Raw genomic sequence first — 125,958 nt, forward strand, 5'->3', positions numbered from 1 at the left:
CTTACCACCCTGCTATTTACTAGATCATTCTTGAAACCGTAGGTTTAAATAATAGTGGCACCTAAATTCTGAACACCTTTACTTGCAAATTTAAGTGGAATTTACTTTTAAGAAATGCTTTATAGTGTACTGTAACTACATGAGAAGTAGATCTTATTTAAACCAACTGGATGCTCTTCTAGATAATATATTAAGAATGTCAATATTATGTTAAAAATTGTGAAGATTTATCCATTGTTAATGTGACATACAATGAAATTGGAAAAACACAAGGATTTCAGCTAAAACAATGTTAATTAGGAACATACAACAAGGAGAAAATCTCATATTTCTCATATTATTGTACATTCATCAAGGCCCAAGGTCATTTAATAAGGACGAGCAACTAAAAAGATTATTGAAAATTATGTATTCTATAATTGGAATAGCAATTAATCTGATTTTTCATTTTTCAATTTATTTCAACTTGTGTCTTTGTCAAACTGATTTCTAAAAAAGCCTTTCCAAAACCCATATATACAAGCACGCACATGTGTATATCTACTAATGTATCCCAATAGTATACAACCAGGGATGGGCTGCTGCCCGGATGGGAGGAGGGAACACAATGGAGTAGCGAAAATGGAGTTCCACCCCAGAGCACCCAATTTGTACTGAAAAATATTGAAGGAAAATGCAGGGTGTCCTGCATAAGCCATGACCACAGTGCGGTAGTAAACTTTTGGTAGCTCTTCACTGTATACAACTAATGCCTACATTATGTAGGAATTGTTTGTTTAGTGTATGTATTTTGACTAATCTCAATTATTCTAATCAGCTTTGAAATACTGTATAACATAAACAATAATATAAACATTTTATCAATTGAAATTTCACAATTTTAAATGGCCTTGATAAAAGGATACTTTGTATTCTGTCCTAGACTACCCCGTTTCCCTCAAAATAAGACAATAAGAAATAAAGGACTTGAAAGCAAATGTTCAACATGGCAAAAGCAAGTGAGGCATGGAATACCAGACACAGGATACATAGTATTTTATCATAAAATTATTTATAGGATGGCTGGCAGTTCCGGGGACTGTCGATTTGGAGCCAGATAAAAATTATTACACAATCTTAGTGGACCAAAAAGTCTGGTACTTTAGAGTCAGAATTCAGGATTGCATCTCTCAAAACAAAAAGAAGTGACTGATGGATGGATTGGGATAGCTAATTGACTGACTTAATTTTGGATCTGGTTAGGTTTTCTAATCCTAGAACTATTGATGGCCCATGAAAAGTACAAAAACTACAGGGCTAGCCTAAGACCTGTCCAGAGGCAGAGAACTTGAATGGTTAAGGTACTGAATTTGGATTGGAAAGACCTACAGTAAATTCACTCTTAGCCACAAAAGTTCATAGTGTGATTTTGGAGATTCCTCTCTCTGTGAGGCACCCTACCTTAGAGGACTGATGTTATGGAGAAACATACCCCACGCACAGTAAGTCTACTGTGGATATATAAGTTGGATACAACAAATAAAATAATAATATAATGCCAAGGATTGAATAAATTATCTTGCTAACTAAAGGGGAAAAGAAAAGAAAAATCCAACATCATGTTTCCTCTCCGACAAGAAAGACACAATAATAAATGATATAAGATAATATCAAATTACTATCCTGCCTAAGGAAAATACCTTATTCCTTCTCATGCTTCAATTGATCTAATCCCAAGTACAATGCCACTGTCAAGCAACAGCTTTATATTTTGTTTTCAGGTAACACAGAAGAAATGTAGACAGTACTGATGCAGTTGCCTAGCAACAAACTTCAGTCTTCATTTCTATGTTTTCCACTCAAATAAATAATTATTTGATGAAATTCCAGTGAGAAGCATCTGCTTGGAGTATACAATAGCTTTTCACAAACACAATTTCAAAGCATTTGCTTGATTTGTGTTGCTATTATAAATATCATGCATAAATATATTTTAGTTTAAATTGGTTTTCTATTGATATATATGTACATCATATATATGTTATTTTATATTGATACATATATAGATGAGTGACTAGATACTGTGTATCTATAGCTACCAGTATATATAAAAATCAAATGTTTCAGTAACATAAATTCACATACATGAAACTGAAATATTATTTTTGAAAATTTTAAATTAAACCCAAGGACAAAATACTATGTATTGCCTAATAATTAATACATGGATTATAAATCTTAATGAAATTGTTGGATCCTTTAAAAATAGTTCACAGCAAGAATTAGTTATCCAGTTTCCATGCCTTTAATTTCTGTGTCTGGTCTAATATTTATATTTATTTATTATTTGTTTCTTTTGTCCAATACGCAATAATACACAATGAGGGTTATAGAGGATATAATTAGATAGAATGTATTAAAGGGGGAATGGAGGAGAAAATAAAGGAGGAAAATATAACTATGAGAGAAGAGCAGGAAAAGATATAGGTATAGAAGAGAAGATATAGGAGATATAGGAGAGACAATAGGACAGGGGACGGTAGGCACTCTGGTGCACTTAAGTACTTACTGACCTCTTAGGAACTTGGTGAGGTCATCCGTAGATAGTCTAATGGTAAAGTGTTGGGGGTTAGGGGATGATACTACAGAGTCCGGTAGTGAATTCCATGCTTCGACAACTCGATTACTAAAGTCTTATTTTTTACAGTCAGGTTTAGAGTAGTTAATATTAAGCTTGTATGTGTTGTGGGCACTTGTGTTGTTGTGGTTGAAGCTGAAGTAGTCTTTGACAGGCAGGACGTTGCAGCATATGATTTTGTGGGCAATACTTAGATCATGTTTGAGGCATCTTAGTTCTAAGCTTTCTAGACCCAGGATTGTAAATCCAGTTTCGTAGGGTGTTCTGTTATGGGTAGAGGAGTGAAGAGCTCTTCTGGTGAAGAATCTCTGGACATTTTTGAAGGTATTAATGTCAGAAATGCGGTATGGGTTCCAAACAGATGAGCTATATTCTGGGATGGGTCTGGAAAAAGTTTATAAGCTCTGGTAAGTAGTGTGAGATTGCCAGAGTGGAAGCTACGTAGGATTAGATTAACAACTCGTAAAGCCTTCTTGGCGATGTTGTTGCAATGGACTTTGGCCCTTAAGTCTTTAGTCATTAGTACTCCGAGGTCCTTGACCGAGTGGGGATTATCTGTGATAATTTGTTTATTCAGTTTGTATTTGGAGTTTTGATTCTTTTTGCTGATGTGAAGGACAGAGCATTTGCTGGTTGAGATTTGGAGTTGCCATGTGTTAGACCAATCAGAAACAGAGTCTAGGTCTTTTTGGAGAGCAGTTGTGTTATCGGTGGTGTTGAAGAGTTTACATCGTCTGCAAAGAGAACACAGTTGCTTGTGATGACATCACAAAGATCATTGATGTAGAGAATGAAGAGTGTTGGTCCTAGAACACTCCCTTGGGGGACACCACTTTTAACAGGGACAGGGGTAGATGTGGTGCTTCCTATTTTAACCACTTGTTGTCTGTTTGACAGGAATGCTGTAATTCATCTGTGGAGGGATCCTGAGATACCATAGGATTTGAGTTTTAGAAGTAGTTTGTCGTGGACCACTGAATCAAAGGTTTTGCAGAAGTCAATATAAATTGCATCTATAGATTTTCCTTGATCAAGATGAGTTGTCCATATGTTTTTGCAGTGGAGGAGCTGTAGATTGCAGGATAGTTTTTTTCTGAATCCAAATTGTTTGTTAGAGAGCAGATTATTAGTTTCTAGGTGGAGAGTAATTGATTGGTTTATAATTGATTCCATGACTTTACATGGGACGCAGCATAGTGATATGGTCTATAGTTATCGACAAGAGAGGGGTCTCCTTTTTTGAAGATGGGGATGACCATAGCTTTTGACCATAGCTTAGGAAGTGTGCTGGTTCTGAAGAATTTTTTGAAGATTATACTCAGTGGTTCAGCTGTAGCAGCAGAGAGTTATTTTAGGAAGTATGCACATAGGCCATCTGGTCCAACTGATAGAGAGGATTTAAGGTCACGTAATGCTTTTTCAACTCGGTCTTCACTGAAGTTTATTTGGGTTAGGTCATTGAGAGAGTTTGTGGTGCAAGAGATGAATTTGGGGGATGAGCCATTGCTGTTAACAAAGACAGAGCCAAAGAATAAGTTCAGGAGGTTAGCTTTGGATGAATCATCGTGGTATTCTTTGTTGTTGGGTCCTTTGAGAGGTGAGATAGGTCTAGAGTCCTTGAGTTTGTTGTTGACAAAGTTGTAGAAGGCTCGATTGGATTTGGAGCGCAGAAGGTTTTCCTCTTGTATGCTGTGGTAATTGAGACATTCTGCTTTTATTTGGTTGCATATGCTTTTATAACGGCTTTTGAAGTTTGCTACTTGTCCTTTTTTGTTTTTACGCCAGAGAGATTTTTGTTTAGTTTGTAATTTTCTTATTGAGATGGGGAGGTTATTTTTCTTGATTGAGGTAGATGTTAATGGCAGTGTTTCCCAACCGGTGTGCCACGGCACACTAGTGTGCCACGAGACATGGTCAGGTGTGCCGTGAAGCTCCTAGGGAAGCTCCAGCTGGGTGGGGCACTGCCGGTGCCGGTGCCTCCGACCTGGAGCTCCCACTCGCAGCTGTCCCCTGGCTACTGCCCGATGCTACTGTTTCCGGCACTCTCCTGCTGGGCCCCAAAGAAGGAAGGCGGGAAAAAGGAGAGCTTCATTGTGTGTTTGTGTGAAAATGGAATGGAAAAGTGAATGTGAGAATTAAACTTGGACAACCAACTGGGAAGTCACTGAGCAAAGGCTATGAGAGGAAGGGGCCCTTACTTCTGGAAGCAAACAGAGGTCCTTCAGGATTCTCCTGAGTCCTAAAATTTTGAGCAAGGAAAGGCAGTAACAAGAAGTGTCTGTACTTACTGCAGGGAGCAGTAATGTCCTTCCAGACCCCTTTTTGATCTGAAAACTGCTAGGCAAGAGAATCCCTACAGGAGGTGTCTGTACTCTGATAGGGAACCAAAGTCCTCCTGAATTTCTTTTTTCCCCTGTTGATGGGGCAGTTGTCTCACTAGGAGACTCAGTTACTGGGATCTAGCAAAGCTGAATTGAATCCCTACATTGGAGGGGGAACAAGGGAGGCTCTAGCTCGAGGGTCAGGGTAGGCTTCCCAGGAGAAGACTTCCTTGACAGCTGGGACTAAAGAGAGGCAGTTGCCAGTCCAGGTGGGCATGAAAAAAGGAGATGGGAAAAGTTGTGTAAAGAAGTGGACTTTGCTCAAAGATGAAGCTGGAAAACCAATTTGACTAAATAAATGTACTTAAAAGAAAAGGAAAAAGGTTGGGGGGTTTGCTTGTTTGCCTCTCTCTCTTCTTCTCCCTCTTCTATGTAACTACGTGGTTTGTCTTTTAAGATTGTGCCTTCCCTAATTTAACTGAGATTTTTTTATTGACTTGTATGTGATTTTTTATTGACTTGTATGTGTAAATCTCAGAGTTCTGTTATCCCTTCTTTATCCCTGTGTTTGTGTATGCATACATCTAAGTTCTTGTATGCCCTCGAGGTAATTGCAACTGTTAAATGTCTCTGATCCCTACAGATATGAATTTTAAATTGTTAGAAAAGAGTTAAAGGCACTGAAAAGAAAGATGTCTTTATCCAGTTTGGTCTGGCCAACTAAACTGGGTGAGGAACAGTTCAATTTTCCTTCCTCTCTGTACTTTTAAGAAAAGCCCAAGTTTAAAAGGAGTTTTTAAAGTTAATTTACAGGAAATTTTTACTGTATGTAAATGCAAACAGTTTTTTTTAATATTGATCTTTTGTTACGTTTAATGGATGCCAATTTTCTGCTAACATGGAAATATCTGTCCATGCTGAAGCATATGAATCCAGTTTTTCTTCCTTCCTCATCTGAGATGTCTCCATTTTTTAATAATTGCTTTAACTGCAATATTGATGTGTTGTTTCCCTCCCCCCCTCCGCAAAAAAACCCTAGCTACAAGCCATCTACCCACTCCCCTCCCAAACATATCTCGAATCCTTTTACAATGTCTTTCCTGATAGAATTACCAGCAAAATGAGAAGGGGACCCTGTTATCATGTCTTTCAGCTCTGCACACATGAACAAAGCACGTGGATTCAGATGCCTCCAGAGGAGACCTTCCATCCATTTGAGCCAGGAATTGCGTTGGAATCCAGTCCTCCACTAAAAGTCAGCACAGCAACCAGAGTGAAGCAGACTTTCCCAAGCCTGACTAACCAGCCTTACCACCAAGCTAAGCCTAATGACACCTGTAGACATGAAAGAAAGGACCCTGAGATTGACAAGTAATGACCAAAAGACTCTTTTCAATCCCCAGAAGACAACTGAAAAGACCATAGAGGAAGAGTTCATTCATTTCTTTCTTTGCAAAAACCCAAGCCTTGACTGTGACTCACAAAAGATGCTGCCCAGTTGCCCAGTAAAGCAGGATACGTTGCACTAGTGGTCTCATGAGCAGGAGTCCAAGTATTCATTGTGTGTAATTTTGGGGGAAGAGGAGGAAGAGAAGAAGGCTGGATTGCACAAAGGCTAACCTCAATTTGGACTCACAAATCCTGGATGCACTAAAGTAAGAGCTAGGGCAGGTTCAAGAACCATCCCTTGGAAATGGGCAACTTGTAATTTAAAGGAAAATCATGGCTGTGAAAAATATTTTGGAACCTGTGCTTGCTTGAAACCTGTCTGGAAGCTCATAGAAAGTGATATCAAACATCTGAAAATAATTGGCATGGAAAATTGGATAACCTTCATGGTTGAAAGCTCTCCTTTTGGGAGCCACTGAAGCAATCCATATTAGAAACATAGAAACATAGAAGTCTGACGGCAGAAAAAGACCTCATGGTCCATCTAGTCTGCCCTTATACTATTTTCTGTATTTTATCTTAGGATGGATGTATGTTTATCCCAGGCATGTTTAAATTCAGTTACTGTGTATTTATCTACCACGTCTGCTGGAAGTTTGTTCCAAAGATCTACTACTCTTTTAGTAAAATAATATTTTCTCATGTTGCTTTTGATCTTTCCCCCAACTAACTTCAGATTGTGTCCCCTTGTTCTTGTGTTCACTTTCCTATTAAAAACACTTCCCTCCTGGACCTTATTTAACCCTTTAATATATTTAAATGTTTCGATCATGTCCCCCTTTTTCCCTCTGTCCTCCAGACTATACAGATTGAGTTCATGAAGTCTTTCCTGATACGTTTTATGCTTAACACCTTCCACCATTCTTGTAGCCCGTCTTTGGACCCGTTCAATTTTGTCAATATCTTTTTGTAGGTGAGGTCTCCAGAACTGAACACAGTATTCCAAATGTGGTCTCACCAGCATTCTATATAGCGGGATCATAATCTCCCTCTTCCTGCTTGTTATACCTCTAGCTATGCAGCCAAGCATCCTACTTGCTTTCCCTACTGCCTGACTGCACTGTTCACCCATTTTGAGACTGTGAGAAATCACTACCCCTAAATCCTTTTCTTCTGAAGTATTTGCTAACACAGAACTGCCAATACAATACTCAGATTGAGGATTCCTTTTCCCCAAGTGCATTATTTTACATTTGGAAACATTAAACTGCAGTTTCCATTGCTTTGACCATTTATCTAGTAAAGATAAATCATTTACCATATTACAGACGCCTCCAGGAATATCAACCCTATTGCACACTTTAGAATCATCAGCAAATAGGCAAACCTTCCCTACCAAACCTTCCCCTATGTCAGCGTTTCCCAACCAGTGTGCTGCGGCACAGTAGTGTGCCGCGAGACATGGCCAGGTGTGCCACGAGAAGTTCCAGCTGGGCGGGGCGCTGCTGGCGCCCCTGCCTGAGTGTCGTCCTGTGGATGGTCTTGGGCTTCACAGTCGCTTCCTGGTTCCCTCTCCTCCCACCGCCTGTGTCTCCTGCCGTCGCCTCCCACCAAGCCATCTCCCGTTGCCGTGGGTTCCTCGAGTGGGAGCTGCCGCTTCCCTCCGTCCAGCTCAGCCACGCTGCCGTAGAAAGCACAGAGGTTATTGCCACCGCTTCTGCCTCCACTCAGGGAGCCACCGTGGTCACCGCGCCTTTTCCTCTCGCTCAGCTCAACCACAGTGGCTCCCTGAGTGGAGGCAGAGGTGGCGGCAATAACCTCTGCACTTTCTACGGCAGCGTGGCTGGGCTGCCTGGAAGGAAGCGGCAGCTCCGAGGAATGAGGCGCTGGCGGTAGACACAGGCGGAGGGAGGAGAGGGAACCAGAAAGCAACCGTAAAGCCAACGACCAGCCACAGGACGACCTTCAGCCAGGGGCACCGGAACCGCACGCAGCCATGGTGGGAGCAGCATGAGGTAGCAACGAGGCGCGAGGACAAGCAGGCAGCTTGGCGGAGGGGAAGCGCTGAGGGGCTCTCCTCCTTCCCCACCCCCGCGCTTCTCTCCCGCCCTGGCTTTCGCTTCGCCCCATGATTTCCCCGCAATTTCATCCAGGCCACCTCTTGCCTCCTTTTGAACTGCGGGGAAATCTGCGGGCGAAGCAAAAGCCTGGGCGGGGGAGAAGCGCGGGGGTGGGGAAGGAGGAGAGCCCGTCAGCGCTTCCCCTCCGCCAAGCTGCCTGCTTGTCCTCGCGCCTCGTTGCTACCTCCTGCCTTTTTCCAGGGGCCTTTGGAAGGCACCCAGGGAAGGGGGGGATTGGGGGTGGCTTCTCGTCCTCCTCATCCGGCTGCTAACGCCCGCCCGGTTCCTCTTGCAGTCCCTTCACCGAGCGCTTTTGTCCCAGGCTGTCAGCGAAAGGGCTGCAGGACAGGCGGGGCAGGCGTTCTTCTCACAGCTGAGGCAGGATTTGGAATGTCGGGTGTGTGTGCGTGCCCCTGCCACCCGGAACATTTAAAATAAGAAAAACCTTTGCCGGCCTCCGCAGAGAAGAAAGGAAGAGAGAGAAAGAGAGAGAGAGCAAGAGAGACATAGCAAGAGAGGCAGAGAGAGAGAGAGAGCAAGAGAGACATAGCAAGAGAGGCAGAGAGAGAGAGACAGAGAAAGAGAAAGAGAAAGAAAGAAAGAGAGCTAGCAAGAGAGAGAGAAAGAGAGACAGAGAAAGAGAGACAGAGAAAGAGAGACAGAGAGAGAGAGAAAGAGATAGCAAGAGAGAGAGAAAGAGAGAGAAAGAAAGAGAGAGAGAGAATGAAAGAGATAGCAAGAGAGGCAGAGAGCAAGGGAGAGAGAAAGACATATAGGGAGGGAAGGAGGGAGAGAGAAAGAGAGCAAAAAAGAGAGGAAGAAAGAAAGAGGGATGGAGAGAGAGAAAGAATGGAAGGAAGGAAGAGAGAGAAAGAGTGAGGGAGAAATAGAGCGAAATGGAGGAAGATTTTTTTTTGTCAAAACTTTTCTTTAGCCGCCACCCCACACACACCCCGTTCAGTGTTCCCCAGGATTTTGAAAACATGAATAATGTGCCGCGGCTCAAAAAAGGTTGGGAAACACTGCCCTATGTCACTCACAAACATATTAAAAAGAATAGGACCCAGAACAGACCCTTGTGGCACACCGCTTGTAACCTGACTCTGCTCAGAATACTCGCCGTTAACAATAACTCTCTGATGTCTACGCTTCAGCCAGCTGCAAATCCATTGAACTTTCCAGGGATTAAGTCCAATCTTCACTAATTTATCTATCAGCTCTTTATGTGGAACCGTATCAAAGGCTTTGCTGAAGTCCAGTTAGGCAATATCCACGGCACCACCTTCATCCAACACCTTTGTGACATAGTCAAAGAAATCAATGAGATTAGTCTGACATGATTTGCCTTCAGTAAAGCCATGCTGATTTGGGTCCAATAAGTTATTGTTTTTTAGGTGCTGATTTATCCTCTTTTTGAGTAGAGTCTCCACCATTTTAACTACTACTGATGTCAAGCTAACTGGCCTGTAGTTACCAGCTTCTTCTCTACTGCCCTTCTTGTGGATAGGCACAACACTGGCCATTCTCCAATCCTCAGGAACTTCTCCTGTTAACAAGGATTGGTTAAACAAATCAGTCAGGGGGGTAGCAATGACAGATCTGAGTTCTTTAAGAACTCTGGGGTGGATGCCATCTGGACCCATTGCCTTATTTATCTTTAATTGTTCAAGTTCTTCTAAGACATTGGCTTCTAAGATCACTGGAGCTGAATCCGTACAGCTGGAAGCAATGCTATATCCCTCTATAGTATTATTTTGTAAGGTGTCTTTTGAGAAAACTGAACAAAAGTAGCTATTGAAATGGTCAGCGATCTCCTTATTCCCATTAATGCATGTATTATTCCCTGTACTAAGCTTCGTGATGCCACAGTTTTTCTTCTTCTTATCACTAATATATCTGAAGAAGGTTTTATCCCCCTTCTTTACAGATTTGGCAATTTCTTCCTCTTTTGAGTCTTTAGCAGCATATATTATCTGTTCCGCCTCCTTCTGTCTCATTTTATACACCTCCCTATCAGCTATACTTCCAGACTCTTTATACCTCCTATAGGCAGCCTTTTTTTCAATGACTATAGCCCTTACATCATTACTAAACCATAGTGGTTTCTTCTTCCTTTTACCTTTAGTTATTTGTCTTACATACAGTCCAGTGGCTTTTAAGATGGCCTTTTTTTAATACAGTCCACTGGGTGCTCGCTCCTGCCATTTTATCCCTCCCCTTTAATTCATTATCTAAATATTCCCCCATTGCATTAAAATTTGTTTTTCTGAAATCCAATACTTTGGTTGCATTATAGGATTGCTCACAATGAGTTTTTACATCAAACCACAAACATAGATGGTCACTGCAACCTAAATTTTCTCCCACCTTGACCTCTGAAACCCAATTCCCATTCGTAAAAACTAAATCTAGAATATTCTCCCCTCTAGTTGGTGTCTTAACCAGCTGTGCCAGAGCTGCTCCTGTAAAGGCCTCTACTATATTCTTACTTTTGCATGTAAGGGCACTGGGGATATTCCAGTCAACATCAGGCATGTTGAAATCACCCATAACCACAATATCTCCCTTTACTGCCATTTGGGTAATTTCATCCACCATCTTGTTGTCATATTCCTCAGATTGCCCTGGAGGCCTATAGATCACCCCAATTCTAATGACAGAACCTTCTTTATTTTGCATGCAAATCCAGAGAGTCTCCAGATCTTGACATGTATTTTGAATTAGTGTTGTTTTAGACTTTCTTTAACATAAATGGCTACTCCACCTTCCCTTCTCTCTATTCTATCCTTCCTATACAGTGTATATCCTGGTATGGATATTTCCCATTCATTAGAATCCTTAAACCATGTTTCAGTTATGGCAACCAGATCCAAATTATCTCTAGATATTATGGCCATTAACTCACAGAGCTTGTTGCTCAAGCTTCAAGCATTCGTGCACATTACCCGAAGAACATTATTTTCATTATTAGTTTGCCCCTTATCATCAACAACTACATCTATTTTATTTACAGCTCCCTTTTCATAAGCTTCCAGAAACTGATTTATCCTCATTGGTCGGGGACAGAAATCACCCACATCAGTTACATCTCTGTCCCCTTTACCTAGTTTAAATGCCTGTCCAAAAAAGCAAATATTCTGCTGTCTTTATCAACGCCTTCCCTTTGCATCAAAAAAATTAAGAGCACTCATAAAATATCCCTGATCAGATCAATTCCTAATCTTGAGCCATAAAAAGTGTTCAACCACACTTTTATGGCCCAAAGGGGGAATTGAAGAGAGTTAGCACCCACCCCTCTCCTAGAAAAATGAACTATCCTACAAAATTGCTGTTGTTTTGATAGTTTTCCTTCAATTCCTTCATCTAAATCATTTTATGAAGATGCTAAAGAGTATTGGACCTAAGACAGCACCTGGGGCAGGGGTGGGCTGCTGCCCGGACGGTGTGGAACCAAAAATGGAGCTCCATCCCAGAGCACCCAATTTGCACTGAAAGATGGTGAAAGAAAATATAGGGCATCCTGCATAGCCACGCTCACAGTGCGGTAGTAAAAACTTTGGTAGCCCTTCACTGACCTGGGGGTACCCAATTGCTTACTTCCCTCCATGTAGAGGTATTTCCATTAAGTACTACATATTGAATGCAACTCCCCCAGGCTTATAAAGTTTATGAGACATCTTCCCCAGGCTTATAGAATTTATGTATGGTATGTTTGTGTTGTATGCTTTTTTAAATGATGGGTTTTTAGATACTTTCTTTTAATATTAGATTTGTTACATTGTATATTGTTATTATTATTATTGTGTACCGCCCTGAGTCTGCGGAGAGGGGCGGCATACAAATCTAATAAATAAAATAAAATAAAATAAACTTGTCACCCAGTTACCTATCCATCTGGTGGTGATGCTGACTATCCCACATTTTTTAGGTTACCAAGAAGTAGGTTGTGGTCTATTTTGTCAAATGCCTTACTAAAATACAAGTATATTGTCAACAGCATTCACTGTTCCTCTAATTTAGTCTCTTGCTTAGATGTTCATAGATTTGATTACCTTTATCAGGATCTTTCCAGATATTAATGTCAGACTCATTGGTCTGTGGCTTCCTGGATTTGTCCCCTCCCCATCTTTTTAAAGATGGGAACAACACTAGCTCTTTTTCAGTTCTATGACAGTTTCCAGTGCTCCAGGTAAGATATGGTTCAGTGGTTTTGACATCATGTCTGCCAGCTCCTTCAGAACTCTGATATGTAATCCATCAGGTTCTGATTATTTGAACTTGTCAAGTTGCAAGATGGCATTAAAAACACAGGAATTTGAAGACCTCTTAAATTTTTTATTGTTTGAGCTTTAATGCATAATTGGAAAAGGGGTGCAACTGAGTACCACAGACAAATTACATTATTGGCTTGACTTTAAATATTTTCTGGTAATTTATATCCGCTAAATCTTTGAGAAACACTTGGATGAACACAATTTTACCATATTTATCCAAACCAAAGATAATTCTGAATTTAATATGATTAGAAGAAAGAACAGACAGAAAATAATAATGGAAAAACAGAGAGCAATTAAGTGCATTTCCCAACTTCTCCATCTAATCCATCTAAAAATGCTAATTTCAAGAGTCTCCAATTCCAGATTTACTCCTCATCTAAATATTTTTCAAGAAACCATATTTCCAAAAAAGTCTCTGATAGGTCAAAGAAAAATAAATGTATAATGATGGAATTAAGAACTATTGGTTAAAATCTTATTCTATCCCGTTCTCCCTTTCCTAATTTCTCTATATTTATTACAGACACCTACTCATACACAAAAATACATGTGCTCTTTCCAGAAAAAAACAATATAAAGAAGAAAAATGAATATGGAGACTGAGCAAGAAGGAAGTGTAATTACACATGAAAGAGAAAAATGAGGGGAAATACAGTAAACTGAATGGAGAAAAGAAAAAATGAAAGGGTAATTCACAGTTACCAGATTTGGGCGGATCTGACCAGAAAATGGCAGCAATAACAGTTTTCCACATCTCTACTAATACAAGCATACACTAAATGTGATTCTGCTAATTCTCCCTCTCATATTTCCCCCAGGAAAGCATGCATAGTATTGCAGCCAAAATAATCATATATTGACTCTTTATTTCTTTTTCCCCCAACCATATGTAGTCTCATGTGATCAAGAAGCTTGCCCTTCTTATTCCATAAAATATTTTATGGAGCTGATTAAGTGGTTCCGCCCCAGATGCCTAATGGACCAACTTGGGTTCCAGAGGGAGTTTGGGGAGATATCTGATTCCCTTGGCTGCAGCCTGACGAAGTCCCTGGTGTCTGCCTGGAACAGGGCGGCATCTGGGGCTCTAGATCGGATTGCAATTGTGTGACCTCTCTGTGGCAGTGGATCCTGGAGAGCTCCTTGGTTCACTGAGGAATTCTGGGAGATGAAACACTAGAAGAAACATCTGGAGCGATGCTGGAGGTCCAGTAAATCTGAGTCCAACTGAACACTATTAAGAACCTATATTAGGGCTTATCTAGTGGCAATAAGGGTGGCAAAATGTGTGCATTTTCCCACTCTTATTGCATCTGTAGATTCTTGCCCAGCTGCCCTCTTTAGGTGACCTGCTTTCTTCTTAATGTGGAGAGAGTGGAAGTTCCCTTGCAGGGTAGAGCTGAGGAATTTGTTCAGTTTTGTCAGACAAAATTGTTCAGATTCGGTTTGACGTGGACTCCAATTGGGCAATGTAAAGCGAGGTGACTGGGGCATGGGATGGGTTTGACCCTGTGACCCCTGATGAAGTAGACAAGGCCATAGGAGCGATGAGGGCCTCCACTTGTTTGTTGGACCCATGCCCCTTCTGGCTGGTTTTGGCCAGTAGGGAGTGCCACGAGGCTGGTTCCAGGTGTTAGTCAACGCCTCTTTAAGTGAGAGGTCCTTTCTGCAACCTTTGAAGGAAGCGGTTATGAGGCCCCTCCTGAAGTAGCCTTCTCTGGACCCAGCCTCATTGAATAACTGTCAAAAGCTTTGTATGGAAGGCTGTTGAGAAAGTGATGGCGCTCCAACTCCTGCAGACCTTGGAAGAAGGAACTACCTAGACTCATTTCAATCTGGTTTCAGACCCGGCTACAGCATGGAAACCACTTTGGTCACACTGATGGATGATCTCTGGCAGGCCTGGGATAGGGGTCACTCCTCTATCCTGGTGCTTCTTGACCTCTTAGCGGCATTCGATACTGTTAAGCATGGTATCCTTCTGCGATGGCTGAAGGGGTTGGGAGTGGGAGGCACCATTTTATGGTGGTTCTCCTCCTACCTCTTACCTCTTTGAGTTGATTGTAGTTGGTGTTAGTAGGAGGACAGAGGCCTCTTCTTTGTGGGGTGCATCAGGGGTCGGTTCGCTCCTCTCCTATTTAATATTTACATGAAACTGCTGGGTGTGATCATTTGGTGACATGGGGTGAGTTACCAACAGTACACTGAGGATACTCAGCTCCACCCCATGTCAATTAAGTGAGCAGTGGAAGTAATGTGCCAATGTCTTGAAGCCATGAGGGTCTACATGGGAGTCAGCAGCTTAAAACTGAACCCTGACAAGACTAAGTGGCTGTGGGTCCTTCCTCCTAAAGACAATTCCATCTGTCTGGTGCTTGGGGGGGGGAGAAATTTCCCCCTCAGATTGGGTTTGCAATTTGGGCATCCTCCTAGATCCACAGCTGAGGCTAGAGCAACATCTCTCAGCTGTGGCTAGGGGGGCTTTTGCACAAGTTCGTCTTGTCTACCAATTGCAGCCCTACCTTGACCAGGAGCCACTCCACACAGTCACTCATGCCCTCATTACATCTTTTCTTGATTATTACAATGCACTCTACATGGGGCTATCCTTGAAGAGCATTCGGAAACTTCAGCTGGTGGAAAATGTAGCGGTGCATGCAATAACAGGTGTACCAAGGTAAGGCCGCATTATTCCAACTTTGCATGAGCTACATTGGTTACATTGGTTACACCTTGAACACAATTCAAGGTGTTGGTTATCATCTTTAAAGCCCTAAATGACTCAGGGCCAGATTGTTTACAGGACTGCCTCCTGCCTCATAGCTTGCTGTGGCCAGTAAGGAACTACATAAATTACATCCATAAATTTGCCCATGAACAGGCAAATGAAATGGCGGGATTCCAAAGAGACGCAGGCACAAAAAGACAAAGAGAAATAGCCGGCTGAGAAGGTGGCTGCAGCCAGAGCAACTCTGGGGTCCGGACTGGCAGGGAAAAGTGAGCCTGAGCAGTAATGCGGAATCCTTGGATTTGGAGCTCCGAAGTGGCATGGAACAGATTGAGCCGGGAGCTACCCTGACCAGGCCATGCAGCGGCACATCTCAGAGCTCCACCCAGCTGCCAGTTTGGAGGCTGCAGCTCACCCCAAGCTGCCACCTCTTCTCCCTCAATCTTTGGAATCGGGGCCATGTCCCTGTATGGCATGTGCCCAAAAGACACGGGGTGGCTCTGAGGTGATCCTGCAGGCCTTCAGACGGCACGCCCTGAAATTGGTCCACTCAGGTATGTTTATGTTTATGTTTATTTAGATTTGTATGCCGCCCCTCTCCGCAGACTCGGGGCGGCTCACAACAAAGTGCAAGAAATACAATTTATAACAAATCTAAATTTCTACTAAAAACATTTTAAAACCCCATTTCTAAACACGTGTGCAGGGAGGAAAGTTGGGCGCCTTCACAGCAAAGAGTCCCCCGGCCATGAAGGCTTCTGGTTAGAGGAAACTTAGCATTGGCCAATGGGGGGAGGGGGAATTGGCTTTTGCCAAAGCTGCCTTCAAGTAAATGGTTGCATGAAAAAAATGAAACTGGGAGAGCCAACAGACTTGGAGGGAGATGGAAAATACTGGATTGTAAATAAAGAGTTTCTTAACATTTTAATGGGTATTTTTGTTTGTGGCAAAAGTAGCGCTAGTTAGACAAGTATTTATTTCCTAGACCAAATTTTTAATCAAGAAACACCCCCCCCCCCAATCAGTGGTGTCCTGCTTTACCCATGTTAAAATCTGATCACCTTAATTTATAGATTATAGTTGTCAGTTATAAAAAGCTTATCTGCCTTGAAATATGGTCACTAGAGGGGCCAAGAGGCAAAAAAGAAGCTGTATGCTCCTTCCATATACCAGGGTGACTCGACAAAAAAATCACACAAAACCCATCCCTGGTACAAGCTGATACAGGAGGCGAGCCTTTAGCCTAGAGGTCGCTACCTGAGGAGGGCAAATAATACCAAAATAGATCTATAGTAGTCTCCCTTCCTTTTCATTATCAGCAAAATATGTTACATATGCACACAAATACACACACACACACACACACACACACACACACACATTTAAGGGTTTTTTTAAAAAAAATTCTGATAATTGACAATGTGGGTTTTTTTTAATATCCTATATTTGAATTACCATCTCTCATTCAAAACTAGAATTTGCAGTACATTTTACATCATCCGAGCTTTACATTTGCTATAGTCCTGCCTTTGTTTCAACAGAATGGATCCTGGTGAATGTAAGATCACCATATCTGAATGGGAAAGATCAGATGGCCAAACTGATGAAAAGTTTTCTTGTTCTTTTTATTGCATTGACAGTTTCTGGAGAACTGGCAGCGGAAATTTTGAGTAGTTTGGAGAACTGGCATATACCACTTCTGAGTGGCCCCAGAATGGGGTGGGAATGGAGATTTTTCAATATCCTATCAGGAGTGAAGAGGGAATGGGAATTTTGCAGGATCCTTCCTCTGCCATGCCCAACAAGCCAAGCCCACAGAACCAGTAGTAAAAAAAATTGGATTTCATCGCTGGTGATAATCCAAATTAATCCAGCCCAGAAATGATAATTCCAGTGAGTGTCTAAAGTGACATTAAAAAACCAGCTAATTATGCAGTTAAAGTTTTCAAGCCTTGAAACTTGAGGCTTGAAGTTTTAAGCCTTGAAAATTATGAGAATTATGAGAATTATGGCTTAATCTGCCATGCAAACCAACTCACTCTTGACATATTAATTAAGCATACTTTTTTTAGCCAATAAAGACTATTGTCAGGCCGAAGTGGGTGATAAACTTGTGGGTGTGGGAACAAAGGAATGTACTTTAAACTGAGCGGAGGAACCCACAGGACTTCAGATTCAGGTTTCTCCCAAATATGCTAACATGGCTTTGCTAATAAATTGGACTTTGGAGGAAGGGCATGATTCAGACTCTGATTTAATTTTGGTTGCTATTTGGAACACTGACAACTATATTTGATGATTCAGCTAGAGGACCACGGAAGGCAAAAGGTCCCTCATCTAAGCAGTTCAGCACTATTCTAGAGCTCCACAAAGAAAGAGAAACTTCTGCTTAGTCCATCAAAGAAGCAACTATGGAGTTTACTTTGTGTCTTATGCTGGGTTCCTCAAATCTTCCAACTTATTTGGAGCCATACACAGATTCAATTATATTGGAAAATATTTCTAAAAAATTATCTATGTTTAAGTTTCTATAATAATTGAATTATTCATACATTATTATGCTTTATAGCAGTGGTTCTCAACCTATGAGAATAAATAATAATAATAATAATAATAATAATAATAATAATAATAATAAATTATTATTATTTTTTGGCTGGGGCTCACCATAACATAAGGAACTTTATTAAAGGGTTGTGGCATTAGGAGGGTTGAGAACCATTGCTTTATAGCAGTGGTTCTCAACCTTTCCAAAGTTGCGACCCCTTAATACAATTCCTCATATTGTGGTGACCCCCAACCATAAGCCTAGTGCCATTTTGCCCAACAGATCTTTAAGCTGATTGGCAAGGTCAGAGGGACAATCCCATTGAAAACGCCTGATTGGTCGGATTATAAAAATATGTTCCAAGGCACCAGAATATAAGCCTTCATTCCTAACCCTATGGGAAATCTGTCTTTTCCCATGGTCTTAGGTGACCCCTGTGAAATGGTCATTCAACCCCCAAAGGGGTCCCGACCCCTAGGTTGAGAACCACTGCTTTATAGGATAATGGATGCTACTGGACCTGGACTTTGCACCAAAACCTTATTCATGCGTACCGTAAAATCAGGGATGGGTTCTAACTTACATCACCGCTGGTTTGCTTCTTCCTGCACTGTGTGCTGCATATTGTGCTTCTTCCTGCATATTGTATGCCACATGGCTCTGCTGCATGAGCATCGTGCACATACATGTGCATGCACAATGCCAAAAACTAAGCTTATGTGTGTTCTGCCGGACTCTCTGGTAGGAGCCTCCCAAAAATTCAAAGGTACAAATTTCAGACACACACACGTTTGAAAATTCAAAACAATGTTCTTTATCACAAAATTCAAAATAAACTAAGCACTCTTTTTGTATTGCAAAGAGCACTCATCCCAAAACAACCTGGTAGTTTGTACAAGTCCCTTATCAGTTCGTAAGTACTTAGCTTGCAGCTGTGAAGAAAGTCACAGCCCTTCCTCTTCCACGAAGTGAAACACACTTTGCTCTGCTTTGGTTTCAAAGTGGTGAAAAGTCAACAAACAAAGGCCAGAGTCAGCAAGACATTTATGAAACACAACAATCAGATAATTCTCCACAACAGCCAAACCCACACGCTAATTACAGCAGCCCCACCCAACCAACCCCAGGTGGCCTCATTTTCTCTTGTAATAATCCTGGGCCAGAGCTAACCACAACAATGTGCATGCACAGAGCCAAAAACAAGATGGCGGCATCTATGGTGCCACCGTTCGAGATGGTTTGGGCGCACGGCCAACCAGCAATAGCTCCCAGTTCACTGATCAGGAGGAAAATCCTGCTACTGGTTCTATAGAACCAGTCTGAACCAGGAGCAACCCACCTCTGCACAAAATGCTATAACCTGCTGTAGAAAATTTGAAGGAAGAAAAAGAAAAGTGTGTATTTATACTGGATATAACTACTGAGCTTGTCTACTCAAAAGTAGAAAAGTGCCTAGCATAGACTAGGTCTACAAATTGGAGATGATCAGTGAAAGCTTGCCAAGACAGAGGATAGATGTTTATTTATTTAAGAACTCTCCTGATTGTGGTATACTTCATTACTAACTCTCTGTGACAACCCAACCATACATACTCCATATCTTGCTTCAAGCAAAGAGAGAGAGAGAGAGAGAGAGAGAGAGAGAGAGAGAGAGAGAGAATATGACTCTGTTTGACATGTTTATTTTTTAATACTCCCCCGCCCCCTGTAAACTGCTCAGAGTCCTTTATTCCTAGATGGGTAGCCCTATGAATTTGACAAACAAACAAGTATCTTTGGAAATCTTAACTTCCCCTGGATTTAGCAACGTAAATTATCTTGCCCTTGAATCTAGTTGCCAGTAAGTTTTGTAGAAATGCAAATCTGTACTCCTAAAAAGTCTATGGTTTTGTATGATGAGTTCACTACTATTTCTAATTGTCAACCTTGAATTCTTTCCATTTGATTTGACTACCATTAGCAAAGGTATGCAAGCTTGAACATCATCATCGAACACGAACAATTCAAGATAACTAAATAAGATTTCATCTTTACAGTTCTAGCCTATATTTCAATTCTTCACTTTGGGAAAATAAAGAACACTTAAATAATGCTATATAAACAAAATGCTCTTGCCCATCCTACAAAAAAGCTCATTATCAGGTCACAGAAATTGGCCAGTCACTTGCGACTTTCATTGTATAATATTGTTTCCTCTATTTTCTGTGCATTGCTTGGTTTCATTTTAATCATTTTATCTTGTCCAGTCTTTTATTTTTTTTGAGTATGCACTTTAGCATACCACACAATTGCACATTCTCAGTGTATGGGATAACTAGAAACTTTTAAACAGACTATTCTAGTTAACATTCACAATGTCCCATTGGAATGTGGAATTCAGGATTAAAGACTGGAAGTCTGCAAATATTTTTCTTTTATCTCAGATATTCCAAAGGAGCTGTAAAAAAGAACAAAGCAATCCAGGTTTCTTGATGAATTTCATATATAATAACAAGCAATGAGTGGATAAAAGAGGCAAAGCAATATAAAAGATAACTAATATACAAAAAGTTGATACAGGAATAGATTTATGGCTTATTCTGGGTGGGCTATATTCTTTCTGCACTTCTATTATGTGCATCTATTTCAGCCAAAATGACAGTTCTCCCTCCTGGAGAATTCAGTTGTGCTTATTATTATTCATGTCTTTAGTAATGAATCAGGGGTGGGCTGCTGGGGGTTCACAGGAGTTTGGAAGAACCTCAACCTAAGATTTGGTGCAGTTTGGAGAACCCCCAAATCCTAGTCCTGGCTGGCCCCGCCCACCCCACCTCTCCCAGGATTCCCCATGGGGCCTGTTTTGGATGCAGGTAAGTGCAGGGTGCACACAGAGGCCCAAGGAGGGCAAAAAATGGGCCTACTATAAAACCGGCCTGCTTCTGGCCTCCAGGGAGCCTCAAGAGCATTTTCGCCCACCACCTATGTTTGTGGTTTGATGTAAAAACTGATTGTGAGGAATCCTATATTGCAACCAAAGTATTGGATTTCAGAAAAACAAACTTTAATGCAATGGGGGAATATTTAAATCATGAATTAAAGGGGAGGGATAAAATGGCAGGAGCGAGCACCCAGTGGACTGTATTAAAAAAGGCCATCTTAAAAGCCACAGGACTGTATGTAAGGCAAATAACTAAAGGTAAAAGGAAGAAGAAACTGCTATGGTTTAGCAATGATGTAAGGGCTATAGTCAATGAAAAAAAGGTTGCCTATAGCAGGTATAAGCAGTGTTCCCTCTAATTTTTTTGGGGGGTGGGCGGAAAAGTATAGTGTCTGAGCGGCAGTCCCTTCGGGACTGGGCGGCACAGAAATAATAAACAAAAAAAACCCCCACCCTGTTTTGCCTCAGAGAATTTCAAAATAAAATACTGTACTGTGTGTCTATAACAGTGAGCTCATAATAGGGCAACTCTATCAATATCAAAATGCCGCTTAAATAGTTGAGCTAGTTTCAAACTAGATTTTTATTTTCTTTCTCTCTTCCTTACTCCCATTCTTTTTCTTTCTCTTTTCCTTCCTCTCTTTTTTCTATCTGTTTCTCTCTCTTCCTCTCTCTCTCCTTCCCACTCACTCTTTTCCTCTCGGCTTCTGGGCAGGTTTGAAAAACTCTGAGTTGATGATGATTTTTAAGTGAGCGATTGCTCACTGCTCAGCTTAGAGGGAACTATGGGTATAAGGAGTCTGGAAGTATAGCTGATAGAGAGGTGTATAAAATGAGACAGAAGGAGGCGGAACAGATAATATATGCTGCTAAAGACTCAAAAGAGGAAGAAATTGCCAAATCAGTAAAGAAGGGAGATAAAACCTTCTTCAGATATATTAGTGATAGGAAGAAGAAAAACTGCAGCATCACGAAGCTTAGTACCAGGAATTACACATGCATTAATGGGAATAAGGAGATTGCTGACCATTTCAATAGCTACTTCTGTTCAGTTTTCTCAAAAGACACATTACAAAATAATACTATAGAGAGATATAGCATTGCTTCCAGCTGTACGGATTCATCTCCATTGATCTTAGAAGCCGATGTCTTAGAAGAACTTGAACGATTAAAAATAAATAAGGCAATGGGTCCAGATGGCATCCACCCCAGAGTTCTTAAAGAACTCAGATCTGTCATTGCTACCCCCCTGACTGATTTGTTTAACCAATCCCTGTTAACAGGAGATGTTCCTGAGGATTGGAGAATGGCCAGTGTTGTGCCTATCCACAAGAAGGGCACTAGAGAAGAAGCTGGTAACTACAGGCCAGTTAGCTTGACATCAGTTATAGTTAAAATGATGGAGACTCTATTCAAAAAGAGATAAATCAGCACCTAAAAAACAATAACTTATTGGACCCAAATCAGCATGGCTTTACTGAAGGCAAATCATGTCAGACTAATCTCATTGATTTCTTTGACTATGACACAAAGGTGTTGGATCAAGGTGGTGCCGTGGATATTGCCTATCTGGACTTCAGCAAAGCCTTTGATACGGTTCCACATAAAGAGCTGATAGATAAATTAGTGAAGATTGGACTTAATCCCTGGATAGTTCAGGGGATTTCAAGCTGGCTGAAGCGTAGACATCAGAGAGTTATTGTTAATGGCGAGTATTCTAAGCAGAGACAGGTTACAAGCGGTGTGCCACAAGGGTCTGTTCTGGGTCCTATTCTTTTTAATATGTTTGTGAGTGACATAGGGGAAGGTTTGGTAGGGAAGGTTTGCCTATTTGCCGATGACTCTAAAGTGTGCAATAGGGTTGATATTCCTGGAGGCGTCTGTAATATGGTAAATTATTTAGCTTTACTAGATAAATGGTCAAAGCAATGGAAACTGCAGTTTAATGTTTCCAAATGGGGAAAAGGAATCCTCAATCTGAGTATTGTATTGGCAGTTTTGTGTTAGCAAAAACTTCAGAAGAAAAGGATTTAGGTTTAGTGATTTCTGACAGTCTCAAAATGGGTGAACAGTGCAGTCAGGCAGTAGGGAAGGCAAGTAGGATGCTTGGCTGCATATAGCTAGAGGTATAACAAGCAGGAAGAGGGAGATTATGATCCCGCTATATAGAGTGCTGGTGAGACCACATTTGGAATACTGTGTTCAGTTCTGCAGACCTCACCTACAAAAAGATATTGACAAAATTGAATGCGTCCAAAGACGGGCTACAAGAATGGTGGAAGGTCTTAAGCATAAAACGTATCAGGAAAGACTTAATGAACTCAATCTGTATAGTCTGGAGGACAGAAGGAAAAGGGGGGACATGATCGAAACATTTAAATATGTTAAAGGGTTAAATAAGTTCCAGGAGGGAAGTGTTTTTAATAGGAAAGTGAACACAAGAACAAGGGGACACAATCTGAAGTTAGTTGGGGGAAAGATCAAAAGCAACATGAGAAAATATTATTTTACTGAAAGAGCAGTAGATCCTTGGAACAAACTTCTAGCAGACGTGGTAGATAAATCCACAGTAACTGAATTTAAACATGCCTGGGAAAAACACAGATCCATCCTAAGATAAAATACAGAAAATAGTATAAGGGCAGATTAGATGGATCATGAGGTCTTTTTCTGCTATCAGTCTTCTATGTTTCTATGTTTCTATTTTTCTTTAACAGTATTTCTAAGGTTCTGCTGTGTTGTTTCCTTTGCAGCCATGAAGGAAACAGTGAAACACATTCAGGGCCATGATAGTTTGGATTTATTCCATGTATATATGTGTGTTGATTAAATGAAATGGAATAAATTGAATATGCGATCAATGGCAAAACAAAGCAGAATGCACAGAAATGTGCTTTTAAAGTATCTAGAACTGATGGAATACTTGAAAAGATCGATTAAGAGCAAAATAATAATAATAATAATAACAACAACAACAACAACAATAATAATAATAATATATTATAATTATAATTATTATTATTATTATTATTATTTATTAGATTTGTATGCAAAGATTTGTATGAAATACAAAGGTTCACCTAGGAATATACTTTTATTGATATTATAAGGTTTACTGATTTCTTAATTGTTATGCCGGGCCCTTGACAGTTAGCCCCCAGTGAGTTTGGAATGAATTTCAAACACGCACACAGTCACAAAGAAATTAAAGCAAGTTTATCAAGCAATCTTGAAAACACAAGCTCTGAGAGGAGTCAAATTACTCTCACCCGAAAATGTCCTTGAATGCGGCAGCCAAAACAAAAGAGCAGATAAGACAGTTGTAAATCTCCACTGCCACCCACGCCAAAAAGTCCTCAAGAGTTCTTTAACTATTAAGTTTCCAAAGTTCAGCAGAAGTCTTTGAATAATACAACTGTAGCAATGTTCTTTCAGAAGTCTCTTTCTCAAATGGATAAATGCCCACAGCTCACACTTCCCAATGCCAGTAATTTATCACAAAACACATTAACATAATTACCCCTTGAACAGGTGTGCTCACTTATCTTCTAAGATGCCTGTGCAACTGATCCCTTCTTGCCATAAGCTTGTGCACATGGACATCCACAAGTGGGTCCTCCTCTGACTCTGATGACTCATTAATTGGAGCACTGACTGGTGGGCTGGCTGAACCCATCTCCTCTACTGATTCCTCTCCCCCACTGTCTGTCCCTGGCTGTGAGTCAACTTCACTGTCTGATTCTACTGGCAATAAAACAGGTCTCTGATAACCTGAGGATTCCCCTAAATCAACATCCAAATTCCCCGCTTCAGGAGCTATCCCAGAGCCAACCACAACACTTAATAAAATATTATTACTTGCTAAAAAGCTCAGAAAATGGTTTTACTGATCTGGCAACATGGCACATTTAAAAATAATTTTGTTAGCACTTCTTGACAAAGCATTCCTAGCTTACAGCATCAAGGGAAATGCAAGGTCTTCTTCAACCAAGCATGCAAGTGAAATTTGATCAGCTATTAAAATGAAACATAAGTGACCATCACTTAAAAATATAATTTAATTATATTTTAATTACATGTATATGTATTGAATCCAAAGATATATAGCAGCCTAACTAATGAGAATTAATTCAGTGAATATAGCAAAGATTCATTTGGAACTTCATCCTATTACACATTTTGATTAGATTGTCACCAATATAGCTAAATTTATTTGCTACGGAATTTCAAGTAGTTTCTAAGTGAAGAAGTCTAACAGTTTCTTTTTATAATAAATATTTGATATATTATAATGTCACACTGAAAATCAAAGAAATATGAGAAATGAAACACTGGAGAATGTATAGTATTTTGTTATTTGCAGAAAACCATTGAAAAAGTTGTGTTTATCAACTAAGAATATTGACTACGTCATATTTTGATTATGGAAGATAATAATGAAATAAAGTGGGCTTCTTATATGCATCAAACTCACTGTCTCATAAATGATCAAAGCACTTTTTATCTAATACTCATCATGAATCACATACTCTGTTAAGTCCAGAAAATTCTATCATCCTGTTAGGATTTTTGTTACTGTATGGTAGTTCTGCCACATCTAGATTTCACAATCCAATGCTAGTTTTTTATGCAGACCCCTCATAACAGGACTTATGGGTAGATTTGTCCCCTTCTCGCCTTACAGTCCATCAATACTGACTGGAATTAGTTTAAAAAAAGAAAGCAAAGCTTTATAGCAGTGGTCCCCAATGTTTTTGTCCTGACGGATTGGTGTAGGGGGAAGAGAGTATGGTTCTGTGTGAGTGGCAGGCACAACTTGGTTCTGAATGGTTCCACAGCCCAGGGGTTGGGGACTTCTGATCTATAGGATAGGCCTCTCATTCTCAACTACTAAGCCTGCCATGAAAGATAACACTTTTGATGATCTAGGAGGGACAAGATGCATGCATCATCACTGCTCTCTGGTACACTCCTCCCAAAAATTCACAGGTACAAATTTCAGACACACACACGTTTGAAAATTCAAAACAATGTTCTTTATAATGAAAATTCACTTAAACTAAGCCCTCTTTTGGTATAGCAAAGAGCACTGGTCTCCAAACAAACTGGTAATTTGTACAAGTCCCTTATCAGTTCTGTGATATTTAGCTTGCAGCTGTGAGGCAATTCACAGTCCTTCTTCTTTCACAAAGTGAAACACACTTTGCTCTGGTTTAGTTTCAAAGCGGGGAAAAATCAGCACACAAAAGGTCAAAGTCAGTAAAGCAGTCATGAAACACAACGATCAGATAATCCTCCACAATGGCCAAACCCACAGGCTGCTATTTATAGCAGCCTCACTAATTACCACAGCCCCACCCAACCACAGGTGGCCTCATTTTCTCTGATAATAATCTCTCAGTTGTTATTGCCTATGCATCGCTCTCCGCATGCGTGGCTGTATCATTAACTCTTGTTCTGAATCCAAGGAGGAGCTAGATAATTGATCTCCTTCTGAGCTGTCTGCCACACTCCTCCTCCTCCCTGTCACTCATGTCTTCTTGGTCAGAGGAGCCTTCATCAGCAGATTCCACCGGGGGCAAAACAGGCCTGCAGCATGTGGATGTCTCCCCCACATCCACAGTCCTTGGGGCAGGAGCTGGGCCAGAGCTAGCCACAACAATCACCATTTTAAAACCTCCAAAGACCATGCATAAATAGGACCAATTCCATATCAGTACTATAGCCCAGAAGTAGGCAAAGTTGGCTCTTCTATAACTTGTGGACTTCAACTCCCAGAATTGAACATACTAGCTCCGGAATTCTGGGAGTTTAAGTCCACATGTCATAGAAGAGCCAAATTTGCCTATCCCTGGCCTAGTCTGAAAGTAGTCCAGATAATTTGCTTCTTCCTTTTGAAGCTGAGTTCTTAATTTCTTCTTAACAACTTTCCTTTAAAAGGTACAACATAAAATGTACAACATTGTCAGAAACATGTAATTATACTATCAAAAACATTTGATGCACGTCTGAGCAATACTTTAAGTCATTTCATATTTTTTAAAAGGGGGGGGGTTAAAATGTGAAGACACACTGGTCTTAAAACAAAGTCATAAATTAAACTTTATTGGAATAGGTTCCTGGTGATTTTCTAATCTAAAGCAATGATTTTGTTGCCATTTTCTTAAACTGTCTTTTAAACTCTGTCATCTTATCATTCCCTAAATGCAAAGTGAAACACAAAGGCATAAATTTTGACAGTACAATTAATCAGCTTAATCCTCATGACTTCAGTAGATTTTACTGAAGAAAAAAAATCTACATAGGATTGCAACCTATAGGCAGGTTATTCCAAGGAATGAAGGACCTTTAGAACAAATTTTATTCCAAACAATAATTTAAGAAATTAACTGATAGATAGGTGAGTCCTTGCACTGACAGAACTTAGCTGAAGCTTGGCTTTTTAAACAGGGAACTTTTATCTTGGCTTTTCCAGAACCACTCCAGCTCTGCTTAAATAGAACAGTGACCAGACTTTTGAAAGCTCCTTTTATAGTGTGGCTGTCAGACAGCCAACCAATCACAATGCTTTAACTTCCCACTCGAAAGGCCTCTTGTGTTTAGTCAATCAGGCTTTAGCCTCAGCTTTCCTGGCTAGTTGTAAATTGAGGGCTTTTCATTTCTGGTGGGGTTGTAAGTCGGGGGCGTAATCCATTCATGCCAAAAGCATCTGGCTATATCATCACTTCGTTTTTCTTTTTATTAATTATCATATGCATATTGCTTTTTCAAGTGAAAACAATGAACAATGATAAATTATGGAATGGTTTTTGGAAACAGCTTTAGATAGAAACCAGATTAAATGCCAGTTTGAATAAAAATTAGAAAATTATAATCTGCATTGAAATGTATACAGCATGGAAGAAGAAAGTGAACCAAAAAGACTAGACTGAATGTGTGGTTATGTATATAATGAACTTTGCATAGCATTATGGGAGTAGAACTTTAGAACTTGATACCAGTATTTTCCTATACAATTCCCATGCTTAATTTTTTGCAATAGCAGGAAAATAGCATTCAAAATGGCTTCTTTTTTATTTCACAAGCTATTATAGCCAATAAATTAAGAGTCTGATAGAATTGTATCTGGGTAAAAAATCTTATAAAGCTTTCACAAGCTGCAGTCCACTTAGTTAGCTCCATGGAGCAGCTAAGCTAAAGAAGGATTTAAATTTGGATTGTGGGAGTGGAGAAAGGGAAGACAGAATGGCTATGAAGATATAGAGGTTCAAAATTTTTACTACCAGTTCTGTGGGTGTGACTTTATGGGCAATGTGCTGGTAAAGATTCTTTTTTTCCAGAATAATTCCTCTATGAGATTGGTAATTGGTAGAAATATTTTAATCTATGAAGCGGAAATTATTTTATCCTTTCTTTGATTCCTGATCATAATCTTGAGACCCTTATAATGTGATGACACTACATTGTACTGTAAAGTACACAGTCACCTTATGGTAGGATGGATGGCATATAAATCTAATTAATAAAATTATTTTTTCCTGGGTAGAAAGATATTGCTGGCAGGTGATAGCATATATCACAATAGAAGAAGTGTGTGATATGATTAAATTTCTCACTGAACTGGAAATAGAGTTATAGTCTTATCACATTTCTATGGAAGCACTAGATGAGCAATGCTAGATGCTTTAGATCGGGGGTCTCCAATCTTGGTAATTTTAAGGCTTATGGACTTCAACTCCCAGAATTCCTCAGCTGCCAAGGTTGGAGTTGCCAAGTTTGAGACCCCTGCTTTAGATAGTGATGATTGTAGTAAGAGTAGTGATGATTTATATACTGTCTGTTTATATAAATACTCATGGTAGTTGCAATATGTCACATAAAATACATAATTTACCAGTCTCTTCCAGAATATAACTATATTGTTTTCAATATACTGTAGTACTTAAAATATTTTTTAAAAATATTTTGGCTTTGGCTTATAATAAAGATATTTTCAGATAATCACCATCTTTCAAACAGCCTAATGGCAAGATTTCTGAGTTGCAATTCTTATACATACAGTGTATCTAACTCATAGAATGGTTTTCATGTTTATATAGTGAATTTCTTTAAAGAATCATTCTTAGTTGCAATACGCCTGAAGTTAATTTAAAAGTTATTGTAAATGTCTCCTTATAAAACAGAATAATTTGTGAAACAAAAAGCAAATATAGTACATTTAATATTTGAATAGTTTTGTTTTCTCAAGATCCAAACTGTAATAGTATTCCTCCAAGAACTTTTGCTTTAATAAAAATAATATATAGCCAAGTGATGAAAAGGGAGGAAAATTTGTCCAATATCTCTACTATGGTCCTTTCTGCTGGGGAAAAAGCTTTCATCAAAGAAAAATATTCTCCTGATGCAATTGTATAAAATAATATTAGATTGCAATTCTATAGTACAGTGCTTCCTGAACCTTATAATTACACTGTATAATTTCCAGTTTCTTTTTGTCTGATACTTTGAACTCTGAATTGAAAATGTAATATCAGATCATCTATATCACTTTCTTGACAATTTACAGAGTTGATATTTTCAAGGATAATAAGTTCCATCCTTGGAAAGCCTCAGAGAAGATAGGGTAGATGCCAAGTAGTATAGGGGAGGCTGAGTATCTAAACCAGTGGTTCTCAACCTTTTTAATGCTGTGGCCCCTTAATACAGTTCCTCAGAACTGTACAGAATTGGTGCTATAAGTTTAGCACCAATTCTTCCAACAGATCTTTAAGCTGATTGGCAAGAGGTCAGAGGGACACCCCCCTGTAAACGCCTGATTGGTTAGATTGTAAAAATATGTTCCGAGATGCCAGAATAGACGCTTTAGTTGCTAACACCATTGGAAATTTGTCTTTTCCCACCGTCTTAGGTGACCCCTGTGAAATGGTCATTTGACCCCCCCCAAAGAGGTCCTGACCCCAAGGTTGAGAACCACTGATCTAAACTCTCTTAATCTCTGTGCTTATTTCTTACCCTGATGTGTCCTAGGAGAAAAGTTATAGTGTCCTTGGAATCATTTTCTTTAAAACAGTATTTAAACATTTAGAATAGTCGAATAAGAGAAATACAAACATTTTTCTCCCTTTATATCTGCCCTAACGGACACCAGATCTCATTGCAGGACATACTGACATCTTTACTTGCCTAAAAGTAGCAAAGGAATCAAACATGGAAGAATGCAAATAACTGCTCTCGCCAGCCCAGTGCTCTCTGGAGGCCTCGTGTTAATGAAGCTGATAATACAGCTTCCATTTGAAATAGGTTGCATCAGAAATGATTGTATGTGAATTTTGGGAACAATAATCCCACACATTTAAAATGCATCGGATGGGAAAAGTTTGCTACATATACTTGCTTGCTTGGGAATGGTTTCCACTTAATTCACAATGGAGATGTATGTATGCAGTTACACCATAATAGTCTGAAAGAACATATTCCGTAATGTCTTAGGAGAAGAAAATGAAGGCAGTAATATCCTTGTTTGCCTGTGGTAATTTCTGAAAAGTGTTCTCTGTGCTCTCTACTCTCCCAATTTTTGCTAATGTAGTAATCTAAATTGTTCTGTCTGGGTGCCCCCAGACTTCAACACCAACTGGAAAAAGCAGCCAGACACGCTGGTAAAAGCAAAAGCACTTTATAGTTTGAAAAATAAACACAGAGAAAAACCTGTTCTTCCCAACAGGCAGGCTATGAGACTTCGCAGCAGAGTCCTGATGGCCAGACAACACAGCAGACTTCTTGCTGGCACACCCACCACTGTAGAGAATAAGACCCACACCTTTTCCCCCCAAGGTTTCAGTATTCCAAGTCACAAACCAGAATTCCAAGACGCCAAAGATCACAGCCAGGTCCCAGGACTCCCAAAGATAATACTCCACAAGCCAGGAAGGGTGGGTCTGCCTTTTCAGCCTTTCCAGAGAGCACCACACCCAAACCCAGCTGTTGCCTCTTTAGTGCTGAAAGTACCTGGCTAATTGTCCCCTTCGTTGTGTTGCTCTTCTCTGACGGAGATCGATTATTGCTTGTGCATTTTCATCTAAGGAATCCAGGCTGCTTGCTGGGGAGAGCTCCCTCTCGGGGGACTCTGGCTGTCCTCCCTCTCCCTCAGCCTGAGATTCCTCCTCCCCGTCTGCCTGAACCTCCTGTTCCTCATCCTCCCCCTCTGAGCAGGAAGCCGGCAGAGGATCAGCCGTTCCCTGAGGGGCCTCAGACGGAATCACAACATAAATAAGGTACACAGAGTCATAATTTAGATTTAGCTACGTACATAGCAAAGTGGCCCCTTATTAATATTTTGATTCCAATGTATTTAGGACTTTAACTGTATAAGCAAGTTCATCAAGTCTGCAGAATTCTCAGGTGTTTGCAAGGAGTGGGCTGAGCCAGGGAAAGCCAAAAGCAATTTAGGAAGTTCCAGTAAAAGACAATCTGTTTTTATTTTATTTTTTTCTCAGAATATCACATGGAATAATAGTTCCTGAGGAACTCTGGAGACAGAAATCTGAATTATGAAAGACCACATTGCACAGACAAGGCACATATAATTCATAAATAATGTCAAGCAAAAATGAATATATTTCAAAAATTTCCTTAAAATTTTATCTGCCTCTCTGGTCACAGAAAGCATGGGAAACATTCACGAGAAGACAAGTCTTGTGACTGATTTCTTGACATCATTTGAATATTGTGATTTACATTTTAATACACTTTTAGGACAAATCTTAAAATATATCATCAACCGTATTTCAAGTATATTCCCTTTGTCTTTCTCTCTCTCTTTTCTAGACATGCACATATAAGATTTGTTGGGCGGTGGGGAGATTTGCACCTCTACATCTGTTTCCCTTGCTGAGCACAAAACCGGGTGAAAATTTAGTGCAGCCTTTCTGTTGCTATGTCCATACTGCCATCTAGTGGACATGTTCCTGTAGCACTCTTACAAAATATCTTTTTAAGTAAAGCTCAGTAATTGGTGGATTTGAAAGATATTGATATCTTTTGTAAAAGGTAGACTTAAATATGATATATATTTGTCAACTGCAGTATATCATATCAAATACATGTTTATTACAATAAAAAAACCAAAATAAATTGTACTATTTTAATTAAATCTTTAACAATGCATACTTTTACATAATCATAATAAATTATTTACTTTTTTCTTTTATCATTTGCTTCTTAGCATGTAATATTTATATTTGTAAGCCAAAGACAAAAATGTAAGCTTGTCAATTATCAGATCACTATTGTGTCACATTCGCTATTTTTTATTTTATTTTGTGTCCTTTTAATTCTTTTGGCAATTTTAACTGTATTAGCAGGCATAACATACATTAAAGCAAGCTTTCACGTACATTGAAATAACTGACTACCAGAGTTTATACTAAAATAATTATGCACTAATACTTCCTATTTCTCTTTTGTAGAACATTTATTAACATCTATTACCATTTCTCACCTAACTGATATTTGTTAGATTAGGTCCGCTACTGAAAAAAAAACATGTAAAAGAACAATAGCAATTGGTGAACCAGGTGAGGATAGCACCAGGTGAGGATAACTGATATATTTATTCCACATAACTTTGTCTTTTTCCCCCCTTTAATCTTTGATCACAGCTACATTCAGAAGTAATGTATTTACCAGAAAGGAAGACAATAGTAAATTATTACCACCACTATTTCTGTCAATAAAGGTTAGATTGAAAAAAATGTTCTCCCTTTGTTTATTCTTTTGCAAATAAAGGACCACATGCATATTAAGATTATCAGTGGGAAACTGTAGCCTTCCTTTAAGGTTTATGTTGCCCTAGCTTAGCTTCAGTGCGTAGACTCTTGGAGGGTGTTTTCAGCTTCCAGAAGGTTTCCAGGTGGGTGTGGGAGGGCATTTTCACCCTCCCCAGGCTCTAGGGAAGCCTCTGGAACCTGGGGTGATGAAAAATGGGTCTACTGGGCCCACCAGAAGTCAGGAAATGGACCATTTCCAGCCTCCAGAGGGCCTTAAGGAGGGAGGGGAAAGCCATTTTCACCCTCCCCAACATTGAATTATGGGTGTGGACACTTTCATGTGTGATAAAAAGGAATATATTTTTCCACAGAAAAAATGTGCTATTTTGACTTCTATATATGCTGTTTTTATTTAATGGTTTTACTTATTCACTTGTCTTCTGTTGCATTAATTAGGCCTACCAGTAGCATAAGTTACTCAGTTATGAAATTGACTTTCTTAGTAACTTTAGAAAACAGTTGTGATTTACTTTGCATATGTATCATTTCATGCCTATTAATAACAAACTGGTAATGAGTGTCAACAAACTCAAACTCAACCCAGACAAGATGGAGTGGCTGTGGGTCTTGCCTCCCAAGGACAATTCCACCTCTCCGTCCATTACCCTGGGGGGGGGAACTACTGACCCCCTCAGAGAAGGTTCGCAACTTGGGTGTCCTCCTCGATCCACAGCTGACATTGGAACATCATCTTTCGGCTGTGGCGAGGAGGGCGTTTGCCCAGGTTCGCCTGGTGTACCAGTTGCAGCCCTATTTGGACAGGGAGTCACTGCTCACAGTCACTCATGCCCTCATCACCTCGAGGTTCGATTACTGCAATGCTCTCACATGGGGCTACCTTTGAAAAGTGTTCGGAAACTTCAGATCATGCAGAATGCAGCCGCAAGAACCATCGTGGGGCTTCCCAGATTTGCCCACGTTTCTACAACACTCCGTGGCTTGCATTGGCTGCCGATCAGTTTCCGGTCACAATTCAAAGTGTTGGTTATGACGTTTAAAGCCCTACATGGCATTGGACCAGAGTACCTCCGGAACCGCCTGCTACCTCACGAATCCCAGAGACCGATAAGGTCCCACAGAGTTGCCCTTTTGTGGGTCCCGTCGACTAAACAATATCGTTTGGCAGGACCCAGGGGAAGAGCATTCTCTGTGGCGGCCCCAGCCCTCTGGAATCAACTCCCCCCGGAGATTAGAACTGCCCCCACCCTCCCTGTCTTTCGTAAACTACTCAAGACTCACTTATACCGCCAGCCATGGGGGAGTTGAGACACCTTTCCCCCAGGCTCTTTTATATTTTGTTTTATGTTTGGTACGAATGTGTTGTTTGGTTTTTTAAATAATGATAGGGTTTTATATGTTTTTTAATATTAGATTTGTTCTACTATAATATTGTTTTTATTATTGTTGTGAGCCGCCCCGAGTCTTCGGAGAGGGACGGCATACAAATCTAATAAATTATTATTATTATTATTATTATTATTATTATTATTATTATTATTATTATTATTGGAAACTTTGCATATCTGAGCCAAAAATGAAATCTATATTTTATCTGATGCTTTTCAGTAATGGCACTGCCAGTTAACACTGTCATGTAAGCAAGTTTTGCGTGATCCAGGGATTTATCTTCATCAATAAAAAATTAACTGGACACAGTGGTTAAAATGCCACTTGTCAGATTTGACTTGGCCAATTTCTGAGAGTGATTTATCATTTGACATCCCTTCCTGTGTGGTACAGATATAGTTGGGTGGAAAGTTCCAGTGGGCACCGATTAGGTGCACTGCCATGCAAATATAAACCATCCACTCCCAAAGCTCTCAACAATTTCTTCTTTCAGCTTACTTTGTTCATAACCTTTAAGCTATACCAGAAGAAATATAAAAAAGATGTAATTGTAATTATCTATTTATTTTCTTTTAAAGAAATAAGCAGACAATGGAAAAATGTTGGATACAAGCATTTATCTCCTACATCATCTTGTTCAATTGATTAATATCTGCATTTTTAGATATTATTTTTATCTACTCCTATTTTAGTCAATATGCTACAGTGAACACCTAAAATATTTTTTCATTCCTCTGCTGTCACACTAAGATATAAAAATTATAGTGAAGAGGCTAAGAATAAATAAATTAATACATAAATTATAAATAAATTAATAGTCAAGAATCTTACTTTCTCTGAAGTTTACCTCAGCATTCAGGGACAAAGATTATATATCTTAGCCAAATGTTTTTACAAAGACTGAAGGAAACCATTAATTCATATACATTAATTTATATACAATTCTTTTTTTTAAAAAAAATCAACATTACTATGCCAATATTATAACACATTTATAACATATTCTGTCATATACATATTAGTAGCTTAGGAAGGAATTATACAATAAAAAGCTGGTTTTATAAAGAGACATTTTACCATAGTCTTTGGCAAAATATTAAAAGATAAACAAGCCATTCAAGCCTGTGATGTTAATATCAAAATATTATATACTTCAATTTGTATTTCATAACCCAGTCCAACTGTCATGACCACTGACTAATATTATTTATATTATGAAGATTCCAGACAGTTATAAGGTAACTACATTGCAAATGTTAAAGGAATATGACGTACAGCCAACAAATGAAAAACCTGTTAAGAATAAAGGAACAAATCCATAATCTCAGGCCAAGGTGAAGATGGCAGTCCATGCAATATGGTTTAGTTTAAACAAGCAGATTTGAACAGTTTTTCCTACTGCATTTGAAAGACAGTGATGGCAGAGGATGAAGTCATATATTGGGGATGGAATGATTTTTCTTACAATGCTTCAACCGAATCATTCAGTTGTAATGCTGGTTCATTGTGATCTTAATTTCAAAGTATTAAATTAAATTAATTTAATTTGGATTGTTTTCTCATTCTCCAATTAGTTGTATTTTGCTTCTTTAAAAGTCTTTTGTTTATTTTTATTTTAAAACTCTTATATTTCTCCATTTCCTGATTTTTCAAAGTATGTATATTTATTTATTTATTTATTTATTTATTTATTTATTTATTTATTTATTTCTATGCTGCCCTTCTCCTTAATACTTAAAGTTATATACTTAATAATCATTGATGAGCCCAGTGGATTTAAAGATTCCTTTGATCTTCACTATATCACATTTCTAAAACAAGGTGATAATGATAATTCCTTCCTAGAAATCTTTTTTTCTGCTCTAAAAGGAGAGGAAAACAAATGAAGAAAATATATTCTGTATATACCAGAAGCCTTTGGGTTAAGTTTTATGCTTTTGAGGGCTATTTATTTATTTATTTATTTGTTTGTTTTTTGTTTGTTTGTTTGTTTGTTTATCTATTTATTAGATTTGTATGCCGCCCCTCTCTGAAGACTAGGGCGGCTCACAGGATTTGCTTTTGAAATGAAGAGAGATTTGAGACTTGAATCCCACCTGTAACAATGGGGTATTGCAATTCATCACAATACAGGGCTGACTGAATGAGTTTTCTTTAATAAGTCTACCAAAAAATTAAAATAGCCCTGGATACATGACCAATGATGAGAATAGTCATAAGTTTTCCTTTCGTCCAAAGGTTTTTCTAGAAGACTAATGTTCTTTCCCTCTCCCCCTTTCCCCACTCTCCTCTCTCATAAAGGATTCAGCAAAACCTTTAACATTATCAATTTTGAAATGTTGTGAAATTTCAGTGTTATTGTACTATTTAATAATTAATACAAGGGATCAAAATTAGTATTGCTTACATAAGCCTTCACCACAATAAAATATGTTTAAGATGAACTTCGGGATGTTTCTGCTATGACAGCTATTAAATTCAATATGTTAATTTCCACTGCAGACAGCTGCATTTAAGTATAATCTCTAACTCATGAATGTGTAGAATATGTTTTTCTATCCACAGGGCAGATCATGGTTTTTTTTAGTATTTCAGAGTTAATTCATGTGAAGGTGACAAAATGATAAACTACATTTCTAATAATTCTACCAAGGACTTATTTTTCTACATAAGCCATCATGTGGATAGTCAGTCCAGCCACCATTCTCTAACTATATGACTTTTAAGGTGTTGTATTGATATTATAAAAATCTGTAATGTAGACTTTGCATTCATTCAATTCCAGCCCCAAATTAGTTTGTAAGATCAGGAATCAACACTTTCTTGGCCATTGTATTACACTGTTTATTGTAATATGTTTAACAATGTCCAATTGATGATGAACATCTTAAGAGATATTGTTAAGTGTAATAAAGGACACATTTCTGTAGGTAATTAAGGAGAAGGAAAATGAAATAATGACAATGGTTGTTAGTTTGGTAGTAGCAGCCACAGTAATTTGTGGTTCTGTTATCTATCCCCTAAATAAATGTGGGTGTTTTTTTCAATTAAAGGAATGGATAAAAAAACTGAAGGCTAACAACAACAACAACAACATAAATCCAAGCAATTTCAGGTTCACTTTGGCTCAGTATTATTTTTATTATATGATCTTTCAATATCTACGCCATTTCCTTTGCAGAAATCTCCTGGAAATATATTAATTAATTAATTACATAAATAAATAAATAAATAAATATACCACCTTTCCTTCTTTAACTCGTGGTAGCATATACATCAATATTCCCCACCATTTTTTACTCACAGCAAGTCTGAAAGATACACTGGAATAAAAGTGAATGCCTAGCTTAATTATCCAGTGACCTTCTGTGAAAGCTAATGGATTTGAACCAACCTTGTACAAGAAGAATATCAAATGAAGGCCAAGCAGGAGGAAGAAGACTGTGTAATTCTGGATAGGTTAAAGATTCATTGAAGGTATGCCAAGCAAAACTACTATCCTCATTCTAGCAGCATTACTGTATAGAAAGAGACGGACCCTTAATTCTGAACCTTAGTGCCTTCTATTCATTGCTTTCCTCCCCAAATCAAGAGAGTTCCTTAAAGTGATGTGATTTATTGAGAAAGAGATAGGGGCAGTATAATTCTAAAATGGTAAAATTGCAAAAAGGAAAATGGCTGATCAGTATTCCTGCAGCTATTGCTTTTCAGAGCAATAATCCAGCTGCAGCTTTTGATTGCATTCTCTAGCACTCTCTTTCCATGTATCTTTTCCAAACCAAGCAAAATGTCAAGGGTTTAAAAGAGTCATAGGAATAATTGTGTCTTTTAGCATACATCCTACATGGAATATTGCTCCTGATTCAGCTATCTCAAGGGATATAAGTGATCCTCTGCCATGTGCAACCAGCCAGCCACCAATATAGGATCCAGAAGGAACAGCTCACAATCACTCTCATTTTACCTACTTCATCTCATGCCATATATGCCATATCCATTTTTGTAGAAGGATAAAATTAATTGTCATATATGAAAGCAAAAATATGTAAGGATCAGATTTAAAATTTCTACACATTCTGCAATAGAAAACATTAAAACAAATCAATAAAAATCCAATCCCAAATAGTCCGTTGTTGCAAGAGAAAAAGAGAATAATTAATTTCAAAAAGCAAATACACCAGCATAAGTGGCATGAATTTTAGAAACTAGTAGAGAAAATCACACACCCCTCTCAGACATGTGGGCCTCTGATATTGAGAAGGGTGGGGCCCTTCCTAAACTGAAGCCAATTTATATAAAACAGAATGAGAACCTGTACTGTGCTTGCAGATGAACTGCCAACATAAGCTGTACAATCCAGTTTAAAAGGTGAGGAGTGAGGGATGGAAGGATCATGGTGAAAGGTAATCATAGCTGGATGGATACTACATCTTTTAAGTTTCTCCCCCCTCCACCAAGTTTTCCAAAATTATTTTGAGAGAGATAAATGCCAAAATCATCATCCTCGTTCTTTGCATTATTCACAATGACAGTTGCTGCCCCAACGCTACCAATCTAGGGAACACAGTGAACCACAAGGAGAGATTGATTACTCACATGCATTGGTGACAGCAAAACTATTGGCCACCTCCAGATTGTCAATGTGTGGTGACAGTCGGAATTCTGAAGTGGAAAACTGAACCATTCCTACACGAAATGCACTGTATTCCTGATCTGCTCCTCTGGGGAAGAGCCCTCCTGTTGGACGACAGACAAACATAAAAACAGAACAAGAGACAGAAAGAGGGAGAGAGAGAGAGAGCAAGGACATCAGTGCTGCAGGCTGAGTGGTAGGAATATCAGCTCTGCTGGGGGAAATAGCTTTGGAAGTTGCCTCAGACTAGAATCTCACTGATGTTAAGGACAATATGTCCTAACCTACAGTAATGATCATATCTTGCTGCTTTTCAGCAATTACAAGCCCTGATTAAGTTTGGTGGACAGGCTGAAGGTGGAGGTGGGGGCGGTGGCCACTCTGAATATCCTTCACCATGTTAGGATATGCATCCTTCACTGATCCAGACCCCTTCTCTTTTTCCCATTCCAGACCCATTCCCCCATATTCAGATGATCTGATTTCATGATCTCAGGGGGAAATATCTGTACAACTGGGGAAGGGGATTCTCTTTTAATAAAAGCCCTTTATGGAAACGAACTGCTTTTTAATGGGGGGGGGGGGAGAAGTACAGCCGGGAAGCAGTCATTAGAATTGCAAAATAGGCTATTGGGAACTGGTCTCTAAAGAAGGCACTCTTAGCATCCATTTCCTTCAGCAGAGAAGCTCAATTTAAGTTTACGTGCTGTGAATTGAGGTTGACTCAAATTTTCTTTAGAGCAAGAACAACAACCCCTCCGTCCGCCCCCGCCCCCCGATTTTGGGAGATGAAGACAAAAGGTTTGCTCTGAAGAGGACACTCACCTATTTGTATGCCGTTTGAGTAGACCCCCCAGATGAATCCCCAAACCAACAGAGCCAGGAAGAGAGAAATCTGCCGATTTTTTTGCATTGCCATGAAAAGTAGAGCATCCACCAAGCCAGAAATATTCCTTTGCTGCTGCTTCTGCCTCCTCCTCCTCCTCCTCCTTGCCTTCCTCTTCCACTACTGCCGCCTCCTTCTTCCCTGACCGTTTCTCGCTCAGCAAATTAGATCCTCTGCATATTGAGCAAGCAGCCGAAGGACTCGAGCTGGAGAGGATCTCCTAGCAGAAGCAAAAGGATCTGGGTGCTGGGGTTGGGGGGAGCTTTGGCCCGCTGCTGCAGTGCTCTTGGGGCTAACCCAAGGAAGAAAGAGGCAGCTTGAATGCAGCTTTTCAATGCTGCTGTTGTGGTCCCGACGCTTCGGTACATCCAGCTCCTTCGTAGGCTATCATACACATTCACCCCTCTCTGTCACACATACATACACACAAACACACTCACTCACGCGCGCACACAGCACACATGAACACACACGGGTAAGGCAAAGGGAAGAGGGGGGAAGCAGACGTGCGCGTGCCCGCCGCGAACGCGCCTCCGCCCCCTCTTTGCTCGCCCCGCGCAGGCCTGGAAGCGGGGAGGGTCTCTTCTGCCGCACGACTCTCCTCTCCTGGTTGAGGGGTTTGCAGTTTTCAGCACCGGGGACAGCGCCAATGAAGCCTCTCTTCGCAACGAACCCACTTCTCAGCCCGTCCCCTTATGCTGCAGTAAAGCATCCCCTCTCGTGGCAATTGTGGTTAGTTTGGATCCCTCCTCTCCATCTTATTAGAATAAGTATAGCCTTTTGATCTGAGAAAACATGATGTGGGCTGCACAAGATGCGAGCTAAAAATTCCTTGGCTTCCAAAGCTCCTTCTTCCCCTCCCCTTCCCCCTACTCCAATGATTCAAGAAGTATCTTGGAGGAGGAGGAGGAGTTTGCTGTTTGCTTTGTACGTGCTAATCCCTTTTTAAAAATCATATGTGTTGGTGGTGGAGGAAGCGGTTTGGAGGAGAAATGGAAAAGAGAAGCTCCCACCTACTGGATTCTGCTTTCCTGAAATTTTGACTAAGCCATCTTTCTGAAGTAGCACACACCCACATACACAAATAGGAGATGCAGTAAAATATGGTTCTGAATGAGCTGACTGCCAGCTTTTTGAGGTCTGCATTAATGAAAATGCTGATAGTGGTAGGTTCACAAAGCATATCATCATGTTGGAATACATACAGTATATAAGAAATTAATTCTGTATATTGAAAGTAATAGAGGATGTTACCAGTTGCTATTTATTTGTCAAAAAGTTCATCAAAAGCCACAATTGAAAGAAAGGTTATATTCCAATCCAGAATTAGTTATCCAAATAATAATTTAGAACATTCATTCCTAAAGAAGAGTTAATTATGCCTAAAGGCATACTTTGATCATATCCTGGAGGTATTGGAACAGTCTAAGGCAGTGAGGCACTCCTTTTTTTTCCTTGGGTGCCGAAAGAGTGTGTGCGGACACTATCAATGCCTCTGGAGGGAGCTTTTCCCCCCCCTGGAGGCCAGAAATGGCCTGTTTCCCAATTTCTGGTGGGCCCAGTAGGCTCGTGTTTCTCCCTCCTCAGGCTCCAAAGGCTTCCCTGGAGCTAGGGGAGGGTAAAAACACCCTCTGCCATCCTCCTGATGGTTCTCTAGAAGCCAAAAATGCCCTCGCAGAGCCTCTGTGCAAGACAAAAATCAGCTGGCTGGCACACACATGCATACTGGAGCTGAGCTAGGGCAACAGCTCACGTACCAGCAGATATGGCTCCACATGCTACCTGTGACACCCGTGCCATAGGTTCACCAGCACTGGTCTAAGCAGAAGGGTGGCATTAAAAAAAAATCAAATAAATAAATTTGTAATTGATTGTTTATGAATTGAGAATCCACTTTGGAACTGTTTTGCTTGTGTGAAACAACAAAACCTGGGTTATGACATTATTTGAGTCCCAAAAAAAAGATAATTGGATCAAACAATGTAAGCAGCTCTGTTTTAGAGTAACAAGGAGAACAACTTTAACAGTAGCAATGTAATTTTATTGTATTTGAATTTTAGGGCAAATCCACAAACTGTATATTATTCCAGATTAAAAGGCTGGGGGATAGTTTCATATTCTTAAATACCAAATAAGATATCTCTGGGTACCAATTTATTATGGTCCTTTGTACCCTATGGACTCTGAACAATAATGATGGAGCTTATGCTTTGTTTTCCTTGGATTACAACATTTAGCTTCACTTTCCATTTTTAAAATTAAAAATATAAGAGGTCCAACTTTTTCTTAATGTATTTGAATTTGCTTCACCTCCTACTGTGACTTTTTGTTTCAGATTTAAATTCAGATTGTCAAGAGGAAGAGGAAGAGGAAGAGGAGGAAGAAGAAGAAGAAGAAGAAGAAGAAGAAGAAGAAGAAGAAGAAGAAGAAGAAGAAGAAGAAGAAGTGATTGAAGAGCACAACAGGTAGAGTGCAGTCCTGCAGGCCACTAAAGCTGACTTTAAATCTGCAGGTCAGCAGTTCAGATCTCATCATCGGCTCAAGATTGACTCAGACTTCCATCCTTCTGAGGTGGGTAAAGTGAGGACCCAGAGTGTGGGGGCACTAGGCTATATTGCTAACATGTTGTAAGCTGCCCTGAGTCTAAGGAGAAGGCGGCATTAAAAAAAATTGAATACAGTAAATAAATAAATAAAAATAAAATAAATTGAAAGAGTTACAGCACAGTCATATAACCCAGCAATATTCCCACCTTCCCTTAAGGCTGCTCTTATGCTCAGTGCAGCCATCACAGTTATGAGTAAACTGTCCAGAGTGCACTTACGTTATCAATGTGCAAGCAAGCTTCAATTTCAAAAAGCAAAAAATGTAAGCTTAAACTATCTCCAGTTTGCAAGAAGCTTGAACAAGGTTTTTTTTGTCTTTCCCAGACCACCAAAGGGAAAGACCCCCCTCTCAAACATTGGATGATGGGCGGGCTATGACAACTTGATAGTTTGGTATTTTTTTTTTGTTGTATTTGTGCATTTTCAAAGTCAATTTGTTCAATGCTTTTAGCTGAATAAACTTGTGTCTCTTATTTTGAAAATACTTTTCCAAGATTTTATCTCTCTAAATGTGTTTCAGATTCTGGTAATGAAAAAGAAAACTCTCCTTTTCCTTGGAGGTTATATATCTGAACCATGAAATTGAAAACAGATTTTAGTTCTAAGTGCTAATGAGTCTTCATCAGAATTAAAACTTCTTTTTCAATTAGCTAAAATAAAAAAAAATTAAAACTAGTGGAAGATCAATCCTGAAAGTTGATATTCATGATTCTTTATTTCCAAGTTGGATTTCTCAGAACAGACTAATGCAAGATATAGCTCCATTGAAATTAATAAAATTTTCCTTAGAACAGTTTAGGGTCAGATTCAAAATTCCTTTTGCATTCATAAGCTGAATCATTAGTACCAGTGAATACTACATTATTTAGTCATTCTGTTGTCATTTTATTTATAGAACTTACATGAGTTTGGGAGAACTACCAATCAAATATCTACTTATTTAAATGTTTATTTGTTTATTTAAGATATAAACAAGCTCTTTATATTGTGAATCAGCCATTTTTCCCCACCTACTATAATGTTAAAAGAATGACAGATCAAAGACAAAATACAATAGTTTCTTTATGTTTGGTAATTTCCATTTTTATAATTATATCCAGAAATATAAAACAATTCCACGGTAATGAAATCTCTCACAGAATAGTAAATCACAGACACATAGTATATATAAACCTGATATACTGAACAATTCTGTTGCACATTGGGTTAATTTATTCTGTCTAATAATGTAGATTAGATTATTGATTGGAGTAACTAGGTTTAATTTCACATATCATTTTACAGCTCCATGGATACAATGGGCAAATTGACTTCCTTTTTCATCATAGTACACCATCCAGATAACAAGGGTATATCTTTAATCATAAAAAATACTGTAGGAGACATTTTTTCAGTTATCTGTGTTTTTACTGTCTCCTTCTCACAATTATAACACTCTTCATATATGCTTGAAGTCTCATGCATAGCCTTTTTACCTATTTGACAAACATATAATCAAGACAAAATTAAATAAGAACATCCATATTTATTCACAAACAAAAGTAGATACAAAATGATCAGTTTTAACAACAAAAATATTATAGGTAAGGAGAACTTAATCTCTCAGCTACACACAATCTTCATTTACCTCAGTTTGGATAAAAATGAAAGAATATGTACCGTATTTTGAATATAGAGTAGACATACTATAGATTTGCCTGTTCAAACCACTATGGGTATTTAGGGAAAATAAAACCTTTTGGGGAAGAATAGACTAAGTCACAACAACTTTTTAATATTCTCAAATGGTTTAATTTTGGTATCAGAATTAAAATGTTGTGAAGCCAGAATACGTTTTTCTGCATCTTCTGCTACATATCTTTTGTTCCAAACAATTTTTCTTTGGTATATATATAAATAAGGAAAACATATGAACAGTGACTGCCTTCATCATGTTTCTATTGACATATGTTAGATAAATAGATGTATAACTTCCCGACAGTACTGGATGAATGTAGATAATCACTGAAAAAAATAGGAATGGTACGCGGATACACTTTACAAGTATTCACAAGCTGACTCTTAAAAACATGTGCCTTATTAAATCCATATTTCAACCAGCATGGTTCCTCAGCTTTCGATTGTGGTGTAATAATATGGATGTATTATCTTTCAAATGTAACATCTTTGGTTTTTTATTAAGTTTAGTTTCAAATTCTTTGAAGAGTTTAGGAAAGATAGTCTAAGCAAATTATGAAATTTTATTTATTATTTTTAAAATACCTTTAATCTGAAAACTTTCAAGGCCTAAAGATCAAGGTAAACATTAGAAGCTTAAAATAGTATTGGTAGCCTTTGTTTATAGCAGTGCCATTTTCTGGAATCATTTTTGCCCATCAAACAAACTCATTATAACTCTGTTGAAATTTAGGCACATGATGGGTGTTAACATCTGAAAATTTATCCGTATTGCATTAATTAAAGACCAAAGGCCAGTGATTGTGTTGTAGATATTGGAGGAAGAGAGCTGTATTCAACTATGATGGCAAAAAAAAATATATCAAGAAACTGGCGGCATCTTCCCCAACTAAAGTTTTTGTTAAAAGGCACAAACTTTCATAAACTCCAGCAATTAATCTCCAGCAACTTTCATAATATCCAGCAACATATGAGATCCATTGTTTTGCAAGTACAGTGATCAACTAACAATTGTAATGTATAAGAAACCCTATTGTATGTGTTGATGCCTTCTGAAATATTTATTTATTTATTTATTCATTCGTTCGTTTGTTTATTTATTTATTTGATTTTTATGCCACCCTTCTCCTTAGACTCAGGGCAGTTTACAACATGTTAGCAACAGCACTTTTTAACAGAGCCAGCATATTGGCCCCACAATCCGGGTTCTCATTTTACCCATCTCGGAAGGATGGAAAGCTGAGTCAACCTTGAGCCGGAGATAAGATTGAACCACTGACCTACAGATCTGCACTCAGCTTCAGTAGCCTGCAGTACACCACTCTACCTGCTGCGCCATCCTGGCTCCATGGCTTAGCCTGTGTATGAGTTCAATAATTTCTTACTTAATGGTGCTGTTAAAGTTCTACTTTTCTATTATAGTTACCTTGAGGTCTGCTGGAGAATGTCCTGGGATACTGAATGTTCAGAATTCAGATGTTACTTAGTTCTTACTTTGAGTCCTGATGACAAAGTTATATACATTAATTCTTTTGCACAATATTTTCCTGTTGTGGTATATAGAAACTACTGAGATATTGCTGACAGATCATACCATGTGTAATATTAAAGGGAAGTCACATAAATAATGTGACTTCCCCGGCTCTCCTAATTTAAATCCTACATCAGTTTATATGCATTTGATTACATGAGCTATAGCTAACTGAAGCTTATGTCTTTTAATAATGTTTTAGATATTACCAGACTTCTGAATTAAGTCAGAGAGTTATGTTGTATATTGAATACAATGTCAATGATAAGGAATTTCTTAATGTATTTTAAGGCATTTGTAAAAATGTGTTGCTTCTTTACCTACCATACTTATATTACTGGATACATGGTACATGTTAGGTAGTGTATGCATAGCTTAATTAAATAAAACCATTAAAATATTTAAAATGCAATGAAATGTAGACAGAAGAAACAGTCTTGTCTACAGTTGCAAAACTGAATTTTAAATCTTCCAATATGTTCTTCTGCCAATTAAGGAGAGGAGAAACATTTATGTTTTCTATCAGTTTCAATTGAAAACAAGTTTTATACGGTAACTTTGATAATACTGATTGTGAGATTACAAATACAATTTTATGTGCTGGTGTTAGCTGAAAAAACCTTTCATGACTTGGTCAGTATAGAACTTCAAACAGGTTCACCCTGTCCTTGAGATTCTGTAGGCAAAGGCTTCTGTTTCTTCCAAATATGACATCTCTACTTCTTTGATTGTTCACTGCAATCAGATTAGTTTTCTTCCTGTTTTAGAAAATTATTAAAAATAGGACTTTTCTTTGCAGAGCCTATCAGTAGCAACACCACATCTCTTTTTGTTGTTCTGTCCTATTTGGTCTTTCTTTGGATTTGGATTTAATGATCTTCCAAAAAAAAAATCTGTTGTTTTTATTATCATACTGTGACCACCAAAAGACAGATTATGGCAGAATAAATAAATGAAAATATCATGCTGTGAAAGCTCTGTTTTTGGTAGTTTCTGAAGAACAAAAATAACCCAACAAATTAATACCTGAACTATATCTCCAAGTCTGTTAGGAGGCACTCGGGAAAAAATTGAGGAATGCAGTCAAAAAGTCCTTCAAAAAGTTTTAAATTGTTTCCTTTTAGAATAGAATTCTTTATTGGCCAAGTGTGATTGCACAAGTAATTTGTCTTTGGTGCATATGCTCTCAGTGTACATAAAAGAAAAAGAAGATACATTTGTCAACAATCATGAAGTACAACCAGGGGTGGGCTGCTGCCCAGAAGGGGGGGGGGGGGAGAGGGGTGCAGTGGGATGGTGAAAATGGAGCTCCACCCCAGAGCACCCAATTTGCACTGAAAGATGTTGAAAGAAAATGCATAAGTGACGCCCACAGTGTGGTAGTAAAAAATTTGGTAGCCCTTCACTGGGTACAACACTTAATGATTGTCATGGGGTCAAATAAGCAATGAGGAAACAATATTAATAAAAATCTACAAGCAACAAGTTAGTCATACAATCATAAGTTGGAGGAAATGGGTGATAGGAATGTTGAGAAAAAAACTAGTAGTAATAGTAATGCAGACTTAGTAAATTATTTTAATTTAACTATGGTCATAGACAAAGTCTTTTTTAAAAGTCCATATTTTCTTTTCTGAGCCAAAATAACTTTTAGCTCAATTGGCAGGTTTAATCATTTGTTCAGCAACTGAATTTCTTTTATAAATTGATTATTTTCTGGTTCAGTGTTGTGTATTGGTGAGTGTTGTATATTAGTGAATCTGATAATGATTTCTTCAATCTAATTTGAATTAATTTTTTGGCAACAATTGTTTGTCAACTCTGTAAACATTTTTATACTTCTGGTTTATCTTTATTTTTTTATTTCTTTCATATTTAGAATAGAATTCTTTATTGGCCAAGTGGGATTGGACACAGAAGGAATTTGTCTCTAGTACCTAAGCTCTCAATGTACATACAAGCCACAAGAGATAAATCATGATGGTAAACATAAAATTCAAGCATAATTAATCATAAGAAACAACACTCAGTGATGAAGCTTTCTGAATAGGTGCAGGAAGAACATTCTTTGTTGTGGCTTTTTGATGATGTTTTCATGTTCAGTATCCAGAGATATTATAGACCCAAAAACCTGAAGGTCTTTGCTATTGTTATCTAGTATTTTAAGAGGCAGTAAAATAGGAGGGTTTCTTCTAAAATCTACTATCTACAATTTTGAGTGTGTTCAGTTTTATTTATAAGTGGGGGAGGGGGGAGATAGAGAAAGAGATATATTTTACATAAATTTAATGTTGGAAGCTATATAATAAAGTATTTGGTGACTCAGTGAATAAAGCTATACTGTCAAGTCTGTCCTGATTTATACTCTTAGGAAAGAAGACCCTCGATTCCATATCTTTGAAGTGAAAGGTTCTGTTACAAAAGTTAAGTGGTTATATTGAAAGTAAAGCTGGATCTGGATATTCCCATGAAAAGGTTACAATTTTCTCTTTCCCCTAACCCTCTCCTCTTAACCATCAATGTCCAATCATATTCGTGTTTGATGTTTTGGGAACAGCTTTGAGCAGTGAAGGGTTGCAAAATTTTTTACTACTACACCACACTGTGGGTTTGGCGTATTGTGTAGATGTGGCTTGGTGGTCATGTGACAGGGTAGGAGTGACTTGCCGTCCATGTGACCAGGTGGGAGTGGCTTAAACATCATGTGACTGGGTGGGAGTGGCTTACTGACCAAGATAAGTTTTCAAATAGGTACTTGGACTCTTTTTCAGTTTATTAAGTCACATTATTTGAATAGTCACAAAAAGGACAAGTGTTAGCTGTTGTGTATACTCCTGTTCAGTTTGAGGATTTTGCAGATTCTGATTCAGATAGTGTTTATGAATTAGTGGCAGGTCCTGATTTACAGGCAGAGGAAGAAGGGGGAGACCAACCACAGGATGTTCCTATGAATTCCAATTCAAGTGAAGGAGAGATAGATATCAGATGGGTAAATCCTTCTTTCAGATGATTACACAGATGAAGTGAACAAGTGTAAGGGAAGAAATATTAGGAGAGGATTGGGTTAATTAATTAAATAATTAATTCATCACATCTAGGTGTCAGTGGAGAAGAAGGGTGGAGTTTTCAATCTGCTATGAATCAATATGGAGGTGCCTTTCTGCAGCTCTGAAAGTAAGCTTTGTTTTATGTGTTTTTAATTGCAGTTTTTATTATCCTGAGCAAATGCTGCCTAGCCATTAATTTTAAGATGAATGGAGGAATGCTTTTGAGGGTATTTTTTGCTGCCTTAATTACCAAAGACTGAGATAAAAGTGACTGCATACTGATGATGCAGTTTGTAACAGAAGGGAAAAAGAAATAAAGATGATGTTTGTTTTTATAAACCTCTGCATTCAGCAAGCCTTTACTCCAATTAAAAGCAGCCTTAGCCAGAGACCAGAACAATAGCATTATTTGTTGAGGAGCACAGTAACATTTTAAGATTTGGTACTGAACCCACAAGGTTCAGTATGATAACAGATTAGGCAAATAGCTCAATTTTTAAAATTGCTATAAAAGTTCAGTTCTAGATAATGATTAAAATGATTAAAGAAACAATGGATGCAAACTAATCAAGGAGAGAAGCAATCTGGAATTAAGGAAAAACTTCCTAACAGTGAGAACAACTAATCAGTGGAACAGCTTGCCTTCAGACATTTTAGGTGCTTCATCCCTGGAGGTTTTTATGAAGAGACTGGACAGCCACCTATCTGGAATGATAGGTCTGCTGCTTGAGCAGGGGGTTGGACTAGAAGGCCTCCAAGGTCCCTTCAGCTCTATTCTGATTGAAAACCCTTCCAAAGAAGGCAAATGCTGACAGAGGATTGGCAAATATCCAGGGTGGCGCATTTAGAGTACAGCACTGCACGCTACTTCAGCTAACTGCTAGCTGTAGTGCAGCAGTTCAAATCTCACTACTGGCTTAAGGTTGACTCAGCCTTCCATCTTTCCGAGGTGGGACAAATGATGACCCAGATTGTTGAGAATATGCTGATTCTGTAAACTGCTTAGAGAGGGCTGTACAAGCACTATGAAGTGGTAGATAAATCTAAATGCTAAATGCTATAAATAGGCTATCAAGCAGACAGAGAAAGAAAGGAGAAAGGGTGGAGAAGGAAAGAGAAAAAGGAAGAAAAAGAGAGAGAATTTATGGTTTTATGTTATTTAACACTCAGGTAGATCAAAGGAAGTTTCTGCCTGATTTGTTGTTTTCAAGCATATTTCTTCTTGCTGGATGAGACAATTTACAGATTTTTAATGCTTATGTTGCTTTAACTACAGTATATTGACCTGGTTTTTTTTTTTCTAAAAACAAGTTTATTTCTAAAAGCAAGTTTTTAAGTTACTATTTTAATTCTGCTTATTTAGATATTACATAAGAAGGTCTAATAATATATTTGCTGATGTTATTTATTTACTAAACTGTTACTGAGAACTATATTAAATAATCAATTAATACCATCTGTACCTTAACCTTCCAGTTTCTGGTGTACTGGAACTCCATTGGAGGTTTATAGGATCTTAAATTTAACCCTTCTAAATGATTCTGAAAAACTCTAGGAAAAGCTGCTTCTCATTTTCTTGGTGGCTAATAGTTGAAGCTAGGCTAAAGTAACAGGCAATCTTGTTATTTTATGATAAAACAATCATACTTCTAGTTTGAAATATTCCTTAGCATGTGTCTTCTTGCTCATTCCATTAATGTTAAATGCATATTTTTAAATATATGGAATTAAGATGAGTAATATCAACTTCATAAGGAATCATTAACCATACAATCTATGTGACAAGATTTGCAACACCTAAACAAAATAAAAGTTTCCATAATGCATGAATTAAATTGTATAAGTTAGTCAGACAACTTCAAATTCCATCATAAGATCAAATATTTGTTAATCAAATTGTTTGTTTCTTAAATTTTATGATGACTGACCTTCTGGACAACTTAGAAGTAAAATAATTTTAAAAACCCAATAAGAATAAAAAATAAAAAATCAACAGTGACAAAAATGACAAAAACAAGATGGATGGATGGATGGATGGATGGATGGAATGAAGGTATAAATTTACTCTAACAAAAATACCTGGCAACAGGATAAAGTCTTCAATAAAATTGACCTCCTAGCAAAATGAAATAAAAGTGCTTTTTAATATGGACTGCTGATATGACTACTAAAATTGTTTTTTTAAAAAAACATTTGTCAGAATATACTATTCTTTTCCTGTAAAATTTATTTTGGTATTTTCCCCCAGATCATTTTATTCTTGTGAAGAAATGGCTTAAACACCCCCCCCCCAATCTTTTATATATTCCTCTCTTATTCATGCTCATCTTCATTTGGTGATATTGTTCCCTCTCTGAAAAAGTCCATAGAAAGAGAATTCATGACACTTTTCCTACATATTTACCTGAAACATGAGAAGTCAGAAAGGCTACAGATCCTGGAAAGACTTTATGAGGAAAATAATTGTTCATGTTCTCAATCACTTAAGGACAAATTGCAAAAATAGCATCTACAGGATTTTGGAAAGAAAAATGGGCACGATGGGACACTTGCAACCTTTTTTATTTATATAGAGAGAATGCTTAGTTTTAAATTTCCTTCTGTTCTTTCTACTCAATCTGTCATAACACATTCATTGCTTAAGTAGCTGATGTCTTACAATACCAGTTATGGTAAATGGAAAGGTTCTGAATAATGATTTCCATTTGTTGTCAACAGAGAATGGGAGATTCTTTCCAGGCCCATCCTGAAGGGCGGACATGCTGAACCTACGGACGCTGCTAGTCAACATATTGGCCAGAATGAGACGACAAAAGTTTTTAGAAATTGGTTTCTAAAGAAGGAATCCATTTTCAAGTTGTCGCATAACTGGCAATTTCTTTGGTGGTAAATATCCATCTTGTTGCAGAAATTTCTTAATCCCCAAGCAATAACTGGCAAAGATAATAAGCTAGCACCTAAGAAGCATCCCACAAATATATATTCAAGGAGATAACTGGACTCATCTTACTGTCAAATGTCCAGACAACTGTATTTTATTTGTGGTACAGATGAAATTGCTGATCTTGAAAAATCTGCAGGGTTCAAAGCTTTCTTTCAAAAACTGGGGTTTTTTTAACTGTTCGATTTTGGTGTGGTGAACTAAACTAAACCCAATGTGGGTTGCTTGCTACAGTTATTTTAATCGTTAAGGTCTATTTTTATGGCTCTGGAAAAAATGGAGTACTTCTGTTTCAGATTATATGGTTGGTCATTAAATAGAGACATTAAAATTGCATAGTATACTTTGAGATTACAGATTGTACATTGCTAGAGATGACATTCCAAGGGCACAATCCTATATTGAAGATAGGCTGTCTGAAAAATTAAACCAACTTTCTTTACTTGGTATTCACTGTAATGCCTATCACTTACAGAGGAAATGAATGATGGAACTTGTTATACAACACATGTCTAAAGTGCTAAATCAAGAACTATCCTATAAAGTATATCTAATGTCTTTATTGGTATTTTTTTCAGTTGAATGTTAATGTTGAAATTATTAGCTAATACTTAGCTGTTGTGAATATTAATAATAAAATAAAAACAAAAACAAATAGTTTTGAGAGAGATGATGGGATATTAAAACTGCATGCGGCAGAGATAAACCAAAGTGGGATCCAGATTAGTATATAAGAAAGATAATATCCACCTTTGCTGATTATGAAAAGGGGTTGTAAGTATTGTTAATATAAGTACTGTTTGAAGTAGCTAAATTGGAGTACCGTATTTTCCGGCGTATAAGACGACTGGGTGTATAAGACGACCCCCTAACTTTTCCAGTTAAAATATAGAATTTGAGATATACTCGCCGTATAAGACTACCCCTCTTCTGACGCACATGCCTTCGCTCCCCTTCTGTGCTGCGGCGGCGGCGGCGAGGGAAAGGAAGGGGGGAGGAACGAACGAGCGAGCGAGCGAGAAACGGGGTGTTGGTGGAGACGGCGTGCTGAGGCAAAGGGCTGCGTTTCCCTTCCCTCCCTCCCTCCTGCCCCCGTCCTGAATGGAAGCCCCGCTCGGCCAAGCAGCCCTCTTCTGACGCACATGCCTTCGCTCCCCTTCTGTGCTGCGGCGGCGAGGGAAAGGAAGGGGGGGAGGAACAAACGAGCGAGCGAGCGAGAAACGGGGTGTTGGTGGAGGCAGCGGGCTGAGGCAAAGGGCTGCGTTTCCCTTCCCTCCCTCCCTCCTGCCCCCGTCCTGAATGGAAGCCCCGCTCGGCCAAGCAGCCCGGGATCTCTGCCGCTTGCAAACCGGGCGGGCGGAGCGGACCCGCGCTCACTTTCGGCTCCGGGGACTGCGGGTGGCTATGGCGCCGAAAGGAAAAAGAAGTTGCTGAGCATCCCTTCGTCGTAAACCCGATGGGAGGCGATGCCGCAAGACGCCGTCTCCTCGAGCGCTCCCTTGCCGGCCGAAAGCTCCCCGAACTCCCGCCTGTGAAGAGAAACCAAAGGGGGAAATAAAAAAACAAGGCGTCGGGCGAGCGCCAACCGATTCCGGAGCTCCCTCGCCGGCTTCGACGCGCTGCTGTTGTTGCTGTCGCTGCCGCCTGAGGCGGCGGCACTCGAATCTGGCGTGGTGGAAAATCTTTGCCTGCCTACCCCCCCTCCCCAATCCCGCTCCCCGCCTCCTCCCGCCCGCGGCTGTGGCACCCGTGTTAAGCAGCAGCTTTCGCTGGGTGGCTGCTGCGTATGAATGACTTCGGCACCGAATGGGCGCAGTATCCGGCGTATAAGACGACCCCCCACTTTGGAAAAGATTTTCAGGGGTTAAAAAGTCGTCTTATACGCCGGAAAATATGGTAAGTAAAGAAGAACTCCTGGACAGTAAGGACAAATAAGAATAGGTAATTACGGATAATCCTGGCTAATCAGGTAGCATCCTTACAGATCTATTAAGGCAACTAGAAGGATGATTAAGAAACAATGGACCAATAGATGGATTGACTAATACAGAAGTAAGTCAGTGAAGGGGCTGCAAAACTTTTTACTACCACACTATGGGTATGGCTTATTCTGTGGGTGTGGCTTGCCGGTCATGTGACCAGGTGGAAGTGATTTGACAATCATGCGACGGGGTGGTGGTGGTGGCTTAAAGGTCATCTGACTGGCTTAAAGGTGGCCAACTTGACACCACTCACATAAAGAATTTGGGTTAGGTACCTGGCCTCTCCTCGCCTCAGAGAGATACCATTTCCCTTACTATTACTGAACATCTAAAATATACTATTTGATTCTATGTATATATGCCATATGTGTACATACTTATTATTATTATTATTATTATTATTATTATTATTATTATTAATATTATTATTATTAATATTATTATTATTATTAATTAGATTTGTATGCTGCCCTTTTCCAAAGACTCAAAATTTGCTACCAGTTCTGCTTACCTGACCGTACCCTAGGAGCCCATCACTGATCAGTGGTCCCCTGATCGGTCATGGCATGAATTACTGGGTAGTGTGTCACTACACTCCTACACAGGGAGTCCAAACTGTAAAGTATACTTATCTCGAGCAGGTGCAGGTACAGTCCAGGAGAGCTGTGAAGAGCCTTTTAGATACATTCTTAACAATAATCTAGCTTTCCCCAAGTTCAGTGTATTGTTTTCATTGTTCATTGGTGTTCATTTTGTTGTGTGGATTTATAGGGTGTATATGGTGTGTGTATGTGTAAATTAAGATTAAAGATTAGGCCTGATGGCAAAATCTTTAGGAACTCCTGCTCTTAATATATAATTGCCTTGAAATCATCCTAGGGCAATTAAGAATTTATTTTATATCTAGGCTAGAATTATATTTCAAATTCGGTACTCTGATTTCTGTATGTAGGCATGAGCCGCCCCCAGTCCTCGGAGAGGGGGGGGCATACAAATCCAATCAATCAATCATTCAATCAATCAATCAATCAACAAACAAACAAACAAACAAACTAACTAACTAACAAAAAGAGTTAGATGCCCCAAGAGATGTCTACTATTTATTTGGCCCTGTACCTAAATTATTATGTTTCTACCTTTTATTTTATCAAGTCTTAGGAGTTCCCTCTTCTACCACAGCTTTTAACAGATGTGCAAACATATGACACTTAAAATCCTAATCTAGTTTCAGTCCATAGCCCGGTGCAATGATCCACTGAGTATTAGATTAACTGTGTGCATCTGCAGTTGTCTTGTTGTATCTCCTAGGTTCTTTACTTAACTGATTTTCCCTATGTACAGAGCTATAGTTCGCATCTTTAGAAGGTTTTGTATGTTCATAGAAGAAGCCTATCTATGTGGAATGCAGACTTATGCTTCTTCTCTTTCCATGTTTTTGAGGGTATCGTGTTGTAAAAGTGGCTGCGGCAAGAAAAAACAGGTCCCATTATGTCTATGAATAGACATATTTTTTTGAATTTGATTTCTCAAATTCTTGTTGGGTATAAGGATTGATACAGTATATGAAGCAGATCAGTAAAACTCTGTGATTATTGCACTATGATATCTCTATGTTATTTGTGAGAAATTATAGTAATGTATTGAGGATATGTATTTGCGGATAACTATCATTAAAGTAACAGTACTACTTTGAATATATTTTATGGAAGTATTAATAAAGTTTTAATATTTTTCAGATTGTTTTCCTTTCCCTTGCAGACTGGCCTATAGAGGCCTTTTTGCTGTCAAGTACTAGTGTATCTTCAGTTTTGGAGTATATTTGACTAGGTTGACTGGTTATATTAATAGAAAGAAAGTTTTCAGACCCAGACATCTTCAAACAACATGAAGATAAGCCAAAATTTCCCTTTGCTGTGTTCAGCAGCATTTTTTTTCAAATATTACGATGGAACAATGTAATTTTGATAAATAACATGATTTTGCAAAATGAGTAATTGTCTGATCTTTATTTTTCACATAGACAAGATCAGTGTAATATATACTTTGATCACTTACAAAGTCTACACATTTTGAATTACAACATCAGCTTGTTCTTTCACAGTGCCATTTAACTTTATACAAGAAGAATGGGTATTGTCCTTGAAAGTCATAGATTTTTTTTAAAAAATACTACATATATTAGAATATTGATCTTACTGATACTCAGCGTGCACTTCAATTTCATTGTCAGAAACACTTGGATTCTTGATTATGTCATAAGGGAATGTTGTCCAATATGTAGTATGCGTTGTCTTTCATATATTCTTAAAGCAAGATGTGTATGCTGTACATTTATATACAACAGTTGGTCAAGCACAGACATTGCAGTGTCATGCTTTCATTCAAAATCACGATACTACTCTGTTCCCTTACACATTAGTCACATTTGGCTTCTAATACTCAGTATATTGTTTTGCAAATGCAAATAGTTGTTGCAAGGTGGCCTTCATGATGTAATGAAATGGTGTATATTGCACACACTTTTTTAAAAAAAAAAAGGGATTATCATAAATAGACAGACCAGTATATGACATTGAAGAAAAGGAAGCAAAATGGAAATAGTGCTCTTGCATAAAGATCAATTCGCTTTGCTGCTGATGGGATGACAGGTTTGGGAGGAGGCGGCTTCTTGTTGTTCTTTGCCTGAGACTTCCCAAGACCATTGTTGACCTCAATGGGTTTTCCGTAACAGTCATAATTTGATAATTCAAAATCTCTTGGCAAGCTTCCAACAATGCTGAAATCATTGGATCTCAGGTCAGATTTGGAGGTACAAACTTTTTTGCATCGGGTCTCCCCAACCTATAAAAACAGTGTAATAGAAGTTGTGAGTTGATGAAGCATTTCACTACATATTTAGGACATGTAAACATAAATTAAAATTCATTCAATATGGGTCAGGTGTTAAGATTTACAACTAATTTTAATTGAACTTAATTGAATTGGTATCTATTGTTACTAAGATCCTGTAATTATGTCAGTTATTGCTTTATTCTAATATTCAAATGCCAACTTCCCATGTTTTCATTTTGTTTGTTTCAATCAATTACTGTAATTGAATTTTAAATTGCTGACTATAAAAATTTATGATTACAATAATAAAGCAGACAACAAAATAAAAAGTAACCATTTAAGATATTGTCATAAAATTAAAGTAATTCAATAATAACAATATCATTGCCAGACATACTCTAGCTGTAAATGCAACAAAATATGAACTCTTAACTCTGTAATTATTGCCTCTTGTCTAACTTAAGAAAGTGAGAACTTCTAATCCAAGTAGTTCAAAAGGATCTTTTATTAAACAGATGTGAAAGCATTCCATTCAAAGCAATGTCTGAATGCCCTTAGGCAAAACAAGTAGATTTAAAGGAGCAGAGACCCCTCCCCATTAGCCAGAATGCAATGCAGCAATACACAAGTGTAAAAAATTCCCTTTAATCCACAACCCTGGGAACCAGAAGAACATGTTTCCCTGAGCATCTTCCGTTCTCCATTCAAATGAAATATCCCAATCCCCCCCCCCCCAATAAACCATTTCCCCAAAGTTAACAGATCTCAAGATGCTTGGTGTCAGGATATACATTGTAAAACATCCGTTGATTCAGGCAATGCTAATAAATCAAATTCAAGACCCTCCTTCTCTCGACTGAATGGCAGAGTCACTCTTTGGGACTTTGACAAACTCTATAAGTCATATTGAATAACTAACTTTACATTTACATATATTTACTTTTGCAGAATGCTGTTAAGAGTCTGGTTCTGTCTAACTTCAATAAATGCTGGGGAGGAGAAACTATTCTATATGAGGGAGACCATAAATTCAGAATATTGGTTCAGGCCACACTAAATTAACTTTCCACATGTTGGATTCCTTCTATATGGAGAAGGAAGTCATAAATGTAGCTAGAGATGAAACCAAATAATGTTTTAAAGCTCAAAAATGACACTTTGAATAGTCCCTAGAAACTTGATTATTAACCAATACAGTACTAACAATATAAGTGTAATATAACCAAAGTGGTTCTCACTTGTCATCATGCAGACTGTTGCATTTTGAACTTTCCTGGTCAGAGACTTAGTTCTCTTTAAATCAGAAGATATAAGTCAAGGAAAACAATAAAGTCACACACTTGCTTTTTCAGATGAGATGCCACATCATTCTAAATTATAACTAGAACAGCTTTCTCGCATAAAGATTAACAGTCACACTATCTTCTTAGAGTTTAATTTGTTTTGTCCCTTCTAGACTTCCATATCTTCCTAACATTTGTGTGAAGATATAGCTTGGTTTTGATGTTTTGGGTCATTTTAATTAACATTTTAAATACAGATGTACAAATACGTCACATTGTTCCCTTTTGTGACCAGCAATTTTACACAGCCAAAGAAATTAATGGAGTATAATCAGAAAATCAGATATAACTAAAATTGATTTATATAGTTCATCATTCCTCTCCCCAACTTTTCATAATTGAAAACAATCTGTTTATGTTTTTTGTTTACATTGTTTGTTTGCACCACTTCATAAATGCATTTTAAATTTAAATTTAAATTTAGATTAAAATTTCTTAATATCTTCTGAAGATATTCTTGGGTCCATCCAAGCATGCCTTTTTCAGTGTTCCCTTTTTTTCTTCTCCACTAAATTTCCCTCATAGATTTGCTTTGCAATTTGATTATCGTTTATTCTTTCTACATGACCAAACTACTTTCATATATTTTTTCACACTGGTCATACATATTGAATTTAAATTCACATTTCCATTATTTTTTAATTCCCTTTTCAAAGAACATGTTTCTTAAATAACACATTTCTATTGTATTGAATGTTTAACTTTTATGTTTTTTTCTAAATAATCCAATTACATATGACAAAGTAGACAAAATTTATTCTATTTTTTTATATTTTTCCTCACCTAGATAATATATCTCCCAGTATTCTAATTCATATCATAAAAATTAGCCACCCATTTTTCCATTTGTAATTAACATCCAGCTAAATTCAGCTACCTATACTACTTTTCTAAAATTAAAGTATAACTAGAAATAATTAATTCCACTGTATCTATTAAACAAGGTACTTTAGACTTTGATATATTGTTTTTCAGGTTCATACTGCCTGTTGTGGTTTATAATGAATTTAACATTCATTGCAAATCATTTCAGTTCTCAGTCAATAGCACAGAATAACCTGCATACAAAATTATATGTCCTTTCATGTCTCAAACCAACACAACTCTGCTATCCCTGCATGTATTCCTTATACAATTATACATAAATATATTAAATAATCAAGAAAACATTGGGAGCGAGGGGCGGGGTCTGATGGCCACGGCAGCAAGGAGCCTTTCCGCTGTCTTGGAAAGGCTCCAAATCCCCACTGTCCGGGGGTTCTGGTCCTCCTGGACCAGACCGGATCCTTCCTAAAGGGAAGATGATGCAGGGGACGCTACCGGGAGTCTGGTAGGGGACGGCATGCCCCACCAGATGAACCGGCTCAGTCTCGCACTGGCAGTGGTGTGAAGCCGGCCAGGCAGCCATGCCTGAGCCGGCACAGCCATGGAGACAACGCAATGCCGGGATGGAAAGAATGTATCTGGAAAGGACCTGGAGGAGAGAAGAAAAGATATAAAGCTGGTGCTGGTGAGTGAGAGTGGTCGAAAAGGATTTTGGATTTTATTTTTCGATTTGATCTTCAACCAAGCTAAAACTGCCGAAAATGAAAACAGAAGCAGCTATTTGGCAATGAGGCGAATAGGGAAAGCTTCAGAAAGTAGCAAATTGCCCAAGATTGGATTTCTAAGATACTTAATTATTCATAAATTTGTCTTTTTAAATTGGAAACCTTAAATTCTCACTGTGGAGGCTATGTTTTTTCCCCATTATATTCATTAAATGAAGAGGAATACTATATACTGGAAGATTTGAAAATCTATCATCTAGCGCCATCTTGTGGTCGGAGGACATATTGCAATCAGTTTGTGTGAAGATGTTTTTGCTAAATGTTGACATTGTTGGAAGCATATCTTATCTGTTTGGTCTTCACATATGTTTTCTATGAAGAAAGGAGAAAGTCAGCTATGGTGTGGAAGGAAGAAAATATTCAAGATGGAATTGACTGAACTGACTGAAAACACATTGGATAATACAATTTGAAGAGGCTTGAGATTCTTTAAGAACATAGATTTGGAAAATACAGAAGACAGCAGCACTGCAAAGAAGAGGAAGAGGATTGAGTTATCTTACAAAGCTACAAATTATAAAAATAATTGACTATGTAATTAAATGAATTGGAATTATTAATGACTAAATGTTATTGGAGTTTATTATCATTTTTTTAGTGGAATGATTGAATAAGTAAGAGAAAATTGAAATGGTTATGAATGAGAAAATTGCAAATGGTTATCATTATCATGATTATTATGGATGAGAAAATTGCAAATGTCTATGATTATTTTGGATGTTTATTAATATTTTTGATATTTTTATTGACTATTTGAATAATAAATTTACTATGTGATTTATAGTGATAAACAAAATAAGAGGAAAGGGAAACGGGATATAATATAAGTTATGATTATTAAAGGAGGATTAATATGGGATATTAACTAGTATTGATTACGTTGAATATGATAATAAAAGATAGATGAAGTAAGGAAAAGCTAAATTAAATAGATTAGGGAAGATTATCACACTGAGTTCCAAAGTGGAAGATACATAGAATAGGGAAAATACATAGATTAGGGAAGCATAGATTAGGGAAGATTATCACACTGCAATTGGCAGTGAAAACAATTAGAATAGGGAAGATTATTACACTGGGCTTGGCAGTGGGATTTATTGAATAGGGAAGACTATTACACTGAGAATGACAGTGGAAAATATATAGATTAGGGAAAATTATTGCTAAATTGGGATTTTCAATGGAAGATACTTTTCCTGAAAAATAATAGAATGATATGATATATAATGAAATATGATTTGTTAAATTAGAAATGATATATCGGTATAATGAAAGAAATGAAAGGGATGAAGCGAGTAGGAAATACATGTTTAATTTTTAATAACAACCCTTCCTCCTATGTGTATTGATAAGGTTACAATCAGATTAAAGTATGATGTGAATGGTTATTTTTTCTTTCCTTCCTGGGATATAAAGAGAAGCAAATTTGGAAATTTCTTTCATTAAGGGCAGCTACGATAAAATGAGGGTTTAAAAAGCAGAATGAGTTAAGTAAAAATATAAGAAATGGACTGAAGCATGATGGCATAGTTTTGGTAGAAAAATAGCAAATAGCCCAGAGTAATTTAGATAGCTAATAGCATTTTGAATTCAAATGAAGGTGAAAAATAATATCTGAAATCTGGATGATAGAATTTGAAAAGGAGGGAGCGCAGGTTGAATGATGTGTACCAGAATAAAATGGATAAATAATTAGGAAAATTTGATTAAGAATTTGGCATTTAATATTATATTGTATTGTATTTTAATTTGAGGTATGTGAATTTGAATCTCTGTAAGGTGTGTAAAAATAATAAAACAATTTATACCCCCCCCCAAAAGAAAACATCACACATTCTACTTGCACACCCAGATCAATGTTAAAACTATTGCTAAATATTTATTTCTGCCCAAACACACCTTATTTTCATTATATACTACTACATTACATTACATTATATACTACTTTGCTGCATTCAACAATCGATCACCTGCTTTATGATTACTTTTTCTAAATCAAAAATGGAAAATATACTTAATTTCTTACTTTCAGTTCTCAGTGTACGTAGAGATCAAATATCTGTTTTGAACATTGTGCCTTTTATTTACACAACACATGACACACATTTATAGTAATTCTCACTTTTAGCAACAATCATTATTATATATGTATTTCTCTTCGTCATAGCCTTTCATACTGCACCATATCACCAGTCATAAGTTTATACTTTACTTTTGTAGCAGTATCTATTTTCCTCACATTTATCTACTTATTTAATTTGACTTCTATGCTGCCCAATCCCAAAGGACTCAGGCCGGCTCAAACAATATAAAATTACAATAACAATAAACACATCTCCTTTCTATTAGTTATGCTGAGTATTAATCAATCTTTTAAATTACCGTATTTTTGGTGTATAAGACGCACCTTTTTACTTCAAAAAAGTACTTTAAAAATTGGGTGCGTCTTATACACCAAATGTCAGAAGCTGGCGGCTCGGCCCTGGGGATAGGCACAGTGCTGGGCATTCGCAGCACAGGGCACCAGCGGCCGTTGGCCGAGGAGCCCCCCCAGCAGGCCAAACACAGGCTTGGGCGAGTGGCTCCGCCCCATACTAGCAGCAAACTGAGGCAACTGCTGAGGCAACTTTTCCCCTTGGCTGCCTTTCCATGGCGGGAGCAGTGGCAGTGTTGCTTTGTAACCTGGATGAGCCTGTCTCCCAGGACCTGCCACGGGGTTACTGGAGGATTGGCTGCAGCTTCGCCCCTGCCGGCCATACAGCCAACATTAGAAAGCCGCTTGGGCAGGCCGTTGCCCACGTTCCACGTTCTGTGGCTGGTGGCAGGTCCTGGGAGATGGGCTCATCCAGTCTCCAAAGCACCGCTGCTACCACTCCCACCATGGAAAGGCAGCCAGGGGGAAAAGTCACCTCAGAAAAGTCACCTTTGCTGCTAAATGCGGTGCGGAGCCGCTCACCCGAGCCGCTTTTCGGCCTGCTGGGAGGCTCCTCAGCTCACCATCCTCTTGGGGGTGGGGGAAGGGACGCACGCTCTTCCTACTGCTGCCTTTTCCTTGAGCGTGTTCCTGCACTGCCATATGCCAGGGCCCCCGATGCCTCTGCAACTTGCTCGTTTGCTCCCGTGCCAGAGCAACCTCAACCTCACGGCTTTCTCCATCTCTGGCCCCACGCCGCCCGCCTTTCTGCCCTGTCTCCTCCTCCTCCTGCCATTTTCACAAAAACTTTCCATGCAAAGCAGCCAAGGGGAAAAGTTTTGGGGGACCGCCCTTTCCCTTAGCGACCCTAGCAACCAAGTTTCCCACTCGGCCCCCAGGGGGAGAAGTCGCTCGGATCCCCCGAAGGAGAAAGTGCGGAGCTGCGGCTAGGACAGTTTATACGCCCAGGGATGCAACGTGCGGTACCGGAACTTTTTATCTCAAAAGGTGTCAGGAGAGGTGTACTGTAAAGATCATTGGATACTGTCAACAATAGCCTGAAGTCGAGTGAGCTTTGGGTGGATGGCTGTTTATGTAGCCCTTAAAGCAATGGAAGTTTTTACCCTTCAGTTTTATTTTTGGCACCTCACGACTGATCTCTGAGAGAGAAACGAAGGAAGAGGGGCAAAAGGGAATAAAAAAGTCTTGAAAATGAGGTTTTGTTTTTACTCTTGCATGGGGGGGACGGGACACACACAGGGAGAAAGAGTTGGAAGGGACTCTGTACTGTAGGTCACTGGTCCAGGGATTTCCAACGTTAGCCACTTTATAACTTGTGGACTTCAACTCCCAGAGTTCCTCAGCCAGCAAAGGTGGCTGAGGAACTCTGGGAGTTGTAATCCACAAGTCTTAAAAGTTGCCAAGGTTGGACATCACTACTCTAGAAACACTCATTTTAAGGAATATTTCAGGTTTATCATCATCGCCATATATTTCCATGCACTTCAATTGTGAATATTGGAGTAGTCAAGAAAGGGGTCTTTGAAAACCTCATGGTATAATAGTAATATTAAGGCAATCTCAGCAGGGAACTGTAATTGTAAATGATTCTATCACTAGCCATTTATGTGACTAAAGGAACAACTAACAAAATGAATTGTCCTCGTTTGTTTGTTTGAGTTAGGGGTTAGGAATGCAAGGGTCTTCAAACCTGGCAAATTTAAGGCTTGTGGACTTCAATTCCCATTTCTGAGCTAGCATGACTGGTGGAGCAATTCTGGGAATTGAAGTCCACAAGTCTTGAAGCTGTCAGGTTTGAAGTTTGTAAAAAGTGTACATGGTTGTAAAAAGTATTCTGCTACACAGGTATTTTATTAAACAATATAATACTGCACCATTTGGTTCAGAATACTTTTTTCCTTGTTTTCTCCCTCTAAAATCTAGGTGTGTCTTATACACCGGTGCATCTTATACACCGAAAAATACGACATGTAGTGTTACAAGAAACTAAGGTCTTTCTTTATACTGTGAGAATTGAAAGCCATTAGAAGGATTTTCATTTCATCCCTTACCATGCATTTTCATTATTCTATCCCATCACCTTTTATCCTCCATTATCATTATTTATCACTTCCAAATCTATCTCCAATATCTAATTTCATGAAAAATTTAGTATAGGGAGATATTATTCCTCATATGTAATTTATTTATATTATCTCATTTTAATAAATAGAAAAGGCATTACTAGCAATAGCTACCCTGAAAGTAAATCTTGAATTCATGAGGAGGAAACTGAGTATGTTTTTAAAAAAAGAATCAAAGAGGCAATATTAGATTCTATGCTTATATTGGGAATAGTCTAGCCAGAGCTCTTCTCCACAGTGAACCCCATTCTTTGAAATACTATTCCTCAGAGACACAGACAGGGGAAAATTAAATCAATAATGAATTATATAAAGCAAAAATATTTGAGTTTGCAAATAATTCAGGTAAGTGGTTAGCAGATGGATTAAAAAATTTAAAAAAAGAAAAGATTGATACAAGAAAGATACTATACTACTGGACCATACAAAAAGCATTTTATTGATATCATTCTAACTTATGTAAAGGAAGTGATATCCCTTTAGAGAAAACAGATTAGTATCTCAAGAAACAAAATTTATAGTATTTCAGAGGAAGAGAAAAAGACTACAAATGACCTATAACAATAAGGGAACTTTTTGGGAACAGGTTAAACTAGGTGTGCCTGGACCAGATGGATGGTAAGGTTCTTATTATAAATGATTTGAAGACGAACTTTTATAACCTTTACAAAAGACTATGAACTCTATTCTACGGGTCTGCAGAGAGGGGCGGCATACAAATCCAATAAATAAAATAAATAAATAAATGAATAAAGTTGCCAGATAATTGGAAAGAGCCCAATATAGTATTAATACCAAAGAGGAACAAGATTTGACTTTACAAGAAACTATTTATTTATTTATCATTTTTCTATTTACTTTTCACATTTCTTAATCTTTCATTCCCTTCTGAGGCAGATTTAATTATTAAATAGTGACTACAAATTGTTCATAATGATTGTAGCTGACAGAATGAAAATAATTTTGGAAGACTTATTCATGAGGATCAGAGTAGGCTTTTACCTAAAAATAGTTAAAGGACAATATTAGAAATATCCTTTAAATGTTGGACATTTTGAAATATAGCATATGAAAAACCAGCCACACTGATTTTCATAGATGTAAAGAATGCCTTTGACAATTTGAACTGGGCTTTCCTGTTCAAGATTTTAGAAGATCTGAATTACAGAGAGAATGTTAAAAATGTGGTAAGATCAATTTACATTTCATCGAAAACACAAATAATTGATAATGGAGATCTAGCAAAACTGTGAGGTACAAAAACGAAACAAGAAAGGAATGCTGTCTGTCTCCTCTTTTATTTATTTTGGCTTTTGAAATACTGAAGAGACATATAAGACAAATGAACAGATTGTGGGAAAAGAATTTGATGCATTAGCAGGTTTCAAGATTAGAAAATAAAACAAGTTAGCAAAAATATGAAAATAAGAGATCAAACAAAATTGATGAATAAAACAATGTTTAAGGTTGAGAAGAATGTAAAATATCTGGATATCAATATGATAAAAATATTTCAAAATAACTGCTAGGACTAGAATGAAGTTAAACAGATACAGTACAGTATGTTAAAATCAAAGAAATTGTAATTTCAATGTTGGAGGAATCTCTGTGATAAAAAAAGTCTTGTGAACAACCACAATTGAGTCCAAAATTTATGTTGCTAAGTGAGAAATTTGTTAAGTGAGTTTTGCCCCATTTCACGACCTTTCTCATCACGTTTCAGTTCACAGAGGCCAGGGCAAGAACTCCTGGCTGGAATCTGAGACCTAGTGAGAGAAGGAAGAGAGAAAGGTAGTGGCATGCGACTCATATAACTACAGACCAAAAACGAGGAGTAGTGACAGGGGTTGTTGACTTTCTTGGCAAGTACTTGTCAAGTGACAGGGGTTGTTGATTTTCTTGGCAAGTACTTGTTTTTCAATAAATTGTTAAGATGTCTGGCTTGGTCCAGTGTAACACTTTTTTGGCTGTTGTGTTCTGTAGTACTTTGTGGAACCTGGGGTGATGGTCTCTTTGCATAAGGACATCTAATTTATACGGTGAGATCTCTAGGTTGCAGTCCTTAGTTTGTACCCTGCAGTCAGAAGTGGAAAGATTGTCCCAGCCACGTGCTGTAATGCAGCCATGTGTGCAGACTCCAATTCCTCAGCGTCACCCGAGGAGAAGGGCTGTGTGGACAACTGTTGGTTCAGAAAGATTACGTGCAGTAGAGCACAGACATTAGCAATTTTGGTCTCTCTGTATCTAATTCCTGTAATGTTCTTGCGGATTTAGGAAATAGTATAAGGGCAGACTAGATGGACCATGAGGTCTTTTTCTGCCATCAATCTTATATGTTTCTGTTTGTTAAGTGAATCACTGCAGTTGTTAAGTTAGTAACTATTCAGTCGGCTCCTGGTACGAGCCTTTAATTAGCAAAAACAGACCCACACACAGGACAAGGCAACAATAGTTTCTTTATCCAAAGAAAAACCCTATTTTGAATTCAAAGGGCTCACTTGTAGAAACAAACAACTTGAATGCAGTGAAATAACAAAAACAACAAACTTAAGTCCATTAACCAGTAGCTGTGATTTCTTCCTTTTCAGAGTCAAGATTGCAGTTGATCACATGATTCCGGGACAATGCAACTGTCATAAACAGATTCTATTTGCTAAGCATCTGAATTTTAATCATGTGACCATGGGGAATGCTGCAATGGTTGTAAATGTGAAAAAGGGTCAAAAGTCAGTTTTTTCAGTGTTATTGTAACTTCAATAGTCACTACAATTGCAAGCCGAGGACTACTTACCTTTTTTGACAATTAATACACTATTTAAACAGTGGCAGTAATTTATTATAATTCCTACCAGGCCTTCTACCCATACTAAGAGAGGCTGATATAAACTGGAATATAAAAAATCTGGAGGACGTATTCTGAAGAAAAATTGCTCCAGAAGATGCTTATAAAAATTAGAGCCAAAGCTTTTAAACAAAATACTTCAAATTCCTGGAGGATAGGTATTTAAAATTTAAATAACAACATAATTGAACTCCAGACGGAAAGATACCTCAGACTGAAGGGCAAGTGTATCTTTATGAACCAATATTTGCCAGTATTAAAGAATTATAAACTCCTTGCAGATGGGATTAGACTCGATTTTTGGAGAGACTTGGGGCAAGAAATGAAGCTTTTGGGAGAGTGATTTTTGGAGAGATTTGGGGCAAGAAATGAAGCTTTTGGGGGAGCGATTTTTGGAGAGATTTGGGGCAAGATACAAAGCTTTTGGGGGAGCGATTTGGGAAAGATTTGGGGCGGCGGTAGCCTTCATTAGGACCTCCATTCCTCACTTCTCCTCGCTGTCTGTCTCCACTCCGTTAGCCTTCACTTTGTCTGCCTGCTGCTTTTTTTAAAGCCTTAAAGTGGGTTTGCACACATTATTTGCTTTTACATTGATTCCTATGGGAAACAATGTTTCGTCTTACGAACTTTTCACCTTACGAACCTCGTTTCGTAACCAATTAAGTTCATAAGATAAGGTATTACTGTATATTAATCCCAGAAAGTTTTCTTAAATGTAATCAAATTTACTCCTCCCAATTATTTAAATAGAACTACTCCAAACATGACTAAGTCAGGGTTTAACTCAGCTGCCTTATCTTATACTAATACTGAATATTAAACCAGGACATTTTAAATTATACTTTTACAAATCTTTAAAATTGATGTAGCTTTCTGGAAGTATTCTCTGCTATTTAAAAGATGATATAATGGCATTGGGCCTCTTCAGATCAAGCTTTTATTTAAAAAAGGTTTTCACGCGCTTTTGGGGGGTAAAAAGGTATATATTATACTCCGAAAAATACAGTATACAATGATGATTCAGCCAGAAAAATGCAGATTCAATTTTATTCAGACATTGTTGATGGGCAAGAAAAAAATAACTTTGCTTTCTGATAAACATAAATTTCTTAATCAATAAGGTGAGAATGGAAAACACAGATTCAGTTGACCTGAGAAATGGGAATAATTTCAAGCTTCTGTTTCAAATAATAAATTTTGTCAAAGGGGAATAACTTGATTACTGTATTTTTCAGTGTATAAGACACACCTTTTCACACACCCCAAAAGAAGGTCAAAAACTGGGTGCGTCCTATACACTGAATCCTGCACCTGGGGAGGGGGGATTTGGCAGGACAGCAGTAATAGCCAAAATTGGTGGCAACAGACAGCTGATTGGCAGTATTCCAGGAGACTGATCCAACCGCCAATCAGAAAGGAAGAACGAAGGGGGAGATAGCGAAGTTAGCAATTGAAATGGCAGCTTCACTGGAGAAAATGCAAGGCTTAATTTCCAGTGCCTGGGGTGAAGGTTAGTGTGCTCCAATCAGCCTCTGATGACACCAACATGGAGGAGCAATGGGGGGGAGGAGCACCCTCGAGGTGGAGAAGGAAAACAAGCAGCCTCAAAGGGGAAACACTCAACTGCAATGAAAGGCTTTTGGGGAATGCTCCCCACCCCACCCCCCATCAGCAGAGAGGCTTTCTTGGAAGGACGAGAGAAACTGCTCTCCCTGCACTCTTCCTGCATGATCCGAGTACCAGACTCTGCTGTGAGTGTTTATGTGTGTGTGAGAGAGAGAGAGAGAGAGAAAGAGGACAGAAGGGAGAGGTGTTTGTATGATTATGCAAAATTGTTCAGTGTTTCTGAGCAGCCTCCTTCGATGGTAGCTAATGCAAATTGACTTCATTTCTATCACTGACTAGCCTAGCCCCGCCCATTCTCAAAGCAGAATGAAAAGAAAGACACAACGCGTGTGCACAGAAACTTCACCTCCCTTTCCAGTTATCATACTGAAAGAAACCTGAATTCAACACTGTTTCTTTCACCAACCTCTCTAGTATTAAAGCAATCTGGACTCCAATATCTCTTTGCCAGGATGAGATCGGACTAAAGCAACCACCACCTTTGCCCTGACTACAGAAGGAGATACTTTTCACTTCCTGTTAGATCATATTCGATCATTTCTGCAACTGGGGTGGTGGTGGTGGTGGTAGAGATAAGCAGCTCCTCTTTCCCTCCCTCTAAAAAGACTGCAACTTTGTCCCTCACACTTCCTTTCCTGAATCTCCGGTGATAATCTTTATGGCTCTTTGTAAATAGAGCTAAAAATTTTAAAGAGCAAAGTAGCCACAGTTAGAGGAGGACTAGCTCAGGAAGTTTGAATGCCCTTGCAGTGCACCCTAATCCCTAACCCAGGGGTCTTAAAACTTGACAACTTTAAGACTAATGAACTTCAACTCCCATTCCTGAGCTAGCATGACTGGAGGAGGATACACAAGTCTTAAAGTTGCCAGGTTTGGAGATCCTTGCACCCCTAATCCCTAATCTAGGGCTCTTCAAATTTGACAGCTTTAAGACTAATGAAATTCAACTCCCATTCCTGAGCTAGCTTGACTGGAGGAGGATTCTGGGAATTGAAGTCCACATGCCCTACATGGCATTGGACCAGAATACCATCGGGACCGCCTTCTGCCGCACGAATCCCAGGGACCGATTAGGTTCCACAGAGTTGGCCTTCGACAAAACAATGTCCGATTAGGGACCGATTAGGTTCCACAGAGTTGGTCCTGTCGACAAAACAATGTCATCTTGCGAGACCCAGGGGGAGAGCCTTCTCTGTGCTGGCCCCCACCCTCTGGAATCAACTCCCCCCGGAGATTAGGACGGCCCCCACCCTCCTTGCCTTTCGTAAACTTCTAAAAACCCATCTATGTTGCCAGGCTTGTGGAAACTGACATTCCCCCAGCTGTTCCATTTTATGTATGATTTGTTTGGATTTTATGTCTGTTTTTTTATAAGGGTTTTTAAAATTGTTTTTAATATTGGATTTGTATCTCATGTATTACTTGTTGTGAGCCACTCCGAGTCTTCGGAGAGGGGCGGCATACAAGTCTAATAAATAATAATAACAAGTCTTACAGTTGCCAGGTTTGGACACCCTTGCATCCCTAATCCCGGGGTTTTCAAACTTGACAACTCCCATTCCTGAGCTAGCATGACTGGAGGAGGATCCTGGGAATTGAAGTCCACAAGTCTTAAAGTTGCCAAATTTGAAGACCCCTGGGTTAGGGATTTAGCGTGCAAAGGTCTCCAAACCTGGAATTCTGGGAGTTGGTCCACAAGTCTTAAAGCTGTCAAGTTTGAAGTTTGTCCATGGTTGTAAAATGTATACATATTTGTAAAAAGTATTCTGCTACACTGGTGTTTTATTAAATAATATATTACTGCACCATTTGGTTCAGAATACTTTTTTTCTTGTTTTGCATCTCTAAAATTTAGGTGCATCTTATATTCCGGTGTGTCTTATATTGCGAAGAATGCGGTATATAGATACTTAACAGTACATGAAGAAATCTTATATTTTTTATACGTTAGAAAAACGCTATTTGAACTACAAAAATCCAGACAATGGAAAAACATTAATACATACAAGTTTCTTTATTTCAGAAATTGTGTGTGTGTGTGTGTGTGTGTGTATTTAAATTAAAATGTACCATTAAATAATGGATCTATCAACTCAATTCAGAAAACAATGTTACACATATATTTTGTATGAGTAATATAATACATTATGGATGCTGATGATGCCATAAAGCACTGGTTCCCAAACTACGGCCCTTGGGACGCATGCGGCCTGCTGAGGCCATTCATCTGGCCCGTGGCAACGCACGAGATTTTACACACACACACGCACAAAAACAATCCCCTGCGCAGCCTTTTCCAAGGCCGCGCAACAGAGCCGGGCATTGGAGTTGGGGGCGGGGAGCAACGAAAGTGCGGAGGCCGGAAAAGGTTTTTATTTTGAATGTCCCCATTTTCTTTTCTTGCTCCAATCCGTTCAAATCCATCCCAGTCCACGTCTTTGGCACTACCTTTCCTGCTAGCCACTCTCACTGGCCAGCTCAGTTGTAGCCTGGTTGTACCCTGGGGCTCCGTATCAAATGCTGAACCTCTGCCGCCAAACCACCGACCAACACTTGCCGCTCACCTGCCGGCATTGGAGAGTACAGTTCTTATTCTTGGCAACCAGTTCGGGCTTTTCTTCTCCAGCTCCAATCCGTAGCATCCAATCCGTAGCATCCGTATCTCGTCATCCCCCTGCCAGCCCCGCCTGGGAGAGCGGGGGGGGGGCCTCGGGACCGGCACATCTGCGGCGGGCGGGGGCAGCTGCGGCTCCCTTTACTTCTCCCACCGCCTATCTCTACCGCTGGCCAGCGCCGCGGGTTCCTCGGGTGGGAGCTGCCCCGCCCAAGGAACCTGCGTCTAAGGCCGCAGGAGGCGCCAGCAGAAGGAAAGGGAGCCGCGGCTGCCCCCACCCACCGCGAATGTGCTGGTGCCAAGCCTCCCCACCCCCTCCCAAGTGGGCTGGCAGGGGTATGGGGAGCTACAGATTGGATGCTACGGATTGGAGCTGGAGAAGAAAAGCCTGAACTGGCTGCCAAGAATAAGAACTCTACTTTCCAATGCCAGCAGGTATGAGCGGCGGGTGTTGGTCAGTGGTTTGGCGGCAGAGGTTCAGCATTTGAGATGGGAGCCCCAGGCTACAACCAGGCTACAACTGAGCTGGCCAATGGGAGTGGCCAGCGGGAAAGGTAGTGCCAAAGACACGGACTGGAATGGGTTTGAACAGATTGGAACAGGAGAAGAACAGCTCGAACTGGAGCCCCAGACTACGACTGAGTTTACCAGAAAGGAAGAGAAAGAGAGAACGAGAGAAAGCAACAGACAGAGAGCGAGATAGAAAGAAACAAAGAGGGAGAGAGAAAGTGAGAAGAGAGAAAGAGCGAGAGAGAACAAGAGAGAACAAGAGAGAAAGAAAGTAAGAGAGAGAGAGAGAGAGAAAGAAAGAAAACAAGAGAGAGAGGGACAGAGAAAGAAAGCAAGAGAGAGATAGCAAGAGAGAACAAGAGAGAGAAAGCAAGAGAGAGAGAGAGAGAAAGAAAACAAGAGAGAGAAAGAGTGTGAGAGAGAAAGAAAGCAAGGGAGTGGGTGACAGAGAGATAGCAATAGAGAGAGAGAAAGCAAGAGAGAGAAAAATGAGAGAAACAATGTGAAAGAAAGAGAGAAGGGGACAGAGAGAAAGAAAGAAAGAGAGAGGGATGAGAGAGAAATGAAGAGGGAGATAGAAAGAGAGTGAGTGAGAGAAAGAAAGAAAGAAAGAAAGAGAGAGAAAGAGAGAAAGAAAGCGGGAGAGATATAGACTGAGTGAGAGAAAGAGAAAGAAAGCAAGAGAGAAAGAAAGAGGGAAATATAGAGAGGGAGAGAAAGGAAGAGGGAAAGAAAGCAAGAGAGTGAGAGAGAGAAAGGGAGAGGAAGGGAGAGAGAGAAAGAGAAAACTCGGCAAGGAGTTGGAGACTTGCTCCACTTCGCCTCCTCCTCCCCCAGGGCGACGTTAAAAAAACCGCAGGATTTTTTTAATAGTCCAGCCCTCTAACAGTCTGAGGGACAGTGAACTGGCCCCCTGTGTAAAATGTTTGGGGACCCCTGCCATAAAGCATCACTAGAGGGTGTTAGATAATTAATTTTTTCCCCAGCTTATTTTCCTGAAAATTTGAGTGATAGCTAAACTACATATTTTCCTGATTGTCAGCCAAAACTTATAATTTTTTGTATCTAAATATTTTCTTAATATTGCATTTAATTTTACAGTTTTACTAATAATTAGCAATAGTGTATAATTTAATTTACTAATAGAAATCCAGTTGGATAACTTTGGACCACTTTGTCAGCTCAACACACCTCACGATGTTGTTGTTGTAGGGAAAATGTGTTGTACATATTCACCCTCTTGGGATGTTTGCAAAAATAATAAACATAGGATAAAATAAAAAATAAAATAAAATATAAAGTGCATTTTTAATAAAGGTATATAATTTCCATTTCTAAAATATACCATTATTCTGAATATCACAACCTTCCTATCTTTCAATTAATGGCAAATTTGCAACCTTCCTATCCTCCAATGATGGAATACATTGTTGACCATAATTATAGGGGCTCATAAAATCTGGTTTTATTTCAAAGTAATTTTATTTAGCCACTTATAAACTGGAATAAATTCCATCATCCTCAGCCAGCAGATCCACTAGTGCTCACACTTTAGAAAATAAGAGCTGATCTTGAAGGGTAGGGATGCTGGTTATATAAAATCTTTAGCCTACCACATATTTGACATCAACCATTACTCTGAAAAAAATCAGAATTGAAGCGAAATGATTTAATAACATACCATACTTACCTGTAAAGTACTGATGTGCACTGGAGTGCCTGTGCCATTCACAGTATTCTTTTTAGCTGCACTTCCACCTTTCCCTTCTGCTTGTTCTGTCTTAGCAATCTTTGCTTTTTCAGCTTCAATTCGCTTTGGATTGTTCAGCATGACTTGGACCACTGCATACTCAACCAATGAAGCAAATCCAAAGAGAAGGCATGCAATCAGCCATACATCTAAGGCCTTCACGTAAGACACTTTGGGGAGTTCAGCAGCAAGGGTAGTACATTCTGATGCCAAGTTGAGCACTGAAAAAATGCCTAAGAGAAATAAAAATCCAACAATATACTATATAATTGCAATGTTATTGTATTGCTAACCATTTCCCACTTTGCTAACCTTAAAATGTTTTTGCTGCACTTTCTAAATGATGATATTTCCTCCAAGGAAATACCAGTAGAAGTTGTTGATGTACCACATATGTCGCAGAAATGAATATGAATGTATAGGGTGAATTATGGAACTGATTAAATAAATTGATACATAATCATTTTGAGTACATATATAGCACTAACTCTTGGTTACTAGCAACTCTATCATGATATATATTGTTTTTCAGATATAACTTTGTCTTAACATAAATTTGCAAATTGTCAATCAAATAGAATTCTAGGATACCATAAAATATGGAGTAACTTGGCAATTCAGCATCACGCAGCCTTCCCTGTTCTAGTAGCATCATTTCTTGGCACATTTAGCTAGCATTTCTGCAAACAGCAATCCAACATATCTAAAGAACATGAGAATGCAGCTGATTTCCATTTATGTTCAATTGAGAGTGAAAAATTCATTCACACAATGATGGAAAGAATCAGATCACATATTTCAAATGAGGTCTAACTTTTGACTTACCATCTATCTATTATCTGTCTGTTTGTCTGTTTACCTAATTCCTAAATAGTTGAAGTAGTAGCAGCTTTCCTTTGAAAACAAAATATAGTAGTTTCAGAAAAAGCCAAAACATGCTATGATCAAACTGGATTTTATTTTCTTTTGGATAGAGGAAATAGCTAAATTGAAAATAGCAGACTGCAAAGAGGCCCAATGTAAAAATAGGGTTAGTTCTGCTTCTCATATATGACAACTAAACTCACTAAAATCTATTTCTCTGGAATATTGTTCCAAGACTTTGGAAACTGATCAATAAATATTAAAATCTGTTTTCAGAAGAAGATCCATTGTCTAATCTCTCTCTTTTTTTCTTTTTTTGGAGAGCCATTTATCTCATATTGCTATAGGAAGCTGCCATGAGAAACTAAAATAATTGTAGGTGTTCTACTATCTACATGATATATTATCATTGCCAGCCCTATTATCAGGTATCTGCCAGTGATTTAAAGCCATAACATAATCCATTAAGGATACTTTCCTTGTATAAATTTTCTCACTCTCATGAAATAAAATAATGTCATGAAACAAAATAATACAAACTGAGAAGGAGATGGTCAATATTTTAATGTGCTCTTGCATTTTGCCTTCTGTCCCAGTGAGTCAGCAGTGCTATTATTTACCTCCAGCTATCTGATAAGTGGAACTATGTTGTTTTAAAGAACTCAAAAGGCAACTTCCTTTTTCCAAAATCACTTTTAGTTAAGGCTAGGTCTGTGTTCTAACACATAATTAGAGTAAATAAAAATGAGGAAAGGTTCTCTGTAAGTTTCATGAAACTTTGTATATCATTCTATTCAGTATTTAACATTATAGCATTTCAAAAGTCCATAGTTATATAGAATCATATATCGTAGAAACAACTATTTTTCTGGTTCTTTGGGTATCGATAATCCATTATTCCACTCCCAGACAAAATTTATATCCTTTTCAGTTTTCTACTCACTGTTGCACTCAAATACGTCCCTGGTGATATAATGAGTAGATACAGGAACAATTTGCTTAAAGGCTAGAGTTCTTGTCTTTTAAAAAGTGGAGGCAACAAATATGGAACTGAAAAAGAGAAGATTGGAATGACAGTGAAGAACATGCTATGAGAACACAGTTGCTTTCAGTATCCATGAAATGTCTTGCTACTGAGGCAACTGCAAATGGATATGTGACATTAAGTAATGCTAACAATATCAGAAAGATATATTACCCAACGGTACTCTTGCAGCACTTGCATCAGGATTGATCCAGAATGATAGCCATGAAAGCACAACAATTAACAGTGTAGGAGCATAGACACCCATCATGTAAAAGCCAACTTGTCTTCTCAGAGTGAAGATCACTTCTACACATGTGTAATAGCCTTTGGAGAAAACAACAACACAAAGCTCTAAATGCTTTAGCAAGTTAAGTCACTTGGGTTTACTGATGCATGTCACTTTAACTAACTTTTTATTTTAATTTACCTGAATCTTTAACTAATTCTGAGCCTTTCCTAATTAATCTTATTTTTGGAAAAATATAGTACTGGTGGCGCAAACTCCAGCTAACTAGTATTAACTGAAGGCATGAATAACAGTGTGACCTCAGTTATCAGGCTTCATTCTGGGATTATACTGTAAGAGCTACAGAAAGTCATTCAACTTAGCCTTTTGATATGCCATTGGATTCTTTGGTTCTAAAGTAAAAGGTTGATGCATAATTGGCTAGACATACTTTGACAGAAATGAGTGCACCGCAAAAGTAATGTTCTGCATTGTGCACAGCAATCAAAGACTTGCCAGCTAGTAAATGTTCCAGGGAGAAAAAAAAGGATACTTATACTACTATAAGAGTAAAATTAAAAGAGGAGAAAGAATGATGGTAGCAAGGCGTGAGTGAGTGAAATATTCTGACTTTCCAACAACAATCAAAAACAGAAGGAATGAAACATAGCAGAGCCATAGTTGAGCCAATATTTCTTAAAATATGTTTTCTGGAAAGAAATTGCCAATACAAAATATATAATTAGCTTTTTTCTCAACCCACTGCAAATAATTGCAGTAGATGGTCCTTATGCAGCAGATGTTTATGTATTGTGCATATGTGTGTCTTCCCACTATTCACTCCAACAATTGTCTGAAATAAAAAATATACAAAATGGTAGCTACTTGTGGAAGACAAAGATGTGGTAAGGTATCAGCTCTGTCTTGTCTCGGCTTGGGATCTCACAGGCATCCTGCCATCAAAAGAAGGGGGGTGGATGAAAAGGGGAAAAGAGAGGGGAAAGAATGAAAGGGGGAAGGACAAAAGGGCAATCAAGCTTTGTATGTATGTGATAGAAAATAGTGAGGAGAGGATGATAGGCCAGAGGTGGATTCCTCCCGGTTCAGACCAGATCATCCAAACTAGTAGCGATCCGCTGGTGATGTTTCTGTTGGTGCCAGTCCATGCACACCGCAATTAAAAAAAAAAAATTGTTGTGAATTTTTCTGTTTGGGTGGCTTCTTACTCTTCCACTGCTTGAAAAAAGGCCTGCCTGCAACCTCCGGGTTAATACTGACCTAATACTGAGCTAGGTTTCGGGCTGATTCCTGCTACTGAGCATCTGCAGAACCAAATTGCACGAGGGATGTGTACGGACAGAGAGAACATGCACATACAAAATGTCACAATGTGAATTGGTGGGGAAGGTAAGTGGAATCCACCCCTGTAACAGGTTATAAGAACCAGGGCAGTCAGATCCTAGAGGGTTTACCTCCCAAACATCTCAGAATTCCCCAAAACCTTGGCAAACAGACTGGTCATGTGGGGAAAGTGGGGAAATGGACTGGAGACAAACCTACTTTTATTTTTGCAGCTAGCAACTGAAGTACATTTCAGAGTTAGTTTGACTTTACTGCAACCAACATCCTTAGTAAATTAACCCTGTGCTTTAAGCAAATGGAGCTGAAGGTTTCTCTTTCCTAAGGGATTGGATTGAAGCAGGCCTGACATTAAGTCAGCTCTCAAATTGTGGTCAATCCAGGAAGGAAACTGCCTCTACTGTGGGGACTGTGCAAACGAGGTCAGCTCAAGAGAGCGACCATGAAGAGATCAAGGCCTGGGAGAAGCATCCTTGAAACCTCCTCCTGGAGGGCTAGATTTATCTGGATGTCTAGGAGAAGATGACCCACTAAGACCCTGATAGTCCTTTGGAGTTGGGAAAAAGGAAAAATGGGAAGAGAAATTCATCAAAGTGACATTCACCCATGGGAGCCATGGCTCTCGCTGGAGTGAGAGGACTAGATTTTGCAGCAAGTTTCTGAGGAGGCCTTTTGATAGTTTCAAAGCTCATCCCATTGACCATTGACCAGCCCATTGACCATTGACCAGCCAACTCCAGACTTGGCAAGCAAGGGGGGGCAACTATTCCGCAACAACAGCAGCAAGCCCCACAGCAACTGCAACCATTTCATCACCTGGCGCCACAGCCCAGTCTGCCCCAGGTGCTGGAGTAAGGCCAGCAACATGGAGAGAATACAAGGCACCAGCCCTGGGAGTAAAGTTCAACAGAGACCCAAGCATTTCCTGGCACAGGTTTGGGCATACATGCAAAAATATGCTATAGGAGAGCTAAGGTGTGGTGCATGACCATAGTGTTAGAGTGCGCCACAGCTGAATGGATGGTCATCACCCTCGACAACGATGAGGCCCTGGAACTGAGAAACTTTGACCGTTCATGGCTGCACTTTAGAAGCACTTTGAAGACTCCCCCAAAAGCTTCCTATGCCAGCCAAATCAAGGCCCCAACGAAGGCAAATGGAGTGAAGAAAGGCAGCAATGAGAAACACGGCATTTTGAAAGGAGAGGTGAGTTTGGAAGACTTTGGAAGTGATTTGGGGTGGCTTAGGAAGCTTTTTGGAGAGATTTGGGGCAAGATACGAAGCTTTTGGGGGAGCAATTTTTGGAGAGATTTGGGGCAAGATATGAAGCTTTTGGGGAAGCAATTTTTGGAGAGATTTTGAGCAAGATAGGAAATTTTTGGGGGAGCGATTTTTGGAGAGAATTGGGGCAAGATTCAAAGCTTTTGTGGGAGCGATTTTTGGAGAGATTTGGGGCAAAATACGAAGTTTTTGGGAGAGCGATTTTTGGAGAGAATTGGGGCAAAATACAAAGCTTTTGGGGAGCAATTTTTGGAGAAAATTGGGGCAAGATACGAAGCTTTTGGGGGAAGGGAAGGGTATTGGTTAAACCGATTAACCCCTTGTGAACTCTCTCTCCACTGTAGGATACACTTTTTCTTGAGGGGCTGCTTGTCAAGCCGGTGAATAAGTTGGTGATAAATTAACGGCTTTCCACACTATCTATAGAAGGCCTGAAGTTTATGAGAATTTGGAAGGGGTGATTTTCATGACAGGACAGATGCAGTCACAAAGCATTCTTTTGAGTGGTTCAAGGCCATCCTATGCCCACCCACCTGGGTGGAAGCAGAGGAAGGAATTGCCACACTGGCACAATCTGAATGGGCAAAGTGACAGGTTTGTGGGTGGGGGACAAAGGATGTGAACGTTCAACTGGGTGGGAAACTCAGACTCAGGTTTCCTAGTGTAGGTGCCAGGTAAATAAACAAATATTTATTTCAGCAATAAATTGGAACTTTGAGGAGTACTATGACTTGGACTCTGATTTATTTTGGATGCTACCTGGAACCTTGATAATTGAATGGTATCAATTATCAAGACCTATTAGTACAGAACACAACAAAGCATTATCTATAACTATCTAACAATTTTTAAATTTAAAACAAATATTATAAATCCGGGCCTTCTCCGGGTCCCATCAACAAAACAATGTTGTTTGGCGGGGCCCAGGGGAAGAGCCTTCTCTGGGGTGGCCCCGACCCTCTGGAACCAACTCCCCCCAAAGATTAGAATTGCCCCCACCCTCTTCACCTTTCGCAAGCTCCTAAAAACCCACCTCTGTCGTCAGACATGGGGGAATTGAGATATTCTTTCCCCCTAAGCCTTTACAATTTATGCATGGTATGATTGTTTGTATGTATGCTTGGTTTTAGAATTAAGGGTGTTTTTTAGCTGTTTTGTATTGGATTTACATGCTGTTTTTATTCTGTTGTTAGCCGCCCCGAGTCTGCGGAGAGGGGCGGCATACAAATCCAATCAAATGAAATAAAATGAAATCAGATTTCCTGAATCAAGTTTTCCTGTAAAGGCAACATTAGACAAAATCAGTTCATTCACTTAATAACTTTTTCCTTTCATGTTATGATAAAGTCATAAGAATAAGTCATCACTTAATATAATGATTGGACAAATAAACTGATTTAAAATATATACCGGTCCCTTTGTAGTATTTGGTACAGTTGCCATATTCAATATCTTCTTTTTTAACATCAAATTGGGGCAAAGCAATTTTGTCCAGTTGAACAGGATCACCAGATTGCCAGATAAATCGTAAATCATCAGTAGTGTAACCAACTGCATGTTTTGGACAGGAAAAAAAAAGATGATAATGTTAAAAGTTAAAAAGTAATAAATGAAAGAATTATAAACAAACATGCTTTTCTTTTACCATGTCTAAGAATCTGGCAGGTTAATTATTATAAAATGTTTATTATACTGATCATACCTCATTAGTACTGAAGTGCATTTTACAGATTTTCCTTGTTTCCATATACACTTCTGGAAAGTTCTGAACTTGGAAGTAGATTATCTAAAACAATTTTTGGTCCACATGCCAAAGTAATAAATTTCTATTTTTTAAAGTTGTTTCTGAACCTTCCTTTACATATTATTTGTTTATTGGACAGATTTATAACTATAGCATACTACACCTTTGAAAGTTTCTGTCACAACCTGGAATGGAATTCACATAGGTTGGTGTGGTGTCACAAATAGATTGTTTCTCTGCCAGCATCATGCCAATTAGATCCCATGCTCTTTAAAACATAATTGCATTTGTGTCTTGGATGAACTAGAATTATGGGTGCTCATTCACTCTTCCCAGTTAACATTAGTAGATTTTCTACTGATATTAAACACTTTGACTGAGGTAAATTCAAGAAAGAAAGAAGAAAAAGAAGTGATGACTACAAACCAAAAGTTAGAAATGACTCTTCAGTTATGGCTTTGATAAACTTGAGTCTGGGATAAATGACTAAGGAGAGTTGGCAGGCTCAGATATCTCGCTAAGGAAATATCTGATTATAATAGCCTTTGATATTGAATTTGCATCTTCCTCAAGTTATCCATTAAATATTATTGTTGATTATAAACATTTTATTTAGTATGTTTTAAAATTGTTCTAATTATCTCCATCTTCATTTTCTTATTATTTAGCTATTTCCAGGCAATTGTTTTATTTAAGTGTATTCAATATTTTCAGTGTTTAAAAGGAAAATGTATATTCCAATGAAATAATAATGTCTATGAAAAATTATTTCTTTGTGGGGTTCCTCAGGAGTCGGTCCTCTCCCCCCCCCTGCTGTTTAATATCTACATTAAACTGCTGTGTGAGATCAACACAGGGTGAGTTACCATCAGTATGCTGATGACACTCCGCTGTACATCTCTACCCCGTGTCAACACAGTGAAGCAGTGGAAGTGTTGTGCCAGTGTCTGGAGGCTGTTAGGCTTTGGATGGGTGTTAAGCTCAACCCCAAGAAGACGGAGCAACTGTGGATTTTGCCTTCCAAGGACAACCCCATGTGTCCATTCATGACCCCCTCAGAGAGGGTCCGCAACTTGGGTGTCCTCTTCGATCCACAGCTGAGCTTAGAACACCATCTCTTGGCTATGGCGAGGAGGACGTTTGCACAGGTTCACCTGGTGCACCAGTTGCGGCCCTATTTGGACAGGGAGTATCTCCTTACAGTGGTTCACGCCCTTATCACCTTAAGGATCGATTACTGCAATGCTCTCTACATGGGGCTACCTTTGAAGAATGTTCGGACATTGCAGCTAGTTCAAAATGCAGCCGTGAGAGCTGTCATGGGCTTACCAAGGTTTGCTCATGTATCTACATCACTCTGCGAGCTGCATTGGCTACTGATTGGTCTCCGAACACAACTCAAAGTGTTGGTCATTACCTATAAAGCCCTATATGGCTTAGGACCAGGTTATTTATGGGACCGTCTCCAGCCTCATGTATCCCAGTGACCGGTCAAAGTCCACAAAGTCAGCTTTCTCCAGATCCCATCAGCCAAGCAATGCCGTCTGGGGGGCCCTAGGGGAAGGCCTTCTCTGTGGCAGCTCCAATCCTCTGGAACCAATTCCCATGGAGATTCGCATTGCCCCTACTCTCCTGGACTTCTGAAAGGCATTAAAAACTCACCTTTGTCGGCAGGCCTGTGGCCATTGAGTTCTAACACCCTGCTCCAGCCAGCAGTATGACTGATGTGAATGACTGTGGTTATATGGTTTTATGACGGGTTTTTTAGATTAGTTTTATAATTGGGCTTTAGAATTGTTTTTGAATTGTTTTTTTATGTTGTGAGCCACCCTGAGTCTTCAGAGAAGGGTGGCATATAAATCCAATTAATAATAATAATAATAATAATAATAATAATAATAATAATAACAACAACAACAACAACAACAACAACAACAACAACAATATAATTGAAGTAATATATTGAAGCAATATGCCACAAACTAGTATTTGATATAATAGCCATGAAAGTCTTCAAATACTATGATGCGCTGGTATCTAAAATCAGAATTGTACAGGCAACAGTTTACCTGTGACATATTTTGAAAGTGAAGGTTGGGCTTTAAAGAAACAGAGTAGAAATAGCATTTGATACTTTTGTGTATTCCTGAGAATATATGGCTAGCCATGGAAACAAAGGTATGATCAAGTGAATCAATCAGTAATCATATTTCAGACCTATTCACAAATATTTACTCTCTAGAGAATTCTGTAATTCTGGGAAAGATGGAAAGAAAGAGAAGAGACACCAAGGTGGAGTCAAGTCAATTACAGGAGTGATGAATGCACCATTGGAAGATCTGAAGGTCATCATTGTACTGAACATGCATATTCAAATATTAAGCGTAAGAGAAAGGCAGGTAGGCAGGGAGAGAGAGAGAGAGAGAGGGAGGGAGGGAGAGAGAGAGAGAAAGAAAGAGAGAGAGAGAGAGAGATGTAAAATATGTAAAACTTTATTTACATACAGCTCTCCAACTGCATTTTGCAATACTGTGTATCCATAGGAAACAAAGTTAAATCCAATGGGCATGACAGAGTAACAGACAATCTGGAAATATAAAGTGAAATTTGAAAGCAATTCAAATGTGCTACAATTTAAAAAGATAAAATTTAAATACATATACTATTGCATTTGTATAATCACAAGAAGTCATATTTAATATTCACACTTGCACTCCTTTTCATATTTGTTTTTTTCTAATGATTTGATCTGTTTTATTAAATACATAAACACATAATAGAAAAATACTTCTCTAAGCAATAAGACACACTCACACTATGTATATACATTAAATGTACATGCTTTCATTTTCATTTTGTGGCTTGCAAGAGGCATGATGAATATTCAGCTTTTTGAATAATCACTCTATTTTTGAATAAACACTTTTTGTACTAGCACTCTAACTTGAGTTCCAATAAAGCAGTTTAATTTTCTGATAGTATAGCACCTTGTTTATTTATGATAACATTATTTAAAACAAAAATTCTATAGTTATGGAGTTTCTTTACAACTATTCATAAGCGATAGAATATATAAAGTACCTCATGCTGACTAGGACATCTCCATCACGGAATATAAATAGGAGAATATTTTCTTGAGTGACATCATGGAAGTTAGCATTCTTTTCATTTGCAAAGAACAGATCAGGCTTCCATAGACATTTAAACATGGTAGGATCCACTGTTAGTGAGTCAGATCCTTTCCAATCAGTGGGCAATTTAAGCCGAGGATCATTCCATTTCTGTCTTAAGAAGATGTTCACTCTATAATCCTGTTTGAAATACATTAAGCATGTTAACTGTTACATTTATTGAATTAATATCTTAACATCCAAAGCAGATAATCAGTAGGTTCATAATCAAGCTCATAACCTCTAGTGCAGTGGTTCTCAACCTTTCTAATGCCGCAGCCCCTTAATACAGCTCCTCATGTTGTAGTGACCCCCAACTGTAAGTCTAGCGCCAATTCTCCCAACAGAGCTTTAAGCTGATTGGCAGGAAGGTCAGAGGGACACCCCCACTGTTAACGCCTGATTGGTCGAATTGTAAAAATATGTTCCAAGGCGCCAAATTAGAAGCTTTAGTTCCTAACACCATGGGGAAATTTGTCTTTTCCCATGGTCTTAGATGACCCCTGTGAAACGGTCATTCAACCCCCAAAGGGGTCCCAACCCCCAGGTTGAGAACCACTGCTCTAGTGGTAGCTCTGCAAAATAAATTAAATTAACACAAAGGAAATTACTGAAAATATTTTCAAAATGATGGATACATTTAAATTTGTAGACACACGGAGACAGAAAATAGTGTTTTCAAAGAATATATACTTTTTTGAAAGACATAGATCTTTTCCTAAAAATTTGCAAAGAGTTACAAGTTTAAAAGAGTTGGGCCTGCTTTGCTGAGGGCGGGGGGGACAAATAAATGAATATTGTTGAAATGTATTCATCAGCATTCAGTTAGGGGAGATTATATATGTGCGTGTTTGTGTCTTTTTAAATTACTTTTAAAATGTTCTGTTTATTTGTATTTTTTTTCCTTTTTGGGAAATATTTTTTAAATAAAAATTTAAAAGTTGCAAAACAAACTTATTTTTAAAAAGGATGAACTGTTAGTATATGACACCAGAGGATTATCTGAGATGTGTAGGATACTTATGGGAAATGTTGAAGGGGTTGCGAAGGAATTACAGTGATCCCTCGATTATCGCGAGGGTTCCGTTCCAAGACCCCTCGCAATAATCGATTTTTCGCGATGTAGGGTTGCGGAAGTAAAAACACCATCTGCGCATGTGCGCCCTTTTTCCATGGCTGCGCATGCGCAGATGGTGGAGTTTGCGTGGGCGGTGGGGAAACCCGGATCTTCGTCTGCTCGCTGCTGCTGCAGCCGCCCAGCAGCTGATCTGCTCGGCGGCAGCAGCGAGGAGCTGAATCGGGCTTTCCCCTTTGCATGGGCGGCGGGGAAACCCGGATCTTCGTCTGCTCGCTGCTGCTGCGGCCGCCCAGCAGCTGATCTGCTCGGCGGCAGCAGCGAGGAGCCGAATCGGGCTTTCCCCTTTGCGTGGGCAGCGGGGAAACCCGGATCTTCGTCTGCTCGCTGCTGCTGCGGCCGCCCAGCAGCTGATGTGCTCGGCGGCAGCAGCGAGGAGCCGAATCGGGCTTTCCCCTTTGCGTGGGCGGCGGAGAAACCCCGATCTTCGTCTACTCGCTGCAGCAGCAGCGAGCAGACGAAGATCGGGGTTTCCCCGCCGCCCACGCAAAGGGGAAACCCCGGCTCCTCGCTGATGCCCCCGCTCGCCCGCCCGCCACCCGCCAGCAAGAGGGGGAGAGATAGAGAAAGAGAGAGAAGGAAAGAAAGAGATGAGAGAGGGAGGAAGAGAGTATGAGAGAGGAAGAAGCAAGATAGAGAAAGAGAGAGAGAAAGGAAGATGAGAAAGGAAGGAAGAGAGTGACGTCATCGGGTGGGAAAAATCGCGATATAGCGTTTCACGAAGATCAAGATCGCGAAAATCGAGGGATCACTGTAACCTATTGTTCAAAGCATCTGAAGGCAGAACAAGTAGCAATGGATAGAAAGTAATCCAGGAAAGAACCAACCTAGAACTAAGGATAAATTCCCTGATAGTTAGAACAATTAATCAATGGAACAGTTTACCTTCAGAGGTTGTTGGTGCTCCAACCCTGGTATTTTTTTAAGGGAGACTGTACTACCATTTTTCTGAAATGGTATAGGACCGTGCTGGCACCCATAGCACAGGTGGCATGTGGAGCCATATCTAAGGACACATGTCAACTCCAGCCCGCATGGATGCTCTGGCCAGCTGTTTTTTGGCCTTGCACAGGGAAGTGGAGGCTGTTTTTGTCCTCCCTTGCCATGAAAGCTTTAGGAGCTTGTTGATGATGAAAAAACAAACCCAATGAGCCTTCCAGAACAGAAATAAATGTACGGTGGACCCATTGGGCCCATTTTTTGCGGGAGGCTTCAATGAGTCTGGAGGCTTCAGTGAGTCCTGCGCGCATGGGGAGGGGCAGCATGGGGGGACATTTGTGTGCACATGCATGGGTGGGAGGGTATTGCATTATGGGTGTGGGCACACACATGCAAATGCTGCGATTTTGCTGAGGCTTCCCTCGCTGGGAAACCCCACCTCCGGACTTCCATTGCCAGTGAAGCGCCCGTTTTTATGCTGGTGGGATTCCCCTGCAGGGATTCCCCAGCAGCATCACAAAATCTGGAAGTGGGGTTTCCCATGAGGGGAGCCTCAGGGGAATACCACCAGTGCGAAAACGGGCGCTTCGGCTGGCAAAAGGGGTGAATTTTGGGCTTGCACGCATTAATCGCTTTTCCATTGATTCCTATGGGAAACATTGTTTTGTCTTACAAACTTTTTACCTTACCAACCACGTCCTGGAACCAATTAAGTTCTTAAGAGAAGGTATCACTGTATATATATGTGTGTGTGTTCGCCCTAGAACAAGGATAGAAGCACCAGCCTGAAAATGACAAGTGGGACCTCGTCGAAACATCGCCAGAAATCTCTAAATCCTACACGGGAAGAAACCCGAATATGCCAAGACCTTCATACCTGTACCTGTGAAAATGTACGAAAACAAATATATACAGTGGAACCCCGACATAAGAGCTGCTCTACTTAAGAGCAACTCGAGATAAGAGCTGGGAGGGGAGAGATATTTTTGTTCTACTTACAAGCCCAAATTCGAGATACAAGCGCCAAGGAGCTGTCTCCTGAAGCCAAACGCTAACTTCCGCGTTCGGCTTCAGGAGACAGCTGCGAAGCGGCGCGCGTGTTTTAAAAGGTTGCAGCCAGCCTGGGGGGCTCGGGGGGGTGCTTGCAGCTTTCTTTCTTGCTCTTTTTCTTTCTCTCTTTTACCTTCCCTTCCTCTATTTCTTCTTTTCTTTCTCCTTCCCACCTTCTTCCCTCCCTCCCTCCCTTCACTCATTCCTCTCTTACTCTCCCCTTTCATAAGTTTCCTTGCTTCCTTCCTCTGTTCCTGTCCCTTCCCCCTTTCTTTCTTTCTTTCTTTCTTTCTTTCTTTCTTTCTTTCTTTCTTTCTTGCTCTTTTTCTTTCTCTCTTTTACCTTCCCTTCCTCTATTTCTTCTTTTCTTTCTCCTTCCCACCTTCTTCCCTCCCTCCCTCCCTTCACTCATTCCTCTCTTACTCTCCCCTTTCATAAGTTTCCTTGCTTCCTTCCTCTGTTCCTGTCCCTTCCCTCTTTCCTTCCTTCCTTCCCACCCTCCGTCCATTCATTCACCCATTCCTCTCTTGATCGCTTAAAGCCGGTCCCTGGTGCAAAAAGGGTTGGGGACCTCTGTCCTACAGGATTGGGTGGCAGAGAAGTTGAACATATGTAAATTTAAAAGTTTAAGAAAGTTTACAAGTTAAGTGAAAGAAACTTCATTATTCATTTATATGTACATGTACATTTCTTCATTAAAAACATGTCTTTCTGCATAATTTAGACTAACTTTGTGAGTTTTTTGAGGGCTGGAACCAATTAAAATTATTTACATTAATTCCTATGGGGAAAAGTCGTTCGAGATAAGAGCTGCTCGACTTAAGAGCCCAGGTCCGGAACGAATTAAACTCGTATCTCGAGGTACCACTGTATATTGGGGGGGGGGGCAACATTATAGCAGTATTCCAGTATTTGAGGATCACAAATTCTACAAAGCACCAGAGGGCAGAACAAGAAACAATGGTTGGAAACTAACTAATCAGAGAAGCAATCTGGAATGAAGGAAAAACTTTCTAACAATGAGGACAATTAACCAGTGGAATAGCTTGCCTTCAAAAATTGTGGGCGCTATATCATTGGAGGTTTTTAAGAAGAGATTAGACAACCACTTATCTAAAATAGTATAGGAGGCCGAATGGCCAGAGAGAATACCCGTGAGAGAGCCAGAAGAAGAGAAAAGCTGGCTGTAAATGGGCAGAGGAGGAAGACTGGAGGCAAAGGAGGTGCAGCCAAGATTGGGAACCTGAAGATCCCAACCCCTCTCTGTATAGCTATAGATTAATTCCTAAAGCTATGTTAGCCTTAGGAGGAAATTTTAAAAAATTAAATAAACACTTAGAAGAAAACAATTTTTAACCTCATATACAGATATAGTGAATATAGAGGATTTAAAGATGAAGGATCATTCCCTTCTTGGGACTTCTCTTTTCTTAACATTTGTTCCTGAGTAATTTTGATCCAACCTTTTTAAAATGTGAATAGTTATTTGACTCTAAACTTTCATCTGCCATACTATTTCGAGTGTTGACTATTTTAATTCATTAATTTTAACTATTCTGATATGGTTTCCTTCTAACATTGTTGCCCTAAAAATGCTATGTTTAATAAAGAAAACATTGATTATCCAAATAAATAAATAACTGCAATCTCACCATAGTTGTCTCTTGTATTGATCCAAAACTGTTAATGAAAATATTCACTGCTACATCCACTGGAATTCCTAAAATATATGCATGAGAATTTTTATTCTGTTTTCTCTTTTACCTTTCCTTTTATTTTTGTCACTTGATTCTCAAATAAAAGATTTATAAATACAGAGCAAGTAAAAAAGTAATCCTAATTCTATATTTTTAATGAATGTACATTCATTTCTAATTTATGAAAAAAATTCAGAAAAAAGGCCGTTAAAATTATAAACAATTTATTAATTACATAGTATGACCAAATATTAAATGAGCAGGTGAAAAAAATAATGATGACTAACAATGGTTACCTCAGCTTACAATTCAGATAGATTTTTGTATATAATGATATATTAATTTATCGTGATTGATGGCTATGTTAATTTGTTTAAAGAAAATTCAATTTTCTATATTTAAAATACATAATCTGACATTTATTTTATTTTCTGCTTATTGTAGTTTGAAGTTTAATCAATTCTCACCTACGAATATCTAGCTAATTTATAGGAATAATTAAAATACAAATGCAAACATTCAGAATAGCAAATCAATCAAATTAAAATAATTGCTATACATTACCCAACCTTTGAAATTTGGTCTTATCCTGGGATCATAACTAACCAGAAGTCTATTTAAGATGTTACTTGTAGAATTAGCAGGTACTCTTGCAAGGTCTTCAGCTGATTGTTGTCTGTTAAAAAAAAAAGTCACTTACTTTTTTTCTACACCTTTATAGCAATAGAAATAGCATTTAGGCTTACATACCATTTCATAATACTTACAGCCCTCTCTAAATGGTTTACAGCAGCGGTCCCCAAACTACGGCCCATGGGCTGCATGTGGTCCACTGAGGCCATTTATCTGGCCCACGGGTGATTGACAGGAGCACAGGATACATTTGCATCCTGTGCTCCTGGCCACTGTTCCCTCTAGCCTGTGCGGTCGTGCAGCTCCACAGGCAAAAAACAAACTCCACGCAGGTTTTTCAAACCCTGTGCGGTAGAGCCGGCACCATTTTTCCCGCCCGACAGCTGATCTACTGTCGGCTGGGAGAAACCCCCGTGGACTCTGAGCCCTGCCCAGCTTCTCCAGCTGTGTCCGGGGACCACACCCCGCCAACTCCTGCCGATATTCTTCCCACTGCCGGGAAGAAACAGGAAGCAAAAAAACAACAACCAGGAAACAAGAGGCAGCAGTTGGATGGCCTCGCCACTTGCATGCGGAAGCGGCGCCCTGGGGAAAAAGCGGTAGGCGTAGACTTGTGCCTACACCAGAGCTGTCGCCTCACCTTCTCTCCACATTTCCTGTAAGTTGACTTGCGGGGAGTCTCATTTTTTCAGCAGAGAGAGAGAGAGACACACAGACCCACCCCCTCAAGTTCATTCATCCTGCCTGCTTAGACTTTTTAATATTGGAATTATTATTTTTTTATTATTATTTATTAGATTTGTATGCCATCCGTCTCCAAGGACTCGGAGCAGCTCACAACAATAAAACATCATATACAAATCCAATGTTAAAAACAGTTTTAAAAGGCCCCTATTAAAAGCAGTCATACAACCCAAACATACCATACATAAAGTCAAGGCAGCTGAGGATATATCAATTCCTCCATGCCTGGCGACATAGATGAGTTTTCAAAAGTTTGCGAAAGGCAAGGAGGGTGGGGGCAATCCTAATCTCAGGGGGGAACTGATTCCAGAGGACTGGGGCTGCCACAGGCTGCCCTTCCCCTGGGTCCCGCCAGACGGCATTGTTTCATCAACGGGACCCGGAGAAGGCCAACTCTGTGGGACCTAATCAGTCGCTGGGATTCATGCGACAGCAGGCGGTCCCAGAGATATTCTGGTCCGATGCCATGAAGGGCTTTATAAGTCATAACCAACACTTTGAATTGTTCGTTGAAACAATAAGTGATCACATTACATGGGTCTCAGCTATATGTTAAATTGAAAAAGCTTTCTCATAGGATATTTTGTGGGGATTAAAAAAAACACCCTAACCCCCCCCCCCCACCTTATTTGTAGTCCTCTCATTTTTCAAGAATACTCTCATAGTTTTTAGACATTGGCTTTGTTAAATCTTTAAATACAGATTGATAATTTGGGCGTTCGCAGTGGAGCCTCTCCCATTCCCCACTTCCTGAGGCACATGACGAGGCACAGAAGTTTTTGTGAGAGGGAGGGAAAAGAGAAAGAAAAAAAAGGGAAAGAGAGGGAGGGAAAGAGAAGTGGAGAGGAAGGAAGGAAGGAGAAATGGAACAAGGAAGAAAGGAAGGAAGGAAGGAAGGAAGGAAGGAAGGAAGGAAGGAAGGAAGGAAGGAAGGAAGAATGAAATGAATGGAGGGACAGAGGAAGGAAGGACTGTTTGGGGGGGAACTTTTTTTTGTTTTTTGTTTGAACATACATTTAAACAACACAGTGTACCATCTAATTTTCCATGAATAAAATGCAGTATTTTGTTAGTAACTAATATCAATCATCAAAAAAGTTGCAAAAGGTTTTTTTTTCTAATTTTGTCATCCAGTTACATTAATTTTCTTTTAATTAAATTCCCTCCTCAATGTTCCTTCAAAAAGTACAACATAAATTATATTTCTAACTTATTAACCATTATGCCAAAGTGCTTCCTTCTTTCTTTATACATTTTTCTATAAGCCAAGAAAACCTTGTATAGCCAGTCAGATGTTAACAAAAGAAAATTAAAAACAAAACATAAACATATATGAATTTCAGACTTCTTTTCCTCCTCTAAATAGTACGTTCCCATTTTGTTTTTTACTTTAAAAATAATGTATGTGCAGTGTGCATAGGGATTTGTTCATAGTTTTTTTTATAGTCCAGCCCTCCAACAGTCTGAGGGACAGTAAACTGGCCCCCTGTATAAAAGGTTTGGGGATCCCTGATCTAGAGGCTTGTCTGAGAACGGAACGGAAAAAGTTTAAATTATGGTGCTGGACGATGCTTCGTCCCTATCCCAGGACAGGGGGGTGGACGGATGAGACAGTGGGGCAGGCAGAATGGAAGATGCACATCTCCACTCACCTGCAGGCAGGGGGGGAGGGAGTTTGTGAGGCGAAGTTACGGGAGAGCCAGCAGGCTCAACTTGTGAGGCTCAGAGAAGCGAGGAGCTGCCGACTTGGCTTGGGGGGCCAAGGAGGGGCGACTTCAGACCCTGAGCCGGACATCCCCCCAAGCGCTTCGTCGCCCACTGGGCAAGAGGGGGAGAGGCAGGTACGGCCGAGCGGGCTTCAGAGCAGCAGTTGCAATTCAACCAGCCAATGGGCAGGAGGTGTGAGGAGGACTTGGAGCGGTTTCTCCCAGATGTAGAAGCCGCGTAGGGTCGCCGGGGATGCTGAAGATCAGGCAGAGGGAGGTAAAGTGGCTGCCGGATTAGGACTCCAGGCCGCAACCTCAACTGGCCACCGCTTCTTTGACCGGGGAGACAAAGGAGAGCGCGCAGCTGTCCCTGCAGGCTCTGGAGGAGGAGGAAGGGGGGCATCTTGCCCAGCCACTTGGTCCCTGCTTCGGCGTCTTCCGCCGGCTGGCATACGACCAGCTTCCCAACTCTCCTTGGCCGAAAGAGTGCGGATAAGCCTGGCTCTCCCTGCCCGCTTGGGTGCCAGGCACAGAGCCAAGGAGCACCGAGATTCTGCTTTGCCGCCGTCGCCGAAAACTTTCAAGGAGGGTGGAAGCCCCACCGGTTGACAAGCCGCAAGGCAGCTTTCCGTACGTGTCAATCCACCCACGAGGCTCCCTCCAGGCAGCATCTACTGTCTTTCCCCCTCCTCCTTCACCCACCCCCGAACAAAGATCCGAATGCCGGCAGTAATAAGGCAAAAGGGGTGAGTTTTGGAATTGCACACATTATTCACTTTTACATTTATTCCTATGGGAAAAAATGTTTTTTCTTACGAACTTTTCTACTTACGAACCTGGTCACAGAATGAATTAAGGTCATAAGAAGAGGTACCACTGTATTAGAGTCTTAACTATCCAAATAGTGGCAATGCTGGTATTCAAAAATTTAAAGTTAAATGTCATAATTTTTAAAAATCATATCACAATTCTGTAACAGCTGAATAATTGTGAGAGGCATCTCTCACAAAATCTGAAGTAAAAAAATACTGACACCACTTCAGTCCAGCTTATCCATTACTAAAGCAAGAAACAAGTAAAAATCATTGTTTCTTAACCAGAAAAGAGAGGTTTCAAACCTGTTATTCAATGCAAATAGAATAAAAAAATAAAAAATTAACCCGCATTTTAATTAAATAGGCTTTGCATTTAATACAACAGCACTAAAATTTTTAACAACCATTTCATCAGCTTTCCTACAAAAATGTACTTATTAGAACTTTATAATTTAGTGTATGCTATTAACAGAAAAGCCTGATAACTTTTTACAAAGGCCAATGCTGGATACCATGCATTCCTGTTTGTAAACTAGAAAAAGGATGCCAAGATGGCCAGCATATGCAACTGCCATCACAATTTTAATCTTTGACAAGTACCCAAATATAAAGCTGCACAGTTAAAAGTTCATAGATCAAAGTTACAAACATTTGCACTACTATGGAATGATAACATACAATACAATTGTAAGAAAATATGAACAGGGAATGTTGAAACTGGAAATACATTAGTAACATTAAATATTCCTTTGAACCATTTTTCCATGTATTAGCTGATCAATCAATATATTTATGCATAAACTAAAAGAACTGAATATAAAAATAGTATTTAGTATATTAAATAGTATTTATATATCACTTCACAGTGCTTTACAGCCCTCTCTAAGTGGTCTACAGAGTCAGCATATTGCCCCAACAGTCTGTCCCTTATTTTATCAACCTCAGAAAGATGGAAGGCTGAATCAACCTTGAGCCTAGTGCAATGGTTATCAACCCGGAGGTCAGGATTCCATTGGGGGTCGAATTACCATTTGACAATGGTCGCCTAATACCATGGGAAAAGACAAATTTCTCCTGGTGTTAGAAACTAAAGCTTCTATTCTAATGCCTTGGAACAATCAGACTAATCAGGCATTTACAGTGGGCACGTCCCTCTGATCTTCCTGCCAATGAACTTAAAGCTAAAGAGAATTGGCACTAGACTTATGGTTGGAGGTCACCACAAAATGAAGAACTGTATTAAGGAGTTACAGCATTAGAAAGGTTGAGAACCGCTGGCTTAGTGAGACTTGAACTGCTGAACTGCAGCCAGCCGGCATTCAGCAGAAGTAGCTGCAGTACTGCATTATATACATTGCGTAGCACACAGATTATATAAGCATTTCATTTATGGCACAAATGACCAAATTCAAATAGTTTGGACATATTACAGAAGTAATTAGCATTCTTGATTTTGAAGACATCAACGAAAAATAAATGAAAAACAGAATGAAAAACAGTTTGATTTAAAATTGTGCTACTGTATAACTGGATGAGTATTGCAATTCTCTGCTATCCTATCTCCCATAGTATTTATATTATTATAAAACACTTAATGGTCATTTTAATTAGAACTAGAAACTGCTCTTTTCCTTTGTAGGGGAGAAACTGTGGTAAGCCTGGCTGGTTCCAAAATAAATTCAGCAACATGCTCCAATGGAGCAATAGTTTATAAAGCAATTGTGAATTGCTGTTCATTTGCAGGTGAGGAATAGGAAAATTATGAAACATCTGCTAAATTTATAGTTTGCAATGCAGATTGTATTATATGTTATACTGTAATTTACATTAACTGAATCCATTCAGGGTAAAATAATATCATTGGATTCTTTCTTTTGTTCAGCTAATATACATGAAGCTATAATGTTAAAAAACTGATTTTGACAAAGACTAACAGCTAAGGATCACCACATTCCAGTTTCTTGTTTTCATAAGATTACCAACGCTTCTCTGAGGGAGGGGTCCTTCCCGGCTCTCTATCAGGAGGCACTTGTGCACTCCTCAAGAAGCCTTCCCTAGACCCAGCCATATTTAACGATTATCGTCCTGTCTCCAACCTTCCCTTTATGGGGAAGTTTGTTGAGAAGGTGGTGTCGTTTCAGCTCCAGTGGTCCTTGGAAGAAGCCGATTATCTAGGCCCTCAGCAGTCAGGATTCAGACCTGGCTACAGCACGGAAACTGCTTTGGTTGCGCTGATGGATGATATCTGGCGGGCCTGGAACAGGGGTTTATCCTCTGTCCTGGTGCTTCTTGACTCTCAGTGGCTTTCGATACCATCGATCATGGTATCCTTCTACACTGACTGGAGGGGCTGGGAGTGGGAGGCACCATTCTACGGTGATTGGTCGCAGTTGGTGTTAGTAGGGGGTCATTAAGTGGTTATGGGCCTTCCAAGGCATGCCTATATCTCACCATCAATCCACGGACTGCATTGGCTGCCAATTGGCTTCCGGACACAATTCAAAGTGTTGGTTATGACCTATAAAGCCATACATGGCATAGGACCAGATTATCTTCGAGACCGCCCTCTGCCGCATGAATCCCAGCGTCCAATGAAGTCCCACAGAGTTGGTCTCTTCAGGGTCCCATCAGCCAGACAATGCTGGCTGGCAGGACCTAGGGGAAGAACCTTCTCTGTGGGGGTCCTGGCCCTCTGGAACTAGCTCCCCCCAGAGATTTGCACTGCCCCACCCTCCTTGCCTTCCGAAAAAGTTTAAAAACTCATCTTTGCTGCCAGGCTTGGGGTCATTAGATCTCTCCCCCATGACCAACGAATGTTTTTAGTGTGATCTATTGAGTGAATGATAATTGAATATTTTAAAGTGTTTTAAGATTTTTAAAGTTTTTAATTGTATTAATTGGATCAATTGTATTACTATGTTTTCTATATTTGCTGTGAGCTGCCCCGAGTCCACAGAGAGGGGCAGCATACAAATCCAATTGACAAATAATAGTAATAATAATAATAATAATAATAATAATAATAATAATAATAATAATAATAATAATAAAGTTCAGACATTTATTGTGAGATTTCTAAGATCATCTGTACAAGATGAAATATAGCAAAACACCAATTCATTTCTGTGACTAAATGGGAGAAATAATGTATCCTATCTTTCTCTCATACTACACTCAGGAAATTGAATAACATAGAATGAAGAGTTTAGTATGAAGAGAAATATTGCGTAAGTATTTTATTAGAATTCTTTATGCCTTTGTTCTGGCATAACGAAAACACTTTTGATTTTATATCATGGGAAAGCAGAAAAATGTCTTAGCTTCTTATATTCCAGCTGAATTCTTTTTGAAAGAAGATTAAACATGTTATATTATTTTGTTTGTTGCTCACTTGTCTTCAGGCAGTTAAACTTTATCTCCCATTCCCTAAATCAGTGATTTTCAACCTTTTTTGAGGCACGGCACATTTTTCACATTTACGAAACCCTGGGGCACATTGAGTTGGGCGGGGGGGGGGGGGGCTAAAAAAAGTTTGGACAAAAAATTCTCTCTCTTCCTCCCTTTCGCTCTATTTCTCTCTCCCACTTTATCTCCCTTCCTTCCTCTTTCTTTCTCTCTCTCCATCCCTCTTTCTTTCTCTTCCTTCCTTCCTCTCTTTTTTGCTCTCTTTATCTCTCCCTCCCTACCTCCCTCTATGTCTTTCACTCTCTCCTTCCCTCCCTCCCTCTCTTTCTCTCTCTCTTTCTTTCTCTCCCTTTCTCTCTCTTGCTTTCTTTCTCTTGTTCTCTTTCTCTCTCTCTTGCTTTCTTTCTCTCTCTTGTTCTTTTTCTCTCTCTCGCTCTTTCTCTCTCTTGCTTGCTTTCTCTTTCTCTCTCTCTTGCTTTCTTTCTCTTTCTTTCTATCTCTCTTTCTTTCTTTCTCTCTCTGAGCTTCGCAGCACACCTGACCATGTCTCACGGCACACTGGTTGAAAAACACTGCCCTAAATAAGCTAGCTTGTTTTTATCTATATGACCTTGGCTATAATCAATTAAAAAGCATAAATCATGTAGAAGCCCTGCTTGCTTTACTTGCATCCCTACTATGGTATGTGTTCTTCCTTTTCTCTCTCCCCTCTCCCTCTCTCTATGTCTTTTACATTTCACTTTGTTGGGTGTCAGTTTATTTCAATAGGTTTAGCAGCAGAACTCTTTTCTCCTTTTCCCCAACTTCCCCAATTAAGTATTGTCATCATCTCCCACCCTCCTCTCCAGTTCTGCACAATACACGATGACTGACAAATTGGGAACATAGATTTTTAATCTTCTCTTTATTTACTTTATTTATTTACTTTATTTATTTATTTTTCAATTTCTAGGCTGCCCTTCAGACTCATTTATTTAATTTATAAATACATTATAATAATATATATTTATTATAAATTATTACTAATGTATCATTTTTTCATCTTGATTTCTTTCACTTAGGAGGGAATTAAGATAGCTCATTGGCATTTGTGTGTACACTTTTTTTGTTATTGCTTACAATATTAATTATAAACTAATATTAAACAATTTAATATTAGAAAATATTAATATATTTCATGGAAGCTCCTTTGTAAAAATGTGGAATCCAGGGTTTGTGTTCTTTTAGACTAGTATAGTTAGGCCAAATTTTAAAAGATGTAAAAGTGCTTTTTTGTGAAAGACTTGTATATGCTGTCTATATATTTGATGGAAAAAGTAATTTCTCAATGTTTATGGTAAAACTGAATTATATGAAATTAATGTACAACTTTTTTATTCCATCCCATTGTTTTAAACAAATTTAGAGCAAGTTGAATAATATCCAATGAGAATTGTAAGGTATGAATTACAATTATCTACCAGTAAACTAAGTTTCTTTATTTTACCTTTTGGCATACATATACATTGACATGTATACATTGACATGTATTCAATCTCTCCATTCTCCAGAAATTCAGTCTCTCCAGAAAAATAGAAATGAAATCTGGGTACGTATTGGAATCCTTATTCATGTGGCAATTTATTTCAACACCTCTGCTTAGTAAGATTTCTACAGAATATATTAGATCATCTATCGAGCTAGTTTGGTGAAGTGTTAAGGCACCATGTATTGTGCCTTAAACAGAGGTTTTGTGAGTTCTAGTCTTGCCTTAGGCAGGAAGCCAGCCAGGTGAATTTGGAACAGACAATGGGGAAGTCAGGTTCACTTAATAACCATGTTACTAACTTAATATCTGCAATGATTCAGATATAACTGTTGCAAGAAAGGTTGTAAAATGGGGTAAAACTCATTTAACTACTGTTTTGCTTAGCAATGGAAATTTTGGGCTCAATTGTGATTGTAAGTTGAAGACTGCAATAGATTTAGGCATGAGCTGGTGATTGGGGTAAGATATAGGGAGTATTATTACAGTAAATCATAAAGACAGGCATGTGTATCCTTTGGTAGATCTAAATTTCCTGATCAATATTCACTGCATAGGATAGGATAATGCATTAACAAAATGTACATATTTTCTAAGGTTAACTGCTGCTGTCATAAAAATCAGATGCCAAGAAAAGGTTTCCTTTCCTTTAATTAGATCTCGCTCTCGCTCTCTCTTTCTCTGATTAAATCACCAATACTAGAATCTATGTTTATGAATAAATAGCAGAACACTTCCTGTAATTTTTATTTATTTATACATTTATGGTCTTGGAACAAACTTCCAGCAGACGTGGTTGGTAAATCCACAGTAACTGAATTTAAACATGCCTGGGATAAACATATATCCATCCTAAGATAAAATACAGAAAATAGTACAAGGGCAGACTAGGTGGACAAGGAAGTCTTTTTCTGCCGTCAATCTTCTATGGTCAAAGACCATACTGAAGGAATAAACAAAATATATGTTTTGATGGCAATAAAGCAGGTTAGGAAAATTAATGTATGTGATGGATTAAAATCAAATTAAATGAAGTATATTTATAACAATAAACAAACAAGTAATAATAGACAATAAGTAACAACAAGGTGCTCCAAGCTAAAACAATTTATACCTACTGATATCTAATTGCAAATGGAACAGATAAAAAAAATAAGCAATTTTCTTAGACATTTCAGAAACAGTATCAGCTAATTTTAAAAAGTGCTAATAAGATTCTATCAGATTCAGGCCAGGTCATATGCTTGACAAAAAGAACTGAATTGATAATAGGCAAAGCAACAGCATATGAGCAATTAATAAAGTGCCTACTCTAGCATCTGCAGTGGCAATCTGCAATAGCAATCTAAAATCTAAAGAGCCAGGGTGGCGCAGCAGGTAGAGTGCTGTACTGCAGGCCACTGAAGCTGACTGTAGATCTGTAGGTCAGCAGTTCAAATCACCGGCTCAAGGTTGACTCACCTCATCCTTCCAAGGTGGGTAAAATGAGGACCTGGATTGTGGGGACAGTAGGCTAGCTCTGTTAAAAAGTGCTATTGCTAACATGTTGTAAGCCGCCCTGAGTCTAAGGAAAAGGCTGCCATAAAAAATGAATGAATGAATGAATGAATGAATGAATGAATGAATGAATGAATGAATGAGGCTGCAGTAACAGAGGGATAGACTCAAGATCACACAAAGAGTTAATACCACTTTATAAGGCTTTGGTAAGGATACACTGGAATAGTGCATTCAGTTTTGGTCGCCATGATGCAAAAAGGATGTTGAGACTCTAGAAAAAGTGCAGAGAAGAGCGACAAAGATTATTAGGGGACTGGAGGCTATAACATATAAAGAACGGTTGCAAGAACTGGACATGACTAGTTTAATGAAAAGAAGGACCAGGGGAGACATGATAGCAATGTTCCAATATCTCAGGGGTTGCCACAAAGAAGAAGGAGTCAACTTATTCTCCAAAGCACCTGAGGGTAGAACAAGAAGCAATGGGTGGAAGCTGAATGAGGAGAGAAGCAACTTAGAACTAAGGAGAAATTTCCTGACAGAACAATAAATCAGTGGAACAGCTTGCCTCCAGAAGTTGTGAATGCTCTAACACTGGAAGTTTTTAAGAAGATGTTGAATAATCATCTGTCTGAAATAGTGTAGGGTTTTCTGCTAAGCAGGGGGTTGGACTAGAAGACCTCCAAGATCCCTTCCAACTCTGTTGTTGTTATTCATAATTGTTATTTTAAAAATAATTTAGTATGAATGTTCTCAAGGAAGTGTTGAATTCCTCTCTATAAGATGAAATACTGATTTTTCCCCCCAAAAAGTTTAATTTTAACCAGTATCTCAGATGGCAAATTCACATGAAAATAGTAATAGACGGAGAATTTAGTTCAGTACTCAGGGAAGCTTAAGAATAATTCAAGGGCATGGAGAATGATTAAATATAGAATAAATCACTTTTAGAATAATAATATGTTTATATTTCATAAAGGCTGGATACCATAAAGCAAAAGCAAGAGTACTGTAGGTCTAAAAGTCTATACTAATAAATAGTGTAACTGCCATTCAGATTGCTCCCTTTATGGCTAACAGATCTGTCATCAGATTGGAAAACCTCTATGCATGAGATGAAGCTTTGACAATTTGTTGTTTCCATATGGAAAATTAAGGAAAGAGGATGCAGCAGGTAATATTTAAGGACTTGATTTGTTTTATGTAAGTTATAAATGACTTATTAGGGCAGCTGAAATATTTTGCAGAAAACTGGATCACCTTTTCTTTAAAATAAGTATGTTCCACACCAGTAGCAACTAGTTATTGCTTGGAATTTCTTCCAAAGACTATGACAGTTCTCTTTCTTAGTAGTTGAAACAAATTAGGATTCAATATTTTTGTATAATACTGATGAAAATGTTATGTACAGTAATAAATCTGCTCTAATGTCCTTTTCTCCTATCTGCAGATTGAATATTAAAAATGTTTATGCTACCACAGGCAGAAATACAAATTTACTTGTCCATTGTTATTTGTATACACTACAGTCCTTTCTCCACAATTTACCCCAGGACTAAAAGCAAACATAGATTAGGTATGACATGAGAACAACAGTTTTGCTACAATCCAAATTCAAATGATGTTACACACAAAAAAAACCTTAAAATCTTCTAATATTTTCCATTGTCCTTTACTTTCTGCCTATTTTCTTTGTGATATTCCAGTAAGGATTTTGTTTCACAAAAACAAGCAGCAGATAAATTAAAAGCCTATAAGAAGAGAAAGCCGGGATCAAAAGAATGCATGCTCTAGTTAAATTAATGGGAATGCTACATACTTATTTCTGATAAGTATGTCATGATTTCAATGCATAATTGAAAAATTAGTCACTAAAATATGAATTAATAATCTATTAAATCTATTATAACTTGCATTTCAAGGGGAAAATAGTATTGCAATGTTTCCTTATCCAACTTGATATTCTTCGTGGTTGGTACATTGGAGCTGGTGCAGCTCCAAAACATAAGAAGGTGGGAAGTCTGTCATAAGTCTAATTTAATTAGATCTATAATATTAAGTTGAGGAAGGCCAACTAAAATATTGGAATAAAGTATTGAAATTTGACTCAGCCACAAGACTCAGTATTGAAATTTGACTTAGCCACATTTATCAAATGCTGAATGCCAACAGCATCTTTAATGCCAACAGCATCTTTTGATGTTTCAGCATTAAGTTAAAAAGTTAGTTTATTATGAATCAGTCCCAATCCTTATATTAGATAACAGCAATGTAATTAAATATGGATTTGTAACATCATTTATTATAAGGAACATAAGGAGATCACATATTTAATGAATTAGATAGTGTTAAAATATCACTTTGAAAATAAAATGTAAACAACAAAAATGACTTTTTGAGATTAAAATATTTCTTTTAATAATCAATATAGTAATGTACAACTGAGAAACAAGTTAATTAAGATCTAAACATACATTAAAAAGTTGTTCAATCACTTGATAATTCTATCATTAAAACCAAACAAAAGATATACTGTAGTAAGAAATAGAATGCTCCTATTTTGGAAACAGAAAAGTATTTTAAATAAAAATTTCAATATAAGATAAACATTAACATTATGCAGTTTCCAAAAATGCTTTAGCGTGCACAGAACAGCACATGTAGCTCCTGCTTGTACATCTTAAAACTGTGATGTATTTCTCCCCAAGATCATAGACCTGCCTTAAATACGTAGCTTCTCTAGGATGTTGCAAAAGAATTAGATTTGGTTTACCAGGTTGCAAAGCACATTTGGAGATCAGCTATACAACTAATATATATTCATGCAGCATCATATATTGATTTACACAAATAGTAAGATAATATTTATTATAAGAAGGAAGGAAGGAAGGAAGGAAGGAAAGAAAGAAAGAAAGAAAGAACCTATTTTTGCTGATAATGAAAAAAGGAAGAGCAGTATAGTCTATTTCGAGCTCTTTTGCCCTCTGCAGCTAGCCATATGGGGATTTGAACCTGCAGCGTATGTTTTGCAAGGCAGCAGCTTTAACCTCTAGAGCACAGGATCTTATCCCTTCAGCTTGTTCCAGAGAAGAGCCATATGCTTTTTTCTATAGAATCACCCTGCTGTACCTAAATATAGGAGGAAGTACACAGCTTCCTTTTTGCCTATCGGTCCCTCCAGGGGTCTTTAAAAAAAGTAAAGCGTAAAGCAATTTCCACTGTGTTTTTTTCTTTCCTCAACCAGTATCCTTCTGGTATCCCAAATTAATATAATTTTTTTCAATTTCCACATACCCCTCCAATGGCATTGGATCTATGCTCTGATTGACCCAAATTCGTCCAAGAAGTTTCAATTCGCTCTCTTACTTTCTCCTTCTTACTTGGTCCGCGGTGAGCAGCAGCAGACAGGCTGGGCGATTGTCTCTCGGCAGCACTGGGCAGCAGAGTCCCATGGGCTTTGTGAGCCTCCTCCCCCCCCTCCCACTGCCTGCGAGCTGGAGAAATCGAGCGAGGCAGGCAGCAGAGTTGAAGAGCAGGGCTACAAATGACTTTGCAAAGCTCAGTTGCCGGGGAAAATGAAGAGAGTCATCTGCGCGACACTTGAAAGTACTGCTCTAAAGTTTGGTTGTGTGTGTGCAGCCCCGCGGCCGCGCACCTTAGAGGGAACAGTGGTTCCTATCCTTTCATTACCTATATACCATAAAGCTGTGATAATTTTACTGGCAAGTCATGTAAATAAAATAGGAAGTAGAAATAAGATATTTCTGGTCCCCCCCCCCAAACATTTAAGTAAAATAACACTTCTAGAAAAGTTCTGACCAATTTGAAAAAAGCTCTACATAACTTCAAAAGCTTCAGTTCATAAAAATCATAATTCATAAAAGTTGAAATTTGTTGTCTGCAATCAATTCACTGCAGAGCTAGGGATTTTATTATGTTATTAATGTCTTTTAAATGGATCTAATTTTTTATTGTTAGATTTGTAATGTATTGTATTACTGCTATGCTGTGAGCCGCCCCAAGTCTTCGGAGAGGGACGGCATACAAATCTAATAAACTATAACTATAACTATTTGTATAAGCATTAATTTGTAAAAAAATTCCAATATTGTGTTCATATGGATGAAGTCATAGCAGATGGGATGGAAATTAAATTAAAGTACTTCTCACAGAGAAAATTATAAGCATTCATGGAAGTGAGGATCAATCTTAAATTAGACAAAATAAGAACAGATATATATATGAATGCAAACAGTTGTAGTGGCAAAGTGATTAGAATGCAGTAGTGCAGGCTAACTCGGCCCACAGTCAGGAATTCAATCTTGAGCGGCTCAAGGTTGACTCAGCCTTCCCTTCTCCCAAAGGTCAGTAAAATGAGGACCTAGATTGTTGGGGGCAATGTGCTAACTCTTTAAACTACCGAGAGATGGCTATAAAACACTATGAAGCAGTATATAAGTATATGTAGGTATGCAAATATGCATGTGTGTGTGTATATATACATACATACACACACACACACACACACACACACACACACACACCGTGTTTCCCCAAAAATAAGACCCTGTCTTATACTTTTTAAAATCCTGAAATAAGTGCTTGGCCTTATTTCCATGCACTCAAAAGCTCGATTGGGCTTATTATCAGAGTATGTCTTATTTTGGGGAAAACAGGATGTGTATGCGTGTATGTACATGTACACAGAGAGAGAGAGAGAGAGAGAGAGAGAATATGAATTTTTGGAGTATAAGACGCACTGGAGTGTAAGACGCACCTTAGTTTTGAGGGAGGAAGACAAGGAAAAAATGCCTCTGCCTCCCAGTAGTTTGCCAAATAGCAAGCAACAGATAATATACACTGTTTGCTGTGTATTTGTGGGCATGTGTGCCTGACCCATAGAAATAGCAAAGAGTTGGGGAAATGTACATTATGGCAGTACAGTATATTAATCCCAGAAATTTTTCTTAAATGTAATCACACTAACTCCTCCCAATTATTTAAATAGATATACAGTACTCCAAACATGACTTAAGTAAGGGTTTAACTCAGCTGCCTTATCTTAATACTAAAACAAGGCACTTACATTTCAGATTATACTTTTACAGATCTTTAAAATTGATGTGGTTTTCTGGAAGTATTCTCTGCTATTTAAAAGAAGCCTCTTCAAATCAAGTATCTATTTTAAAAAGCTTTTTCATTTTGTTAAGTTAATAATAAAGCAGTCTTTTTAAAAATGTCTAATAATTTGAACATTCTATAGGAATTTATAGTTGTTGACTTACCTCCTTGCAGCAAAAAAACAAACAGCCAGTTTCAGCACACTCTGATCCCTCTAGCAATTTGCTTCTGTGCAGCTTTCATTTTAGCACTGTGGGTTTGCCACAACTTCAATCAATCGGCTGAGTGTCGGGGGGCACATAATTGTGGCTTGTGCTAAGCAGGATCTGCTGCTTCTTGCTGCAAGGAGGTAAATTGCTAGCAGGTAGAGACCAAAGGGTGAGTGGCTGGGTGGGGCTATATTTGGTGTATAAGATGCACCAAGATTTCACCCTCTTTGGGGGGGTGGTAGTAAAAAAGTGTGTCTTATACTCTGAAAAATATGGTGTGTATGTATACACATATACACACATATCCCTATACATACACACACACACAAATTCAAAAGAGATTTTGAAATAATTGGACTTCGTGAAATTGCTAATAGAGGATTTTTAAAACATGTGTATATTATTATACATTTGTACTCTATTTTCCTACAAATAGTATTTTAAATTCATACTATTGTTTTGCTGCAGTGTCCTTAAATCCTGATACTTGAAGCAAATTAAAGTTGAGTAAAAATCATTTAGACTATGTAAGGATTCAGAAATTGACAACCATGTATATTTTATATTCATAAAACAGTTTGGGATATGTTTTGTATTTTGCAAAATTAGGTTTATGCTGGATATTATTGTACAAAAGTCAGTATATATACACAAGAGCATATATATTAGGTGGATATAATCACTCGTTTATATAATAATAAGATTATAATTTGAATTTGCACTCTCCAATAAGGTAATTTCCTTAAACTCTTTGAATAAGGCTAAATTAAAATTCAATGTATCTTTTTTCTATGTTTTTTAAATTTTAAAAAAATTACTTTTGGAAAAACAAAACCCTAACCGTACAAACTAAAATTGTATTGTCCAAATCTGAAAGCAGAATTCATACCATTCTTTCCTAATATCACATGCACCCTACCAAAATAACGAAAGTTAATTTAACTTTTTATAATAGCAGATCCTGTTCACTTAGAGGTCACTGAGGTCAATTAATAAAAAGTCATTGCCTAATATGAGTTATGACCACAATTGAGCCCAAACTTTCTGTTACTAAATGAGAGTTATGATACAGTTATATGAATTTTGGCCCATTTTACAACTTTTCTTGCCAGAGTTATTAAATGAATTTCTGCAGTTAGGCTAGTACCATAGTCGTTAAGTGAATCTGGTTTTCCCATTGACTTTGCTTGTCAGAAGGTCGCAAAAGGTGATCTGATTCTGATAGGACTCTGGGACACTACGACCTTCATAAATAGAAATCAATTACCAAGCATTTGAATTTTGATCATGGGGATGCTGCAACAACCGTTGTAAGTGCAAAAAATGATCATATCTCATTTTTTCCAGTGACATTGTAACTTTCTAACTAACTGTTGTAAGTGAAATTATAGTCTAAATGAATTGTACTATATATTTATGCATTAAGAAACAAAAAAAACCAGAATAATTTTGTCCTATGCAAGCTCAAAATTACTGGTGAGACAAAAAAACAGGTGCTGTCTGTGAATGTCACTAAAACTAAAAATTTATCTGTGACCATGGCATGCTAAGGTTGCTTCTGCTTTCAGTACCTTTAACCATATAAATATATGACTAAGAATTAATTTCTTTCATGTCAATTTTCCTTAAAAGTCACATTATGGCTTTATGTACTCCTGGTCAACATAATAGAATAATTTCTCTTTTCATGCAAAATCAAGCACAAAGACGTAAGAGAAATGTTATAATATAATGATTAATATACCCTTCAAAACTCACACATTTTAAAAATTGATTTAAAATTCTGATTATAGTTTCAGGTTTGATTATCAACAATATGAAGTCATAATCATGGCATTTCATGGTACATAATCATAGTACTTCATGCAGTACAAAGTTTTAATTTAAAAATTCAAATTGAGAAAATCTCTTGTCTAAATCCCTAAAAAGTTGTTTCAGAAAATGTTAACCATAATACTGAATTACATGGATACAATTACAGTACTGCTTATATGAATTATCTTGTTTTACGGAAACCTACATTTAAGTATAGGCATTTCTTTATATGCAACTATAATATTTCAGAAATTGTATAAAAATATAATGAACATACGAAGGGCAGAGATATTGCTTCTTTTTCCCTTTTCCTTTCTTTGAAGATTTCTCTTTGGAACAGACTTCCTCAACATATAAGGAGAAAAAAGCAACTACAACAATTGCCAAGGAAAACTTCATTGTGGGGACTTGAAGCCCAGGATTAAAGTTGACCTGTGTTAGATGAGAAAGAACAGAAATGCATTTTGATAAGGTTCAATGAAGAACTAGAATATACTTCACACAGGAAGAAAACACCATTAAACATCATGCATAAAAATAATTATTCTCTTAGCTATTACATTTTATTAATTTGGCTGTTATAGTTTAAGGAAAGCTAAAATAGGCATCTATGAGAACTGGTTTGGTGTAGTTGTTAAAGCATCTGACTAGGAAGTGGCAGACTGAGATTTCTAGTCCTGTCTGAGCAGAAAGTCATTTAGGTGACTTTGGATTAGTCACTCCTTCTCACTCACAGGAAGCAGGCAATTGCAAACCACCTCTAAAACTTCTTACCATGAAAACTATAAGGATTAGACTAGGGAGTTGCCAGGAATAAAAAACTGATTCAAAGGCACATAACAAATAAATTAAAAATAGATATATATTTTAAAGCTCATTTTAGTTATTTCAGATTGGGGATATTATACATTAACTATCATTGTAAACTTTGCAACACATGGTCATCCTTTATTAATAAAATCTTGAGCTATTTTAGAAATAATCTTCTAAAATAATCTTACAAACAAATCTTTCAAAAGAAGCTGTAGGCATGAATGTTCACCTACAAAAATTCCTAAATATAAATAGTGTAATCAGTCATGGAGTTTTTTATATGTATTTTCATATTCTGCTACATATAAGATACAACAAATTAGTTTTGGGCCATCTTTAGAATTTTATTCTTCTAGTAGTTCAATTAATATTAAAACCTTTTTACTACAGTATATATACAGAATATACCGTATATACATTCCCACGGGAATGTTCAGCTTTTTACTACAATTAATATACTTACATGAATTATCAATAATCTTCTATTTAACATTCTAATTTCAAATATAAATAATGGCAGGTATTCATTGATGCTGTATTATTATAACATGCTCTTTGCATGGCATTTATTGAATATTCTGTATCAACAAGGAGCAGCATAATTGTTTACACTTAATACAAATACTGGTTGCGGCACTGGCTGGAAAAAAAACTCTCTGAATTTATTATCTTCAACCAGCCCTAGCTCTTTAGAGCAAGTGACTGAGCATTATAATATGTGCTGCGTAGATTTCTCCATCCTTCTCTTGCCTTCTTACTCTGATTGCAGAGGTTAGATATTTATATCCCTTCAAACAGAATTCAACAGAATTTATATCTTTAGTAACAGAATTATTGTCTTTCCTCCAACAGAAGAAGCATCTTCTTCTGCCCATAGGATGGGGACTGCAGTCAGATTATGAGGCATGGGTTCTCTGTACTTCCCATAAGCACATCCAGGCTTTGACCAAGGACATGCTCCAGTGCTGCAGCATTGGTAGCAATGGTGATTGTATCCCCTCCCGTCTCCAGTGACAAGGTCTCCATAACATCTTCTCCTGCATTCTACTAGTGTGAAATCTTTGTGGCATTTTCTGAAGTTAATCACATATTACTGAGGTTGTAGGATCTTCGCATAGAAGATCTGCAGAACACATTTCAAGGTGCAGAAATAGCACCTTGTTTGGAGGACACATTTCTAAGAAAATGCACACACACACACACACACACACACACACACACAAGCTCTTTAGTGATTGCCTGTGTCACCTTAGCAACAGATGTCACTTCCCCCACACCCGTTCACCAAGCAACAATGCCTAAAGCTTATCACTTGCCCCCTCCAGCACCTTGTTGAACCAACAAGGCCTCTAAAACATAATTTCTCTCCCTCCTAATCGGAACCGAGCAGTGGAGCCTGGCATGTCAGAACCAGATCCTCGCACTTGCGCCCTACAGCTTTTCCTACATTTGGATAGCCACCTGCTTTCCTCCCGGATGAAAATATCTCTCAGCCCGCAGTTTCCTCCCCTGCGCGTCTCGACCACAATAGCAGTGCCCGGGGATTCCGCTGCCTGTCCCCAAATTCTTTCCCAACGTCGCTTCTCAGTAAGGGCGGACGGCTATCCTGCCAGAAGCGGTACAGAACGGAGGTACCGATGGAGCAGGGCGATGCCGATCGCCCACTTCTGCAGAGCGAGACGCTGCACCAGCCCGAGACTTCGCGGGGAGGGCTCACCATCTGAGCCCTTCCCAAGTCCCGCCTGCATGTGTGCCCGAAGCCTTCCCTGTTCTTCTTAAACGGACGCGCAGGCACAAACTCTACGGCCCTCCGAGGCGCAGGACAAGGACTTACCGCTCGCAGGAAGAGAGACGCCGGATGGCTCAGCCTCCCCTGCCTCTCCCGGGATTATAGCCAGAGGTGACCGAACAGTCCGCAGCGGCCCATGGCCAAAGCGAAATTCATCAGCCCGTTTGGGAAGAGAAATCCCGGAGAGCCGCCGCTGAATTATGAAAACGAGCCGGCCCGCATCAAAAAAGCGTCCATTTTGCTACTGAGCATGTGCACAGCTACTTGAGAAGCTGTGAGGGAGCATGTGCGAGCCTGTTGCGCATGTGCCGTGGCTATGTGGCGTCTGCCCTTGCTCCTCTCTGCCCCCCGTCACTTTTCTGCCTTTAAGCCGTTTGCTTCGACGGAACTGCGAAGGTTTTCTTTATTTTCCCCCACTGCGCGCGCCCCGCCTTTTATCGGTTGTTGGGGTTTTCTATCCTGAATTCACTAAAAAAAATGGAAAATTATACCAGTACAGAACTTATACTACAACGATTTAGTCCTACTGTTGTTAACTGGCTGTCATTTTTTCGCTAACATGAAGTCTTCCAAGAAAATTAAGGGGGGTCGCCTCCATTTACTGCACGATATGAAGGTGGCAGAAGTGATACAAGTAGTACTCAACTAATGACCACAATTGACTCCAAAATTTCTGCTGCTAAATGAAACGTTTCTTGCCACAGTTGTAAAGCGAATCATTGCAGTTAAGTTAGTGATTAAATGAATCTTGCTTCCCCATTGCTTGACAGAAGGTTGCAAAAGATGATCACAACTCTGGGATACTAACCATTATAAATATGAGTTAGTTGCCAAGGGTCAGAACTTTGATCACCTGTTCATGGGGATGGTGTAGCAATAGTTTAAGTGAAAAACAGTCATAAATCACTTTTTTCATTTGTAACTTTGAATAGTCACAATGAACTTTTGTAAAGCAAGTACTGCCTGTATTTTGATCAGAATTGGCACCTATTTGCCTACTGGGGTTCTTTCTCTATTCTGATTGAAAGATGGTTTACAGTAGTCCCTCACCTATCGCTGGTGTTACGTTCCAGACTGGCCGCGATAGGTGAAATCCGCGATGGGGAATTTATCGACTGATAGTACTTATTTAAGTATTTATATTGTAATTGTTTGGTAAGTTTTCATTGTTTTAAGTGTTTATAAACCCTTCCCACACAGTATTTATTTTAGATACAGTATTTAAACACAGTATTTACAATTTTAGATTATTATTTTTTTTGAAAAACCTGCCGATCGAGTTCGGCGGGCTGTTTAAATCTGCCGATCGACTTCCTCAGAAACCCGCGATGAAGTGAAGCCGCAGTAGGTGAAGCGCGGTATAGCGAGGGACTACTGTAGACCAGTGTTTCCCAACCTTGGCAACTTGAAGATATTTGGACTTCAACTCCCAGAATTCCCCAGCCATCTGGTCTTCTGATCAGTCTACTCCTAGAGTTACATAAGAGGCAATGGAAACAATTAAGAAAATAACAGGAAAGAACAATTGGTTTTCTTCTGTTGTTTGTCCTGGCATAAGGATCTCAGTTCAAAAAGATAAAAAGAGTTTGAAATTTATTTATTTATTGTATTGTATTGTATTGATTAATATGCTGTTGAAAATGGACTTTGAGTGGCTATTTAATAATAAAAATCTAATAATAAAAAGCAACGATACAATAAAACAGTAACAACATTAAAGAAAATATACATACTTTCAATCAACCTAATTCCAGGCCTGACGGAAAAGCCAGATCTTAACGACTTTCCGGAAGACTGGTAGGATGGAGATAGTGCGGATCTCTGAGGGCAGTTGACTCCAAAGTGTCAGAACCGCCACAGAGAAGGCACTTCCCCATGGTCCCACCAACCGACATTATTTGCCGGGTGGGACTTGCAGAAGGCTAATTCTGTCCCATAAATAGTCTGGTCCTGAGCCATTTAGGGCTTTAACGGTGATACCAACACCTTGAATTGTGTTTGGAGACTGACTGGTAACCAATGCAGTGCCTGTAAAGTTGGAGTAATACATCGTACCTTGGTACACTCTTTATTGCACGCGCTGCTGCATTCTACACCAGCTGAAATCTCAGAACGCTCTTCAAAGGTAGCCCCATGTAGAGCACATTGCAATAGTCAAAACAAGAGCTGATGAGGGTGTGAGTGACTGTGCAGAGCGCCTCCTGATCAAGGTAGGACCGCAACTGGTAGACAAGACGGACTTGTGCAAAAGCCACCCCAGCCACAGCTGAGAGATGTTGCTCTAGTCTCAACTCTAGATCTAGGAGGACACCCAAGTTGCGAGCCCTATCTGAAGGGGAAATTTCTTCCTCTCCCAGTACAATAGACAGGCAGATGATATCACCTTTAGGAGGAAAGACACACAGCCACTCAGTCTTGTCAGGGTTGAGATTTATTTATTTATTTGTTTGGTTGGTTGGTTGGTTGGTTTTTATGCCACCCTTCTCCTTGGACTCAGGGTGGCTTACAACATGTTAGCAATAGCACTTTTTAACAAAGCCAGCATATTGCCCCCACAATCCGGTTTAACCTGTTAACCCCCATCCAGACCCTAATGGCTTCAAGACACAAGACATTTCTGAATGTCACACATTTCTTCCTAAAGATTTTAAATGAATTTCAAGTTGAATAGTATAATCATACATGGGATGTAAAATATTGTGGAATGAGAACATATTTCAATTTCATATCACTTTTATCTGGTTTCTACAGAAAAAAAGCATATATTCTGGTTCAGAAACATATGATTTCTCATGATGACATCTACCACATGAAATGCATTATTTATGGAACATACCACTTTCAGAAGAAAAACTGTACAACCCTCACTGACTCATAAAGAAATTACAGAGCTATATATGCTGGTAAGAAAAATGGTCTATGGAGTGGAATCTGAACATTTCCATTTATTGTTTCCACTTACTGACCACAAAATATGTCTACTCTCTTATTAGACTACTGGTATTTTTTAGCTTTCTCCTTGAGTCCTTTATCTATATACAAGCAACATAGTCTACAACCTGTTTTACAACAGTTGCCCACAGAAAATATATGATTATTTTTAAATTACAGGATCCTTGGATTTCTTGCCTAGTACCTGCCTATTTATTTATTTATTTATTTATTTATTTATTCATTCATTCATTCATTCATTCATTCATTCATTCATTCATTTTTTATGCCGCCCTTCTCCTTAGACTAAGGGTGACTTACAACATGTTAGCAATAGCACTTTTTAACAAAGCCAGCATATTGCCCCCACAATCTGGGTCCTCACTTTACCTACCTTGGAAGGATGGAAGGATGAGTCAACCTTGAGCTGGTGATGAGATTTGAACCTCTGACCTTCAGATCTACAGTCTCCGGAGAGGGGCGGCATACAAATCCAATAAATAAGTTAAACTAGCCATGTCCAGTTCCTGCAACCATTCTTCATATGTTTCAGCCTCCAGTCCCCTAATCATCTTTGTTGCTCTTCTCTGCACTTTTTCTAGAGTCTCAATATTCTTTCTGCATCGTGGTGACCAAAACTGAATGCAGTATTCCAATGTGGCCTTACCAAGGCCTTAAAAAGTGGTATTAACACTTCATGTGATAACTGTTAGCGAACCAAATAGCTTGAGAAATAAATCAATTCCACGCCTGTGCTTCTCGCTGGGTAAGATTTATTAACAGCCATGTCTGGATTTGACTGGAATCATTCCAACTCTGAGTCCCTTAGATTACATCCAGGTAAAAACCCCATCTCACTTCCCCACACCCACAAGTGCAGTCGTGTGGACTAATCCTATGCAGGATTCCCTATTCCTTCCTGTGTTTGTTACTATGGCATCTGGAGAAAGGAATGTGTGGTGGCATATCTCTCTCTTTCACTCCAAAACTGTGTCAGGCCCATCTTGGACTTCACCTAATGACTGGGCCTGACAGGCAGCCTCCCTTCCCACAAAACCTGTCTCCTGGAATGATAGAATAAGTATAGGGGTTAGTACCGTTCCAAACCATCCTACCTTCCCCCTCCAGGACCCTTTGGCTTGTTCGGATAATTCTCATGGAACTGCTTGACTAACCTATCAGCACTGATATCCTGACTCTTTACCCAGGTAGCCTCCGACAGAGGGTACCCCTTCCAATGAATTAGGTACTGCAAATTTTCCCGGAAAATGCGGGAGTCCAATTTTTTTTTCACTTCATAGTTGGGCTCCCCTTGTTCAGGGGTTATGAGGGGAACAAATTGCTACAGATGTGACCAGACTGGCCATAAGGGGACAGACTGTTTGAAACCCCTCTCTCCCCCAAAACGCAAGCCATGCCCGGTAGCAGAAAGAGGATCTGAAGAAGCCCCTCTGCAGAGTCTCTGGGCCTTTCAAACTACAGAGCTGTGCTCTCCTGAGGATTTTGCTAAAGGTGAAAACCCTATTCCTTCAGGAACCGGACCCAATTGGAATGAGAAGCCTGGTAGAGAGGACGACCCAATGGTGAGTGAGCCCATCTATCCGTTCATCATTAAAGCAAGGATTAAAACAATGACCACAGAGGAAGAGGAAGAAATACGGGCTCTGATATATACAGGGTGCTCGAGATGCCTTATTAGCAAAACCTTAGTGGAGAAGTTAAAAATCCAGACCATGCCTTTAGCGAAACCCATCCGGTTACAGCAGGTGGACGGCTCTCTAGTGGGTGGAGTTCCCACTACACTCCTGACTGAGTTAGTGGAGCTGCGGATAGGCCAACACCGTGAACTCTTGAGATTCATAGTCGCCCCCAAGATGTCGGAACCAATTATATTGGGCCTGGCCTGGATGGACAAATGGACTCCCACTTTTCGGTGGGAGGATGGGCATCGTAAGCTTTTCATCCCCTTGGGCTCTAACCCTTTTCTAGAGACTGGCAGGGGAAAACCTCCTCCCCGGGAGGTCAGATGGGTCCTTAGCAGCAGTTGCAATGAAGGAAGGTACACTTCCAGATCTCCTGAAGGTGCCCTTGGAATACAGAGACTTGGGAAGAGTTTTCAGTGAGGAAGATTGCAATGAACTGCCCCCTCACAGATGTACAGACTGTGCGATAGAATTTGAACCAGGGGCAACTCTCCCAAAACCTAGGATGTACGCAATGTCACCGAAAGAATTGGGAGAGCTGAGAGAGCTACATAGACACCAATTTAAAGAGGGGATTCATCCAGCCTGCAAATTCCAGGACAACATCTCCTGTTCTCTTTAAGGAGAAGAAGCAGTTCTCCCCCCCCCCCCATCTGAAACTCCTGAGATCGCACGGCAGAAAGACCACCTGTTTTTTTGATCTGCAGCAGAGGGAAGGGAGATCCAGGTGAATCCGAGCAGGAAGAAAGGGAGAGATGGGGAGGGGGTGCCCAGTGCTCCCTCTTTGGCTTCCCCCTCACCCCACGATTCTTCCGTTTCTGCCTTCCCAAATGTTAAGGAAGATTGCCAAGGGAAAAACAGGGTGGGGGAGAGAAAAGAGGAAAAAGCGTCAAAAGCCACCCTGTGAGGGGGGAAAAGCCTGTCGTCCCCTTCGGCTTGAAAAGCAGAAGCCCCGTCTGTTTTTTGCTTAACAGCTCCTCTGCCTCAGCCTGTGCTTGGATTCAACAAGCGGCGGCAGTGGCAAAAAAAGGTGACTGTAGTCAGGGAGAGGAGGCAGTGGCGGGGGTGGAGGGGGAGGATGCCTGAAAACCTCCCCCCCCCCTTGTCTTTTGCCTGGGCGAAGAATGCTGGAGGCGCCTGTGGCCACCCTGCACGGAGCTTGAAGGCAGCGCTTGTGGCTCCGTTCTCCCTGATGCCGAGTGGCTTTTAAGCAAAGGACGAAGGGAGTTCTGCTATCCCCACCTTGCACCTGGGGCTGGTATGCGTGGGCAGCGGCAGGATCACCTCAGATGGTAGCGGCGGTTGGCAAAGGTTGCTCCAAACGAAGCTGCCTCAGCCAGGGAGACGAAGCACCTGCCAGAGCCGCTTGCTCAAGATGCCTTTTGGCCTGCCAGGAGGGCTCCTTGGACAACGCCCGCTGGTCTCCCGCAGGGAGGGAAGCAACCAAGGGCTGCCTGGTGGCCTGGGGACAGCTGCTGCCGAAGCAGAGGAAGGCTGCCACTGCTGCTGACCACCACCCAACTGCCCCCCCATGTAACATTTGATGTATAAGGCGCACCCAGTTTTTAAGGCATTTTTTGAAGTAAAAAGGTGTGTCTTATGCACTGAAAAATACAGTACTTACTATATGATGGCATAGATGCTGAGTTCGACTATCCAATGAAAGTTTTCACAGACTGCTTTTCACACAAAGAGTTCATCAAACTAAGCTTTCATATAATTTTTAAATAGGAATAAAAAGCTATATAATACATTTCATTCATATCCTTGCTGGAAATACGTCCCTTGATGAGAAGCAATGTTCTTCATATGGTAGGACCAGATGCTGGTCAATAACTGCCACTTTTTATATTTGTGTTGGAATTAAGCATAAGAGAATGACATGAGGATGTCAGCAACTGACATGTGGGAAAGCATAAAGTCTAAATTGAGAGTCTCATGGAACAATGGTCATGTATGTGATGAATGTCTACTTTATCTTAGCTGAGTAAACTCAAGCATAAAGATGTTGGTCATGTATGCGATGAATGTCTACTTTATCTTAGCTGAGTAAACTCAAGCATAAAGATGTTGAGGTAACATATTTTGCTTTTCACAGAATTCTATAGTTCTTGACATGTCTTTGCAGCTCAATATACCTCTTGGCTACTTTGAAGTCAATTATTATTAGAATACCAGGAGCAACTATAATTCCTGCTCAAACAGTATATGTGCTTATCATTAATTCAGTTAGACAGGATAAAATAACTGTCAAGAAAATTGCATTGCTTTCCTTTGTTAACATGAAAGGCATGCCAAAAATACAAGTTTGCTTTCATTGTTTACCAGTCCTAATTTTGGCCTATAACATTATTTTAGGAAGGAAAGATTCTACCTGTTGCTAAGCTACATGAGAGTACCCTGAAAAATTTTTTACACACAGATTGAAAAGAAATAGTATCTTTTTGGGGGGTCCTGAATCACAATGTAAATCATTTTAATTTTGTAGAAGAAAAGTATGCACAAGTAATGAACTTCATCAGATCGAGCAAAGGTATCCTAAAATATGTCAGTAAACTAAGGTAGAAAGATTGTTTTTTAAAAAGTGCTATATGCCCTTACTTATGAACTGTAGAGTATTAACTAATTAATAGTACTTTTGGCTATTAGCCTTGGTTTAAGTAATCCCATAAAGTCCCACCTGCAAATGAGAATAAATTATTGTATTAAGTAGTAACATATATTTGAATAAAATATTTAACTATAAATTAGTATATATTTATTAATTTAGTGTTGAGCATATTTCTTTTTTGTTTAAAATAATGTTTATTAATTTTCCAAATTTTTAAAAAGAAAAAAAAGACATTTCGATAATTTAATACAGATTTAAACCCAATATTTTATATTTGTTACATTTCTTATATCACTTCTTTATAGATACATATTTTACATTACATGTTTCTATATTCCTTTTGATACATCCTTTCACATTTTATTCCTGTCTTTACCAATTTTTCCAGATCTCATAATACTCTGAGTTGCTAGTTCCCTTTATATTTATCAAGCATATTTCTATGTTTAGCCTTCACCATGCTAGAAGCTGGATTCCTGCCCAACTCAATGTAAGGCACAGGAAATCATTGTTTTAATGATTATAACTGAGTATAGTACAAAATAGGTGTCTTATAGGAAAGCCAAACAGGGAGTAAGATGACATAGAGCTCAATAAACCCTTCAGCCACTCTTCAACAGTACACAACTGCAAGTACATAGAAAGTACCCCGTGTGACTGCCAACCCACTCTGTCCCTCAGCTTCCCTGCTTCATTGCAATTGAAAGCAAGCAGAGGAAGTGGGCCAGTAGCCATATGGGGTCCTGCTAGATGGGGCTGCTGGAGCCATCATCATAAGGCAAGACAAGTGTTGGGGCATGAATGGCCCTGTGGGGGCATCTCGGCTGGTCCCTCCAGTACAGACCCCGCTGTATCTTAGGCAGGCGGTGGTAACTGGTGTGGCCTGGTGGAAAGCAAATGCTGAAGCTGTCCAGAGTGGGGCGTCTTCAGGTAGGGGGGAGTCTTGAGACCATCCTTGCAGAGATGCCGCCAGGAAGGAAGAGGAGTTGGTCCTTAATCCTTGTGTATGCTGCAGCGGGGTAGCTCTGCCCGGCCGGACTACTGCTTCTCCCCCTGGAGCTCCCAACATGGCAGGAGAGCAAGAGAGCAAGTGAGTGAGACGAGTGCGGTGTCCTTGTAGCGGGTAGCAGAGTGAGCGCGCGAGAGAAATGAGCCTTCTCTGGCAGGCGTTGGGAGCTCCGGCAGGAGGAGCAGTAGCCTGGCCCGGCAGAGCTACCCTGGTGCAGTGCGCATGAGAATTCGGGACCAACTCCTCTTTATTGGCGCGGTGGGTGGGCGGGAAGGTGGTGGCTCCAGGCTCTCCTGTCCATCCAGAAGCCAAAAGTTCCGCCCTTCCCCACACCCGGCTCTGGCCCCTCATGGGCTTCTGGCAGGAGGGGGCAGTGGGCGATGGATGACCGGGGCTCCCACAGACACATTTTGGCAGCAAGATTGTCTCACCCGCCGCTTCCTCGGCTCGCCTCTGTCCCCACTCTATTTGCCTGCACTTCGTCCACCCGCTGCTTTTTTTTTAAAAAAAAATCCTTAAAGGTTTGCATTTTCCTAATGGGCTTGCACGCATTATTCGCTTTTACATTGATCCCTATGGGAAACATTGTTTCTTCTTACAAACTTTTCTACTTGCGAACCTGGTCACGGAATGAATTAAGTTCATAAGACGAGGTACCACTGTAATTAACAATTCAAAGGCAGAAGTTAATTTAGTATGGTTGCTTCTAGATGTTAATTTTGAATAATGATTCAAGTGCAGAGAATGTCAAAGATTTCTTATGTTGATTAAGAAGACCATATTTATATTCCTTACCAACTGCTGCTCAAATAAATCCGTGAAAGCAAGTAAAGGACATTCTACTATGTGACATTATCTGGAGATATTGGCTATTGCAGTAGAAGGGCATAGTTTATCACACTGGCTGGCATTTCCTGCTCTGATCCAGCATTCAGGGCTTAGTTGTCAGCAAAGAGGAGGTCACATAGCACAGTCTCCTTTATCTTGGTGACAGTATGGAGTCTTTGCAGGTTGAGCAGTTTCCCATCAGTCCTGTATTCTTTTATTTTTCTTTTATGTGTCCAATCACACTTGGCCAATAAAATTCTATTCTATTCTATTCTATTCTATTCTATCTCAGGTTAACTCCCAAGGAACTGTTCTGGAAGGTATCTGACAGCATGACTGAAAACATTATGATGAACAAGGTTGGTGCCAACATGCACCCTTGCTTGATGCTGTTTGTGATGGAAAAGGCCTCTGAAGCTTCTCCATTGTCCAGCACACAGGCCATCATACTGTCGTGAAATTGACATACCATCAGGATGAATTTATCAGGGCACCCAAATTTGACATAATGCACCACAGGCCTTCATGACTGACAGTGTCAAAAGTCTTAGTGAGATCAACAAAGGTGGTGTACAATTCACGATTCTGCTTTTGACACTTCTCATAGAGCTGCCAGGCTGTGTAGATCATGTCCACAGTGCCATACCTTTTGTGGCAACCGCACTGTGCTTCAGTTAATCGATCCTATTCTAGGCGGTCAGTCAGGTGGTTCCGTAACACTCATGCAAGGATTTTGCCTGAGGTGGAAAGCAGTGATATTCCTCTATGATCATCACAGATTTATCAATTCCCTTTCCTCTTGTGGAGGTGTATGATGGACGCATCTTTCAGTTGCTGAGGAATGGTTTCTTGATTCCAGAAAGACTGGAACAGCTGAGTGAGTTTGTCAACTGCACCACCATCCTCATAGGTCTCTGCTGGTATCACATCAGATCCTGGGGCTTTGCCACTGGACAGCTGATTGATGGCCTGTAGGGTTTCAGTTTTTGATGGTGGGGAGTCCAGGCTGTGGTTGATATTCATCTGGGGCATTCTGTTGATAGCCTCATTGTTGACGGAAGATGGGTGGTTCAATACAGATTGGAAGTGCTCAGCCCAATGCTGTAGAAACAGGGTCTTCTTAGTGATGAGGGTTGCACCAGCTGTGTCTAGTAGAGGAAAGCTCCCTGAGGGCTGAGGTCCATACACAGATCTAAGAGCTTCATAGAATCATTTAACATCGTTTCTATCAGCAAACCTCTGGATTTTATCTGCTTTGGTACTCAACCAGGAGTCCTGCATCTTGCAAAGCTTTCTCTGTACAATCCTGTGAGTGTTGTTGAAGGCATTTTTATTTCTTGAAGGCATTCCAGGCAGAGTGAGTGCATCCTACTCTTACACTAAAATCGCTGAGTAGAATCAGCTTTTCTGTGTGCTTCACAGATGAAAGTAGGTCATCGAGATCTTCATAAAACTTGTCCTTTACTTCATCCAGGTTTGTCATTGTTGGTGCCTAGGCACTGATCAGTGTGGCTTGCTTTCCTCTTCGCAGTGGGAGATGCAGTGTCATAAGTTGTTCATTCACTCCCTTGGGAAGATTGCCAAGTTTGCAGACAAGATGATTTTTAACCGCAAATCCAACTCCAGATACACGGTGTTCGTTATTGCTGCATCCACACCAGAAGAATGAATAGCCATCTCCTGTTTCTGTGAGCTGGCCTTCGTTGGCTAGACGAGTTTCACACAGGGCCACAATATTGATATTAAACCTTGCAAGCACTCTGGAGACCAGGTCTGTTCTTCTTTCTGGTCGATTTGCTAAGGGGTAGTCTTGAACTGTGTGTATGTTCCATGTGCCAATGGTGAGTGGTGTCACCTTACATTTTCTTTAAATTTTGTTACTTGGCTACATGAAATGGGATCCCATCTAAAGAGTCCTTCGGGAGTTGGACAGCATATAAAGATAATTAATAAATAATAAATAATAAATTGTGGCAAGCTATACAGGGTTCTATAAAGCAACAATGTTTAGGGCACCTTTTCTAGCCCCTTCCTCTTACTATGGAGGTGAGCCATGTGGTCCTAGAGAGGGCTGCTCAGTCACTCAGGTAGACGCTGAATTCAGCTGTCATTGGATCTGAGTTGCCTGTGTGCAGGTCCAAACTTCCGGTATATCCACACCTACTGCTTCATCACACACCCATCCCCACAGGACTTTTCATGGGAATTGGGGGGGGGGGTGTCAAGACTTGAACATGAATTGGATTAAAGTGAGAGAGAGGTGCACATCACTCTCTTTCCAGATTCCATCTTGCTCCAATATCAGGACAAGAGTTGAAATAGTTGGAGATGGGCTGGCCACAGTAGCTCACCAGGGCATCTTTCGTGTCTTGCCATGCTCTTAGCATACCAATCGCTTGAAGAGACCGCCTTAATGACCGTTGTCCTAATCTAGTAGGTTTCATCCACTCAGCCTGCCGGAATCTATCTTCACGTACTCGGGATAGACAAGTCCCTATTTCACCGAAGGTCAATGACCCATCAGCTACTCTTAACCTGGTTTGGCCAGTCTTTCGGAGCTGTTTGCCAGGGGGGTAGGATAGGGTGGCTGCTGCACCTGCTACAGATACTGGGAACCACAGGTGAGAGCTGCCGTAAAAGGACACAACATGCTCCTACAACAGAAGTGCTACCCCTCCCTGAAACCATGCTTGGGATAGACAAGTCCCTATCACACCAAAAGTCAATGATCCAATGGCTACTCTCGACCTGGTTTGGCCAGCTTGTCGAAGCTGTTGCCCAGAGTGTGACTGCTGCACATCCTACAGCTACTAGGAGCCACAGGTGAGAGATGAGTGACAGGTGAGGACCAAAAGATGAACGAGCTGCCTCAAAAGCTGCCCTAAAATGAGCTGTTGTAAAATGACACAGCATGCTCTAGGCAAGAGCTCCAGCTCTAGATTACAGAGGGTACAATTTAAAACATTATGTATCATTTTCTTCCTTTAATTTATGTTATAAAAAAATTCTTATAATGATTTTCCCCCTTAGGCCAGATGGCTTTTTTTTTTTTGTTATATGTTATATGTCTTTCTTTGTTATATTCTCTGAGTATAATAATAAATTAGAAATATATTGAATTCATCTTATTCTTGCTCAGATTAATGTTTGAAACTGACAAATTTAAAAGACTAAATAATATGAACTTTCTATCAATGGTAATATTTATTTACATGCATGTTCATTTAACATCCTATGCTCTGTTAGTCAAGAAATTTAAGCATGTAAAGAGCTATTGTTGTTAACATTAAACTAAAAAGGGGTAAAACTTTTGTTTTTACTATGAAATGATTTTTATTTAGTTTCTTCATAATCTAAATGCATGCATTAAAAAGTTCACATTTTATGCCTAGCTGTAATATATGTACATTTGCAATCAAATTATGTAAATTTGTATATTAGATACAGTGCTTAAGAAAAAATGAAATAGTAAAAATCATTGACATAGGTTTGGAAAGTGAAAAATATTTGATTTTACAGTAAGTAAGTAAGTAAGTAAGTGAGTGAGTGAGTAGGGAGGGAAGGAAGGAAGAAAAGATTAATTGAAGTGGCGTCATTAATAATGATCTATAAAATATTTAAAATACTAACTATATACTGAATTGAATGTATATAAATAATGAATAATGTTAAATCTGAATAACTGGAGGACACGTGACTGCCAGATTAGTTTTTATTAGGAATCGGCCTGTGTAACAAAGTAACAAGCAACAGTATCTATATTGGAGTTCGCGGTAAAAAGCAAGTCGCTCGGCACAGGTATCCGAATTTAAAGGGTTTCTTTCCTGTAGGCGCGGCTTTGACAGCTGTTTGGATTTTCAGAGGAGCAGATTTAAACAGATATTTACATAACTTATTTACATAGTCCTATTTACATAGATACATAACACCCCTCCCCTCATAGGTCCTCGTATTTGCGGTTTCTCCTATTTCAAAAGATCTTTCTGGAGTGCTTTTTATTTTCTCTGGTTGGGTTGTGTACAGGGGGTGCAGTCGGTCTAGACTAGATCTTAGTCTCCTGCCCATGAGGAGCTCTGCTTGGCTTTTATTAGTAGAGCTGCTGGGTGTGATATGTTGAATTAATAGAAACTAATCAATTTTTGATTGCCAGTCCCCTGATGGGGAACGACTGAGAGCTTCTTTGGTTACTCTCACCATCTGGTCTACCTGTCCATTCGAGCTCGGGGAATAAGGCGATACCAGGGCATATCTGATCCCCAATTCTGCTAAGAATACCTCCATTTGTCTTGCCGTGAATTGAGGCCCATTATCAGATACAATCAAGTCGGGATACCCATGTGTGGCAAACAACTTTTGCAATGCTTTTACAGTTGCAGCGGTGGTCGTTGCGTTCATCAGAATTACCTCCGACCATTTGGAGTAAGAATCTACCACAATGAGGAATGTTTGTGCATGGAATGGTCCTTTGAAGTCTCTGTGTAGCCTAGATCATGGTCCCCTGGGTGCTTCCCACTCTGAGGGTGGTGTCTTGGGAGGGCTTGGTCTGGATTGTTGGTGTGCAAGTGGCCACCCATTGTTCAATATCTGACTCTAACCCTGGCCACCACAAGTGACTTCTGGCCAGGCTCTTCATTTTCACTCTTCCTGGGTGCCCCTTGTGAAGTGTGTGCATTTCTCTTTCCCTTAGTGTTGGAGGTATTACTACTCTCTCCCCCCACAATATGCAGCCCTTCAGTTTGGACAGTTCCAGTTGCTTACTCTTGTACTGCTTCAGTTCTTCCTGATGTGTGAAATCCCCCCACCCCTTGAGTATGCAGTTTGTTAATGTCCGGAGTGCTTGGTCTTTTTGCATCTCCCTGGCTACTTCTTCCACTGTAACGATAGGTCTATTGCCTAGCTCAATTAGCAACACATCAGCCGCTGGAGCTGGGTCATTAAGGATTTTGGGCTCTGGCAGTGGCTTAACGCATCTGCGTGGCTGATCTCCTCCCCCCCCCCCCCCCCCGGTATTTCAGGGAATAGTTATAGCCGGCTAGGAAGATTGCCCGCCTGGTCATTCTGGGGGACATAAATGCAGGTGTGGCTTTATTTTCTGCGAATAACCCTAAGAGGAGCTTATGGTCAGTAATTAGTTCGAATGGCCGACCATTCAAGTAATAGTGAATTTTTTCCACACCGGCTACTGCTGCTAACGCTTCCTTATCAATTTGGCTATAATTTCGTTCAGCGTTAGAAAGTGTGCTAGAAAAAAATGCTATGGGGGCTTCAGAGCCATCAGGGAAAATGTGGACAAGAACTGCACCTGCAAGTCAGCCTTAGTGGCAGGGTGGCAGGGTGGCATTGTATTGTACAATAATGCTGTTGGAAGATAAAAAGTTTTTTATTTGGTTAAAGGCAAACCTGTCTTGATCTCCCCACTGCCAGTTTGATCCTTTCTGCAGCAATTTATGTAGGGTTTCCACTGCCGTGGCTTTCTGCTTCAAAAAAACAGAATAAAGATTTAATAGTCCCAAGAATGCTTGTAATTCAGTTTTGTTCTGTGGCTCTGGGGCTTCTTTAATTGCCCTCACTTTCTCTTCTGTGGGGTGAATTCCGGCTCTGTCTATTTTAAATCCCAAGAATTCAATACTTGGAACTCCCCAAGAACATTTATCAGCTTTTAGGCAGAGTCCCTTTTCTTGAAAAAATTTAAGCACAGCGCTGATTCTTTGGTTTAATTGTGGCTGTAACTCCCCCGATATTAACACATCGTCGAAGTAGGATGCCTGGAAGCCCGCTCAGTAACCTTTCCATGAGGCTTTGAAAAATTCTGGGGGCAACACTTACTCCTAATTGCAGCCTCGTACATTTAAAGACTCCCCTATGGGTTATAATTGTTTGAGCTAGGGCAGTGGCTTTGTCTATGGGTAATTGCTGGCACGCTTGGGCCAGGTCCAATTTGGCAAATATTTTTTCGTCCCCCAAAGAGTGTAGCAAGTGCTGAACTACTAGAATCGGATGCGCATTGTGCTGGAGGGCTTTGTTCAGCGTTGATTTATAATCTGCACACACTCTGATTAGCCCATCGGGCTTAAGCTGTGTCACTATCGGGGTCTCCCACAGAGCATAATCTATTGGTACTAGTATTCCCTGTGCAATGAGTTTGTCTAATTGTGCATCTAATTTGGGAAGGAGCGGTAGGAGAACTCTGCGGAGCTTGAGGCGTAATGGCATGATTGCTGGGTCTAATGTGAAAGGGATTGGGGGTCCTTTATATGTTCCCAGCCCCTCTGCGAAAATGTCAGGAAATTCGTTAATGAAGTCTGTGTGTTGGTGGACTTGAATCTTATGGATGCCTGTTACCTCAATCCCCAATGGATCCATCCATTCCCTTCCCAGCAATATATGTCTCATCCCATCTACGACAATTAACAGCAATGTGAGCTCCACATTCTTAAACTTTACAGGTACCTTCACCCACCCCAAAATTGGAATTCCATTCCCTTGAAAGTCCGACACAGTTGTTGACACAGGTTCGAGGTTTTGCCTGGTTAGGTTAGGCATGTAAATCTTTAGCTTGTGCCAGGGTATGATAGTATATTTTGAACCTGTGTCCAGTTCCATCTTACAAGGGTGGCCATTTAGTGAAAGGGAAACTGAGATTTTACTGTTTGCATTTGGCCCCGTGAAGTTTACTGTGGGGTAACAGTTACCTTGGTTATGTTCTCTTCCATTTTCTTCACTTCTTAGCGGGTATTTTCTTGAAGGGTAGGTCATGGGGCAATTGGGTCTGTAGCTGCCGCTGCCGGAGGTTCATTGGTACCTGGGCTGTGGTGTGAAGTCGTCTTGGGGAATGGCTCGGCAGGCAATGATGATGTAGCCTCGCATGTTGCAACATCGGCAGAAGGTATCTCTGAAGGGGTATCTTGCTCTTGGATGGGGATCTCTGCAGTCTTGGCACTGGGTTGTGCTCACATGGTCTCTTGGGTTGCCAGATGTTACTTGCAGGCCGGTCTGTTCCACTTGGTCGGTGAGTTCTTCCTCTGGATCTGCTGACTCCAATGTACTTTTACTGTCAGATTTTATGCAGTTCACAGATGTGGTGCTTCCTTTGAGTTCTACAACAGCTGGTTGAGAAATTTCCACCACTTGTGCTTGTTTGAGGGCATCTTGTAACATTGCATCCTCTTCAGTGATCAGTTTACTTCAGAGTGCTTCATTTTGCATTCCGATGATCACTCTGTCCAGAAGTCGGGGTTTGGGGTTCTCGTAATTGCATTTGGCGAGCAAGTCCCTGAGTCGGGTGGCAAATTCATTGATTGTCTCACCCTCCGCTTGCCCCGAGCACTCGAATTTGTGTCTGTAGACTCTTGACGGTTTCGTTGGTTTGAAATGGGCTTTTAGTTTGTCTGTTAGTGTGGCCCATGGTACAGATCTCACCGGGTCCGGATTCGTGAGCATTTTGGAAAGCTCATAGATGAAGGGACCGCAGCAATTTAGGAAAATTGCCCGCTTCATATTGTCACTGGCATCTTCGTGGCCTGAAGCTTCTAGGAAGTTTTCAAACTTCTCCATATATGTCTCACAGGTGATTTTCTCTGGGTCGAAGAATTCTGGTGCTTGGGCTACCAAAGATGCTTCCATGACTTCTGTGCTGCTTTTGGTTCGAGTTTCCTTCGTTGCCAATGTTAAATCTGAATAACTGGAGAACATGTGGCTGCCGCATTCTTTTTTATTAGGAATCGGCCCATGTAACAAAGTAACAAGCAACAGTATCTATATTGGAGTTCGTGGTAAAAAGCAAGGTGCGTGGCACGGGTATCCGAATTTAAAGGGTTTCTTTTCTGTAGGCACGGCTTTGACAGCTGTTTGGATTTTCCCGCCTGCAGCTTGGTCAATCCATGGGCGGATATGAAGATGAGCGGATTTAAACAGATATTTACATAACTTATTTACATAATCCTATTTACATAGATACATAACAAATAATGTCTAAGCTATTTTTACTTTCCTATACTTAATAACTAAAATAATCTATTATTGCTTTTGTCACTGTATAGAAATGAAAGACTTCAGTTCTTTAGAACAAAGTATTTATGTGTTTATCATGTTAAATAGGTAAACCTAGAAAATCTATCATTCCTATACCTTTGACTGAATTCAAAGGTAACATTTTAAAAGGTGCTGATTGCACTTTTTACTCAGAAGGTCCAGGTCACACTTCAAAAGCAGTTGGTTTTGGGGGGTTTTATTTAAAAGTGTCAGCTCACTCTAAACTTTTATAATCTCTAGTAAATGTCTTCCTACCTGCCAGAAAGAGCTGGTTATTCACATATTTGAAACATAATGGAAATTCCAGTCCTGAATAATTGACAACTTAAAGAGGAAGAAAACAAGCTATTGTTGAGATTCAAAGTGTCTAAGCCAAAAATAACAAGAAATTCCTCTGGTGCCATTTCTTTCATCAACATTCTTAGGCTCTTTTATTTGTATGCCACTGTTCAGGAACTGCATTACGGATTCAAGGGAATGCAGTAACATCAAAAATGTTATTGATGAGCCAACACAAACTTCCAAATGTCAGGCCAGTCTTTCCTCTAACTAGATGAAATGTGAACAAAGAGGATAAACTAAGTAAGACATTTTGGACAAAAATATCTGTATAATGATTAGGGGTGTAATTAGCAAAACATTACATGTCTAACAATCTTAAGAAGTTTTTGCCTATCAGTCTTTATAAAACATAAGATTTAATTTTAAATTTCATTTCATCTTAAGAATCAATTGGAAATGTTGGTCAAAGCCCCATTCTCAAACAAGTATTAAGTTTAATAATAACCTTATAGAACATAAGAAACCAGAGGGCTTGTGAAAGCTTATTTAATCTTCAGATAGATTGTCTGAAACAAAAGAAAATATCCATATATCTTTAAGAAAAGAAGGTTTTTGTATTAGTTATTGGTATATTTTAAATTATGAATGAAATTATTTTTTTCAGTTTCTAAAATATCAATAGCAATTAAAGAAACCTACCAATAAATTCACTACTGAAAAATACATTATATGAGTTTAGAAAGAAATGACTTAATATAACAAGTTACTCAGTCCCACTGAGTAAAAAATAACAAAGAATTACTGGGAGAAAAATTGAATTGATATAGATATCCAAACTTGGGAAAAGGAAAAGTAGAAAAGTAAAAGAGGACATTCAAAATTTTAGCTCCGTGAGGAAGGAAGGGAGGCTATTATGTACCTAA

At 39.3% G+C, this 125,958-nt stretch overlaps 2 protein-coding genes across 11 annotated transcripts in view; both read right to left on the minus strand.

The window, feature by feature from the left end:
* GRIA2 (glutamate ionotropic receptor AMPA type subunit 2) overlaps positions 1-39,647 on the minus strand; it is a 102,497-nt gene extending 62,850 nt beyond the window's left edge. For 2 of the 5 annotated variants that reach the window (XM_070756585.1, XM_070756586.1), the window contains exons 1-2: positions 39,545-39,632; positions 38,683-38,823 (exon numbers count right to left, since the gene is read on the minus strand). In XM_070756585.1, coding sequence (XP_070612686.1) covers positions 38,683-38,823; positions 39,545-39,632 — 229 coding nt within the window. Of the gene's footprint in view, positions 1-38,682; positions 38,824-39,544 lie in introns of those variants that run through there. The other 3 variants (XM_070756588.1, XM_070756589.1, XM_070756587.1) reach the window with 2 other exon arrangements.
* A 15,733-nt stretch (positions 39,648-55,380) lies between these two features.
* On the minus strand, positions 55,381-107,978 carry GLRB (glycine receptor beta). Of its 6 annotated transcripts, XR_011559590.1 has the most exons (11): positions 107,686-107,978; positions 105,316-105,470; positions 88,135-88,241; positions 87,521-87,588; positions 82,656-82,885; positions 82,079-82,161; positions 79,241-79,381; positions 75,136-75,288; positions 74,881-74,987; positions 73,014-73,306; positions 55,381-56,230 (listed from the first exon to the last, which is right to left on the minus strand). XR_011559590.1 is itself a non-coding variant. In XM_070757298.1 (10 exons), exons 2-10 carry the CDS (start codon positions 105,435-105,437, stop codon positions 55,934-55,936), a joined length of 1,494 nt encoding a protein of 497 aa, XP_070613399.1. In that variant the 5' UTR covers positions 105,438-105,470; positions 107,686-107,886; the 3' UTR covers positions 55,381-55,933. The 6 variants fall into 6 exon arrangements, 4 of the variants coding, with proteins under 4 accessions (XP_070613399.1, XP_070613398.1, XP_070613401.1 ...); XM_070757298.1 differs by lacking the exon at positions 74,881-74,987 and having other exon boundaries at positions 107,686-107,886; XM_070757297.1 differs by lacking the exon at positions 74,881-74,987 and having other exon boundaries at positions 55,924-56,230; positions 73,005-73,306; positions 107,686-107,771.
* Positions 107,979-125,958: the final 17,980 nt, after the last annotated feature.

The sequence above is a fragment of the Erythrolamprus reginae genome, chromosome 7, assembly GCF_031021105.1.
Source record: "Erythrolamprus reginae isolate rEryReg1 chromosome 7, rEryReg1.hap1, whole genome shotgun sequence".
NCBI lineage: Eukaryota > Metazoa > Chordata > Lepidosauria > Squamata > Dipsadidae > Erythrolamprus > Erythrolamprus reginae.

Coding starts and splice junctions, on each gene's coding strand:
- GLRB (XM_070757297.1), bottom strand. CDS start 105,437: ATGAAGTTTTCCTTGGCAATTGTTGTAGTTGCTTTTTTCTCCTTATAT. Junction 82,162..82,655: donor GATGTCCTAGTCAGCATGAG/GTACTTTATATA, acceptor TTATATTTCCAG/ATTGTCTGTTACTCTGTCAT. Junction 56,231..73,004: donor GTACTTTACAGGTAAGTATG/GTATGTTATTAA, acceptor CTGTTTTTATAG/GTTGGGGAGACCCGATGCAA.